Below are 137,477 nucleotides of genomic sequence, written 5' to 3' on the forward strand. Positions count from 1 at the left end.
CAAATTGGCTACACTCCTAGGGAGGCAATGCCTGTTGACAGTGGAAATGCTCCCAAGGACGGTTATGTTAGCATTGGTGCACCAAGCATATATCCAACACTAGTGAAGGATTCTGCAAGGTAATGGTTCACTTTAACCTGCTCTGAACTTTGCTCTCTGAATTTGAAGGCCTTTGTACTAACCATATATCTATCAACAGGAAAATATAATGGATTCATATCCATTATAAGGAGAGGTTACAGTCTCACCAGACACCCAGGATCAGTGCGGGCAGTGATCGATTGAATAGTATGCATTTAGTTTAACTTGCATTTAAGAGCAGTTGGAGGCCACGGAAGGAGAGTTGTATGGCATTGAAGCTCATCTGGAGGTTAGTTAACAGTGTCCAAGGAGGGGCCAGAAGTATACAGAATGGTGTCGTCTGTGTAGAGGTGGATCAGAGAATCACCAGCAGCAAGAGCAACATCATTGATGTATACAGAGAAAAGAGTCGGCCTGAGAATTGAACCCTGTTGGCACACCCATAGAAACTGTCAAAGGTCCGGACAACAGGCCCTCCGATTTGGCACACTGAACTCTATCAGAGAAGTAGTTGGTAAACCAGACGAGGCAATCATTTGAGAAACCAAGGCTGTCAAGTCTGCCAATAAGAATGTTGTGATAGAAAGCCTTGGCCAGGTCGATGAATACGGCTGCACAGTAATGTCTCTTATCGATGGCGGTTATGATGTCATTTAGAGCCTTCAGCGTGGCTGAGGTGCACCCATGACCAGCTCTGAAACCAGATTGCATAGCGGAGAAGGTATGGTGGGATTCGAAATGGTCAGTAATCTGTTTGTTAACTTGGCTTTCGAAGACCTTAGAAAGACAGGGTAGGATAGATATAGGTCTGTAGCAGTTTGGGTCTAGAGTGTCACCCCCTTTGAAGAGGGGGATGACCGCGGCAGCTTTCCAAACTTTGGGAATCTCAGACGATACGAAAGAGAGGTTGAACAGGCTAGTAATATGGGTTGCAACAATTTCGGCATACATTTTTAGAAAGAGGGGTCCAGATTGTCTAGCCCGGCTGGTCCAGATATTGCAGCTCTTTTAGAACATCAGCTATCTGGATTTGGGTAAAGGAGAAATGGTGGGGGCTTTGGCGGGGTGCTGTGGAGGATGCCGGGCAGTTGACCAGGGTAAGGGTAGCCATGTGGAAAGCATGGCCAGCCGTAGAGAAATGCTTTTTGAAATTCTCAATTATAGTGGATTTATCAGTGGTGACAGTGTTTCCTAGCCTCAGAGCAGTGGGCAGCTGGGAGGAGGTGCTCTTATTCTCCATGGACTTTACAGTGTCCCAGAACCTTTTTGAGTTAGTACTACAGGATGCAAATTTCTGTTTGAAAAGCTTGCCTTAGCTTTTCTAACTGCCTGTGTATATTTGTTCATAACTTCCCTGAAAAGTTACATATCACGAGGGCTATTCGATGCTAATGCAGAACGCCACAGGATTTTTTTTGTGCTGGTCAAGGGCAGACAGGTCTGGAGTGAACCAAGGACTATATCTATTCCTAGTTCTACATTTTTTAAGAGGGGCATGCTTATTTAAGATGGTGAGGAAGGCACTTTAAAGAATAGCTTGGCATCATCTACTGACGGGATGACGTTAATGTCATTCCAGGTTACCCCGGCCAGGTCGATTAGAAAGGCTTGCTCGCAGAAGTGTTTCAGGGAGCGTTTGACAGTGATGAGGGGTGGTCGTTCTGTCTGAGACCCATTACGGATGCAGGCAATGAGGCAGTGATCTTTGAGATCTTGATTGAAAACAGCAGAGGTGTATTTGGAGGGCGAGTTAGTTAGGATGACATCTATGAGGGTGCCCGTGTTTACTGATTTGGGGTTGTACCTGGTAGGTTCATTGATCATTTGTGTGAAATTGAGGTCAACAAGCTTAGATTGTAGGATGGCCGGGGTGTTAAACCTCTAGTGACTCCCCACCCCGCATGAGGGAGCGTAATCATCGACTGACACTAATTAGCACAACGCAAAGGACATAAATATTCCTAGAAAATATTCCTATTCATGAAAATCACAAGTGAAATATATTGAGACACAGCTTAGCCTTTTGTTAATCACCTGTCATCTCGGATTTTCAAAATATGCTTTACAGCCAAAGCTAGACAAGCATTTGTGTAAGTTTATCGATAGCCTAGCATAGCATTTTGTCCAGCTAGCAGCATGTAACTTGGTCACGGAAATCAGAAAAGCAATCAAATTAAATAGTTTACCTTTGATGAGCTTCGGATGTTTTCACTCACGAGACTCCCAGTTAGATAGCCAATGTTCCTTTTTTCCAAAAATATTATTTTTGTAGGCGAAATAGCTCTATTTGTTCTTCACGGTTGGCTGAGAAATCGCCGGAAATTGCAGTCACGAAAACGCCGAAAAATATAAAAAATTTGCTCCATAATATCGACAGAAACATGGCAAACATTGTTTATAATCAATCCTCAAGGTGTTTTTCAAATATCTATTCGATAATATATCCACCGGGACAATTCGTTTTTCAGTAGGACCGATTGGAATAATGGCTACCTCTGTATTTTACTTGAGAATCTCTCTGGGAGCATCAGGTGACCACTTGAGCAATGTAGCCGCTTACGTGTATTCTTCAACATAAATGCGTAAAACTACGTCACAATGCTGTAGACCCCTTGGGGAATACGGAGAAAAAGTAATCTGGTTGATAGCCCATTCACTGCTCAATAGGGACGCATTGGAACGCAGCGCTTTCAAAACACGAGGCACTTCCGGATTGGATTTTTCTCAGGCTTTCGCCTGCAACATCAGTTCTGTTATAGTCACAGACAATATTTTTAGAGTATTTTTTATATAATATAGTAGCACAAACTCTGAAGATAGATGTGGGGCAATCAATTCACATATGGTATCGAGTGCACAGCTGGGGGCAGAGGGAGGTCTATAGCAAGCGGTAGCAGTGAGAGACTTGTTTCTGTAAAGGTGCATTTTTAGAAGTAGAAGCTCAAATTGTTTGGGTACAGACTGAGATAGCCTGCAGAGTTCTGTATTACTATCTTTGCAGTAGATTGCAACACCGCCCCCTTTGGCAGTTCTATGCTGGCGGAAAACGTTATAGTTAGCGATGTAGATTTCAGGGTTTTTGGTGGTTTTCCTAAACCAAGATTCAGACACGGCTAAGACATCTGGGTTGGCAGAGTGTGCTAAAACAGTGAGTAAAACAAACTTAGGGAGTAGGCTTCTAATGTTAACATGCATGAAACCAAGGCTTTTACATTTACAGAAGTCAACAAATGAGAGCACCTGGGGGGTGGGAGTGGAGCTAGGCACTGCAGGACCTGGATTAACCTCCACATCACCAGAGGAACAGAGGGGATGTAGGATAAGGGTACGGCTAAAGGCTATACGAACTGGCCGTCTAGCACGTTCGGAACAGAGAGTAAAAGGAGCAGGTTTCTCGGCACGATAACATAGATTCAAGGCATAGTGTACAGACAAAGGTAAGGTAGGCGGTGAGTACATTGGAGGTAAACCTAGGCATTGAGTAATGATGAGAGAGATATAGTCTCTAGAGATGTTTAAACCAGGTGATCATCGCAGGTGGAACAACATGGTTGGTTCAGGCATGGTTGGTTAAGGCATATTTTTTTTATTTCACCTTTATTTAACCAGGTAGGCTAGTTGAGAACAAGTTCTCATTTGCAACTGCGACCTGGCCAAAATAAAGCATAGCAGTGTGAGCATACAACAAAGAGTTACACATGGAGTAAACAATTAACAAGTCAATAACACAGTAGAAAACAAAGGGGGGGTCTATATACAATGTGTGCAAAAGGCATGAGGAGGTAGGCAAATAATTACAATTTTGCAGATTAACACTGGAGTGATAAAAGATCAGGTGGTCATGTACAGGTAGAGATATTGGTGTGCAGAAGAGCAGAAAAGTAAATAAATAAAAACAGTATGGGGATGAGGTAGGTGAAAAGGGTGGGCTATTTACCAATAGACTATGTACAGCTGCAGCGATCGGTTAGCTGCTCAGATAGCTGATGTTTGAAGTTGGTGAGGGAGATGAAAGTCTCCAACTTCAGCGATTTTTGCAATTCGTTCCAGTCACAGGCAGCAGAGTACTGGAACGAAAGGCGGCCAAATGAGGTGTTGGCTTTAGGGATGATCAGTGAGATACACCTGCTGGAGCGCGTGCTACGGATGGGTGTTGCCATCGTGACCAGTGAGCTGAGATAAGGTGGAGCTTTACCTAGCATAGACTTGTAGATGACCTGGAGCCAGTGGGTCTGGCGACGAATATGTAGCGAGGGCCAGCCGACTAGAGCATACAAGTCGCAGTGGTGGGTGGTATAAGGTGCTTTAGTGACAAAACGGATGGCACTGTGATAGACTGCATCCAGTTTGCTGAGTAGAGTGTTGGAAGCCATTTTGTAGATGACATCGCCGAAGTCGAGGATCGGTAGGATAGTCAGTTTTACTAGGGTAAGCTTGGCGGCTTGAGTGAAGGAGGCTTTGTTGCGGAATAGAAAGCCGACTCTTGATTTGATTTTCGATTGGAGATGTTTGATATGAGTCTGGAAGGAGAGTTTGCAGTCTAGCCAGACACCTAGGTACTTATAGACGTCCACATATTCTAGGTCGGAACCATCCAGGGTGGTGATGCTAGTCGGGCATGCAGGTGCAGGCAGCGACCGGTTGAAAAGCATGCATTTGGTTTTACTAGCGTTTAAGAGCAGTTGGAGGCCACGGAAGGAGTGTTGTATGGCATTGAAGCTTGTTTGGAGGTTAGATAGCACAGTGTCCAAAGACGGGCCGAAAGTATATAGAATGGTGTCGTCTGCGTAGAGGTGGATCAGGGAATCGCCCGCAGCAAGAGCAACATCATTGATATACACAGAGAAAAGAGTCGGCCCGAGAATTGAACCCTGTGGCACCCCCATAGAGACTGCCAGAGGACCGGACAGCATGCCCTCCGATTTGACACACTGAACTCTGTCTGCAAAGTAATTGGTGAACCAGGCAAGGCAGTCATCCGAAAAACCGAGGCTACTGAGTCTGCCGATAAGAATATGGTGATTGACAGAGTCGAAAGCCTTGGCAAGGTCGATGAAGACGGCTGCACAGTACTGTCTTTTATCGATGGCGGTTATGATGTCGTTTAGTACCTTGAGTGTGGCTGAGGTGCACCCATGACCGGCTCGGAAACCAGATTGCACAGCGGAGAAGGTACGGTGGGATTCGAGATGGTCAGTGACCTGTTTGTTGACTTGGCTTTCGAAGACCTTAGATAGGCAGGGCAGGATGGATATAGGTCTGTAACAGTTTGGGTCCAGGGTGTCTCCCCCTTTGAAGAGGGGGATGACTGCGGCAGCTTTCCAATCCTTGGGGATCTCAGACGAGATGAAAGAGAGGTTGAACAGGCTGGTAATAGGGGTTGCGACAATGGTGGCAGATAGTTTCAGAAATAGAGGGTCCAGATTGTCAAGCCCAGCTGATTTGTACGGGTCCAGGTTTTGCAGCTCTTTCAGAACATCTGCTATCTGGATTTGGGTAAAGGAGAACCTGGAGAGGCTTGGGCGAGGAGCTGCGGGGGGGGGGGAGCTGTTGGCCGAGGTTGAAGTAGCCAGGCGGAAGGCATGGCCAGCCGTTGAGAAATGCTTATTGAAGTTTTCGATAATCATGGATTTATCAGTGGTGACCGTGTTACCTAGCCTCAGTGCAGTGGGCAGCTGGGAGGAGGTGCTCTTGTTCTCCATGGACTTCACAGTGTCCCAGAACTTTTTGGAGTTGGAGCTACAGGATGCAAACTTCTGCCTGAAGAAGCTGGCCTTAGCTTTCCTGACTGACTGCGTGTATTGGTTCCGGACTTCCCTGAACAGTTGCATATCACGGGGACTATTCGATGCTATTGCAGTCCGCCACAGGATGTTTTTGTGCTGGTCGAGGGCAGTCAGGTCTGGGGTGAACCAAGGGCTGTATCTGTTCTTAGTTCTGCATTTTTTGAACGGAGCATGCTTATCTAAAATGGTGAGGAAGTTACTTTTAAAGAATGACCAGGCATCCTCAACTGACGGGATGAGGTCAATGTCCTTCCAGGATACCCGGGCCAGGTCGATTAGAAAGGCCTGCTCACAGAAGTGTTTTAGGGAGCGTTTGACAGTGATGAGGGGTGGTCGTTTGACTGCGGCTCCGTAGCGGATACAGGCAATGAGGCAGTGATCGCTGAGATCCTGGTTGAAGACAGCGGAGGTGTATTTGGAGGGCCAGTTGGTCAGGATGACGTCTATGAGGGTGCCCTTGTTTACAGAGTTAGGGTTGTACCTGGTGGGTTCCTTGATGATTTGTGTGAGATTGAGGGCATCTAGCTTAGATTGTAGGACTGGCGGGGTGTTAAGCATATCCCAGTTTAGGTCACCTAACAGAACAAACTCTGAAGCTAGATGGGGGGCGATCAATTCACAAATGGTGTCCAGGGCACAGCTGGGAGCTGAGGGGGGTCGGTAGCAGGCGGCAACCGTGAGAGACTTATTTCTGGAGAGAGTAATTTTCAAAATTAGTAGTTCGAACTGTTTGGGTATGGACCTGGAAAGTATGACATTACTTTGCAGGCTATCTCTGCAGTAAACTGCAACTCCTCCCCCTTTGGCAGTTCTATCTTGACGGAAGATGTTATAGTTGGGTATGGAAATCTCTGAATTTTTGGTGGCCTTCCTGAGCCAGGATTCAGACACAGCAAGGACATCAGGGTTAGCAGAGTGTGCTAAAGCAGTGAGTAAGACAAACTTAGGGAGGAGGCTTCTGATGTTGACATGCATGAAACCAAGGCTTTTTCGATCACAGAAGTCAACAAATGAGGGTGCCTGGGGACATGCAGGGCCTGGGTTTACCTCCACATCACCCGCGGAACAGAGAAGGAGTAGTATGAGGGTGCGGCTAAAGGCTATCAAAACTGGTCGCCTAGAGCGTTGGGGACAGAGAATAAGAGGAGCAGGTTTCTGGGCATGGTAGAATATATTCAGGGCATAATGCGCAGACAGGGGTATGGTGGGGTGCGGGTACAGCGGAGGTAAGCCCAGGCACTGGGTGATGATGAGAGAGGTTGTATCTCTGGACATGCTGGTAGTAATGGGTGAGGTCACCGCATGTGTGGGAGGTGGGACAAAGGAGTTATCAGGGGTATGAAGAGTGGAACTAGGGGCTCCATTGTGAACTAAAAGAATGATAACTAACCTGAACAACAGTATACAAGGCATATTGACATTTGAGAGAGACATACAGCGAGGCATACAGTAATCACAGGTGTTGAATTGGGAAAGCTAGCTAAAACAGTAGGTGAGACAACAGCTAATCAGCTAGCACAACAACAGCAGGTAAAATGGCGTAGACTAGGCAACGGGGCCAACAGATAAAACAAACAAGCAGAATGGAGTACCGTGATTTATGGACAGTCCAGCGTGCATCAGCTATGTAGCCAAGAGATCAGTGTCCAGGGGGCAGCGGTGGATGGGGAAGGGAAGCTGGACTGGCGAGTGTTATCCAGGTTAAAAAAAACGAACAATGACTAAATAGCTTGTAGCTGGTTAGCTTCTGGAGGTTCTTGAGTGTGTTCTAAAAATAAATAAAAAATAATAGCGATTCCGTATCACATTGGGTGAGGCAGGTTTCCGGAAGGTATAAACAAATTAAAAGTCAAAAGAGATAGAAAGTAAATATGGGTCCGGTGAGCCTTTGGGATGCGGCGATTCAGGCGGTTAGCAGGCCTGTGCTAACAAGCTAACAGTTTGTAGGCCCGGGCTAGACAAGGTAGCAGTTAGCGGACCGGAGCTGGACAAGCTAGCAGTTAGCAGGCCGAATTAGCAAGCAGGGAGATAGCGAGGGCTAGAGAGTTAGCCTTTGGGGGACGTCGCGATGGGGTGAGTCTGTTTATTCCTCTTCATGCGGTGACATCGATAGACCGGTCGTGGGCCCGGGTATTGTAGCTCAGGAGTATGCTACGGTGGTAGCGCAGGCCGGGCTAGCTTCAAGCTAAGTGGGTGGAAACGCTAGCCAGGGGTAATCATCCGGGGTTGCGGTTTAGCTAGATAGCTAGTTGTGAAGATCCAGCGTATTTGGAAGCTTAGGTTTAGCAAAATGTTTTTAAAGGGATAGCTATGTAAAAAACGAAAAATATGTAAAAAACGAAAAATATGTAAAAAAACGAAAATTTAACAAAATATAAACAAAATATACAGGGACACGACACGACAGGACGACTTACTGCTACGCCATCTTGGACCAATGCTGCTAAGATATGAGCAGGGCTAGAGGCTCTACAGTGAAATAAGACTGTAATCACCAACCAGGACAGTAATGGACGAGGCATATTGATATTAGAGTGAGGCATGCGTAGCCAAGTGAACATATGGGTCCAGTGAGTGGTTGGGCTTGCTGGGGACACGGCGATTCAGACAGATTAGCAGGCCGATGCTAACAAGCTAACAGTTAGCAGGCCGGAGTCGGCAAGCTAGCTGTTAGTAGACCGGGGTAAGCTAGCAGTTAGCAGGCCGGGTTAGCCGGGGCTAGCAGTTAGCAGACCGGGTTAGCAAGCAAGCAGTTAGCAGGGGCTAACTCTTGCCTCTTCATGCTGTGACGTCGATAGACCAGTCGTGGACTTAGTAGGGTTCCAAGTAGCTCTAGGTAGCTAGCAGGCCTAGCTGGTTAGCATAATGGGCCTTCAGCGGGCGTCGCGCTTGAGGGACCTGTTGTAGTCCTCGGGCAGATTATGTCAGTATTCCAGTTGTAGGGGACCTACGGGGTTCCATGCTCCGTACCGGCTGTAGAAGGGGTCCGGATATTGTAGCTCAGGAGTATGCTTCGGTGGTAGCACAGTAGCCCTGGCCGGGCTAGCTTCAAGCTAATTGGTGCTTGCTCTGGGATGGAAACGCTAGCCAGGAGTAGTCAACCGGGATTGTGGTTAGCTAGTTGTGAAGATCCAGATGAAAATGTTCAGTTTACGGTAGGAATCCGGGGATAAAATAAGAGGTCCGTTATGCTCTGGTTAGAGTCACGTTGTTCGAACTGGCGAGAGCTTTCCGAGCTGAAGGTTAGCTGATGACCGCTGGCAATGGTTTGCTGACTGATAGCTGGTAGTTAGCTGGCTAGCTTCAGTTGAGGGATTCCAGATCCAAAGTAAATATAAATACTTTAGAAAAAAAAGCAGATCCACGCCACATTGGGTGAGGCGGGATGCAGGAGAGTATTTAGATGTTGAGGTTTAGCAAAATATTTTAAAAGATATGCAAAGAAAAATATGTAAAACGATATATACAAGGGACACGACAGGACAAAGACGTCTGACTGCTACGCCATGTTGGATTGAAGTCCAGAGATGAGTCCAGAGAGACAGAGGATGAGAACCAGAAAAACCACTATGATTCCTACAGCTGCAGTCAGAACTGAGGTATGTTTCCTTAAAAGATCAAATGGACGATGTTATATATTATATAATGTTATATAATAATATATATTATATAATGTTATATAATAACGACGTCTTATAATGTAAAAACGAACATAATTCAGAATATCAACACAATACATGTTACTACTTGGAGATCTTATACTACTTGTCAAGGGATCCAAGCCAACACATAATTATGAACCAAAGTGTAATCAGTCAAAACACAATGATTAAGATCAGCTTGAAACTTGTAGTTTTGTATAGAAGTATTGAAGATGTAACTTTACCTGCTACAATGATCATCAGAGCTGTAGAGTTCATAGATCCTCTTCCATTCTGGGCCTCACAGTAGTATTCTCCTCTGTTTTCAGAGATGATGTTAGTGATGCTGTAACTCTGTCCTGATGCTTATGCTGAGATTACATTTGTCTTTAACCAGCTGTATTTGTCCACAGGTGGGTTGGCATCACTGCATCCTCACTGCTGACCGGGTATAAGATCCGGCTGTTGGGCTTTTTCCACAACATTATTCACCAGCTTAAGAAGTTATACTTCAATGTCTCAGGTGGAGTTATTCACCAGCTATAGAGTGAGTTGTTGTTTATGTTTCTAAGACTACAGGGTGGGAGATACAACAATGGCCTTGAGAACAGCAGGAAGTGTGTTGGTGGTCTTTCTCTGGTCTGTAGCAGGTATGGTCTTTCTCTGGTCTGTAGCAGGTATGGTCTTTCTCTGGTCTGTAGCAGGTATGGTCTTTCTCTGGTCTGTAGCAGGTATGGTCTTTCTCTGGTCTGTAGCAGGTATGGTCTTTCTCTGGTCTGTAGCAGGTATGGTCTTTCTCTGGTCTGTAGCAGGTATGGTCTTTCTCTGGTCTGTAGCAGGTATGGTCTTTCTCTGGTCTGTAGCAGGTATGGTCTTTCTCTGGTCTGTAGCAGGTATGGTCTTTCTCTGGTCTGTAGCAGGTATGGTCTTTCTCTGGTCTGTAGCAGGTATGGTCTTTCTCTGGTCTGTAGCAGGTATGGTCTTTCTCTGGTCTGTAGCAGGTATGGTCTTTCTCTGGTCTGTAGCAGGTATGGTCTTTCTCTGGTCTGTAGCAGGTATGGTCTTTCTCTGGTCTGTAGCAGGTATGGTCTTTCTCTGGTCTGTAGCAGGTATGGTCTTTCTCTGGTCTGTAGCAGGTATGGTCTTTCTCTGGTCTGTAGCAGGTATGGTCTTTCTCTGGTCTGTAGCAGGTATGGTCTTTCTCTGGTCTGTAGCAGGTATGGTCTCATTCATATCTTTTCGTTGCTCTGTTTAACAATCTAAAAACATTTCTAAAAGTTTAAAAATCCTAATGTTATTCCGATGTGTTCTGTTAAGTGTCTCCTCTTCACTTTAAATAGTTATATTTCAAACCTCACTGAGGTTTCATTCACACTTCTGCACATCAGGAGCTGAATAAGAATGATGTCAACCACAAGCAAGTTGTTCCATTTCAATTCCACTCAATTCAGGAAGTAGATTGAAATTCTAATTCCAATTATCTTCAAACCTTTTCAATGAGTGAAAATGTAGAATTGGAATTTGGTTTACTTTCTGAATTGACTGGAATTGACATGGGATTGACCCCAATGGTAACAATTTATTTGACACAGTGTCATAGCACGCTATGACTTTGTCATGACCATGTCACAATATGTCATAACAGCTGACATAACTTATCATAACCTGTCATAATATGGTCATAACATTCTCATGACCTATGGTAATGAATTATTTACAGTCATGTTTCTTTTCATCATATTTTAAAACCTCTTAAGGATCTGCCCCTTTTCTTAAATTTTTGCCTAAAATGACATACCCAAATTTAACTGCCTGTAGCTCAGGTCCTGAAGCAAGGATATGCATATTCTTGGTACATTACCATTTGAAAGGAAACACTTTGATGTTTGTGGAAATATGAAAGCAATGTTGGAGAATATAACACATTTGATCTGGTAAAAGATAATACAAAGGAAAAATCAACCGTTCTTTTTAATTTTTTGGGACCTTCATCTTTGATATGCAAGAGAAAGGCCATAATGTATTATTCCAGCCCAGGTTAGATTTTTAGCCCCTCGATGGCAGCATTGTATGTGCAAAGTTTTAGAGTGATCCAATGAACCATTGCATTTCTGTTCAAATGTTGTATCAAGACTGTCCAAATGTGCCTAATTTGTTTATTAATAACATTCATGTTCAAAATGGTCCACTCTCCTCAAACAATAGCATGGTATTATTTCTCTGTAATAGCTACTGTAAATTGTACAGTGAAGTTAAATTAACAAGAATGTAAGCTTTCTGCCAATATCAGATATGTCTATGTCCTGGGAAATGTTCTTGTTATTTACAACCTCATCCTAATCGCATTAGCCTACGTTAGCTCAACTGTCCTGTTGCGTAACAATGACATTTTGGAACAGTGAGGGCATTCTGACATCACGTGCATAAAAAACTTATGCTGGGGCAACCGTTAGAGATATTGGAACTCATGTGAAAAGGTTAATGTCTTAATCCGCGCTGCCCTCAAACTAAGGCACGCTGCCTGCTTTTATGTATAGGCTGTTTCAACTTGTCAAATTCATATGATTTTCTAACAAGTTTTATTTTCTAACAACAGTTTGAGTTGGGGTCCTCATTATTTCACATAAAAGTAGGCCATTTCACTTTTGCTGACAATTCAGTTTTTGGGGAATTACTGAGCCTGACGAACTTTCCCAAGCACCTCCCAATTGTTTCCGCAGATCAAGTATGCAGACATTTGCGCATCTCCAGTCAGAACAGGACCTGCACAAACTTTTTCACAATTTCCAGCTGGTGCCCGCATCGCCTTCATTGTTGTTTTCATTACTACATGAGAATAACTTTGGACATTTTGGGGGGAAATGTCCCATTATAAAAGAGTAAAAGTATAATCCAGCCTATTTATCTTCAATATATTTAATTAACATTACAAGGAAAAAACATTGGGGGTTCTCTTCGGACCAGGTTCTGTTATGGTTCTCTACAGTCCAGGTTCTGTGTTGGTTGACTTCAGTCCAGGTTCTGTGGTGGTTCTCTTCAGTTCTGATAATCGGAGGGCTCAACATCTATCTGAGGGTCTGTGTCACTGTCCAGGTTCTGTGGTGGTTTGCTTCAGTTCTGATAATCGGAGGGCTCAGCATCTATCTGAGGGTCTGTGTCACTGTCCAGGTTCTGTGGTGGTTTGCTTCAGTTCTGATAATCGGAGGGCTCAGCATCTATCTGAGGGTCTGTGTCACAGGGGAGTCCCTTAATCTGAAAGAAGACACACTGAATGAACACTTTACACCGCACTTCATGAAGTGTTTATGGACACTTACACACACACACACACACACACACACACACACACACACACACACACACATACACATACACATACATACATACATACATACATACATACATACATACATACATACATACATACATACATACATACATACATACATACATACATACATACATACATACATACATACATACCTACTCCCAGGGTGTCACTCTGGTGATCTGGTCTTCTTCTTCATAGATGTGCACATGTCACTGTTAGGGTCAGGATGGACACTCTGTGGAGAGAACGAGAGAGTCAAAGAGAGAGTGTGAGAGGGAGGGAGGGAGGGAGGCAAAGAGAGAGCATGAGAGGGAGGGAGGGAGGGAAGGAGGGAGGGAGTAGAGAGAGAGAAATGCATGAGCACTTTGTGACACCACTCTCTCTTTCATTTTCTCTGAACAAATTCAAATACTGTATAAAACACAAACACATAATAAGAGACGTACTGCCAGAGTGTCGTAGTCAGGTGACATGGTCCTCATGTTCAGACCTGTGTACGTGTCACTGTTAGGGTCATGATGGACACTCTGGAGAGAGCGGGAAATAGAGAGAGGGAGAGAGAACATGGTAACAGTGAAAATAGTGTGAAAGAGACTGTTGTGATACAGTAAATTAATGTCACCAGGTGTGGAGGTGGAGGTTTACTGATATAATCACCTGTGTGTCTGCTGTGGCGTCACTTCCTCCTGTGGATCTCCTGTAAAGTGGAACATAGTGAGATAAAATCTCTACTGACCTCTACTGGAGGTTTATAAACATTTCATATTTATCCCTGGTATGAAAATCCTCACCTCTTCAGAGTGCAGTAGATGGTGAGGAGCAGAGCTCCAGCAGTCAGGACAGCCCCCACCCCCATTACAGGAACCCAGGGAAACACTGCTGCAGGATCATGGGTTTAGGTGTCAGTAGGTTAGAACATATATCTGTTTGTAGTTGTATTTATTATGGATCCTCATTAGCAAAATGTAGGCAGTAAAATTAAGGCAATTATTCCATTTTTAAAACATTACAATGCATTCACTACAGATTGCACAACACATGACTTATATGACCTTAGGCACCTACTCTAACACCACATATCTACAACACAAAATCCGTGTGTACATGTGTTTATAGTGCTTATCTGTTAAAACAGTCATATCACAGAGCACCAGAAATAGACAGAACATGACATACTTACACATGACATTAATATGGACAGGGATGGAAGTCTCTGTCCCTTTAATGTTGCTAGCTTCACAGTAGTATTCTCCTCTGTCCTCAGAGCTGATAGAAGTAATGCTGTAACTCTGTCCTGATGCTTTTGGTGAGGTTACGTTCTTCTTGTACCAGGTGTATTTGTCCACAGGTGGGTTGGCATCACTGCTGCAGGTCAGAGTCACTGAACTGCCCTCCACTATTTCACCAGAGGGACTAACTGACACTGAGGTGTTCCTTGGTCCATCTGATGTAAAAGACAGTGGATTTAGAAGGAGTACAAATTAGGTTAGTTGCAAATATTCTATTAACTTTCCACAAATGTACATTTCCACACAATGACTTTTAGATTCACCCTCTTATTGAAGATTCTCTATTCAAGTATCATGTGAAGCTAATATCTGTCACTACAATGTTAATATACCAAACTAAATATTTAAACCCCATCTACTCACATCTGACAGTGAGAGTCTCATCAGCAGAGGGGAGATCCTCATGTCCTTCTACAGAACAGGAGTATCTGCCTGTATCCTCACTGCTGACTGAGAAAAGGATATAGACAGGAGAGGAGGTGTTGCTGTTTGGTATAGACTGTCCATTCTTATACCAACTGTAGACTGGGATGGGGTCCAGTGTACATTTGGTTCTACATCTCAGTGTGACTCTCTCCCCCTCTGACACAGATATAGGATCCATCTCCAACACAACATCTAGAGTTAAAGGAACCACATCATTATTCTCCTCCTATATATGTCCTCTTATATGAAATACTAGATTTGTTTTTTTTCTGTCACATACCACCACAGTTTCTGTATGACTGCCCTTAATAAGTTCATTACAGTAATAGATGTGAGATGAGTGACATATTACCTGTGACAGTCAGGGAGACAGGTGAGCCAGCAAACGTATCTCCTGATGTTATCAATCTGAATCTGTACCCAGCAGAGTCTCTCAATCTCAGGTCTGTGATTCTCAGGGTACAGTCACTCTCCTTATCCCCAAGGTACTCTATATGACCCTCATACCCTGGCACTGAGCTCAGATCTTCAGGCTCCACACCAGACCATTTAGTAAACCAGAAAGCATGTTTGATCTCATGATAACTGGGATATGTGTAAGAGCAGGATATGTCCACTGTTGACCCCTTCAAGGTACAGATACTCTGATGGGTGTAAGTCACCCTCCAACACTTCTTACCTGAAATACAAGAAGGTAACAGAACACCTTTCATAAATCTTTAATTACAATGCTTACCAGTATACACTTATATTTTTAATAAAGTAGGAAAATAATAATTACTTCCTAACCGTTTCTAAAACCATAATTATATTCAGTAAAAGTAACGAGGAAGTGACCACCCCTTCAGGTTTGTAGTTTTTCAACATTTGTAGTTTTCATTTTATGAAAATTGAAAGGGTGTTCTATGTGCAAAAACATAGCGCAAAGGTCTTCAAAAAGTGAATTCTCCCAGTGACATGAATGCACCCCGACACGGATGGCTCCATGTGGAGGTAATTAGGGAAAGTGCCAACCAGCCGTGGAGGCAACATAAAAGGAGCAAATGTGGCACACCGCTGGAGAGACCCGGGAGAGACCGACACAGAGCCAAAGCTGAGAAGAAGGACTGAGCCAAATCTATGTGATTTTCTTTGTTATGTTTATTTTATAGCCTAGTAAAGTTGTGTCTGCTGACTAAAACCTCCCTGTGTTAATCTCTGCACGCTCAACCCAACACCCCACAGTATGTTATGTTTATTTTATAGCCTAGTAAAGTTGTGTCTGCTGACTAAAACCTCCCTGTGTTAATCTCTGCACGCTCAACCCAACACCCCACAGTTTACCACAATTTTAATAAATGACCACATTTTCATGAATTTGATTGTATATTCTTGAAGCCCATTCAACACAGCTTGGGAATAGATACGGAACTAAAGCAGAAGTGGATGTCACACTCAAAGCATATACAAATGTATGTATGTGATGTGTTGCATGTCCGTCTCGCTATTTAAGATATGCTGTATGATGCAAAAATGATTTCTGAATAGATACAATAAGGTCATCATCATCATTAACAACAACAACAGGTCTGTATTACTGTAAACACATATTTCTACATTGATTATTCTGAAGCTGTTTCATTCTCAGAACCCCAAATATGGGAGGATAAATGTTCAATCCTCTACGGACCACCAGGTTCAATGATAACTCCTATCCCCAAGCTGTGAGGCTAAACAATAAGTGACACACACACACACAATCTGTATTGAAGGCCCATAAGGCCCATGGAGTCTGTATCAAAGTCTAGAGAGCTGGTTGTTATGGATGTAGAAAGTTGAAACACACATCCTACACATATCAACCCTCCTCCCCATCAGTCCTGAAGGGCCCTCAGCTAAATCCACTGCGTGCAACACACACACTGTTTTATTTCTTAATTATTTGGACCAGGAGCCCTGAACCAAGATCAGCGCTCCTACTCTGAGACACTTTGTGAATACGGACCCTGATATAACAACCTGTTACGTCCGTTGTTAGAAGGAGACCAAGGTGCAGTGTACATTATACTTTAATATTAATTGACTCCAAAAAACAACAAAATATAAACGAACGTAAAGTTCTGCGGGGCTAACAGCAGCTGTGCAAAAAGAAGATACCACAACAGAAAGTGGGAAAAAGGGCTGCCTAAGTATGATTCCCAATCAGAGACAACGATAGACAGCTGCCTCTGATTAGGAACCATACTGGGCCAAAAACAAAGAAATAGACAACATAGAATGCCCACCGCAAATCACACCCTGACCTAACCAAATAGAGAAATAAAACATCTCTCTAAGGTCAGGGCGTGACACTGAGACAGTGTTTACTGCATAACTTCCGGTGTTTCAAACAAAGTCTCTTGACATAGATTGCAAGGTTAGCAATGGCCTGATGCACGGTTAACCAATGGTCTGATGTCCTTGTTCAACTTCAATGGCCATCAGGCAAAGCAAGGATTAGGAAACAACTGTGTACTCTGTCAACGGTACTGACAAACATGTCATTATTCTGTAGTATATTTTGTAGTAATAACTGGACGGTTTCAGCCCTGAAAGCTGATTGGCTAACAGCCATGGTATATTTAAGCAATATTGCATGAGAGCCCATGTGTTATGATGACATTTTTATCATGGCTGTGAGTGTCATAGCCTTAAAAGCAAAGTCCTCTGGGTTTTGTTGTACCATAACCACACAATACATGATTAATCTGTATCCAGGCATGCTGAGTTGCGTTGTGCATAAAAGCCTGTACTACACCCTCCACTTCTTAAGGACCGAACCCTTTTTTCCCATTTTCGCCTAAAATGACATACCCACATTTAACTGCCTGTAGCTCAGGACCTGAAGCAAGGATATGCATATTCTTGATACCATTTGAAAGGAAACAATTTGAAGTTTGTGGAAATGTGAAATGAATGTAGGAGAATATAACACATTAGATTTGGTAAAAGATAATACAGACAAATAAAAATCATTTTTTGGTATTTTCTTTGTACAATCATTATTGAAATGCAAGAGAAAAGCCATGATGTATTATTCCAGCCCAAGCGCAATTTAGACTTTGGCCACAAGATGGCCGCAGTGTATGTGCAAAGTAGACTGTAGACTGATCCAATGAACCATTGCACATCTGTTCAAGATGTTGTATCAAGACTGCCCAAATGTGCCTAATTGGTTTATTCATACATTTTCAAGTTCATAATTGTGCACTCTAGCCTTTAGCACAATGCAGATGTTGCCTGTAATCCATGGCTTCTGGTTGGGATATGTAGGTACGGTCACTGTGGGGACAACGTCGTCGATGCACTGATTGATGAAGACAATAACTGAGGTGGTTTACTCCTCAATGCCATTTGATGAACCCCGGAACATATTCCAGTCTGTGCTAGAAAAAAAGGTCCTGTAGCGTAGCATCCACGTCATCTGACCACTTCCGTATTGAGCGAGTCCTGGGTACTTCCTGCTTTATTTTTTTCTTGTCAGCAGGAATCAGGAAGATATAATTATGGTCAGATTTGCCAAATGGAGGGCGGGTGCTCTACTCTACTGTATTGTGGGATACTTGTATAAATAAATCTTTTTAAGATTTTCAAGTTAACAGATGATAAAGACAGACTAGGCTGTAATATTTAAAGCAACATTTTATTGCTTTAAAGTTTAAAACATTTTATTGTCTTAAACTTTGAGCTAATTCACAACAAAATGCATAATTTACACTGAATCACACTGTATTGGAAATAATCATAAAAAATGTCACCATAAAACAAGTGTGATTGTGATATTAATATTCATAAATGCCATGGCACAATAATGTCTGACAGCAATACAAAGTAAGTCAATTAACACATCAGGAGTAACTAGGTGCGAAAGCAAAACATATTAAAAGCTGTTTTCAATATTATACATATTTTACAATGGGGAAATGTCCCATTGTAAAAGAGTAGAAGTATAATCCATCCTATTTATCTTCAATATATATAATTAACGTTACAAGGAAAAAACATTAAACTTCAATGTTTGTGGAGAAGTTAAAGTTCATTGTCTGGAAATCCTAGGTCCAGGTTCGGCATAGATTATTTTAATGCAAGGTTCTGTGGTGGTTGTCTTCAATCCAGGTTCTGTGGTTGTTCTCTTCAGTCCAGGTTCTATGGTGGCTTAGTATCTATTTGAGGGGGATGTGTCACTGGGTGAGTCTCTCACCTTCTGAACAAAGACACACTGAAGGAGCACTTTATACACCACTTCATAAAATGTTTAGGAACAAACACACACACACACACACACACACACCTACTGCCCGGATGTCACTCTGGTGACCTGGTATTCTTCTTCAGAGATGTGCACATGTCACTGTTAGGGTCAGGATGGACACTCTGTAGAGTGAGAGAGGGAGGGTGTGAGGGAGGGTGTGAGGGAGGGAGGGAGGGAGGGAGGGAGGGAGGGAGGGAGGGAGGGGAAATGCATGAGCACTTTGAGACACCTCTATCATTTTCTCTAAACACAAACACATAATAAGAGACTTACTGCCAGAGTGTCGTAGTCAGTTGAACTGGTCCTCACGTTCAGACCTGTGTACGTGTCACTGTTAGGGTCATGGTGGACACTCTGGAGAGAGCGGGAAATGGAGAGAGAGAACATAGTAAAAGTGAAAATAGTGTGAAAGAGACTGTTGAGTTACAGTAGATTAATGTCACCAGGTGTGAAGGTGGAGGTGTAACTGATATAATCACCTGTGTGTCTGTTGTTGCATCATTTCCTCCTGTGGATCTCCTGTAAAGAGGAACAGAGTGAGTTATGCTCTTACTGACCTCTAGTGGAGGTTGATGTGTTACTAATGCAGTATCTCTCAATGAAAGACTCACCTCTTCATATAGCAGTAGATGGTGAGGAGCAGAGCTCCAGCAGTCAGGACAGCCCCCACCCCCATTACAGGAACCCAGGGAAACACTGCTGCAGGGACATGGGTTTAGGGGTCAAGAGGTTAGAACATATATCTGTTAAATCAGTCATCTCACAGAGCACCAGAAATAGACAAAACATGACATACTTACACATAACATTAATATGGACAGGGATGGAAGTCTCTGTCCCTTTAATGTTTCTAGCTTCACAGTAGTATTCTCCTCTGTCCTCAGAGCTGATGTTAGTGATGCTGTAACTCTGTCCTGATGCTTTTGGTGAGGCTACGTTCTTCTTGTACCAGGTGTATTTGTCCACAGGTGGGTTGGCATCACTGCTGCAGGTCAGAGTCACTGAACTGCCCTCCACTATTTCACCAGAGGGACTGACTGATACTGAGGTGTTCCTTGGACCATCTGGTGTAAAATACATTGGATATAGTGAAAGTACAAATTAGGTCAGTTAAATATTATATTAACTTTCCACAAATGTACAGTTGAAGTCGGAACTTTACATACACCTTAGCCAAATACATTTAAACTCAGTTTTCACAATTCCCTGTCGTAGGTCAGTTAGGATAACTACTATTTTAAGAATGTGAAATATCAGAATAATTGTAGAGAGAGTGATTTATTTCAGCTTGTATTTCTTTCATCACATTCCCAGTGAGTCAGAAGTTTACATCAATTAGTATTTGGTAGCATTGCTTTTATATTCTTTATCTTGGGTCAAACATTTCAGGGAGCCTTCCACTAGCTTCCCACAATAACTTGGATCAATTTTGGCCCATTCATAACGATGGTCATTATGGCCAAACAGTTTTATTTTTGTTTCATCATACCAGAGGACATTTCTCCAAAAAGTATGATCTTTGTCCCCATGTGCAGTTGCAAACCATAGTCTGGCTTTTTTTATGGCGGTTTAAGGAGCAGTGGCTTCTTCCTTATTGAGCGGCCTTTCAGGTTATGTCGATATAGGACTCGTTTTACTGTGGATATAGATACTTTTGTACCCGTTTCCTCCAGCATCTTCACATCACATTTGAACTTTGCTGTTGTTCTGGGATTGATTTGCACTTTTCACACCAAAGTACATTAATCTCTAGGAGACAGAACACATCTGCTTCCTGAGCCTTATGAAGGCTGCGTGGTTCCATGGTGTTTATACTTGAATACTATTGTTTGTACAGATGAACGTGGTACCTTCAGGTGTTTGGAAATTGCTCCCAAGGATTAACCAAACTTGTGGAGGTCTACAATCTTTATCTGAGGTCTTGGCTGATTTATTTTGATTTCCCCATGATGTCAAGCAAAGGGGCACTGAGTTTGAAGGTAGGCCTTGAAATACATCCACAGGTACACCTCCAATTGACTCAAATGATGTCAATTAGCCTATCGGAAGCTTATAAAGCCATGACATCTGAAATTGTGTAATTTTCCAAGCTGTTTAAAGGCACAGTCAAATTAGTGTATGTAATCTACCACACATCCGGTGGATAGAGAGCCAATTATTATGTTCAACATAGGAGGGCCAAGCACAGGAAGCAGCTCTTTCAGTAGTTTACTTGGAATAGGGTCCAGTATGCAGCTTGAAGGTTTAGAGGCCATGATTATTTTCATCATTGTGTCAAGAGAAATAGTACTAAAACACTTGAGCGTCTCTCTTGATCCTAGGTCCTGGCAGAGTTGTGCAGACTCAGGACAACTGAGCTTTGAAGGAATACGCAGATTTAAAGAGGAGTCCGTAATTTTCTTTCTAATAATCATGATCTTTTCCTCAAAGAAGTTCATGAATTTATCACTGCTAAAGTGAAAGCCATCCTCTCTTGGGGAATGCTGCTTTTTAGTTAGCTTTGCGACAGTATCAAAAAGGAATTTCGGATTGTTCTTATTTTCCTCAATTAAGTTAGAAAAATAGGATGATCGAGCAGCAGTAAGGGCTTTGTAAATTGAAATTTGCTATCGTAAATGTTAGCAACACCTCCGCCTTTGCGGGATGCACGGGGGATATGGTCACTAGTGTAGCCAGGAGGTGAGGCCTCATTTAACACAGTAAATTCATCAGGCTTAAGCCATGTTTCAGTCAGGCCAATCACATCAAGATTATGATCAGTGTTTAGTTCATTGACTAGAATTGCCTTTGAAGTAAGGGATCTAACATTAAGTAGCCCTATTTTGAGATGTGAGGTATCATGATCTCTTTCAATAATGACAGGAATGGAGGAGGTCTTTATCCTAGTGAGATTGCTAAGGCGAACAACACCATGTTTAGTTTTGCCCAACCTAGGTCGAGGCACAGACACGGTCTCAATGGTGATAGCTGAGCTGACTACACTGACTATGCTAGTGGCAGACTCCACTATGCTGGCAGGCTGGCTAACAGCCTGCTGCCTGGCCTGCACCCTATTTCATTGTGGAGCTAGAGGAGTTAGAGCCCTGTCTATGTTGGTAGATAAGATGAGAGCACCCCTCCAGCTAGGATGGAGTCCGTCACTCCTCAGCAGGTCAGGCTTGGTCCTGTTTGTGGGTGAGTCCCAGAAAGAGGGCCAATTATCTACAAATTGTATCTTTTGGGAGGGGCAGAGAAAAGTTTTCAACCAGCGATTGAGTTGTGAGACTCTGCTGTAGAGCTCATCACTCCCCCTAACTGGGAGGGGGCCAGAGACAATTACTCGATGCCGACACATCTTTCTAGCTGATTTACACACCAAAGCTATGTTGCACTTGGTGATCTCTGACTGTTTCATCCTAACACCACGTTGGTGCCGACGTGGATAACAATATCTCTATACTTTCTACACTCTCCAGTTTTAGCTTTAGCCAGCACCATCTTCAGATTAGCCTTAACGTCGGTAGCCCTGCCCCCTGGTAAACAGTGTATGATCGCTGGATGATTCGTTTTAAGTCTAATACTGCGGGTAATGGAGTCGCCAATGACTAGAGTTTTCAATTTGTCAGAGCTAATGGTGGGAAGCTTCGGAGTCTCAGACCCCGTAACGGGAGGAGTAGAGACATGAGAAGGCTTGGCCTCTGACTCCGACTTGCTGCTTAATGGGGAAAACCGGTTGAAAGTTTCTGTCGCTGAATGAGCGCCGGTTGAGCATTCCTACAACATTTCCTTCCAGAAACCGTGAGAAAGTTGTCTGGCTGCAAGGACTGTGTTCATCCTTTCCTACACTGAAATTACCCTTGCCTAACGATTGCGTCTGAAGCTGGGCTTGTAGCACAGCTATCCTCGCCGTAAGGCGATCGTTCTCCTGTATATTATGAATACAGCGACTGCAATTAGAAGGCATCATGTTAATGTTACTACTTAGCTTCGGCTGTTGGAGGTCCTGACGAACCATGTCCAGATAAAGCTTCCGGAGTGAAAAAGTTGAGGGAAAAAACAAAAATATAAACGGTAATTAAAAAGTAAAAAGCGTAAAGTTGTCAGGTAGCAAAATAGGTTGGCAACAAAACGCACAGCAACACATAAACAAGTCTGCAAGTTGTGACCTGAAATGACCTTTATGATCTTTCTTATCACTATTACTTTGGGGTTCTAATCCCCCTCTTTCAAAATCCCCAAGGTGAACAAATCTTTAACAATCGTGATCCTTCACTATATTTATCCCTAAACCTCCCACAAGAACTACTGTCTATAGCTATTCTCAATGACCTTACTGCCAATATGAAAGTTTTATACATAGCTAAATACATTGTTGGAGACAGTTTTCATGTCTTTCGTTATGCAAACATTTGTTTATTAGATTATATTTCTCATTAAGAATAATGTTGTTTTAATTATATATGGCTCACGCTTTGCTTTGGTCATGTGTTCTCTTATGGGTCAATGATTTTAATTACAATATAGAAATGATGTTCTAGGCTCAATTACTTAAAAGGGCATGTGGTCCCACCCCTCCCATGTGTTCCCAGGTGCATATTTGGGAGCCCATATTCATTCAGGATGTAAGGATGACTAGTTATGGCAAAAGTTAGGAAAACTTGGTTGCTGTAACAAAACAAAACAGCAACGTTTTATACTTTGACCACATCTTTTCACATACGTTTTATTTGGGTCTTTTTTAATTTACTACGTTGATTGGCTCCAGCCCTTGGAGGCTCGGTGCATTTACAAAGAAAAATAACACAATTCAACAATTGATGGATGGTGACAATAATAATGACATTGCCAGTTGTCATGTTAAGGTTTTCAATGTTCTATTGGGGGAGTTCATGGATTTGCATGTGGCTGTGCATTATATGGTGCCTGCATAGGAAAGAGGATCTGATCAAGCCTATTGGTATTCTTGATCAATTCTTGATCCAAAAAGACACACAACTGTTATGGGGTTAATTCCACATCTGCTTGCATTGTTTGGTAGTGTATTGTCATGGTATGAGACAACATAAATAATACAATTTCAGTAACGTAACAAATAAATGATATCCTAAATTGAGAGATGAATAAAGAATGTGTTATCACATTAACATCAAAAATCTTTCAGAATGTACCTGTCTTCAGTATAGAATGACATGTATACAGATTATATTACAACTCTTTGTGTTTTGTCTTAATGACTGTTCTTTAGTAAATAGGAAACTCAACAGTGTATTAGTCCGAGAAACATTAACTAGATAGTTGTTTTATGTTTGTGAAACCTTGAAATGAACACAATGAGAAGTGATTTTGTAACAACAGTTTTGAATGGGTAATTGTATCACATATATATCATTGTATGTTTTAATTAGCGCTCATATAAACTTTTTCATCACTGCCTTGTAAACCCATTCTTGTAAGTTGGAGCTACTGTACATGATTGTCTGGGGCTGCTGTACAGATTTGAGCACTTGCCAAGATGTTGACATTTCTGGGTATGTCTCACCTGTAACATAATAATAATAAATATTATGATGATAATAATAATATTGTTATATTATTTTTATAATAATACAAATCTGTCAATCAACCATATGTATTTCTTAAAAGCCCTTTTTTGCATCAGCAGTAGTCACAAAGCATTTTAGAGATAGCCAGTCTAAAAATCTAAGACCCGTCAATGCATATGTCAAAGCACAGTTTTACATGATAAAGTAAACCTTTTATAAACAATGGCAACACTGCCATGGAGATCTGAGCCTTGCTGTTGGAAAATGAAGTTAGTATCCGACTTTCGGTTGTCGCAGATGCACCTCTCCTGACTTTACTTCTTGACTTTGGTCTACAGTCAGTTGCTTTAGCCTTACCACTCAAACGAGCCCTACTGTATGTTTGCCTCTGAAAAATTAAAGACTCAGATCATCAAAAGCATAACATGAGTGTTTAATTGGTGTCTGTCTGAAATCAGAATTTGTCTAAGATGTTGCACTTTGTGCAAATGAAACTGTTATCCATCTAATGTTGCTATGCTGAATGAAACACACGGTTTTAAAGAAGGCATGTGTAAAATAATGGTGCCTAACTGCTCATTCTGCCTCTAATCTTCAAATGAACCAAGTGAATTTTGTACAAGCAATAATTTAAACCGATCAATGAAGTGCCAAGACAAAATGTGTTTCCTACTTTAGAGCAGGGGTGTCAAACTCATTCCATGGAGGGCCTAGTGTCTGTAGGTTTTTGTTTTTTCCTTTCATTTAAGACCAAGACAACTACTGTAGGTGAGGGGAGTAATTAGTGGACTTAATTCAGCCATCAAGTACAAGGAAGGAGTGAAAATCCGCAAACACTCGGCCCTCCGTGTAATGAGTTTGACGCGTGCTTTAGAGTAAGGGCTGTCAAACCTGTCAGGATCTCAATTAGAGAATCAACCAGACCTGAGTAAATTTCTGTATTCCAAATCAACCCCTAGCTCCTACACCTACCACTTAGTCATTTAGGGGCATTTGAAATGATCAGATAGGGTAATGCAATATGTTAATTGCTTCACCTTGTCTTCTGATAGGCTGGATGCAATTGTGGCCATATTGCTTATCCCAATTAAATCCTTGTGTTTAGATCAAGGTGTAGGATTTAGGGGTCAATTTGGAAATAGAAATTGAATGTAGTTCAGTGGCTGACAGCTGTCCTTAATTAGCCAACGTCATTAGAAGGGTCTGGAATTCCTTTAAAAGGAGCAACCAAACATCTGGCAAATATAGTAAAAGGGGTATTCTGGTAGGATGTATGCCTACCATTAGTTCTGAATACTGGTGAGGTTTTGAGGGCAAAATGGCTGTGATGATTGGAATCGCTTTCAGGTATGTTTTTAAGTATTGATTTAGTTTGTTTCCCTTGTCCTTCAGGTGTTACAGGTAGCTATGTTTATGACATACATTCTTTTTCCTTAAGAGTTTCTTGGCTTTGTTGCCTGCTAATTGGAGGGATAATGTCTTCTACATCAGAAGGTGAGTTCATTTCAAATAACAGCTACGCAGTTCCATAACCTTCAAATGCTGACATTTTACAGTTTATATTTTGTACCTAGGTGATTGGTCTCCTGCACTGGATTCTAATGCAGCATGGCTCTATGCAGGATCACTTCGGTCTCTAGGATATGGCAATTATAAGTCTCCAAAATCTCAAATGCAAGCGCAACAGAAACATCCGGCCGCCATCGGGTGGAAGGAACTGGCCCCCATGTCCCAGCAACCTCAGCAAGTGTGGAATCCAGTTCAAATGCCCCTGCATCAGAAGCAACCAGCCGCAGAAGCTCAGCCGCAGAGGCAACCGACAACTGTGCCCCAGCAAGTGTGGCATCAAGCTCACATGCTGACGCATAAGCAACCGACCGCCATGCCCCAGCAAGTGTGGCATCCAGTTCAAATGCCCGTGCAGCAGAAGCAACCGACCGCCGTGCCCCAGCAAGTGTGGCATCAAGCTCACATGCTGACGCATAAGCAACCGACCGCCATGCCCCAGCAAGTGTGGCATCAAGCTCAAATGACCCTGCAGCAGAAGCAACCGACTGCTGTGCCCCAGCAAGTGTGGTATCCTCCTCAAATGCCCCTGCAGCAGAAGCAACCGACAACTGTGCCCCAGCAAGTGTGGCATCAAGCTCACATGCTGACGCATAAGCAACCGACCGCCATGCCCCAGCAAGTGTGGCATCAAGCTCAAATGACCCTGCAGCAGAAGCAACCGACTGCTGTGCCCCAGCAAGTGTGGTATCCTCCTCAAATGCCCCTGCAGCAGAAGCAACCGACCGCCGTGCCCCAGCAAGTGTGGCATCCAGTTCAAATGCCCCTGCAGCAGAAGCAACCGACCGCCGTGCCCCAGCAAGTGTGGCATCCAGTTCAAATGCCCCTGCAGCAGAAGCAACCGACCGCCGTGCCCCAGCAAGTGTGGCTTCAAGCTCAAATGCCCCTGCAGCAGAAGCAACCGACCGCCGTGCCCCAGCAAGTGTGGCATCCAGCTCAAATGCTGCAAAAGCAACCGACCGCTGTGCCCCTGCAAGTGTGGTATCCTCCTCAAATGCCCCTGCAGCAGAAGCAACCGACCGCCGTGCCCCAGCAAGTGTGGCATCCAGTTCAAATGCCCCTGCAGCAGAAGCAACCGACCGCCGTGCCCCAGCAAGTGTGGCTTCAAGCTCAAATGCCCCTGCAGCAGAAGCAACCGACCGCCGTGCCCCAGCAAGTGTGGCATCCAGCTCAAACGCCCCAGAAGCAACCGACCGCCGTGCCCCAGCAAGTGTGGCATCCTTCTCAAATGCCCCTGCAACCGACCGCTGTGCCCCAGCAAGTGTGGCATCCAAATCAAATGCTGCAAAAGCAACCGACCGCTGTGCCCCAGCAAGTGTGGCATCCTGCTCTAATGCCCCTGCAGCAGAAGCAACCGACCGCCGTGACCCAGCAAGTGTGGCATCCTGCTCTAATGCCCCTGCAGCAGAAGCAACCGACCGCCGTGCCCCAGCAAGTGTGGCATCCTTCTCAAATGCCCCTGCAAACAACCGCTGTGCCCCAGCAAGTGTGGCATCCAAATCAAATGCTGCAAAAGCAACTGACCGCTGTGCCCCAGCAAGTGTGGCATCCTGCTCAAATGCCCCTGCAGCAGAAGCAACCGACTGCCATGCCTCAGAAAGTGTGGCATCCTGCTCAAATGCCCCTGCAGCAGAAGCAACCGACCGCCGTGCCCCAGCTGGGGTGGCATCCTGCTCAGTTTCCCCAGCAGAAGCAACTGGCCGCCATGCCTCTACTGCAGAAGGAACCAACCACCATAGCCCAGCAACCTCAGCAGGTGTGGCATCCAGTTCAAATGTCCAAGAATCGAACAGCCACTGAACCTCAGCAGCAGAAGCAACCATCCACCACGCCCCAGCAAGCTCGGCATCCAGCTCAATTTCCCCAGCAGAAGCAACTGGCCCCCATAGCCCAGCAACCGCAGCATGTATGGCATCCAGCTCAAATGTCCAAGAATCGAACAGCCACTGAACCTCAGCAGCAGAAGCAACCACCCACCATGTCCGAGCAATCGTGGCATCCAGCTCAAATGCCCCTGCAGCAGAAGCAACCGGCCACTGAACCTCAACAGAAGGAACAGACCGCCATGCCCCAGCAAATGTGGTATCGAGCTAAAATGCTCCAACAGGAGAATCATCTGGCCGCCATTCTCCAGCAGCCTCCGCTCGTGTGGCATCCATCTCAATTTCCCCAGCAGCAGAAGGAACTGGCAGTCGAGCAGCAGAAGGAACTGGCAGTCGAGCAGCAGAAGGAACTGGCAGTCGAGCAGCAGAAGGAACTGGCAGTCGAGCAGCAGAAGGAACTGGCAGTCGAGCAGCAGAAGGAACTTGTGGTCGAACCTCAGCAAGTGAGGTATCCAGCTCAAATGGCCCAGCAGCAGAAGCAACCGACCGCTGTGCCCCAGCAAGTGTGGCATCCAAATCAAATGCTGCAAAAGCAACCGACTGCCATGCCCCAGCAAGTGTGGAATCCATTTCACACACTGCAGAAGCAACCGACCGCCGTGCCCCAGCAAGTGTGGCATCCTGCTCAAATGCCCCTGCAGCAGAAGCAACCGACCGCCGTGCCCCAGCTGGGGTGGCATCCTGCTCAGTTTCCCCAGCAGAAGCAACTGGCCGCTATGCCTCTACTGCAGAAGGAACCAACCACCATAGCCCAGCAACCTCAGAAGGTGTGGCATCCAGCTCAAATGTCTAATAATCGAACAGCTACTGAACCTCAGCAGCAGAAGCAACCACCCACCACGTCCGAGCAAGTGTGGCATCCAGCTCAAATGCCCCTGCAGCAGAAGCAACCGGCCACTGAACCTCAACAGAAGGAACTGACCGCCATGCCCCAGCAAATGTGGTATCGAGCTAAAATGCTCCAACAGGAGAATCATCTGGCCGCCATTCTCCAGCAACCTCCGCTCGTGTGGCATCCATCTCAATTTCCCCAGCAGAAGGAACTGGCAGTCGAGCAGCAGAAGGAACTCGCCGTCGAGCAGCAGAAGGAACTCTCCGTCGAACCTCAGCAAGTGAGGTATCCAGCTCAATTGGCCCAGCAGCAACCCAACCCCATTCCTCAGCAATTTTGGCATGTAGCCCAAATTTCCCAGCAGCAACTGACCCCAAATTCCCAGCAGAAGCACTACGAAAGCACTGAAGATGGTGCCTCTGGTAGTTCTCAAGCCAGCATTGTTGAACAGTCGGGTGTCATCCCAATCTCTTCCTACAGTTCCAAATCGCACTACAAGAATGGCAGAACTGGAGTCTCCCAAATCGGCTACACTCCTAGAGAGGCCATGCCTGTTGACAGTGGAAATGCTCCCAAGGACGGTTATGTTAGCATTGGCGCACCAAGCATATATCCAACACTAGTGAAGGATTCTGCAAGGTAATGGTTCACTTTAACCTGCTCTGAACTTTGCTCTCTGAATTTGAAGGCCTTTGTACTAACCATATATCTATCAACAGGAAAATATAATGGATTCATCCTCTAGAAGCTCTAATGGTGAGTATTGTTTTTGACATTGGTTACTTAACATTCTGTGTTGCTGACATTGTTTGCATTTCTTTCTGCTTTTTAGACCAGGAAGTTGCTGGTGCTCTTGCTACTCTAGTGGGATGGAATCAATAAACAATTTTACTTAAAAAAATGCCTTGTCTCTTTGAAATGTTTCATGTCCATTGCTTGCAGTCCGTAGTAAAAATGACTACTGTTGAGTTAATTCTTTGGTTTTCTCATCTTTTACCTTTGCTACTGATTCAAAATAAAGCTTGGGTCTACATAAGAGCATTTGTGATGGGGTGAGTTGTCAGACATTCCTCATATATTCATACTTTAGATGTAGGCATGCATTGTATACAGTGAGACTGTCAGACAAATCCCTGATTAAGAGCTCTGGGGAAGTGTACTAAGAAATGTCTGAAGCATTGAAGGTCCCTAAGAACACAGTGGCTTCCATCGTTTATAAATGGAAGAGCTTTGGAACCACTAAGACTCTTCCTAGAGCTGGCCGCCGGGCCAAACTGAGCAATCGGGGGAGAAGGGCCTTGGTCAGGGAGGTGATCAAGTACCCGATTGTCACTGACAGAGCTCTAGAGTCCCATCTCTGCAGCGCTCCACCAATCAGGGCACCATTGAGTGGCCCAGCCATAGCCCGGGCCTAAACCCGATCAAACATCTCTGGAGAGACCTGAAAATAGCTGTCCAGCAAAGCTCCACATCCAACCTGACAGAGCTTGAGAGGATCTGCAGAGAGGCATGGTAGAAACTTTCAATTCTATATCATGCAAATGAAACCTAGAGTTCAGTTTATATAGCCATGGGGGAATGGAAACAGTTGTATGCATTTGGTTGTGAAGACCTTTACATGTAAAAAAATAAAAAGACAAAAGGAACACTAAAATAGCCAATGTATCGTGAAGTTGTATACATCACCCGAGGGGGGGGGTCAATTGTTCAAATGTTGCATATACATTTTTTAGTATCTAGATATTGTGTTAAATGTTAGAATGTCTAAACAACTATTGTATTAATGTTTTGTCAAATATATAGATGACAGTTTTACCTGCACCTGTATGCAGATGATACCGTTGTGTACTCAATTGCCCCGCCCTGCTGATCAGGCTCTATCTGATCTACATTAGGCTTTCATTATTTTGCGGAACACCTTTATTGACCTTAAATTATTATTTAATTCATGGAAAACTAAGTGTTTTCTAGAGTACACAAAATGATTCTAATGATTGAAGTGTACGTACCTGGTACGGTGTATCAGTATATATGTTAAGTTGTCTTTTTGAAAAACATATTGATGAATTAATTAAGATGCTGAAAATAAAAGGGGCTTCTATAGAAATAGGTCTGGCCTCTCGCTTAAAATAGTACAAACCAGATAATTCAAGCAATGTTCTTACTGATCCTAGACTATTGCAAAATCATCTATATGAATGCAGCTGCCACTTCATTAAAGCCTAGAGCACTTTGTTTTATTATGGGTTCAGGTTCAGTACACATCCCTGCATTCTCTATCATAAAGTAGGCTGACCCTCTTTCAGGTCACGTAGGTCAATTCGTTGCTCTCTTTGCCTTTATAAAGCTCTTTTACATACTGTAAACTCCCTCTGTAGCTAACATCTACAATAACCATTAGATGTACGAGTCAGGGTTATCATACACAGTCTCATGGATTGCTAACTCTGGAAATTCCTTTGGTCTGTACAGAGTTCAGTAAATCAGCTCTTTGCCCCTTGTGGAATAATCTCCAAGCTTCTCTAAACATGGATGTTTTGGTGTCTAGGTTAATTCAGACTGCTGAATGAGGCCTGTTACAACTTACTTACAAAACCTTTAAAGGTGTTTGTGAAACCATTCAGTCATGGATGTATGGAAACACATTTAATACTTTAATACGTGCTTCTACACCTGCATTGCTTGCTGTTTGGGGTTTTAGGCTGGGTTTCTGTATAGCACTTTGAGATATCAGCTGATGTACGAAGGGCTATATAAATACATTTGATTTGATTTGATTAATACATATTGCTTGTTACAGAAGACTACTGTTGTACATTGAATAGCCATTCATCACTGTTACACCTTCTTGATGTGATCGTTCTCTATGTCTGGACATGTTTATAATCCTCATAGTGTGAACAGGTGTTTCCAAGATTTTATTAATCAAATCAAATGTATTTATATAGCCCTTTGTACATCAGCTGATATCTCAAAGTGCTATACAGAAACCCAGCCTAAAACCCCAAACAGCAAGCAATGCAGGTGTAGAAGCACGGTGGCTAGGAAAAACTCCCTAGAAAGGCCAAAACCTAGGAAGAAACCTAGAGAGGAACCAGGCTATTTGGGGTGGCCAGTCCTCTTCTGGCTTCGCCGGGTGGAGATTTTAACAGAACATGCCCAAGATGTTCAAATGTTCATAAATGACCAGCATGGTCCAATAATAACAAGGCAGAACAGTTGAAACTGGAGCAGCACCACGGCCAGGTGGACTGGGGACAGCAAGGAGTCATCATGTCAGGTAGTCCTGAGGCATGGTCCTAGGGCTCAGGTCCTCCGAGAGAGAGAAAGAAAGAGAGAAAGAGAGAATTAGAGAGAGCACACTTAAATTCACACAGGACACCGAATAGGATAGGAGAAGTACTCCAGATATAACAAACTGACCCTAGCCCCCCGACACAAACTACTGCAGCATAAATACTGGAGGCTGAGACAGGAGGGGTCAGGAGACACTGTGGCCCCATCCGAGGACTCCCCCCGGACAGGGCCAAACAGGAAGGATATAACCCCACCCACTTTGCCAAAGCACAGCCCCCACACCACTAGAGGGATATCTTTAACCACCAACTTACCATCCTGAGACAAGGCTGAGTATAGCCCACAAAGATCTCTGCCACGGCACAACCCAAGGGGGGGGTGGGGGGCGCCAACCCAGACAGGATGATCACATCAGTGACTCAACCCACTCAGGTGACGCACCCCTCCCAGGGACCTGTATGAGAGAGCCCCAGTAAGCCAGTGACTCAGCCCCTGTAATAGGGTTAGAGGCAGAGAATTGCAGTGGAAAGAGGGGAACCGGCCAGGCAGAGACAGCAAGGGCGGTTCGTTGCTCCAGAGCCTTTCCGTTCACCTTCCCACTCCTGGGCCAGACTACATTCAATCATATGACCCACTGAAGAGATGAGTCTTCAGTAAAGACTTAAAGGTTGAGACCGAGTTTGGGTCTCTGACATGGGTAGGCAGACCGTTCCATAAAAATGGAGCTCTATAGGAGAAAGCCCTGCCTCCAGCTGTTTGCTTAGAAATTCTAGGGACAATTAGGAGGCCTGCGTCTTATGACCGTAGCGTACGTGTAGGTATGTACGGCAGGACCAAATCAGAGAGATAGGTAGGAGCAAGCCCATGTAATGCTTTGTAGGTTAGCAGTAAAACCTTGAAATCAGCCCTTGCTTTGACAGGAAGCCAGTGTAGGGAGGCTAGCACTGGAGTAATATGATCACATTTTTTGGTTCTAGTCAGGATTCTAGCAGCCGTATTTAGCACTAACTGAAGTTTATTTAATGCTTTATCTGGGTATCCGGGGAGTAGAGCATTGCAGTAGTCTAACCTAGAAGTGACAAAAGCATGGATGAATTTTTCTGCATCATTTTTGGACAGAAAGTTTCAGATTTTTGCAATGTTACGTAGATGGAAAAAAGCTGTCCTTGAAATGGTCTTGATATGTTCTTCAAAAGAGAGATCAGGGTCCAGAGTAACGCCGAGGTCCTTCACAGTTTTATTTGAGACGACTGTACAACCATTAAGATTAATTGTCAGATTCAACAGAAGATCTCTTTGTTTCTTGGGACCTAGAACAAGCATCTCTGTTTTGTCCGAGTTTAAAAGTAGAACGTTTGTAGCCATCCACTTCCTTATGTCTGAAACACATGCTTCTAGCGAGGGCAATTTTGGGGCTTCACCATGTTTCATTGAAATGTACAGCTGTGTGTCATCCGCATAGCAGTGAAAGTTAAATGACTTAAGGATAGGGGGCGGTATTTCCCCTTTGGATGAATTGCGTGCCCATAGTAAACTGCATAAAAATCTGTCCTAAATTGCTAATATATGTATATTATTATTATTATTGGATAGAAAACACTGAAGCTTCTAAAACCGTTTGAATTATGTCTGTGAGTATAACAGAACTCACAGGGCAGGCAATCTTCCAAACTAGTTTTGGAATCCTGAAAGTTGGGGCAACTTTGATGTCATCGCCCCCTCCCTTCCCAACCAGTTATGGATCTGGAAACACTTCCTATGTCTTCCACTAGATGTCCTCATTCAGTAGAGCATTTAATGGTGCATATGCTGTGAACTTTGACCCAATGGGGTGAAAAACTGTAGGTGTCGCAAGGATTTTCATGTGCGTGAAGGCACGCTTTGGACAGAGAGCTTCCTTTGTTCCAGTCAGCCCCAGATGAACTAGGATTGTCTGGTTGGAATGCCATTCGTTTTGTACGTTTATAACATCCTGAAGCTTGATTCTGCACTTAGTTTGACCAGTTTCGTCGACCTGTAATATGTAATTTGGAAGTTTTGATGCGCAATTATTCTGGACCAGAAGTCATTTTTTGGCCATTTGAGCTGAAAGTGGTAGCATATGCTACTACATGGACACTAGAATTGAACATTATGAAACAAAACGATGTATTGGGTAAGTATGACTCCTTCCACTACATTCTGATCGAAGACCATCAAAGGTAAGGGAATATTTATGTTGTAATTTTGTATTTCTGTTGACTCCAACATAGCGGAGAAATATTGTTACGTCTGAGCGCCGTCTCAGATTATTGCATAGTAAACTAATTCCGTAACGTAAAAAAAAAAATGTGACACAGCGGTTGCATTAAGAACAAGTGTATCTTTCTAACTATATGTAGAACATGTATCTTTAGTCAAAGTTTATGATGAGTATTTCTGTTATCTGGCGTTATCTGGTGTAGCTTTATATAATTTCTCCGGGCATTTTGGAGAATTTTCTGAACATGGCGTCAATGTAAACCGAGATTTATGGATATAAAATGCATATTATCGAACAAAACATAAATGTACTGTGTAACATGTCATTACTGTCATCTGATGAAGATTTTCAAAAGGTTAGTGAATGATTTTTCTTTTAATCCTGCTTTTGTCATTGTATCTTTTGTTGGACAAAATGGCTACGTTTTTTCTTTGTTTTGGTGGTGGTCTAACATATATATATGCTGTGTTTTCGCCGTAAAACATTTAAAAAATCTGTCACACTGGGTAGATGAACAAGGTGTTTATCTTTCATTTGAGGTATTGGACTTGTTCATGTGTGGGGGTTAAATATTTCTAAGAATATTTTTGCATTCCCTGCGCCACCGTTTGAGTTGAACGGGGGGGGGGGGTGTAGTTCCCGCTTGGGAACCATTAGGCACAACATTATGTTTTCGAATGACATCCCCAAGAGGTAAAATATATAGCGAAAACAATAGTGGTCCTAAAACGGAACCTTGAGGAACACCGAAATGTACAGTTGATTTGTCAGAGGACAAACCATTCACAGAGACAAACTGATATCTTTCCGACAGATAAGATCTAAACCAGGGCAGAACTTGTCCAATCTCTCCAAAAGAATGTGGTGACCGATGGTATCAAAAGCAGCACTGAGGTCTAGGAGCACGAGGACAGATGCAGAGCCTCGGTCTGATGTCATTAAAAGGTCATTTACCACCATCACAAGTGCAGTCTCAGTGCTATGATGGGGTCTAAAACCAGACTGAAGTATTTCGTATACATTGTTTGTCTTCAGGAAGGCAGTGAGTTGCGCAACAGCCTTTTCTAATATTTTTGAGAGGAATGGAAGATTCGATATAGGCCGATAGTTTTTTATATTTTCTGGGTCAAGGTTTGGCTTTTTCAAGAGAGGCTTTATTACTGCCACTTTTAGTGAGTTTGGTACACATCCGGTGGATAGAGAGCCATTTATTATGTTCAACATAGGAGGGCCAAGCACAGTGAAAGCCATCCTCTCTTGAGGAATGCTGCTTTTTAGTTAGCTTTGCGACAGTATCAAAAAGGAATTTCGGATTGTTCTTATTTTCCTCAATTAAGTTAGAAAAATAGGATGATCGAGCAGCAGTAAGGGCTCTTCGGTACTGTCTTTCCAAGCTAGTCGGAAGAGTTCCAGTTTGGTGTGGCGCCATTTCCGTTCCAATTTTCTGGAAGCTTGCTTCAGAGCTCGGGTATTTTCTGTGTACCAGGGAGCTAGTTTCTTATGAGAAATGTTTTTAGTTTTTAGGGGTGCAACTGCATCTAGGGTATTGCGCCAGGTTAAATTGAGTTCCTCAGTTAGACAGAGGGATTCTGGAAGGACATCAAGGAATCTTTGTGTTGTCTGTGAATTTATAGCACGACTTTGATGCTCCTTGGTTGGGGTCTGAGCAGATTATTTGTTGCAATTGCAAACGTAATAAAATGGTGGTCCGATAGTCCAGGATTATGAGGAAAAACATTAAGATCCACAACATTTATTCCATGGGACAAAACTAGGTCCAGAGTATGACTGTGACAGTGAGTGGGTCCAGAGACATGTTGGACAAAACCCACTGAGTCGATGATGGCTCCAAAAGCCTTTTCGAGTGGGTCTGTGGACTTTTCCATGTGAATATTAAAGTCACCAAAGATTAGAATATTATCTGCTATGACTACAAGGTCCGATAGGAATTCAGGGAACTCAATGAGAAACGCTATATATTGCCCAGGAGGCCTGTAAACAGTAGCTATAAAATGTGATTGAGTAGGCTGCATAGATTTCATGACTAGAAGCTCAAAAGACGAAAACGTCTTTTTTTTTTGTAAATTGAAATTTGCTATCGTAAATGTTAGCAACACCTCCGCCTTTGCGGGATGCACGGGGGATATGGTCACTAGTGTAGCCAGGAGGTGAGGCCTCATTTAACACAGTAAATTCATCAGGCTTAAGCCATGTTTCAGTCAGGCCAATCACATCAAGATTATGATCAGTGATTAGTTCATTGACTAGAATTGCCTTTGAAGTAAGGGATCTAACATTAAGTAGCCCTATTTTGAGATGTGAGGTATCATGATCTCTTTCAATAATGACAGGAATGGAGGAGGTCTTTATCCTAGTGAGATTGCTAAGGCGAACAACGCCATGTTTAGTTTTGCCCAACCTAGGTCGAGGCACAGACACGGTCTCAATGGTGATAGCTGAGCTGACTACACTGACTGTGCTAGTGGCAGACTCCACTATGCTGGCAGGCTGGCTAACAGACTGCTGCCTGGCCTGCACCCTATTTCATTGTGGAGCTAGAGGAGTTAGAGCCCTGTCTATGTTGGTAGATAAGATGAGAGTACCCCTCCAGCTAGGATGGAGTCCGTCACTCCTCAGCAGGTCAGGTTTGGTCCTGTTTGTGGGAGTCCCAGAAAGAGGGCCAATTATCTACAAATTCTATCTTTTGGGAGGGGCAGAGAAAAGTTTTCAACCAGCGATTGAGTTGTGAGACTCTGCTGTAGAGCTCATCACTCCCCCTAACTGGGAGGGTGCCAGAGACAATTACTTGATGCCGACACATCTTTCTAGCTGATTTACACACCGAAGCTATGTTGCGCTTGGTGATCTCTGACTGTTTCATCCTAACACCACGTTGGTGCCGACGTGGATAACACTATCTCTATACTTTCTACACTCTCCAGTTTTAGCTTAGCCAGCACCATCTTCAGATTAGCCTTAACGTCGGTAGCCCTGCCCCCTGGTAAACAGTGTATGATCGCTGGATGATTCGTTTTAAGTCTAATACTGCGGGTAATGGAGTCGCCAATGACTAGAGTTTTCAATTTGTCAAATCTAATGGTGGGAAGCTTCGGAGTCTCAGACCCCGTAACGGGAGGAGTAGAGACACGAGAAGGCTCGGCCTCTGACTCCGACTTGCTGCTTAATGGGGAAAACCGGTTGAAAGTTTCTGTCGGCTGAATGAGCGACACCGGTTGAGCATTCCTACAGCATTTCCTTCCAGAATCCGTGAGAAAGTTGTCCGGCTGCGAGGACTGTGTTCATCCTTTCCTACACTGAAATTACCCTTGCCTAACGATTGCATCTGAAGCTGGGCTTGTAGCACAGCTATCCTCGCCGTAAGGCGATCGTTCTCCTGTATATTATGAGTACAGTGACTGCAATTAGAAGGCATCATGTTAATGTTACTACTTAGCTTCGGCTGTTGGAGGTCCTGACGAACCATTGTTAGAGTTGCGTAAATTCGAATTTGGTATCAGGATAAATATAACAATGAGTCACCGATTTTATACTATGTATTTTTTGTTAGCTAAGTAATAAATGGCAAATGCAACTTTCGTATATACGGGCTCACTGTAATACCACGCAGGGCAGAACAGAGAACTGACAAGACGTATGTAAAACAGTATTCTTTATACTGTGATAGACAGTTCTAATGCCCCTGCAACAGAAGCAACCGACCACCGTGCCCCAGCAAGTGTGGCATCCAGCTCAAATGCCCCAGAAGCAACCGACTGCCATGCCCCAGCAAGTGTGGCATCCTTCTCAAATGCCCCTACAGCAGAAGCAACCGACCGCCGTGCCCCAGCAAGTGTGGCATCCAGCTCAAATGCCCCAGAAGCAACCGACTGCCATGCCCCAGCATGTGTGGAATCCATTTCACACACTGCAGAAGCAACCGACCGCCGTGCCCCAGCAAGTGTGGCATCTTTCTCAAATGCCCCTGCATCAGAAGCAACCTGCCCCTGAAGCTCAGTAGAAGGAACTGACCACCATGCCACAGCAATTTGGCATCCAGCTCAATTTCCCCAGCAGAAGCAACTGGCCCCCATAGCTCAGCAACCTCAGCAGGTGTGGCATCCAGCTCAAATGTCCAAGAATCGAACAGCCACTGAACCTCAGCAGCAGAAGCAACCACCCACCACGTCCGAGCAATCGTGGCATCCAGCTCAAATGCCCCTGCAGCAGAAGCAACCGGCCACTGAACATCAACAGAAGGAACTGACCGCCATGCCCCAGCAAATGTGGTATCGAGCTAAAATGCTCCATCAGGAGAATCATCTGGCCGCCATTCTCCAGCATCCTCCGCTCGTGTGGCATCCATCTCAATTTCCCCAGCAGCAGAAGGAACTGACAGTCGAGCAGCAGAAGGAACCGGCAGTCGAGCAGCAGAAGGAACCGGCAGTCGAGCAGCAGAAGGAACTGGCAGTCGAGCAGCAGAAGGAACTGGCAGTCGAGCAGCAGAAGGAACTGGCAGTCGAGCAGCAGAAGGAACTGGCAGTCGAGCAGCAGAAGGAACTGGCAGTCGAGCAGCAGAAGGAACTGGCAGTCGAGCAGCAGAAGGAACTGGCAGTTGAGCAGCAGAAGGAACTGGCAGTCGAGCAGCAGAAGGAACTGGCAGTCGAGCAGCAGAAGGAACTGGCAGTCGAGCAGCAGAAGGAACCGGCAGTCGAGCAGCAGAAGGAACCGGCAGTCGAGCAGCAGAAGGAACTGGTCGTCGAACCTCAGCAAGTGAGGTATCCAGCTCAAATGGCCCAGCAGCAACCCAACCCCATTCCTCAGCAATTTTGGCATGTAGCCCAAATTTCCCAGCAGCAACTGGCCCCAAATTCTCAGCAGAAGCACTACGAAAGCACTGAAGATGGTGCCTCAAGCCAGCATTGTTGAACAGTCGGGTGTCATCCCAATCTCTTCCTACAGTTCCAAATCGCACTACAAGAATGGCAGAACTGGAGTCTCCCAAATTGGCTACACTCCTAGGGAGGCAATGCCTGTTGACAGTGGAAATGCTCCCAAGGACGGTTATGTTAGCATTGGTGCACCAAGCATATATCCAACACTAGTGAAGGATTCTGCAAGGTAATGGTTCACTTTAACCTGCTCTGAACTTTGCTCTCTGAATTTGAAGGCCTTTGTACTAACCATATATCTATCAACAGGAAAATATAATGGATTCATATCCATTATAAGGAGAGGTTACAGTCTCACCAGACACCCAGGATCAGTGCGGGCAGTGATCGATTGAATAGTATGCATTTAGTTTAACTTGCATTTAAGAGCAGTTGGAGGCCACGGAAGGAGAGTTGTATGGCATTGAAGCTCATCTGGAGGTTAGTTAACAGTGTCCAAGGAGGGGCCAGAAGTATACAGAATGGTGTCGTCTGTGTAGAGGTGGATCAGAGAATCACCAGCAGCAAGAGCAACATCATTGATGTATACAGAGAAAAGAGTCGGCCTGAGAATTGAACCCTGTTGGCACACCCATAGAAACTGTCAAAGGTCCGGACAACAGGCCCTCCGATTTGGCACACTGAACTCTATCAGAGAAGTAGTTGGTAAACCAGACGAGGCAATCATTTGAGAAACCAAGGCTGTCAAGTCTGCCAATAAGAATGTTGTGATCGAAAGCCTTGGCCAGGTCGATGAATACGGCTGCACAGTAATGTCTCTTATCGATGGCGGTTATGATGTCATTTAGAGCCTTCAGCGTGGCTGAGGTGCACCCATGACCAGCTCTGAAACCAGATTGCATAGCGGAGAAGGTATGGTGGGATTCGAAATGGTCAGTAATCTGTTTGTTAACTTGGCTTTCGAAGACCTTAGAAAGACAGGGTAGGAAAGATATAGGTCTGTAGCAGTTTGGGTCTAGAGTGTCACCCCCTTTGAAGAGGGGGATGACCGCGGCAGCTTTCCAAACTTTGGGAATCTCAGACGATACGAAAGAGAGGTTGAACAGGCTAGTAATATGGGTTGCAACAATTTCGGCATACATTTTTAGAAAGAGGGGTCCAGATTGTCTAGCCGGCTGGTCCAGATATTGCAGCTCTTTTAGAACATCAGCTATCTGGATTTGGGTAAAGGAGAAATGGTGGGGGCTTTGGCGGGGTGCTGTGGAGGATGCCGGGCAGTTGACCAGGGTAAGGGTAGCCATGTGGAAAGCATGGCCAGCCGTAGAGAAATGCTTTTTGAAATTCTCAATTATAGTGGATTTATCAGTGGTGACAGTGTTTCCTAGCCTCAGAGCAGTGGGCAGCTGGGAGGAGGTGCTCTTATTCTCCATGGACTTTACAGTGTCCCAGAACCTTTTTGAGTTAGTACTACAGGATGCAAATTTCTGTTTGAAAAGCTTGCCTTAGCTTTTCTAACTGCCTGTGTATATTTGTTCATAACTTCCCTGAAAAGTTACATATCACGAGGGCTATTCGATGCTAATGCAGAACGCCACAGGATTTTTTTTGTGCTGGTCAAGGGCAGACAGGTCTGGAGTGAACCAAGGACTATATCTATTCCTAGTTCTACATTTTTTAAGAGGGGCATGCTTATTTAAGATGGTGAGGAAGGCACTTTAAAGAATAGCTTGGCATCATCTACTGACGGGATGACGTTAATGTCATTCCAGGTTACCCCGGCCAGGTCGATTAGAAAGGCTTGCTCGCAGAAGTGTTTCAGGGAGCGTTTGACAGTGATGAGGGGTGGTCGTTCTGTCTGAGACCCATTACGGATGCAGGCAATGAGGCAGTGATCTTTGAGATCTTGATTGAAAACAGCAGAGGTGTATTTGGAGGGCGAGTTAGTTAGGATGACATCTATGAGGGTGCCCGTGTTTACTGATTTGGGGTTGTACCTGGTAGGTTCATTGATCATTTGTGTGAAATTGAGGTCAACAAGCTTAGATTGTAGGATGGCCGGGGTGTTAAACCTCTAGTGACTCCCCACCCCGCATGAGGGAGCGTAATCATCGACTGACACTAATTAGCACAACGCAAAGGACATAAATATTCCTAGAAAATATTCCTATTCATGAAAATCACAAGTGAAATATATTGAGACACAGCTTAGCCTTTTGTTAATCACCTGTCATCTCGGATTTTCAAAATATGCTTTACAGCCAAAGCTAGACAAGCATTTGTGTAAGTTTATCGATAGCCTAGCATAGCATTTTGTCCAGCTAGCAGCATGTAACTTGGTCACGGAAATCAGAAAAGCAATCAAATTAAATAGTTTACCTTTGATGAGCTTCGGATGTTTTCACTCACGAGACTCCCAGTTAGATAGCCAATGTTCCTTTTTTCCAAAAATATTATTTTTGTAGGCGAAATAGCTCTATTTGTTCTTCACGGTTGGCTGAGAAATCGCCGGAAATTGCAGTCACGAAAACGCCGAAAAATATAAAAAATTTGCTCCATAATATCGACAGAAACATGGCAAACATTGTTTATAATCAATCCTCAAGGTGTTTTTCAAATATCTATTCGATAATATATCCACCGGGACCATTCGTTTTTCAGTAGGACCGATTGGAATAATGGCTACCTCTGTATTTTACTTGAGAATCTCTCTGGGAGCATCAGGTGACCACTTGAGCAATGTAGCCGCTTACGTGTATTCTTCAACATAAATGCGTAAAACTACGTCACAATGCTGTAGACCCCTTGGGGAATACGGAGAAAAAGTAATCTGGTTGATAGCCCATTCACTGCTCAATAGGGACGCATTGGAACGCAGCGCTTTCAAAACACGAGGCACTTCCGGATTGGATTTTTCTCAGGCTTTCGCCTGCAACATCAGTTCTGTTATAGTCACAGACAATATTTTTAGAGTATTTTTTATATAATATAGTAGCACAAACTCTGAAGATAGATGTGGGGCAATCAATTCACATATGGTATCGAGTGCACAGCTGGGGGCAGAGGGAGGTCTATAGCAAGCGGTAGCAGTGAGAGACTTGTTTCTGTAAAGGTGCATTTTTAGAAGTAGAAGCTCAAATTGTTTGGGTACAGACTGAGATAGTAATACAGAACTCTGCAGGCTATCTTTGCAGTAGATTGCAACACCGCCCCCTTTGGCAGTTCTATGCTGGCGGAAAACGTTATAGTTAGCGATGTAGATTTCAGGGTTTTTGGTGGTTTTCCTAAACCAAGATTCAGACACGGCTAAGACATCTGGGTTGGCAGAGTGTGCTAAAACAGTGAGTAAAACAAACTTAGGGAGTAGGCTTCTAATGTTAACATGCATGAAACCAAGGCTTTTACATTTACAGAAGTCAACAAATGAGAGCACCTGGGGGGTGGGAGTGGAGCTAGGCACTGCAGGACCTGGATTAACCTCCACATCACCAGAGGAACAGAGGGGATGTAGGATAAGGGTACGGCTAAAGGCTATACGAACTGGCCGTCTAGCACGTTCGGAACAGAGAGTAAAAGGAGCAGGTTTCTCGGCACGATAACATAGATTCAAGGCATAGTGTACAGACAAAGGTAAGGTAGGCGGTGAGTACATTGGAGGTAAACCTAGGCATTGAGTAATGATGAGAGAGATATAGTCTCTAGAGATGTTTAAACCAGGTGATCATCGCAGGTGGAACAACATGGTTGGTTCAGGCATGGTTGGTTAAGGCATATTGAGCAGGGCTAGAGGCTCTACAGGCTCTAGCCTTAAGGCTCTCTGCATATTGATATTAGAGTGAGGCATGCGTAGCCAAGTGAACATATGGGTCCAGTGAGTGGTTGGGCTTGCTGGGGACACGGCGATTCAGACAGATTAGCAGGCCGATGCTAACAAGCTAACAGTTAGCAGGCCGGAGTCGGCAAGCTAGCTGTTAGTAGACCGGGGTAAGCTAGCAGCTAGCAGGCCGGGTTAGCCGGGGCTAGCAGTTAGCAGACCGGGTTAGCAAGCAAGCAGTTAGCAGGGGCTAACTCTTGCCTCTTCATGCTGTGACGTCGATAGACCAGTCGTGGTTCCAAGTAGCTCTAGGTAGCTAGCAGGCCTAGCTGGTTAGCATAATGGGCCTTCAGCGGGTGTCGCGCTTGAGGGACCTGTTGTAGTCCTCGGGCAGATTATGTCAGTATTCCAGTTGTAGGGGACCTACGGGGTTCCATGCTCCGTACCGGCTGTAGAAGGGGTCCGGATATTGTAGCTCAGGAGTATGCTTCGGTGGTAGCACAGTAGCCCTGGCCGGGCTAGCTTCAAGCTAATTGGTGCTTGCTCTGGGATGGAAACGCTAGCCAGGAGTAGTCAACCGGGATTGTGGTTAGCTAGTTGTGAAGATCCAGATGAAAATGTTCAGTTTGCGGTAGGAATCCGGGGATAAAATAAGAGGTCCGTTATGCTCTGGTTAGAGTCACGTTGTTCGAACTGGCGAGAGCTTTCCGAGCTGAAGGTTAGCTGATGACCGCTGGCAATGGTTTGCTGACTGATAGCTGGTAGTTAGCTGGCTAGCTTCAGTTGAGGGATTCCAGATCCAAAGTAAATATAAATACTTTAGAAAAAAAAGCAGATCCACGCCACATTGGGTGAGGCGGGATGCAGGAGAGTATTTAGATGTTGAGGTTTAGCAAAATATTTTAAAAGATATGCAAAGAAAAATATGTAAAACGATATATACAAGGGACACGACAGGACAAAGACGTCTGACTGCTACGCCATGTTGGATTGAAGTCCAGAGATGAGTCCAGAGAGACAGAGGATGAGAACCAGAAAAACCACTATGATTCCTACAGCTGCAGTCAGAACTGAGGTATGTTTCCTTAAAAGATCAAATGGACGATGGCATGTCTTATAATGTAAAAACGAACATAATTCAGAATATCAACACAATACATGTTACTACTTGGAGATCTTATACTACTTGTCAAGGGATCCAAGCCAACACATAATTATGAACCAAAGTGTAATCAGTCAAAACACAATGATTAAGATCAGCTTGAAACTTGTAGTTTTGTATAGAAGTATTGAAGATGTAACTTTACCTGCTACAATGATCATCAGAGCTGAAGAGTTCATAGATCCTCTTCCATTCTGGGCCTCACAGTAGTATTCTCCTCTGTTTTCAGAGATGATGTTAGTGATGCTGTAACTCTGTCCTGATGCTTATGCTGAGATTACATTCGTCTTGTACCAGCTGTATTTGTCCACAGGTGGGTTGGCATCACTGCATCCTCACTGCTGACCGGGTATAAGATCCGGCTGTTGGGCTTTTTCCACAACATTATTCACCAGCTTAAGAAGTTATACTTCAATGTCTCAGGTGGAGTTATTCACCAGCTATAGAGTGAGTTGTTGTTTATGTTTCTAAGACTGCAGGGTGGGAGATACAACAATGGCCTTGAGAACAGCAGGAAGTGTGTTGGTGGTCTTTCTCTGGTCTGTAGCAGGTATGGTCTTTCTCTGGTCTGTAGCAGGTATGGTCTTTCTCTGGTCTGTAGCAGGTATGGTCTTTCTCTGGTCTGTAGCAGGTATGGTCTTTCTCTGGTCTGTAGCAGGTATGGTCTTTCTCTGGTCTGTAGCAGGTATGGTCTTTCTCTGGTCTGTAGCAGGTATGGTCTTTCTCTGGTCTGTAGCAGGTATGGTCTTTCTCTGGTCTGTAGCAGGTATGGTCTTTCTCTGGTCTGTAGCAGGTATGGTCTTTCTCTGGTCTGTAGCAGGTATGGTCTTTCTCTGGTCTGTAGCAGGTATGGTCTTTCTCTGGTCTGTAGCAGGTATGGTCTTTCTCTGGTCTGTAGCAGGTATGGTCTTTCTCTGGTCTGTAGCAGGTATGGTCTTTCTCTGGTCTGTAGCAGGTATGGTCTTTCTCTGGTCTGTAGCAGGTATGGTCTTTCTCTGGTCTGTAGCAGGTATGGTCTTTCTCTGGTCTGTAGCAGGTATGGTCTTTCTCTGGTCTGTAGCAGGTATGGTCTTTCTCTGGTCTGTAGCAGGTATGGTCTTTCTCTGGTCTGTAGCAGGTATGGTCTTTCTCTGGTCTGTAGCAGGTATGGTCTTTCTCTGGTCTGTAGCAGGTACGGTCTTTCTCTGGTCTGTAGCAGGTATGGTCTTTCTCTGGTCTGTAGCAGGTATGGTCTTTCTCTGGTCTGTAGCAGGTATGGTCTTTCTCTGGTCTGTAGCAGGTATGGTCTTTCTCTGGTCTGTAGCAGGTATGGTCTTTCTCTGGTCTGTAGCAGGTACGGTCTTTCTCTGGTCTGTAGCAGGTATGGTCTTTCTCTGGTCTGTAGCAGGTATGGTCTTTCTCTGGTCTGTAGCAGGTATGGTCTTTCTCTGGTCTGTAGCAGGTATGGTCTTTCTCTGGTCTGTAGCAGGTATGGTCTTTCTCTGGTCTGTAGCAGGTATGGTCTTTCTCTGGTCTGTAGCAGGTATGGTCTTTCTCTGGTCTGTAGCAGGTATGGTCTTTCTCTGGTCTGTAGCAGGTATGGTCTTTCTCTGGTCTGTAGCAGGTATGGTCTTTCTCTGGTCTGTAGCAGGTACGGTCTTTCTCTGGTCTGTAGCAGGTATGGTCTTTCTCTGGTCTGTAGCAGGTATGGTCTTTCTCTGGTCTGTAGCAGGTATGGTCTTTCTCTGGTCTGTAGCAGGTATGGTCTTTCTCTGGTCTGTAGCAGGTATGGTCTTTCTCTGGTCTGTAGCAGGTATGGTCTCATTCATATCTTTTCGTTGCTCTGTTTAACAATCTAAAAACATTTCTAAAAGTTTAAAAATCCTAATGTTATTCCGATGTGTTCTGTTAAGTGTCTCCTCTTCACTTTAAATAGTTATATTTCAAACCTCACTGAGGTTTCATTCACACTTCTGCACATCAGGAGCTGAATAAGAATGATGTCAACCACAAGCAAGTTGTTCCATTTCAATTCCACTCAATTCAGGAAGTAGATTGAAATTCTAATTCCAATTATCTTCAAACCTTTTCAATGAGTGAAAATGTAGAATTGGAATTTGGTTTACTTTCTGAATTGACATGGGATTGACCCCAATGGTAACAATTTATTTGACACAGTGTCATAGCACGCTATGACTTTGTCATGACCATGTCACAATATGTCATAACAGCTGACATAACTTATCATAACCTGTCATAATATGGTCATAACATTCTCATGACCTATCATCACCTGCTGTGACATATATTGTGTTATTTTATGGCTGATTATGACACCTACTTAAGAGTGTCAAAACCCACCTTTATTGAAATGTGTTTTTTCCCTGCCAAGAAGTTACATTTCGTTTGAAAGTTTGTAATGAATTATTTACAGTCATGTTTCTTTTCATCATATTTTAAAACCTCTTAAGGATCTGCCCCTTTTCTTCAATTTTTGCCTAAAATGACATACCCAAATCTAACTGCCTGTAGCTCAGGTCCTGAAGCAAGGATATGCATATTCTTGGTACATTACCATTTGAAAGGAAACACTTTGATGTTTGTGGAAATATGAAAGGAATGTTGGAGAATATAACACATTTGATCTGGTAAAAGATAATACAAAGGAAAAATCAACCGTTCTTTTTAATTTTTTGGGACCTTCATCTTTGATATGCAAGAGAAAGGCCATAATGTATTATTCCAGCCCAGGTTAGATTTTTAGCCCCTCGATGGCAGCAGTGTATGTGCAAAGTTTTAGAGTGATCCAATGAACCATTGCATTTCTGTTCAAATGTTGTATCAAGACTGTCCAAATGTGCCTAATTTGTTTATTAATAACATTCATGTTCAAAATGGTCCACTCTCCTCAAACAATAGCATGGTATTATTTCTCTGTAATAGCTACTGTAAATTGTACAGTGAAGTTAAATTAACAAGAATGTAAGCTTTCTGCCAATATCAGATATGTCTATGTCCTGGGAAATGTTCTTGTTATTTACAACCTCATGCTAATCGCATTAGCCTACGTTAGCTCAACTGTCCTGTTGCGTAACAATGACATTTTGGAACAGTGAGGGCATTCTGACATCACGTGCATAAAAAACTTATGCTGGGGCAACCGTTAGAGATATTGGAACTCATGTGAAAAGGTTAATGTCTTAATCCGCGCTGCCCTCAAACTAAGGCACGCTGCCTGCTTTTATGTATAGGCTGTTTCAACTTGTCAAATTCATATGATTTTCTAACAAGTTTTATTTTCTAACAACAGTTTGAGTTGGGGTCCTCATTATTTCACATAAAAGTAGGCCATTTCACTTTTGCTGACAATTCAGTTTTTGGGGAATTACTGAGCCTGACGAACTTTCCCAAGCACCTCCCAATTGTTTCCGCAGATCAAGTATGCAGACATTTGCGCATCTCCAGTCAGAACAGGACCTGCACAAACTTTTTCACAATTTCCAGCTGGTGCCCGCATCGCCTTCATTGTTGTTTTCATTACTACATGAGAATAACTTTGGACATTTTGGGGGGAAATGTCCCATTATAAAAGAGTAAAAGTATAATCCAGCCTATTTATCTTCAATATATTTAATTAACATTACAAGGAAAAAACATTGGGGGTTCTCTTCGGACCAGGTTCTGTTATGGTTCTCTACAGTCCAGGTTCTGTGTTGGTTGACTTCAGTCCAGGTTCTGTGGTGGTTCTCTTCAGTTCTGATAATCGGAGGGCTCAACATCTATCTGAGGGTCTGTGTCACTGTCCAGGTTCTGTGGTGGTTTGCTTCAGTTCTGATAATCGGAGGGCTCAGCATCTATCTGAGGGTCTGTGTCACTGTCCAGGTTCTGTGGTGGTTTGCTTCAGTTCTGATAATCGGAGGGCTCAGCATCTATCTGAGGGTCTGTGTCACAGAGGAGTCCCTTAATCTGAAAGAAGACACACTGAATGAACACTTTACACCGCACTTCATGAAGTGTTTATGGACACTTACACACACACACGCACACACACACACACACACACACACACACACACACACACACACACACACACACACACACACACACACACACACACACACACACACACTCCCAGGGTGTCACTCTGGTGATCTGGTCTTCTTCTTCATAGATGTGCACATGTCACTGTTAGGGTCAGGATGGACACTCTGTGGAGAGAACGAGAGAGTGAGAGAGAGTCAAAGAGAGAGTGTGAGAGGGAGGGAGGGAGGCAAAGAGAGAGCATGAGAGGGAGGGAGGGAAGGAGGGAAGGAGGGAAGGAGGGAAGGAGGGAGGGAGGGAGTAGAGAGAGAGAAATGCATGAGCACTTTGTGACACCACTCTCTCTTTCATTTTCTCTGAACAAATTCAAATACTGTATAAAACACAAACACATAATAAGAGACGTACTGCCAGAGTGTCGTAGTCAGGTGACATGGTCCTCATGTTCAGACCTGTGTACGTGTCACTGTTAGGGTCATGATGGACACTCTGGAGAGAGCGGGAAATAGAGAGAGGGAGAGAGAACATGGTAACAGTGAAAATAGTGTGAAAGAGACTGTTGTGATACAGTAAATTAATGTCACCAGGTGTGGAGGTGGAGGTTTACTGATATAATCACCTGTGTGTCTGCTGTGGCGTCACTTCCTCCTGTGGATCTCCTGTAAAGTGGAACATAGTGAGATAAAATCTCTACTGACCTCTACTGGAGGTTTATAAACATTTCATATTTATCCCTGGTATGAAAATCCTCACCTCTTCAGAGTGCAGTAGATGGTGAGGAGCAGAGCTCCAGCAGTCAGGACAGCCCCCACCCCCATTACAGGAACCCAGGGAAACACTGCTGCAGGATCATGGGTTTAGGTGTCAGTAGGTTAGAACATATATCTGTTTGTAGTTGTATTTATTATGGATCCTCATTAGCAAAATGTAGGCAGTAAAATTAAGGCAATTATTCCATTTTTAAAACATTACAATGCATTCACTACAGATTGCACAACACATGACTTATATGACCTTAGGCACCTACTCTAACACCACATATCTACAACACAAAATCCGTGTGTACATGTGTTTATAGTGCTTATCTGTTAAAACAGTCATATCACAGAGCACCAGAAATAGACAGAACATGACATACTTACACATGACATTAATATGGACAGGGATGGAAGTCTCTGTCCCTTTAATGTTGCTAGCTTCACAGTAGTATTCTCCTCTGTCCTCAGAGCTGATAGAAGTAATGCTGTAACTCTGTCCTGATGCTTTTGGTGAGGTTACGTTCTTCTTGTACCAGGTGTATTTGTCCACAGGTGGGTTGGCATCACTGCTGCAGGTCAGAGTCACTGAACTGCCCTCCACTATTTCACCAGAGGGACTAACTGACACTGAGGTGTTCCTTGGTCCATCTGATGTAAAAGACAGTGGATTTAGAAGGAGTACAAATTAGGTTAGTTGCAAATATTCTATTAACTTTCCACAAATGTACTTTTCCACACAATGACTTTTAGATTCACCCTCTTATTGAAGATTCTCTATTCAAGTATCATGTGAAGCTAATATCTGTCACTACAATGTTAATATACCAAACTAAATATTTAAACCCCATCTACTCACATCTGACAGTGAGAGTCTCTTCAGCAGAGGGGAGATCCTCATGTCCTTCTACAGAACAGGAGTATCTGCCTGTATCCTCACTGCTGACTGAGAAAAGGATATAGACAGGAGAGGAGGTGTTGCTGTTTGGTGTAGACTGTCCATTCTTATACCAACTGTAGACTGGGATGGGGTCCAGTGTACATTTGGTTCTACATCTCAGTGTGACATTCTCCCCCTCTGACACAGATGTAGGATCCATCTCCAACACAACATCTAGAGTAAAAGGAAACAAATCATTATTATCCTCCTATATATGTCCTCTTATATGAAATACTAGATTTGTTTTTTTTCTGTCACATACCACCACAGTTTCTGTATGACTGCCCTTAATAAGTTCATTACAGTAATAGATGTGAGATGAGTGACATATTACCTGTGACAGTCAGGGAGACAGGTGAGCCAGCAAACGTATCTCCTGATGTTATCAATCTGAATCTGTACCCAGCAGAGTCTCTCAATCTCAGGTCTGTGATTCTCAGGGTACAGTCACTCTCCTTATCCCCAAGGTACTCTATATGACCCTCATACCCTGGCACTGAGCTCAGATCTTCAGGCTCCACACCAGACCATTTAGTAAACCAGAAAGCATGTTTGATCTCATGATAACTGGGATATGTGTAAGAGCAGGATATGTCCACTGTTGACCCCTTCAAGGTACAGATACTCTGATGGGTGTAAGTCACCCTCCAACACTTCTTACCTGAAATACAAGAAGGTAACAGAACACCTTTCATAAATCTTTAATTACAATGCTTACCAGTATACACTTATATTTTTAATAAAGTAGGAAAATAATAATTACTTCCTAACCGTTTCTAAAACCATAATTATATTCAGTAAAAGTAACGAGGAAGTGACCACCCCTTCAGGTTTGTAGTTTTTCAACATTTGTAGTTTTCATTTTATGAAAATTGAAAGGGTGTTCTATGTGCAAAAACATAGCGCAAAGGTCTTCAAAAAGTGAATTCTCCCAGTGACATGAATGCACCCCGACACGGATGGCTCCATGTGGAGGTAATTAGGGAAAGTGCCAACCAGCCGTGGAGGCAACATAAAAGGAGCAAATGTGGCACACCGCTGGAGAGACCCGGGAGAGACCAACACAGAGCCAAAGCTGAGAAGAAGGACCGAGCCAAATCTATGTGATTTTCTTTGTTATGTTTATTTTATAGCCTAGTAAAGTTATGTTTGCTGACATAAATTCATGTCTCCAAGGTGGCATAGCAGTTCAGACGTCTTTTGTCCTCGTCTTGTCGTGTCCTGTATATATATATATTTACAACTTTTTCACATACATTTTATTTTTATTTTCCATCAACTCATCTTCAAAACACTCTCCTGCAACCCGCCTCACCAATGTATATTTATAAAAAAGTATTATTTACCTCAGATCTGTAATCCTCCAAGAAGCTAGCCAGAAACTCCAAGAAGCTAGCCTGAAACTAGCCAGAAGCTAATCCAGAAGCTAGTTCAGAAGCTAGTTAGCTCCTTTACTGGCAAATCGTTAATATTCAGCTAACCACGGTTTGTGGTCATCAGCTATCCTTTAGCTCGAAAATCTATCGCCAGTTCTGTACGGCGCAGCGCGGCTCGGAACGGAACATACCGGACCAATTTTTCTCTCCATGTCCCTGGACATTCATACCCGGATCTCACAGCTAGCTAGCTGCTATCCGTGTGACCATCGGAGCTAGCAAGCTCCGTCAATCACTCCTGAGTTCCATCAATCACACCTGGGCTGCAGTCACCTATCCGGACCCGTTTTACTGCCTTCGCGGAGCCCCACCGGGCCTTCACAACTGGACTGCCGACGTTATCTACCCGAAGGAGTTATTCGGCCGGCTCCTCCGTCGCGACGTTACCTGAACGCCCATCTGCGGCCTGCTAACCGTTAGCTGTCTTACCGGCTGCTATCTGAATAGACAATCGGACAATTTTTTTATTATTATTTTTTTTAAATTATTTTTTAAATTATTATTATTATATTTTCTTCTTGGGCCTCTATAACTATATCTATTGTTTTTATTTTTGTTGTTGTTGTGTGATTTGGATTAATCCCCTCTACCACACGGAACCCCACTAATCTACTGACGGAACGTAAGGGGTGGCTAACAGACCTCCATCCTATGCTAGCTTGCTACCGATGCCCTGGCTAGCTGTCTAAATCACCAACCAACCTCTCCACTCACCGGACCCTTTTGATCACTCGACTAAGCATGCCTATCCTTAATGTCAATATGTCTTGTCCATTTCTGTTCTGGTTAGTGTTTATTGGCTTATTTCACTGTAGAGCCTCTAGTCCTGCTCACTATACCTTATCCAACCTATTAGTTCCACCACCCACACATGCAATGACATCTCCTGGTTTCAACGATGTTTCTAGAGACAATATCTCTCTCTTCATCACTCAATACCTAGGTTTACCTCCACTGTATTCACATCCTGCCATACATTTGTCTGTACATTATACCTTGATGCTATTTTATCGCCCCCAGAAACCTCCTTTTACTCTATGTTCCAGACGTTCTAGACGACCAATTCTCATAGCTTTTAGCCGTACCCTTATTCTACTCCTCCTATGTTCCTCTGGCGATGTAGAGGTGAATCCAGGCCCTGCAGTGCCTAGCTCCACTCCTATTCCCCAGGCGCTCTCTTTTGACGACTTCTGTAACCGTAATAGCCTTGGTTTCATGCATGTTAACATTAGAAGCCTCCTCCCTAAGTTTGTTCTATTCACTGCTTTAGCACACTCTGCCAACCCGGATGTTCTAGCTGTGTCTGAATCCTGGCTTAGGAAGACCACCAAAAATTCTGAAGTTTTAATTCCAAACTACAACATTTTCAGACAAGATAGAACTGCCAAAGGGGGCGGTGTTGCAATCTACTGCAAAGATAGCCTGCAGAGTTCTGTCCTACTATCCAGGTCTGTACCCAAACAATTTGAACTTCTACTTTTAAAAATCCACCTCTCTAAAAACAAGTCTCTCACCGTTGCCGCCTGCTATAGACCACCCTCTGCCCCCAGCTGTGCTCTGGACACCATATGTGAACTGATTGCCCCCCATCTATCTTCAGAGTTCGTGCTGCTAGGCGACCTAAACTGGAACATGCTTAACACCCCAGCCATCCTACAATCTAAACTTGATGCCCTCAATCTCACACAAATAATCAATGAACCTACCAGGTACCTCCCCAAAACCTTAAACACGGGCACCCTCATAGATATCATCCTAACCAACTTCCCCTCTAAATACACCTCTGCTGTCTTCAACCAAGATCTCAGCGATCACTGCCTCATTGCCTGCATCCGTAATGGGTCAGCGGTCAAACGACCTCCACTCATCACTGTAAAACGCTCCCTGAAACACTTCTGCGAGCAGGCCTTTCTAATCGACCTGGCCGGGGTATCCTGGAAGGATATTGATCTCATCCCGTCAGTAGAGGATGCCTGGATATTTTTTAAAAATGCCTTCCTAACCATCTTAAATAAACATGCCCCATTCAAGAAATTTAGAACCAGGAACAGATATAGCCCTTGGTTCTCCCCAGACCTGACTGCCCTTAACCAACACAAAAACATCCTATGGCGTTCTGCATTAGCATCGAACAGCCCCCGTGATATGCAGCTGTTCAGGGAAGCTAGAAATCATTATACACAGGCAGTTAGAAAAGCCAAGGCTAGCTTTTTCAAGCAGAAATTTGCTTCCTGCAACACTAACTCAAAAAAGTTCTGGGACACTGTAAAGTCCATGGAGAATAAGAACACCTCCTCCCAGCTGCCCACTGCACTGAAGATAGGAAACACTGTCACCACTGATAAATCCACCATAATTGAGAATTTCAATAAGCATTTTTCTACGGCTGGCCATGCTTTCCACCTGGCTACTCCTACCCCGGACAACAGCACTGCACCCCCAACAGCAACTCGCCCAAGCCTTCCCCATTTCTCCTTCTCCCAAATCCATTCAGCTGATGTTCTGAAAGAGCTGCAAAATCTGGACCCCTACAAATCAGCCGGGCTAGACAATCTGGACCCTTTCTTTCTAAAATTATCTGCCGAAATTGTTGCCACCCCTATTACTAGCCTGTTCAACCTCTCTTTCGTGTCGTCTGAGATTCCCAAAGATTGGAAAGCAGCTGCGGTCATCCCCCTCTTCAAAGGGGGGGACACTCTTGACCCAAACTGCTACAGACCTATATCTATCCTACCGTGCCTTTCTAAGGTCTTCGAAAGCCAAGTCAACAAACAGATTACCGACCATTTCGAATCTCACCATACCTTCTCTGCTATGCAATCTGGTTTCAGAGCTGGTCATGGGTGCACCTCAGCCACGCTCAAGGTCCTAAACGATATCTTAACCGCCATCGATAAGAAACATTACTGTGCAGCCGTATTCATTGATCTGGCCAAGGCTTTCGACTCTGTCAATCACCATATCCTCATCGGCAGACTCGACAGCCTTGGTTTCTCAAATGATTGCCTCGCCTGGTTCACCAACTACTTCTCTGATAGAGTTCAGTGTGTCAAGTCGGAGGGTCTGCTGTCCGGACCTCTGGCAGTCTCTATGGGGGTGCCACAGGGTTCAATTCTTGGACCGACTCTCTTCTCTGTATACATCAATGAGGTCGCTCTTGCTGCTGGTGAGTCCCTGATCCACCTCTACGCAGACGACACCATTCTGTATACTTCCGGCCCTTCTTTGGACACTGTGTTAACAACCCTCCAGGCAAGCTTCAATGCCATACAACTCTCCTTCCGTGGCCTCCAATTGCTCTTAAATACAAGTAAAACTAAATGCATGCTCTTCAACCGATCGCTACCTGCACCTACCCGCCTGTCCAACATCACTACTCTGGACGGCTCTGACTTAGAATACGTGGACAACTACAAATACTTAGGTGTCTGGTTAGACTGTAAACTCTCCTTCCAGACCCATATCAAACATCTCCAATCCAAAGTTAAATCTAGAATTGGCTTCCTATTTCGCAACAAAGCATCCTTCACTCATGCTGCCAAACATACCCTTGTAAAACTGACCATCCTACCAATCCTCGACTTTGGCGATGTCATTTACAAAATAGCCTCCAATACCCTACTCAACAAATTGGATGCAGTCTATCACAGTGCAATCCGTTTTATCACCAAAGCCCCATATACTACCCACCATTGCGACCTGTACGCTCTCGTTGGCTGGCCCTCGCTTCATACTCGTCGCCAAACCCACTGGCTCCATGTCATCTACAAGACCCTGCTAGGTAAAGTCCCCCCTTATCTCAGCTCGCTGGTCACCATAGCATCTCCCACCTGTAGCACACGCTCCAGCAGGTATATCTCTCTAGTCACCCCCAAGACCAATTCTTTCTTTGGCCGCCTCTCCTTCCAGTTCTCTGCTGCCAATGACTGGAACGAACTACAAAAATCTCTGAAACTGGAAACACTTATCTCCCTCACTAGCTTTAAGCACCAACTGTCAGAGCAGCTCACAGATTACTGCACCTGTACATAGCCCACCTAAAATTTAGCCCAAACAACTACCTCTTTCCCAACTGTATTTAATTTTTATTTATTTATTTATTTTGCTCCTTTGCACCCCATTATTTTTTTATTTCTACTTTGCACATTCTTCCATTGCAAAACTACCATTCCAGTATTTTACTTGCTATATTGTATTTACTTTGCCATCATGGCCTTTTTTTGCCTTTACCTCCCTTCTCACCTCATTTGCTCACATTGTATATAGACTTGTTTATACTGCATTATTGACTGTATGTTTGTTTTTACTCCATGTGTAACTCTGTGTCGTTTTATCTGTCGAACTGCTTTGCTTTATCTTGGCCAGGTCGCAATTGTAAATGAGAACTTGTTCTCAACTTGCCTACCTGGTTAAATAAAGGTAAAATAAAAAAAAAATAAAAAATAAACCTCCCTGTGTTAATCTCTGCACGCTCAACCCAACACCCCACAGTATGTTATGTTTATTTTATGGCCTAGTAAAGTTGTGTCTGCTGACTAAAACCTCCCTGTGTTAATCTCTGCACGCTCAACCCAACACCCCACAGTTTACCACAATTTTAATAAATGACCACATTTTCATGAATTTGATTGTATATTCTTGAAGCCCATTCAACACAGCTTGGGAATAGATACGGAACTAAAGCAGAAGTGGATGTCACACTCAAAGCATATACAAATGTATGTATGTGATGTGTTGCCGTCTCGCTATTTAAGATATGCTGTATGATGCAAAAATGATTTCTGAATAGATACAATAAGGTCATCATCATCATTAACAACAACAGGTCTGTATTACTGTAAACACATATTTCTACATTGATTATTCTGAAGCTGTTTCATTCTCAGAACCCCAAATATGGGAGGATAAATTTTCAATCCTCTACGGACCACCAGGTTCAATGATAACTCCTATCCCCAAGCTGTGAGGCTAAACAGTAAGTGACACACACACACACAATCTGTATTGAAGGCCCATAAGGCCCATGGAGTCTGTATCAAAGTCTAGAGAGCTGGTTGTTATGGATGTAGAAAGTTGAAACACATATCAACCCTCCTCCCCATCAGTCCTGAAGGGCCCTCAGCTAAATCCACTGCGTGCAACACACACACTGTTTTATTTCTTAATTATTTGGACCAGGAGCCCTGAACCAAGATCAGCGCTCCTACTCTGAGACACTTTGTGAATACGGACCCTGATATAACAACCTGTTACGTCCGTTGTTAGAAGGAGACCAAGGTGCAGTGTACATTATACTTTAATATTAATTGACTCCAAAAAACAACAAAATATAAACGAACGTAAAGTTCTGCGGGGCTAACAGCAGCTGTGCAAAAAGAAGATACCACAACAGAAAGTGGGAAAAAGGGCTGCCTAAGTATGATTCCCAATCAGAGACAACGATAGACAGCTGCCTCTGATTAGGAACCATACTGGGCCAAAAACAAAGAAATAGACAACATAGAATGCCCACCGCAAATCACACCCTGACCTAACCAAATAGAGAAATAAAACATCTCTCTAAGGTCAGGGCGTGACACTGAGACAGTGTTTACTGCATAACTTCCGGTGTTTCAAACAAAGTCTCTTGACATAGATTGCAAGGTTAGCAATGGCCTGATGCACGGTTAACCAAAGGCCTGATGTCCTTGTTCAACTTCAATTGCCATCAGGCAAAGCAAGGATTAGGAAACAACTGTGTACTCTGTCAACGGTACTGACAAACATGTCATTATTCTGTAGTATATTTTGTAGTAATAACTGGAAGGTTTCAGCCCTGAAAGCTGATTGGCTAACAGCCATGGTATATTTAAGCAATATTGCATGAGAGCCCATGTGTTATGGTGACATTTTTATCATGGCTGTGAGTGTCATAGCCTTAAAAGCAAAGTCCTCTGGGTTTTGTTGTACCATAACCACACAATACATGATTAATCTGTATCCAGGCATGCTGAGTTGCGTTGTGCATAAAAGCCTGTACTACACCCTCCACTTCTTAAGGACTGAACCCTTTTTTCCCATTTTCGCCTAAAATGACATACCCACATTTAACTGCCTGTAGCTCAGGACCTGAAGCAAGGATATGCATATTCTTGATACCATTTGAAAGGAAACAATTTGAGGTTTGTGGAAATGTGAAATGAATGTAGGAGAATATAACACATTAGATTTGGTAAAAGATAATACAGACAAATAAAAATCATTTTTTGGTATTTTCTTTGTACAATCATTATTGAAATGCAAGAGAAAAGCCATGATGTATTATTCCAGCCCAAGCGCAATTTAGACTTTGGCCACAAGATGGCCGCAGTGTATGTGCAAAGTAGACTGTAGACTGATCCAATGAACCATTGCACATCTGTTCAAGATGTTGTATCAAGACTGCCCAAATGTGCCTAATTCGTTTATTCATACATTTTCAAGTTCATAATTGTGCACTCTAGCCTTTAGCACAATGCAGATGTTGCCTGTAATCCATGGCTTCTGGTTGGGATATGTAGGTACGGTCACTGTGGGGACAACGTCGTCGATGCACTGATTGATGAAGACAATAACTGAGGTGGTTTACTCCTCAATGCCATTTGATGAATCCCGGAACATATTCCAGTCTGTGCTAGAAAAAAAGGTCCTGTAGCGTAGCATCCACGTCATCTGACCACTTCCGTATTGAGCGAGTCCTGGGTACTTCCTGCTTTAGTTTTTTCTTGTCAGCAGGAATCAGGAGGATATAATTATGGTCAGATTTGCCAAATGGAGGGCGGGTGCTCTACTCTCCTGTATTGTGGGATACTTGTATAAATTCATCTTTTTAAGATTTTCAAGTTAACAGATGATAAAGACAGACTAGGCTGTAATATTTAAAGCAACATTTTATTGCTTTAAAGTTTAAAACATTTTATTGTCTTTAACTTTGAGCTAATTCACAACAAAATGCATAATTTACACTGAATCACACTGTATTGGAAATAATCATAAAAAATGTCACCATAAATCAAGTGTGATTGTGATATTAATATTCATAAATGCCATGGCACAATAATGTCTGACAGCAATACAAAGTAAGTCAATTAACACATGAGGAGCAACTAGGTGCGAAAGCAAAACATATTAAAAGCTGTTTTCAATATTATACATATTTTACAATGGGGAAATGTCCCATTGTAAAAGAGTAGAAGTATAATCCATCCTATTTATCTTCAATATATATAATTAACGTTACAAGGAAAAAACATTAAACTTAAATGTTTGTGGAGAAGTTAAAGTTCATTGTCTGGAAATCCTAGGTCCAGATTCGGCATAGATTATTTTAATGCAAGGTTCTGTGGTGGTTGTCTTCAATCCAGGTTCTGTGGTGGTTGTCTTCAATCCAGGTTCTGTGGTGGTTCTCTTCAGTCCAGGTTCTATGGTGGCTTAGTATCTATTTGAGGGGGATGTGTCACTGGGTGAGTCTCTCACCTTCTGAACAAAGACACACTGAAGGAGCACTTTATACACCACTTCATAAAATGTTTAGGAACAAACACACACACACACACCTACTGCCTGGATGTCACTCTGGTGACCTGGTATTCTTCTTCAGAGATGTGCACATGTCACTGTTAGGGTCAGGATGGACACTCTGTAGAGTGAGAGAGGGAGGGTGTGAGGGAGGGAGGGTGGGAGGGAGGGAGGGAGGGAGGGAGGGAGGGAGGGAGGGAGGGAGGGAGGGAGGGAGGGAGGGAGGGAGGGAGGGAGGGAGGGAGGGAGGGAGGGAGGGGAAATGCATGAGCACTTTGAGACACCTCTATCATTTTCTCTAAACACAAACACATAATAAGAGACTTACTGCCAGAGTGTCGTAGTCAGTTGAACTGGTCCTCACGTTCAGACCTGTGTACGTGTCACTGTTAGGGTCATGGTGGACACTCTGGAGAGAGCGGGAAATGGAGAGAGAGAACATAGTAAAAGTGAAAATAGTGTGAAAGAGACTGTTGTGATACAGTAGATTAATGTCACCAGGCGTGAAGGTGGAGGTGTAACTGATATAATCACCTGTGTGTCTGTTGTTGCATCATTTCCTCCTGTGGATCTCCTGTAAAGAGGAACAGAGTGAGTTATGCTCTTACTGACCTCTAGTGGAGGTTGATGTGTTACTAATGCAGTATCTCTCAATGAAAGACTCACCTCTTCATATAGCAGTAGATGGTGAGGAGCAGAGCTCCAGCAGTCAGGACAGCCCCCACCCCCATCACAGGAACCCAGGGAAACACTGCTGCAGGGACATGGGTTTAGGTGTCAAGAGGTTAGAACATATATCTGTTAAATCAGTCATCTCACAGAGCACCAGAAATAGACAAAACATGACATACTTACACATAACATTAATATGGACAGGGATGGAAGTCTCTGTCCCTTTAATGTTTCTAGCTTCACAGTAGTATTCTCCTCTGTCCTCAGAGCTGATGTTAGTGATGCTGTAACTCTGTCCTGATGCTTTTGGTGAGGCTACGTTCTTCTTGTACCAGGTGTATTTGTCCACAGGTGGGTTGGCATCACTGCTGCAGGTCAGAGTCACTGAACTGCCCTCCACTATTTCACCAGAGGGACTGACGGATACTGAGGTGTTCCTTGGTCCATCTGGTGTAAAATACATTGGATATAGTAAAAGTACAAATTAGGTCAGTTAAATATTATATTAACTTTCCACAAATGTACAGTTGAAGTCGGAACTTTACATACACCTTAGCCAACTACATTTAAACTCAGTTTTCACAATTCCTGACATTTAATCCTAGTAACAATTCCCTGTCGTAGGTCAGTTAGGATAACTACTATTTTAAGAATGTGAAATATCAGAATAATTGTAGAGAGAGTGATTTATTTCAGCTTTTATTTCTTTCATCACATTCCCAGTGAGTCAGAAGTTTACATCAATTAGTATTGAGCCTGTAGTCTGGCTTTTTTTTTATGGCGGTTTAAGGAGCAGTGGCTTCTTCCTTATTGAGTGGCCTTTCAGGTTATGTTGATATAGGACTCGTTTTACTGTGGATATAGATACTGTTGTACCCGTTTCCTCCAGCATCTTCACATCACATTTTAACTTTGCTGTTGTTCTGGGATTGATTTGCACTTTTCACACCAAAGTACGTTAATCTCTAGGAGACAGAACGCATCTGCTTCCTGAGCGGTATGAAGGCTGCGTGGTCCCATTGTGTTTATACTTGAATACTATTGTTTGTACAGATGAACGTGGTACCTTCAGGTGTTTGGAAATTGCTCCCAAGGATTAACCAAACTTGTGGAGGTCTACAATCTTTTTCTGAGGTCTTGGCTGATTTCTTTTGATTTTCCCATGATGTCAAGCAAAGAGGCACTGAGTTTGAAGGTAGGCCTTGAAATACATCCACAGGTATACCTCCAATTGACTCAAATGATGTTAATTAGCCTATCGGAAGCTTCTAAAGCCATGACATCTGAAATTGTGTAATTTTCCAAGCTGTTTAAAGACACAGTCAACTTAATGTATGTAATCTTTTGACCCACTGGAATTGTGATACAGTGAATTATAAGTGAAATAATCGGTCTATAAACAATTGTTTGAAAACGTACTTGTGTCATGCACAAAGTAGATGTCCTAATTGACTTGCCAAAACTATACAGTGCCTTGCAAATGTATTCACCCCCCTTGGCGTTTTCCTAATTTGTTGTATTACAACCTGTAATTTAAATAGTTTTTCGTCAAAAATAGTCAAAATTGGTGAAGTGAATTGAAAAAAATTACTTGTTTAAAAATATTTTAAAAAAATGCAAACGGAAAAGTGGTGCGTGCAAATGTATACACCACCTTTGCTATGAAGCCCCTAAATAATATCTGGTGCAACCAATTACCTTCAGAAGTCACATAATTAGTTAAATCTAAGTGTCAGATGATTTGTCACATGATCTCAGTATATATACACCTGCTCTGGAAGGCCCCAGAGTCTGCAACACCACTAAGCAAGGGGTACCACCAAGCAAGCGGCACTATGACGACCAAGGAGCTCTCCAAACAGGTCAGGGACAAAGTTGTGGAGAAGTACAGATCAGGGTTGGGTTGTAAAAAAAATCATAAACTTTGAACATCCCATGAAGCACCATTAAATCTATTATTAACAAATGGAAGGAACATGGCACCACAACAAACCTGCCAAGAGAGGGTTGCCCACCAAAACTCACAGACCAGGCAAGGAGGGCATTAATCAGTGAGGCAACAAAGAGACCAAAGATAACCTAGAAGGAGCTGCAAAGCTCCAAAGCGGTGATTGGAGTATCTGTCCATAGGACCACTTTAAGCTGTACACTCCACAGAACTGGGTTTTTGGGAAGAGTGGACTGAAAAAAGCCATTGCTTAAAGAAAAAAATAAGCAAACAAGTTTGGTGTTCACCAAAAGGCATTGTGTGAATAGTTATGCATGCTCAAGTTTTCAGTTTTTAAAAATTATTTCTTGTTTGTTTCACAATAAAAATATGTTGCATCTTCAAAGTGGTAGGCATGTTGTGTAAATCAAAATTTACAAACCCCCCCCAAAATATATTTTAATAGCCTCCCGGGTGGCGCAGTGGTTAAGGGCACTGTACTGCAGTGCCAGCTGTGCCACCAGAGACTCTGTGTTTGCGCCCAGGCTCTGTTGTAACCGGCCGCGACCGGGAGGTCCGTGGGGCGACGCACGGGTTAGGAGGGTTTGGCCGGTGTCTCATCACGCACCAGCGAATCCTGTGGCAGGCCGGGCGCAGTGCGCACTAACCAACGTTGCCAGGTGCATGGTGTTTCCTCTGACACATTGGTGCGGCTGGCTTCCGGGTTGGATGGCGCTGTGTTAAGAAGCAGTGCGGCTTGGTTGGGTTGTGTGTCGGAGGACGCATGACTTTCAACCTTTGTCTCTACCGAGCCCGTACGGGAGTTGTAGCGATGAGACAAGATAGTAGCTACTAAAAACAATTGGATACCACGAAATTGGGGAGAAAAAGGGGTAAAAAATAAATAAATATATGTATATATATTAATTCCAGGTTGTAAGGCAACAAAATAGGAAAAATGCCATTTTACAAGCCACTGTAGTTTGTTAAAACTTCATATGCCTGCCAAGAGAGTAGCTTGGATGAAAGGTGCCCAGAGTAAACGGCCTGCTCCTCAGTCTCAGTTGCTAATATATGCAAATTATTATCTGACGTTTCTAAAACTGTTTGAATGATGTCTGTGAGTATAACAGAACTCATATGGCAGGCAAAAACATGAGAAGAAATCCAAACAGGAAGTGAGAAATCTGAGGTTGGTATATTTTCAACCCATTCCCTAATGAAATCACATTGGGATATGAATGAAGATTCACTTCCTAGGGCTTCCACTAGATGTCAGCTGTCTATATAAACTTGAATGAGGCTTCTACTGTGTTGTGGGACTGAATAAGAGGGGAATGAGTCAGCTTTCTGGCAGAGAGCCATTTCCTGGTCACGCGCATAGCACATGATATCTTCCTGTGTTCCGTTCCTCCTCAAGACACAAAGGAATTCTCCGATTGGAACTTTATTGACGATTTATGATAAAAACATCATAATGATTGATTCTGTACTTAGTTTGAAATGTTTCTTCGACCTGTAATATAACTTTTAGAAGTTTTTGTCCGAAGAAATGGTGGACCAGCACCAGCGTTTGGATAAGTGTACCAAACGCGTGAACAAAAGAGGCTGATTGGACATAAATAACGGACATTATCGAACAAATCAAGCATTTATTGTGGACCTGGGATTCCTGGGAGTGCATTCTGATGAAGATCATCAAAGGTAAGGGAATATTTATCATGTGATTTCTGGTTTCTGTTGACTCCAAAATGGCGGCTAATTGCATTATATTTCTGAGCGCCGTCTCAGATTATTGCATGGTTTGCTTTTTCTGTTAGTTTTTTTAAAGATCTGACACAGCAGTTGCATTAAGAACAGGTATATCTATAATTCCATGTATATAACTTGTATTATCATCTACATTTATGTATTTCTGTTGAATCGATGTGGCTATGCAAAATCACTGGATGTTTTTGGAACTAGTGAACGTAACGTGCCAATGTAAACTTTTTTGGGGATATAAATATGAACTTTATCAAACAAAACATACATGTATTGTGTAACATGAAGTCCTATGAGTGTCATCTGATGAAGATCATCAAAGGTTAGTGATTAATTTTATCTCAATTTGTGCTTTTTGTGACTCCTCTCTTTGGCTGGAAAAATGGCTTGGTGGTGGCTTGGTGGTGTCTTGGTGGTGACCTAACATAATCGTTTGTGGTGCTTTCGCTGAAAAGCATATTTGAAATCGGACACTGGTGGGATTAACAACAAGATGACTGTTTAAAATGTTATTACATACATGTATGTTTGAGGAATTTTAATTATGAGATTTCTGTTGTTTTGAATTTGGCGCCCTGCACTTTCACTGGCTGTTGTCATATCATCCCGTTAACGGGATTGCAGCCCAAAGAGGTTTTAACAAGACATTTGTGGAGTGGTTGAAAAGCAAGTTTTAATGACTCCAACCTAAGTGTATGTAAACTTCCGACTTCAACTGTACTCCTCCACACAATGACTCTTAGATTCACCCTTTTATTGAGGTTGATCAATTCAAGTATCATGTGGAGCTAATGTCTGTCAATACAATGTTATAATACCAAACTAAAGGTTTAAACTTACATCTGACCGTGAGAGTCTCTTCACCAGAGGGGAGATCCTCATGGCCTTCTACAGCACAGGAGTATCTGCCTGTATCCTCACTGCTGACTGAGAATAGGCTATAGACAAGAGAGTAGGTGTTGCTGTTTGGTATAGGTTGTCCATTCTTATACCAAATAAATGCTGCGATTGGGTCCATCGTACATTTGGTTCTACATGTCAGTGTGACACTCTCACTCTCTGACACAGATGTAGGAACCATCTCCAACACAACATCTAGAGTAAAAATAAAACAATTAATATTGTCCTCCCATACAGTGCATTCGAAAGTATTCAGACCCCTTGACTTTTTCCACAATTTGTTATGTTACAGCCTTATTCTAAAATGCATTGAAATAATTGTTTCCCTCAATCTTCACACAATACCCCATAATGACAAAGCAAAAACAGGTTTTTAGATTGAATGATTGAATGAAATAAAAAAAATACCTTTATTTACATAAGTATTCAGACCCTTTGAAATGAGACTCGAAATTGAGCTGAGGTGCATCCTGTTTCCTTTGATCATCCTTGATATGTTTTTACAACTTGATTGTGGTACACCTGTGGTAAATTCAATTGACACGATTTGGAAAGGCACACACCTGTCTATATAAGGTCCCACAGATGACAGTGCATGTCAGAGCAAAAACCAAGACACGAGGTCGACGGAATTGCACGTCGAGCTCCGAGACAGGATTGTGTCGAGGCACAAATCTGGGGAAGGGTACCAAAACAATTCTGCAACATTGAAGGTCCCCAAGAACACAATGGCTGCCATCATTCTTAAATGGAAGAAGTTTGGATCCACCAAGACACTTCCTAGAGCTGGCCAAAGTGATCAATCGGGGGAGAAGGGCCTTGGTCAGGGAGGTGACCAAGAACCCGATGGTCACTCTGACAGAGCTCCAGAGTTCCTCTGTGGAGATGGGAGATCCTTCCAGAAGGACAACCATCTCTGCAGCACTCCACCAATAAGGCTTTTATGGTAGAGTGGCCAGACAGAAGCCACTCTTTAGTTAAAGGCACATGACAGCCCTCTTGGAGTTTGCCAAAAGGCACCTTCCAACAGGACAACAACTGTAAGCACACAGCCAAGACAACGCAGAAGTGGCTTCGGGACAAGTCTCTGAATGTCCTTGAGTGGCCCACCCAGAGCCTGGACTTGAACCCGATCGAACATCACTGGAGAGACCTGAAAATAGCTGTGCAGCAACTTTCCATATCCAACCTGACAGAGCTTGAGTGGATCTGCAGAGAAGAATAGGAGAAACTCCCCAAATGCAGGTGTGCTAAGCTTGTAGCGCCATACCCAGGAAGACTCAAGGCTGTAATTGCTGCCAAAGGTACTTTAACAAAGTACTGAGTAATGGTTATGAATACTTATGGAAATCTGATCTTTAATCCATTATAGAATAAGGCTGTAATGTAACAACATTTGGAAAAAGTCAAGGGGTCTGAACACTTTCCGCATTAACTGTGTATCATGTCCTCTTATGTGCAATACTAAATTAGGTACTTTTCTGTGACATACCACTACTGTGTCTGTATGACTGCCCTTAATAAGGTAATTATAGTAATAGCATCTTGTCAGGCTGTATCACTGCCTGGTACAGCAACTGCTCCGCCTGCAACTGCAGGGCTCTCCAGGGGGTGGTGCGGTCTGCCAAATGCATCACCGGGGGCACACTGCCTGCCCTCAAGGACAACAACAGCACCTGATGTCACAGGAAGGCCATAAGGATCTTCAACCACCCGAGCCACAGCCTGTTCACCCCGCTATCATCCAGAAGCTGAAGTCAGTACAGGTTGGTCAAAGCTAGGACCAAGAGACTGAAAAACTGCTTCTCTCTCAAGGCCATCAGACTGTTAAATAGCCATCACTTCACTTCACTTATTTATTGATCTTCTGATCTTGTTTGAAGATAATGTTCTATGCACTGATCTTTACAGAAAACCTACTGATCGTAAAAGTTTGTTCCCTTGAAAAACAGTTTGCTCTTCAGCCAATTCTGTTGAATCAAAAGAGTTTGTAAAAAAAAAGAAGATAGACAGAAATATGGCTGAAACGCAGAGAACATTCAAGGAGAGGGGGTACAAAAATGGTCCGATTAATACAGTCATTGAGAAAATTCAAAACATAACGAGACATGACCTTTTTCAAGGTGCACTGAACAAATTAAGGGAATCGTTCAAACATTGGCACATTCTAAGATCCAATGATAGTATCAGTAATGTGTTTTAGGACCTTCCCTTGGTCGTATTCTCACGGGGAAGAAACCTCAGAGATCAATTGGTAAACTCTGATTTACCACCCCAAGATATCCCTGCACCACGTCTATTTGATTCCGGCGCCGACAGAGATGGCCGCCTCGCTTCGCGTTCCTAGGAAACTATGCAGTTTTTAGTTTTTTTACGTGTTATTTCTTACATTAGTACCCCAGGTCATCTTAGGTTTCATTACATACAGTCGAGAAGAACTACTGAATATAAGATCAGCGTCAACTCACCATCAGTACGACCAAGAATATGTTTTTCGCGACGCGGATCCTGTGTTCTGCCTTACAAACAGTACAACGGAGCGGATCCTATGCAGCGACCCAAAAAAACGACTCCGAAAGAGAGGGAAACGAGGCGGTCTTCTGGTCAGACTCCGGAGACGGGCACACCGTGCACCACTCCCTAGCATTCTTCTTGCCAATGTCCAGTCTCTTGACAACAAGGTTGATGAAATCCGAGCAAGGGTAGCATTCCAGAGGGACATCAGAGACTGTAATGTTCTTTGCTTCACGGAAACGTGGCTCACCGGAGAGACGCTATCCGAAGTGGTGCAGCCAACGGGTTTCTCCACGCATCGCGCCGACAGAAACAAACATCTTTCTGGTAAGAAGAGGGGTGGGGGCGTATGCCTTATGGCCAACGTGACATGGTGTGATGAAAGAAACATACAGGAACTCAAATCCTTCTGTTCCCCTGATTTAGAATTCCTCACAATCAAATGTAGACCGCATTATCTGCCAAGAGAATTCTCTTCGATTATAATCACAGCCGTATATATCCCCCCCCAAGCAGACACATCGATGGCTCTGAACGAACTTTATTTAACTCTCTGCAAACTGGAAACAATTTATCCGGAGGCTGCATTCATTGTAGCTGGGGATTTTAACAAGGCTAATCTGAAAACAAGACTCCCTAAATTTTATCAGCATATCGATTGCACAACCAGGGGTGGAAAGACCTTGGATCATTGTTACTCTAACTTCCGCGACGCATATAAGGCCCTGCCCCGCCCCCCTTTCGGAAAAGCTGACCACGACTACATTTTGTTGATCCCTGCCTACAGACAGAAACTAAAACAAGAGGCTCCCACGCTGAGGTCTGTCCAACGCTGGTCCGACCAAGCTGACTCCACACTCCAAGACTGCTTCCATCACGTGGACTGGGAGATGTTTCGTATTGCGTCAGATAACAACATTGACGAATACGCTGATTCGGTGTGCGATTCGATGTCGTTCCCATAGCAACGATTAAAACATTCCCTAACCAGAAACCGTGGATTGATGGCAGCATTCGTGTGAAACTGAAAGCGCGAACCACTGCTTTTAATCAGGGCAAGGTGTCTGGTAACATGACCGAATACAAACAGTGCAGCTATTCCCTCCGCAAGGCTAAGCGCCAGTACAGAGACAAAGTAGAATCTCAATTCAACGGCTCAGACACAAGAGGCATGTGGCAGGGTCTACAGTCAATCACGGACTACAGGAAGAAATCCAGCCCAGTCACGGACCAGGATGTCTTGCTCCCAGGCAGACTAAATAACTTTTTTGCCCGCTTTGAGGACAATACTGTGCCACTGACACGGCCTGCAACGAAAACATGCGGTCTCTCCTTCACTGCAGCCGAGGTGAGTAAGACATTTAAACGTGTTAACCCTCGCAAGGCTGCAGGCCCAGACGGCATCCCCAGCCGCGCCCTCAGAGCATGCGCAGACCAGCTGGCCGGTGTGTTCACGGACATATTCAATCAATCCCTATACCAGTCTGCTGTTCCCACATGCTTCAAGAGGGCCACCATTGTTCCTGTTCCCAAGAAAGCTAAGGTAACTGAGCTAAACGACTACCGCCCCGTAGCACTCACATCCGTCATCATGAAGTGCTTTGAGAGACTAGTCAAGGACCATATCACCTCCACCCTACCTGACACCCTAGACCCACTCCAATTTGCTTACCGCCCAAATAGGTCCACAGACGATGCAATCTCAACCACACTGCACACTGCCCTAACCCATCTGGACAAGAGGAATACCTATGTGAGAATGCTGTTCATCGACTACAGCTCGGCATTCAACACCATAGTACCCTCCAAGCTCGTCATCAAGCTCGAGACCCTGGGTCTCGACCCCGCCCTGTGCAACTGGGTACTGGATTTCCTGACGGGCCGCCCCCAGGTGGTGAGGGTAGGCAACAACATCTCCACCCCTCTGATCCTCAACACTGGGGCCCCACAAGGGTGCGTTCTGAGCCCTCTCCTGTACTCCCTGTTTACCCACGACTGCGTGGCCACGCACGCCTCCAACTCAATCATCAAGTTTGCGGACGACACAACAGTGGTAGGCTTGATTACCAACAACGACGAGACGGCCTACAGGGAGGAGGTGAGGGCCCTCGGAGTGTGGTGTCAGGAAAATAACCTCACACTCAACGTCAACAAAACTAAGGAGATGATTGTGGACTTCAGGAAACAGCAGAGGGAACACCCCCCTATCCACATCGATGGAACAGTAGTGGAGAGGGTAGCAAGTTTTAAGTTCCTTGGCATACACATCACAGACAAACTGAATTGGTCCACTCACACAGACAGCATCGTGAAGAAGGCGCAGCAGCGCCTCTTCAACCTCAGGAGGCTGAAGAAATTCGGCTTGTCACCAAAAGCACTCACAAACTTCTACAGATGCACAATCGAGAGCATCCTGGCGGGGTGTATCACCGCCTGGTATGGCAACTGCACCGCCCTCAACCGTAAGGCTATCCAGAGGGTAGTGAGGTCTGCACAACGCATCACCGGGGGCAAACTACCTGCCCTCCAGGACACCTACACCACCCGATGCTACAGGAAGGCCATAAAGATCATCAAGGACATCAACCACCCGAGCCACTGCCTGTTCACCCCGCTGTCATCCAGAAGGCGAGGTCAGTACAGGTGCATCAAAGCTGGGACCGAGAGACTGAAAAACAGCTTCTATCTCAAGGCCATCAGACTGTTAAACAGCCACCACTAACATTGAGTGGCTGCTGCCAACACACTGTCAATGACACTGACTCAACTCCAGCCACTTTAATAATGGGAATTGATGGGAAATTATGTAAATACATCACTAGCCACTTTAAACAATGCTACCTTATATAATGTTACTTACCCTACATTATTCATCTCATATGCATATGTATATACTGTACTCTATATCATCGACTGCATCCTTATGTAATACATGTATCACTAGCCACTTTAACTATGCCACTTTGTTTACATACTCATCTCATATGTTATACTGTACTCGATATCATCTACTGTATCTTGCCTATGCTGCTTTGTACCATCACTCATTCATATATCCTTATGTACATATTCCTTATCCCCTTACACTGTGTATAAGACAGTAGTTTTTTTGGAATTGTTAGTTAGATTACTTGTTCATTATTACTGCATTGTCGGAACTAGAAGCACAAGCATTTCGCTACACTCGCATTAACATCTGCTAACCATGTGTATGTGACAAATAAAATTTGATTTGATTTGAATTTGATTTGATTTGCGCCCCTAATGGATGGAAACTACAAGTGTAATGGCTGTGCTCAATGCAATGGCACTTATAAATGTAGATCATTCAAACACCACCAAATATGGAAACAGATCCCAATCAAAGGTGTTATCACGTGCTCCACTAAGGCAGTTATTTATCTTATAACTTGTCCTTGTGGTAAAAATTATGTGAATAATAAGTATCGTAGCACCATTAGGTGCAAAAACGTGTCTCTGCGTTATATTGGCATCGAACATGTCACCCTCCCTAGGAGAGGGGGTGACCTCAACAATTTATTGTTAAAACGAGAGGCTTGCCTGGATCTTTAATTTAAAGACCCTTGCTCCCTTCGGTCTCAATGTGGACTTTGATCTGAAGCCATTCTTGTGATTATTGTGATTTTGCTATTGTAAATGTTTGTGGGTTTATGTGGCCAAATGGTATCTATGACTGGACGCTATCCATTTATGTTTTTTAGTATAGTAGGCCTAGCCTATAGAAAGCTGATGGGATCCTCCTCTTTTCAATAGAGGCCATCACTCAGTTTTCTCACGCAATTGTACAGCCTATAGAAATGTTGCACAACATGAGCTCATGTTTGGTTAGATTTTCGATCACATTTGCATTGATGTCAGAGTTATTAGAGGGACAAAATATTGCTGAGTACCAGGCAGTTAGAAAGGCTACTAACGATCATCAGAAGCATCTGAGCTTGGAGAAGGCTAATTATCGTGGCTAAACGGTCACGTGGAATTTGACAGGCCTCATGACTCATGACTGGCTGTGTGGTGGTAATATGGTCACCGTAACAGATGTGTGACAGATTACCTGTGACAGTCAGGGAGACAGGTGAGCCAGCAAACTTATCTCCAGATGTTATTAATCTGAATCTGTACCCAGCAGAGTCACTCAATCTCAGGTCTGTGATTCTCAGGGTACCCTCACTCTTCTTATCCCCAAGGTACTCTATATGACCCTCATATCCTGGGACTGAGCTCAGATCTTCAGGATCCATATCAGACTCCCATTTAGTAAACCAGAAAGTTGTTTTGATCTCATGATCAATGGGATATGTGTAAGAGCAGGATATGTCCACTGTTGACCCCTTCAAGGCACAGATACTCTGATGGGTGTAAGTCACAATCCAACAGTTCTGACCTGAAATACAAAAAGACAACAAAACACCTTACATAAATATGTCATTGCAATACCTACTAGTATACACGCATGTTGTTAATAAAGTATGAAAACAATTAGTAGTGAAAACCATAATGATATGCTGTGAAAGTAACCAGGAAGTGACTACTCTTTCAGCATTGTAGTTTTTAAACTTTCAAAATAAATAAAAATGAAAGGGTGTTCAATGTGTCAACATGTTGAGTAAAGGTCTTCATAAAGGGTGTTCAATGTGTCAACATGTTGAGTAAAGGTCTTCATAAAGGGTGTTCAATGTGTCAACATGTTGAGTAAAGGTCTTCATAAAGGGTGTTCAATGTGTCAACATGTTGAGTAAAGGTCTTCATAAAGGGTGTTCAATGTGTCAACATGTTGAGTAAAGGTCTTCATAAAGGGTGTTCAATGTGTCAACATGTTGAGTAAAGGTCTTCATAAAGGGTGTTCAATGTGTCAACATGTTGAGTAAAGGTCTTCATAAAGGGTGTTCAATGTGTCAACATGTTGAGTAAAGGTCTTCATAAAGGGTGTTCAATGTGTCAACATGTTGAGTAAAGGTCTTCATAAAGGGTGTTCAATGTGTCAACATGTTGAGTAAAGGTCTTCATAAAGGGTGTTCAATGTGTCAACATGTTGAGTAAAGGTCTTCATAAAGGGTGTTCAATGTGTCAACATGTTGAGTAAAGGTCTTCATAAAGGGTGTTCAATGTGTCAACATGTTGAGTAAAGGTCTTCATAAAGGGTGTTCAATGTGTCAACATGTTGAGTAAAGGTCTTCATAAAGGGTGTTCAATGTGTCAACATGTTGAGTAAAGGTCTTCATAAAGGGTGTTCAATGTGTCAACATGTTGAGTAAAGGTCTTCATAAAGGGTGTTCAATGTGTCAACATGTTGAGTAAAGGTCTTCATAAAGGGTGTTCAATGTGTCAACATGTTGAGTAAAGGTCTTCATAAAGGGTGTTCAATGTGTCAACATGTTGAGTAAAGGTCTTCATAAAGGGTGTTCAATGTGTCAACATGTTGAGTAAAGGTCTTCATAAAGGGTGTTCAATGTGTCAACATGTTGAGTAAAGGTCTTCATAAAGGGTGTTCAATGTGTCAACATGTTGAGTAAAGGTCTTCATAAAGGGTGTTCAATGTGTCAACATGTTGAGTAAAGGTCTTCATAAAGGGTGTTCAATGTGTCAACATGTTGAGTAAAGGTCTTCATAAAGGGTGTTCAATGTGTCAACATGTTGAGTAAAGGTCTTCATAAAGGGTGTTCAATGTGTCAACATGTTGAGTAAAGGTCTTCATAAAGGGTGTTCAATGTGTCAACATGTTGAGTAAAGGTCTTCATAAAGGGTGTTCAATGTGTCAACATGTTGAGTAAAGGTCTTCATAAAGGGTGTTCAATGTGTCAACATGTTGAGTAAAGGTCTTCATAAAGGGTGTTCAATGTGTCAACATGTTGAGTAAAGGTCTTCATAAAGGGTGTTCAATGTGTCAACATGTTGAGTAAAGGTCTTCATAAAGGGTGTTCAATGTGTCAACATGTTGAGTAAAGGTCTTCATAAAGGGTGTTCAATGTGTCAACATGTTGAGTAAAGGTCTTCATAAACGGTGTTCAATGTGTCAACATGTTGAGTAAAGGTCTTCATAAAGGGTGTTCAATGTGTCAACATGTTGAGTAAAGGTCTTCATAAAGGGTGTTCAATGTGTCAACATGTTGAGTAAAGGTCTTCATAAAGGGTGTTCAATGTGTCAACATGTTGAGTAAAGGTCTTCATAAAGGGTGTTCAATGTGTCAACATGTTGAGTAAAGGTCTTCATAAAGGGTGTTCAATGTGTCAACATGTTGAGTAAAGGTCTTCATAAAGGGTGTTCAATGTGTCAACATGTTGAGTAAAGGTCTTCATAAAGGGTGTTCAATGTGTCAACATGTTGAGTAAAGGTCTTCATAAAGGGTGTTCAATGTGTCAACATGTTGAGTAAAGGTCTTCATAAAGGGTGTTCAATGTGTCAACATGTTGAGTAAAGGTCTTCATAAAGGGTGTTCAATGTGTCAACATGTTGAGTAAAGGTCTTCATAAAGGGTGTTCAATGTGTCAACATGTTGAGTAAAGGTCTTCATAAAGGGTGTTCAATGTGTCAACATGTTGAGTAAAGGTCTTCATAAAGGGTGTTCAATGTGTCAACATGTTGAGTAAAGGTCTTCATAAAGGGTGTTCAATGTGTCAACATGTTGAGTAAAGGTCTTCATAAAGGGTGTTCAATGTGTCAACATGTTGAGTAAAGGTCTTCATAAAGGGTGTTCAATGTGTCAACATGTTGAGTAAAGGTCTTCATAAAGGGTGTTCAATGTGTCAACATGTTGAGTAAAGGTCTTCATAAAGGGTGTTCAATGTGTCAACATGTTGAGTAAAGGTCTTCATAAAAGGCATCTGGTAGAAGTAAATTCACCCACAAACATGAATATATCTTCTGAATTTGATATACAATCTTGAAGCCCTACGAAGATACGGAACTAAAGCAGAAGTGGACGGCACATTAACAGCAAATACAATTAGAATCATCTCACAACCGGAAACAACATTTTATTTGTATGAAAATGTATTTAAAAGTCCACACTCACAGACTGCAGGAGAGTGGAGATCCTCATGGCCTTTTATAGCACAGGAGTACCTGTCTGCATCACTAAAGGAGTCTGAGTACAGGCTGGAAGTGTCCTCCTTTACTTTGTGTCCGTTCTTGTACCAGATGTAGGTGGGGTTGTCAGTCAGAGTACAGGTGGTGCTACAGGTCAGTGTCTTATCCTGATGTCCACCAGTCACCTTCACCTGAAGACCTGGAGAAAAAACAATATCACTGTAAATCCCTTTATCACTGACTTATCACTCTAATACGAAGATGGAAGAAATCCTATGTTATACAGACATAAATACAAACCAAGACAATTATCCTGAACTAAATGGAATTCAACAGTTTAACTATATTGAATGTTACTGTACCTGTGACAGACAGAGTGACTCCAGGACTGCCCATATATTTCCCTCCTTCCTGATTTGTCATAAATCTGAACTTGTACTCAGCAGAGTCACTCTCTCCCAGGTCTGTTATTTTCAGGCTTTGACCATTCTTCTTGTCTCCATGATACTCCAGACGACCTGAATACTCTGGGTCCTGACCTAGACTGTCAGGTTCTACACCAGTCCCCAATTCAGTGAACCAGAAGGCTGTTGTGACTGTATGACCACTGGGATATGTGTAAGAGCAGGACAGCTCCACTGAAGACCCCTTCAAGACACAGATTCTATTCTTGGTGTAAGTCACATTCCAGCCATCCTGACCCAGCACCACTGAAAAAGTCATGCAACACAATTGTATCAAAATTAAGCCAAGGTCTGTTGGCACAGACTAAGGGACGGATCGAGAGACAACAGATCAAGGTGTGCTGTGCTACTATAGTTAGTGAGGCCTGGCCTACCGTAAAACTTCAATTAGTTTGGGCGTTTTATTTGATTACCGATAAATAACTGAACATAACAAATGCTTTATTACAGACAGGCTTCTACTTGAGCCAGGCATCTCTTTCCTGAATGTACACAGCTCTCGCTCATTTGCATAGTTAATAGTTTCATTCCAGCATTCACTTCCAGCATTTTAATAAATTTCTTAATTTCCTTCACTAACGTGTTAGGGACACATCACAATTTACTGGGGGGTCCAAAATAGGGGAGGGTTATCAAACTTGTTTAGTTGCTTTGGGGAGGGTTATCAAACTTTTTAGTTGCTTTGGGGAGGGTTGTCAAACTTGTTTAGTTGCTTTGGGGAGGGTTGTCAAACCTTTTTAGTTGCTTTGGGGAGGGTTGTCAAACCTTTTTAGTTGCTTTGGGGAAGGTTGTCAAACCTTTTTAGTTGCTTTGGGGAGGGTTGACAAACCTTTTAGTTGCTTTGGGGAGGGTGGTCAAACATTTTAGTTGCTTTGGGGAGGGTGGTCAAACCTTTTTAGTTGCTTTGGGGAGGGTTGTCAAACCTTTTTAGTTGCTTTGGGGAGGGTTGTCAAACCTTTTTAGTTGCTTTGGGGAGGGTTGACAAACCTTTTAGTTGCTTTGGGGAGGGTGGTCAAACATTTTAGTTGCTTTGGGGAGGGTGGTCAAACCTTTTTAGTTGCTTTGGGGAGGGTTGTCAAACCTTTTTAGTTGCTTTGGAGAGGGTGGTCAAACCTTTTTAGTTGCTTTGGGGAGGGTGGTCAAACCTTTTTAGTTGCTTTGGGGAGGGTTGTCAAACCTTTTTAGTTGCTTTGGGGAGGGTGGTCAAACCTTTTAGTTGCTTTGGGGAGGGTTGTCAAACCTTTTAGTTGCTTTGGGGAGGGTTGTCAAACCTTTTTAGTTGCTTTGGGGAGGGTTGTCAAACCTTTTTAGTTGCTTTGGGGAGGGTTGTGTGTTTTTTTTATTGGCCACAGGGGAGGGTAGTGTGTTGTATATCTGGATAAAATTAGTTATTTAGCAGGTTTACTTTATAATGTCTTCCATGCTAGCTAAATGTCCTCCTCATCTTGTATGCACCTCCCCTATATCAAGGTGTTTTGGTACTTCCATTGTGCACTATGCTTTTACACATGCATAGTCTACCTACCACAGGTCAGTATAGTCTACCTACCACAGGTCAGTATAGTCTACCTACCACAGGTCAGTAAAGTCTACCTACCACAGGTCAGTATAGTCTACCTACCACAGGTCAGTATAGTCTACCTACCACAGGTCAGTATAGTCTACCTACCACAGGTCAGTATTGTCTACCTACCACAGGTCAGTATAGTCTACCTACCACAGGTCAGTATAGTCTACCTACCACAGGTCAATATAGTCTACCTACCACAGGTCAATATAATCTACCTACCACAGGTCAGTATAGTCTACCTACCACAGGTCAGTATAGTCTACCTACCACAGGTCAGTATAGTCTACCTACCACAGGTCAGTATAGTCTACCTACCACAGGTCAGTATAGTCTACCTACCACAGGTCAGTATAGTCTACCTACCACAGGTCAGTATTGTCTACCTACCACAGGTCAGTATAGTCTACCTACCACAGGTCAATATAGTCTACCTACCACAGGTCAATATAATCTACCTACCACAGGTCAGTATAGTCTACCTACCACAGGTCAGTATAGTCTACCTACCACAGGTCAGTATAGTCTACCTACCACAGGTCAGTATTGTCTACCTACCACAGGTCAGTATAGTCTACCTACCACAGGTCAATATAGTCTACCTACCACAGGTCAATATAATCTACCTACCACAGGTCAGTATAGTCTACCTACCACAGGTCAGTATAGTCTACCAGTCTAACTGTCTATCCTGCCCTAAATCCACCATTCATAGTGACAATAGTGGTATATGGATTGTTTGTCCAGATCTGTAATAGGCTAATTAGCAAACATACCACACATAAAATCATTCAAAGCTGCACACATTTTCAATATGAATCCACAAGAAAACATATGAATAGCTGATAGGCAGCAGAGAGACCAGGTGCATCATTGCGCAAGAAAGAACATGAGATGCACAGTTTAAAAAGCCCCCCAATGATCTTGTTTAGGGACAATACAATGATCCTACCTAGACTAGACTACCAAACAACAATGCAATGAATAGTTGCAATATTGTTTTTAAGTGAGTACACATTTCTACTGTACTGTAGACTGTGTGAAAATGTCATTTTAATAACGGCGCAAAAGCCCTGTGATTTGAACGTTTCCTTCCATTTGGATCAGTTGTGGGTCATCGACAATTTCTAAGGTCTAGGAAGGCACAGTAGCAGGCCAGTCTGGCTGTGTGTTTCTGATACTGAGATCCGCTGTCTGTTTCAGCGGATCGGCGCAAAAACCCAGTTATTCAGGTAGGCTTAACAGGATCTGCCTCCTCTCCAATCCCGAGCCAGCTATTCCTCGCGTACATTAGACGTAAGGCTTCAATATAGCCTAAATAATCATTTAAATGTATTACCTTTTATATGTGGCATAAACACAACCAGCCACAATGTTGTCATCTGATTAGGCTACTTTAAAAGTCTCCTTTAGGCATGCGCACATTCGTCCAATATCTAATTCCAGGAACCTCAAAACGGCCTGACGTGAACAAGGTTCCCAACCAACTTTTTTTATGCGAATTAAAAGTACATGTTGGATAGAAAATGGTACAACATCATGGGAAAGCATTTATTAGGCTACAGATGAAATATATTATGATGAATTTCACAGGGTGGTGATGAACTTCACAGGGTGGTGATGAACTTCACAGGGTGGTGATGAACTTCACAGGGGGGGTGATGAACTTCACAGGGGGGGTGATGAACTTCACAGGGGGGGTGATGAACTTCACAGGGGGGTGATGAACTTCACAGGGGGGTGAAAGTGCACAGAGACAACTGATGGGAAAATGTGCATAAATTTTTATGCAGATTTTAAAATATTTGTTTCACCAGCAGCCCCAAACATCTAAAGAATAAGCGACAGACCAGCCAAAGGCTTGTAAGAATTGTACTTAAACTCCCCCTTCATACTCATCTGTAGGTCAAACATTTTTGTCTGCATTTCTGCAGTGTCTGTATCTATGTAATTGTATGGAAATACGTCCCAGACTGTATTGTGCAATACTGGTCAATTTTAAATAACTGTGTGTATATATATACACACACATGCATACACACACACACACACACAGTGGGGAGAACAAGTATTTGAAACACTGCCAATTTTTCAGGTTTTCCTACTTACAAAGCATAGAGGTCTGTAATTTTTATCATAGGTACACTTCAACAGTGAGACGGAATCTAAAACAAAAATCCATAAAATCCTATTGTATGATTCTTAAGTAATTAATTTGCATTTTATTGCATGACATAAGTATTTGATACATCAGAAAAGCAGAACTTAACATTTGGTACAGAAACCTTTGTTTGCAATTACAGAGATCATACGTTTCCTGTAGTTCTTGACCAGGTTTGCACATACTGCAGCAGGGATTTTGTTCCACTCCTCCATACAGACCTTCTCCAGATCCTTCAGGTTTCGGGGCTGTCGCTGGGCAATACGGACTTTCAGCTCCCTCCAAAGACTTTCTTTTGGGTTCAGGTCTGGAGACTGGCTAGGCCACTCCAGGACCTTGAGATGCTTCTTACGGAGCCACTCCTTAGATGCCCTGGCTGTGTGTTTCGGGTCGTTGTCATGCTGGAAGACCCAGCCACGACCCATCTTCAATGTTCCTACTGAGGGAAGGAGGTTGTTGGCCAAGATCTTGCGATACATGGCCCCATCCATCCTCTCCTCAATACGGTGCAGTCATCCTGTCCCCTTTGCAGAAAACCATCCCCAAAGAATGATGTTTCCACCTCTGTGCTTCACAGTTGGGATTGTTTTCTTGGGGTTGTACTCATCCTTCTTCTTCCTCCAAACACAGCGAGTGGAGTTCAGACCAAAAAGCTCTATTTTTGTCTCATCAGACTACATGACCTTCTCCCATTCCTCCTCTGGATCATCCAGATGGTCATTGGCAAACTTCAGATGGGCCTGGACATGCGCTGGCTTCAGCAGGGGGACCTTGCGTGTGCTGCATGATTTTAATCCATGACGGTATAGTGTGTTACTAATGGTTTTCTTTGAGACTGTGGTCCCAGCTCTCTTCAGGTCATTGACCAGGTCCTGCCATGTAGTTCTGGGCTGATCCCTCACCTTCCTCATGATCATTGATGCCCCACGAGGTGAGATCTTGCATGGCGCCCCAGACCGAGGGTGATTGACCGTCATCTTGAACTTCTTCCATTTTATAATTGTGCCAACAGTTGTTGCCTTCTCACCAAGCTGCTTGCCTATTGGCTAGTAGCACATCCCAGCCTTGTGCAGGTCTACAATTGTATCCCTGATGTCCTTACACAGCGCTCTGGTCTTGGCCACTGTGGAGAGGTTGGAGTCTGTTTGATTGAGTGTGTGGACAGGTGTCTTTTATACAGGTAACGAGTTCAAACAGGTGCAGTTAATACAGGTAATGAGTGGAGAACAGGAGGGCTTCTTAAAGAAAAACGAATATGTCTGTGAGAGCCGGAATTCTTACTGGTTGGTAGGTGATCAAATACTTATGTCATGCAATAAAATGCAAATTCATTACTTAAAAATCATACAATTAGATTCCGTCTCTCACAGTTGAAGTGTACCTATAATAAAAATTCCAGACCTCTACATGCTTTGTAAGTAGGAAAACTTGCAAAATCGGCAGTGTATCAAATACTTGTTCTCCCCACTGTATATATGTGTGTGTGTGTTTTATTACTGACAAATAAAATCAATCAGTTTAGTCTGTAAAGTGACCATTTGATGAAAGGAAAGAGACATCCTTACAAAACACCAAAAAGTTCAACAACATTCAGAGATTGCCACGCCTTCTTTACTGGGTAGGCCTACAAGATAAGGAGTGATGTGTTCTCTGTTTGCCAAGCCTTCTTTACTGGGTAGGCCTACAAGATAAGGAGTGATGTGTTCTCTGTTTGCCAAGCCTTCTTTACTGGGTAGGCCTACAAGATAAGGAGGGCTGTAATTTCCTGTTTCTCTAGATTGAGTTTTGATTGTGGTTTTAAAACGCAAACCATGATATTGAAGTGCTCAAAGTCATTATGCTTTTGTTTATTGGTTGTGTGGTGCATTGGCATAGAAACCTGTTGGTGGAAAATTTGTTGCATATATTATACTGTATAAATAAATATTGCATCGAAATGTTTAAAATCTGATTTCCCCCTAGCTGATCATTGTCTGCAGCCGGCTCTGATTGTAGTGTAAAGAAACAGGCAGGGAGAGTGATCTCGTCGGTGGTGATCGGCGAACCCTCAACCTTCTGGCCAGTGACTCGGCATGGCATTAACTGTGCCGCAAAAACATGCTGAAGTGGCAAAGTCAAATTTCACATTTATAAAGACACTGTAGCTATATAATTAAAATGAACATGTCACACCCTGATCTGGTTCACCTGTCCCTGTGATGGTCTCCACCCCTTCCAGGTGTCGCTTTTTTCCCCCAGTGTATTTATCCCTGTGTTTCCTGTCTCTCTGTGCCAGTGTATTTATCCCTGTGTTTCCTGTCTCTCTGTGCCAGTGTATTTATCCCTGTGTTTCCTGTCTCTCTGTGCCAGTGTATTTATCCCTGTGTTTCCTGTCTCTTGTGCAAGTGTATTTATCCCTGTGTTTCCTGTCTCTCTGTGCCAGTGTATTTATCCCTGTGTTTCCTGTCTCTCTGTGCCAGTGTATTTATCCCTGTGTTTCCTGTCTCTCTGTGCCAGGTCGTCTTGTATGTTTAAGTCAAGTCAACCAGAGGTTTTCACGTTCTCCTGCTTTTTTGCTATTATCCTTTTCTAGTTCTCCTGGTTTTGACCCTTGCCTGTTTCTGGACTATATACTTGCCTGCCTGACCTTTCTGCCTGCCTTGACCACGAGCCTGTCTGCCACTCTGTACCTCCTGGACTCCGATCTGGTTTTGACCTTTTGCCTGTCCACAACCATTGTCTTGCCTACCTCTTTTGGATGAATTAACATTGTAAGACTCCAACCATCTGCCTCCTGTGTCTGCATCTGGGTCTCGCCTTGTGTCCTGCTAGAACTGGGTGAGTTCAGACTAAATATAAAAGCACTTAAACTCTCTGAAAGCTTCACTTATACAAAAGTTTTACTTGACCCCAAAATGGTTCTCAAATGGATTACTAAGAAATGTTCAACCACTGTTTAAAAATGGCCTTTTTGTCTTTGTACAAATTACCAATTAATTAAAAATGAAACATTCAATGTATCTCTTTTTCAAAAAAAGCATTGCAGAACTGATTTCAATTTCATCCCCCAGAAAAGACAGAACAAATATTACATTATGGCTGACCTCAATGTGCTGGTTGATAAAATACCTGTATTTATGGAAAATATGTTGAGAGAATTTGGTTATGCAATTATTGTAAATTGGTATGGAAGAATGTATTTCATGGAGTTATCAGAATTGTATGGGAAGGTCTGCTCAGTCCAAGATTACAGCATTACACAAATGGAGTAGGCAGGTGGCAGCGGCGGGAGGTAGGGAACTGGTGTCTGCCCAATATAAAGGATCAAAACTGGAGGAGGTAGGGAACTGGTGTCTGCCCAATATAAAGGATCAAAACTGGAGGAGGTAGGGAACTGGTGTCTGCCCAATATAAAGGATCAAAACTGGAGGAGGTAGGGAACTGGTGTCTGCCCAATATAAAGGATCAAAACTGGAGGAGGTAGGGAACTGGTGTCTGCCCAATATAAAGGATCAAAACTGGAGGAGGTAGGGAACTGGTGTCTGCCCAATATAAAGGATCAAAACTGGAGGAGGTAGGGAACTGGTGTCTGCCCAGTATAAAGGATCAAAACTGGAGGAGGTAGGGAACTGGTGTCTGCCCAATATAAAGGATCAAAACTGGAGGAGGTAGGGAACTGGTGTCTGCCCAATATAAAGGATCAAAACTGGAGGAGGTAGGGAACTGGTGTCTGCCCAATATAAAGGATCAAAACTGGAAGAGGTAGGGAACTGGTGTCTGCCCAATATAAAGGATCAAAACTGGAGGAGGTAGGGAACTGGTGTCTGCCCAATATAAAGGATCAAAACTGCCGGAGGAACAAAAACAGCATAAATAGGAAAGTATACCAGTTTTGTTTGAGGACCAGGATGTTGACAGCTGTGCCATATAGATTGAAAAACAGCTGGGAAGAAATGTTTTGAATGTACCGATTCCATGGCACAGGGTGTATGAGTTGATATACAGTTGAAGTCGGAAGTTTACATACACTTAAGTTGGAGTCATTAACTTGTTTTTCAACCACTCCACAAATGTCTTGTTAACAAACTAGTTTTGGTAAAGCAAGTAGGACTTGTGCATGACAAGTAATTTTTCAAACAATTGTTTAGACATTATTTCACTATCACAATTCCAGCGGGTCAGAAGTTTATATAGACTAAATTGACTGTGCCTATAAACAGCTTGGAAAATTACAGAATGATGTCATGGCTTTAGAAGCTTCTGATAGGCTCATTTGCGTCAATTGGAGGTGTAGATGTATTTCAAGGCCTACCTTTCAAACTCAGTGCCTCTTTGCTCGACATCATGGGAAAATCAAAAGAAATCAGCCAAGACCTATATATTGCAGAAAATATTGCAGACCTCCACAAGTTTGGTTCATCCTTGGGAGCAATTTCCAAACGCCTGAAGGTACCACGGTCATCTGTACAAACAATAGTACGCAAGTATATACACCATGGGACCAAACAGCCTTCATACTGCTCTGGAAGGCGATGCGTTCTGTCTCCTAGTGATGAACGTTCTTTGGTGTGAAAAGTGCAAATCAATCCCAGAACAACAGCAAAGGACCCTGACTATGCTGGACGAAACAGGCACAAAGTAATCTATATCCACAGTAAAACGAGTCCTATATCGACATATCCTGAAAGGCTGCTCAGCAACGAAGAAGCCACTGCTCCAAAACAGCCATTAATAAAACACCAGACTATGGTTTACAACTGCACATGGGGACAAAGATTTTACTTTTAGGAGAAATGTCATCTGGTCTGATGAAACGAAAACAACTGTTTGGCCATACTGACCGTCGTTATGTTTGGAGGAAAAAGGGGAAGGCTTGCAAGCCGAAGAACACCATCCCAAGCATCATGTTGTGGGGGTGCTTTGCAGGGACTGATGCACTTCACAAAATATATGGCATCATGAGGAAAGGAAAATTATGTGCATATATTGAAGCAGCATCAAGACATCAGTCAGGAAGTTAAAGCTTGGTCGCAAATGGATTTTCCAAATGGACAATGACCCAAGCATACTTCCAAAGTTGTGGCAAAATGGCTTAAGCACAACCAAAGTCAAGGTATTGGAGTGGCCATCACAAAGCCCTGACCTCAATCCCATAGAAAATTTGTGGGCAGAACTGAAAAAGCGTGTGCGAGCAAGGAGGCCTACAAACCTGACTCAGTTACACCATCTCTGTCAGGAGGAATGTGCCAAAATTCAGCCAACTTATTGTGGGAAGCTTGTGTAAGGCTACCTGAAATGTTTGACCCAAGTTAAACAATTTAAAGGCAATGCAACCAAATACTAATTGAGTGTATGTCAAATTCTGACCCACTTGAAATGTGATGAAAGAAATAAAAGCTGAAATCATTCTATTATTCTGACATTTCACATTCTTAAAATAAAGTGGTAATCCTAACTGACCTACAACAGGGAATTTTTACCTGGATTAAATGTTAGGAATTGTGAGACTGAGTTTAAATGTATTTGGCGTATTTGTATGTAAACTTCTGACTAACTGTGCATTTTTAAAATGACTCAAGACTTCGTTTTTTATTTAACTAGGCAAGTCAGTTAAGAACAAATTCTTATTTTCAATGACGGCCAAGGAACGGTGGGTTAACTGCCTGTTCAGGGGCAGAACGACAGTTTTGTACCTTGTCAGCTCGGGGGTTTGAACTTGCAACCTTCCGGTTACTAGTCCAACGCTCTAACCACTAGTCTACCCTGCCACCCCTTGTTTTTCAGCTCACATTATTCTACAGAATTCTTGCCACCAACAATGTTGAATATTTGGGGCATTCAATTATCGTAGCTCTTCAGATTTAGTTGTGTGGATGCAAAAATCAATAGACCATTTGTTCTGGTATTGCCCTCAGGTAGCCTGTTGCTGGTCTCAGGAATGGACAAAAAAGCATAACATGAATCTAAAATTGACCCTACAAATAGCATTTTTGAGAGATCTGGAGAGACCTGGTCAGTCAATTACTAACATACTAATACTCTTACGAATCAACTCGCAATCGGTGGATTCTATTTGATTACATCTATTCAAATTGTATGTTAAACATCACAGCATAGTTGAAAGATACATGGTGTGTAGAAATCCAAAGATTGTGGCCAGCAGAGATGGGTGGGATGGGCTGAGGGAAACTGAGTTGGGATGTGGAGTGTCTGGGTGGGGGATAGAATGACGGTCAAAGACAAAAGTAGAAAATTCAGTCAAAATAAACCAAAATTTTTTGAATGACACTGAGGGGCAACGCTGTTACGTCCAATGCATGTTTTGAGTGAGGATGGTTGAGGGGCAGCTCTCTGGGAACTGTGGGGGGGGGGGGGGGGGATCTTTGTTGGCAGTTAGGAGCTTGGGCCGGTGGCCGAAAGGTGGTTCTGGGCCCCGATTTGACTTTGTCAAAGTGCCCTTGGGCGTGGCACTTGACCTTTGTTGCTCTGCATAGGCTTGTCTGCTAAATGACTGACTGTAAATGTTTTGTCCACTTTGTCGCCATAGTTGAGTTGAGTGAATGGAAATCACAGATACGCATCACTTATCACTTGAAAGATAACTATTTAAAGTGAAGTGGAGACTCCTAACAGAACACACCAGATTAACATTATGATTCATATCCTTTTAGAAATGTCTGTAGATTATTAAACAAAGCAACTAAAAGATAAGAATGAGACCATACCTGCTACAGACCAGAGAAAGACCACCAACACACTTCCTGCTGTTCTCAAGGCCATTGTTGCATCTCCCACCCTGCAGTCTTAGAAACAAACACTATAGCTGGTGAATAACTCCACCTGATACATTGAAGTATAAACTGTAAATGGGGTACAGGGCCTCATTACTGAAAATGAACCAGGCTCATATTGTGTTGTGTTGTATTGTGCTATATGGTTGTCTATGTGAATACTGTCTGTCTGTAAGTGTATTGCACTATGTATGTATGCAATGTGTTGCATGTCTGTCTATTTAATCTGACATAAAGTATGATACAAAATAAATTCGTAATGTATACAATAGTCGTCATCATTATCAACAATCACTTATTGAACATATTTGTAGAACTGCAAAAAACATATTTCTATATTGATCGTTCTGAAGCTGTTTTATTCTCAGAACCCCAAATATAGGAGGATAAATGTTCAATCCTCTACGGTCCGACAAGCTGTACAGCAGCATAAAGACTGACCACCAGGTTCAATGATAACTACTATCCTCAAGCTGTGAGGCTAAACAGCAAGTGACTCTCTCACACACACACACACAAATACAGAAACCATCTGTATTGAAGGCCCATAAGGCCCATGGAGTCTGTATAAAAGTCTAGAGAGCTGGTTGTTATGGATGTAGAAAGTTGAAACACACATCCTACACAGTATAGATGTCAACCCTCCTCCCCATCAGTCTGGTCCTGAAGGGCCCTCAGATAAACCCACTGTCATTCACACGCACACTGAGCAGAGATTCAAATGGTTGTTTGCATGTCTATTTTACCCTGGTTAATCATCTCATCACTATGTAGATCAACACTCCTACACTGAGACACTTTATGAATACTGACCCTGATGTAACAACCAAAACATAACAAGTAAAATGATACATTAGCCTCAATAATGACTTACAGCTACAAACTAATAACCAAAAACTAACAAAGTTATTGTCAAGAGTACTTAGAGTGAAGTGAAGGAGAGGTCTTGTACAGTGAGTCAACTGGTTGATACATATTTAAAGTGGTCGGGAACTGTCCTTTCCTCTTAAGGTCCTCTTTACGTCATTAATATACAAGAGGACCAGAACAGCACTCATCTCTCAGCATGTCCAGCCCACTCACCTCAGCCAATCATGGCTAGCGGGAAGGTTCTGTGGCTAAACCAACTAGGCTCCTTTTATTCGTATGTACAGTTGGCATACAAGTTTGTTATTAAGGCACATGAAAGTTCACATGTTCCAGAAGGCATTTCTGCCAAATAACGCATTTTGAATAAAAAACTTTACTTTCAAATCGCTCTCCTGTGAAGTAGTGACCCAGGTCTAGTTTCCTGAAACGAGTCACAGTCTAATGTAACATGTTGTTCATATACTATTATGTGAATATAAAGTGCTAATTAAGTACATACAGTATAATGTCCATATAAAGAACACTATGGTTCAGGCTGTAGAGGTCTACAGATGACAGGAAGGTGATGCTGGCAGTACATAGAAACAAGAAGTAGCCTACTGTAAGTGTGAATTCTGTGGTTGACACATTTTAAAAGTAGCCCAGTCAAGGCGTTAAGACATTAACATGCACAAATAACATGTCAGAAAATAGTTGCCTTTGAGAAGTGGGCCATACATTTTTAGAGGCAAAATGTTACTAAATCCCATCACTCCTCATCAGCTGCTACTGAAGGTTCCAGTGTTGTTGCAGGCGCCGTGCTCTACCAACTCAGTTACAGAGGACGATATTCTGCATTGTCTAATGTGTCTCATGTTAATACTACTCCTACACAACCCACCATCACTGTGTCTCATGTTAATACTACTCCTAAACACAACCCACATATACACAAAAACATGCACATGAATAAACTGAACTAAACTTAACACATCAACATAGTCCAGGGCCGGTATTCAGAAAGTGTATCAGAGTAGGAGTGCTGTTCTAGGATCAGTTTTGCCTTTTAGATCATAATTGTTTGGATGAGGTGAACCTGATCCTAGATCAGCACTCCTATTCTGATATACTTTATGAATACTGGCCCTGATGTAACAACCAAAACACAGCTCAAAACATCAAAAATTAAACGATACGGGAAGTCTTACCCTCAATATATGATATATTACAAGAAAAACATGAAACTATATTTCAAGATATTGTCAAGAGTACTTACAGAGTGAAGGGGAAGGTCTTGTACAGTTAGTCAACTTACTGTCGCTGCATGGAAACAAGAAGTAGTCAACTTACTATCGCTGCATGGAAACAAGAAGTGGTCTACTGCATCAGTAGAAGCAGGCGTAACCTAAGTGAGTTCTGTGGTTGATACATTTTAAAAGTAGCCTAGTCAGGGTGTGAACAGCATGTCACTAAAGCGATGTTACTGTTTCTAAATAGAAAATGGACAAAAGTCAGCATATTTGGATTTCTTTCTTTGAGTGGGCCTACATTTATTAAAAGACCCATCATTCCCATCACTCCTCATCAGCTGCATCAATGTGCAACTGAAAGTAGACTAAATAGTATGTTTGGCTCCAGTGGTCTAGACTAGATTGCCCCCTACTGGCATCTCAACATTACTACAGTCTTAATATGTCTACTAGTCTATGAAATCCCACACCTTAGTGAAACAGCAAGGACATTGTTAACATTGTGGGAGGCAACCTGTCTGCCTAGGGAGACTATGTCCCAATCATATCCTCATCCACTTGGTTCAATAACAAAATAACAAACTGGCAATAAGGGGCCTGAGAGTTCAAAGGGGGGCCTGAGAAAACAAATTGGCGACCTCCACAAGTCTGGTTCATCCTTGGGAGCAATTTGGCCATAATGACCATTGTTGTGTTTGGAGGAAAAAGGGGGAGGCTTGCAAGCTGAAGAACACCATTCAAACCGTGAAGCACAGGGGTGGCAGCATCATATTTTGGGGGTGATTTGCTGCAGGAGGGGCTAGTGCACTTCACAAAATAAATGGCATCACGAGGGAGGAAATGTGGATATATTGAAGCAACATCAAGACAGTCAAAGTTAAAGCTTGATCGCAAATGGGTCTTCCAAATGGACATTGACCCCAAGCATACTTCCAAAGCTGTGGCAAAATGGCTTATGGACAACCAAGTCAAGGTTTTGGAGTGGCCATCACAAAGCCCTGACCTCAATCCTATAGAAAATGTGTGGGCAGAACTGAAAAAGCGTGTGCAAGCAAGGAGGGCTACAAACCTGACTCAGTTACACCAACTCTGTCAGGAGGAATGTTATCGTGGGAAGCTTGAGGAAGGCTACCCAAAAGGTTTCACCCAAGTTAAACAATTTAAAGGCAATGCTACCAAATACTAATTGAGTGTATGTAAACTTCTGACCCACTGGGAATGTGATGAAATAAATCATTAAACTATTATTCTGACATTTCACATTCTTAAATCAATGTGGTGATCTTAACTGACCTACAACAGTGTATTTTTTTTACTGGGATTAAATGTCAGGAATTGTTAAACTGAGTTTAGATGTATTTGGCTAAGGTGTATGTAAACTTCCGACTTCAACTGTATATATGGACAACAGGCTACATTAGACCATGTGGACAACAGGCCTATGGTAACAGGCTACATTAGCCTATACATTCAACACAGAATCACAATGGTGATGATGGCACTGATCCCTCTACTCCTACCGGTACTGTACAACAGAGGAGGCTGGTGGGCAGATATATAGAAGGACGGGCTCATTGTAAAGGCTGGAATGGAATAAATGGAACGATATCCCATAATTCTATTCCAGCCATTACAATGAGCCTCTCCTCCTATGTCTCTGCCCACCATATTGTACAGAAGTCCCAACAGTGTAACAGAATATGATAGTGGCATATTGTACTACAACAGTGTGTTTGCTTAATTTGGGCTGCAATCCCGTTAACGGGATGATATGACAACAGCCAGTGAAAGTGCAGGGCGCGAAAATCAAAACATCAAATCTCATAATTAAAATTCCTCAAACATACATGTATCTTATACCGTTTTAAAGGTAATCTTGTTAATCCCACCACAGTGTCCGATTTCAAATGGTCTTTACGGCGAAAGCACCACAAACAATTATGTTAGGTCACCACCAAGCCACAGAAAAACACAGCCATTTTCCCAGCCAAAGAGAGGAGTCACAAAAAGCACAAATAGAGAAAATGAATCACTAACCTTTGATCTTCATCCGATGACACTCATAGGACTTCATGTTACACAATACATGTGTGTTTTGTTTGATAAAGTTCATATTTATATAAAAAAATCGGAGTTTACATTGGCGCAGTAAATTCACTAGTTCCAAAAACATCCAGTGATTTTGCAAAGCCACATCCATTCAACAGAAATACTCATCATAAATGTAGATGATAATACAAGTTATACACATGGAATAATAGATATACCTGTCCTTAATGCAACCGCTGGGTCAGATTTTTTTTTTAACTTTATGGAAAAAGCAAACCATGCAATAATCTGAGACGGCGCTCAGAACAATCAAGTCAAAATAGCCGCCATGTTGTGGTCAACATAAACCATAAATTACATGCTAAATATTCCCTTACCTTTGGTCTTCATCAGAATGCACTCCAGGAATCCCAGGTCCACAAGAAATGCTTGATTTGTTCGATAATGTCCGTTATTTATGTCCAATTAGCTACTTTTGTTAGCGCGTTTGGTATACATATCCAAACGCTCGCTCTGGTCAGCGTTATGTCGGACAAAAACTTCTAAAAGTTATATTACAGGTCGAAGAAACATTTCAAACTAAGTACAGAATCAATCATTAGGATGTTTTTATCATTAATCTTCAATAAAGTTCCAACCGGAGTATTCCTTTGTGTCTTGAGGAGTCATGGAACGCAGGTCGCTATCATGTGAAATGTGCTTGACCAGGAAATGGCTGACTGTCAGACACCTGATTCATTCTGCTGTCATTCAGTCCCACAACACAGATGCCTCATTCAAATTTCTATAGACGTTTGACATCTAGTGGAAGCCCTAGGAAGTGCAACTTCATTAATATCTCCAGGGGATTCCAATGGGAACTGTGAATACATACCAACCTCAGATTTCTCACTTCCGGTTTTGATTTCTCCTCAGGTTTTTGCCTGCCATATGAGATCTGTTATACTCAGACATCATTCAAAGTTTTAAACTTCAGAGTGTTTTCTATCCAATACTAATAATAATATGCATATATTAGCAACTGAGACTGAGGAGCAGGCCGTTTACTTTGGGCACCTTATTCATCCAAGCTACTCAATATTGCCCCCCATCCATAAGAAGTTAACTGTGACTTTGTCTAGTAAACAGTTTAGTTTTCCACTAGTTTATCTAATGTATTTTAAGTTTTTTATGTTGTTATTAACCCAACATTATTGAGGACATTATTATTAGGAAGGTGCAGTAATGTTGAGATACCAGTAGGTGGAGCTCTAGTCTAGAACACTGGAACATTCAGCATTAATTTGATACAGCTGATGAGGTGATGGTCATGGGTTTAAAATGGAATGGGTTCTACTTGAGTGACATCTTGGAAATTTGACCTGTATATACAGAACTCAGAAGGGCAAGGCAACACAAAAGAAATTGTAAACATTCTAAATAGTATAGAGGGCTTTCGGATGCCTCAGAAATCACCTAGCAACCGCATCAAGCCCCCTGTAGTCGACACATTGTTTAAATGGTTCTGTGTAGTCAAAATATCACGTTGAAAATGTGAAACATTTAGCTAATTTAAAACATGTAAAATGAAGGCAAGTAGATATGCAATCTGTTGCACAATTTCTATTGAAATACAGAAACATCCCTTTTTCTGAGATGCTGGTCTAGTCATCATCCATGTTAATGTCTTAACTGTCCTTTCCTTCCTCTTTAAATATGTGTCAACCACAGAATTCACACTAACTGCCAGTATGTTGACTCCCTGTACAATACCTCTCCCTTTCACTTCACTCTAAGTACTCTTAACAATATCTTGAAATATAGTTTCTGGTTTTGTTTCCAGTCAAGTCATATTATTGAGGGTAATGTATCATTTTAGTTCTTGTTATGAGCTGTGTTCTGGTTGTTACATCAGGGTCAGTATTCATAGTGTCTCAGTGTAGGAGTGTTGATCTACATAGTGATGATGATTCACCAGGGTAAAAAAGACATGCAAAGAAACATTGGAGCTCTGCAGTGTGTGTGTTCATGTGGGCCTAAGTGTGTGTCTGCGTGTGACACAGCTGATTTAGCTGAGGGCCCTTTAGGACCAGTCTGATATGGAGTAGGGTTGACATCTATACTGTGTAGGATGTGTTTTAACTTTGCTTCATCCTTAACAACCAGCTCTCTAGACTTTGATACAGACTCCATGGGCTTATTTGCCTTCCCTACACATGGTCTCTCCTACAGATGGTCTCCGTGTGTGGGCATTATCAGCCAGAAGTCCCCACAATAATAGTAAACGGACAAAAATGTTGTTAGTCCCCACAAGATCAAATGCAAGTTCTAGGGGGTAGCTAGTGTTAGTAGGTTTTGGGGTCAAGGTAAAGGAAAATAGGATTGTGAACAGGACTGAATTGTGTCCTCACAAGGTTTGTTGTACAAGACTGTGTGTGAGCCACTGCTGATTAGCCTCAGCTTGGTGATAGGTGCTGTCATTGAACCTGGTGGTCAGTCTTTAGGCTGCTGAACAGCTTGACGGACCGTAGAGGATTGAACATTTATCCTCCTATATTTGAGGTTCTGACAATAACAGTTTTAGAACAATTAATGTAGAAATGTGTGTTTACAGTGCAATACAGACAGTATTCACACAACCGTATACAGATGTAGGATCTTAATATTCCTGCAGCAACAGGAAAAGTGAATTATTATGTGGATTATAATTGTGGTGGTTGACAGTTTGTTAGGGAAAATCAAGTCTGACATTTTAAATTAAACGTTAGTGTCACGTTGTATAAATGACAGGAAACTGGCGCAGAAATACGTAATAGGTTTTAATAGTCCATCAAACAATACAACCTGCCATAAAGTCACGAAGCCCAAAACACAGGATTAAAACCAAACAAAACAGCCATGTTAAACCTCTAATAAATACACAGGACGAAACACGTAATTACACGGGACGAAACACGTAATAACACGTAGCACGAAAGCCAAAGCAACAAAGCACAGGTGCTCACAAGACCAACAGACATGGAAACAATACCTGACCAAGACAATGGTGAACAAAGGGCACATTTATACAATTGCTAATCAGGGGAAATGGGAACCAGGTGTGCGTAATTAGACAGCTCAGTGATGCCTAGAAAGCCAGTGACGTAGACTTCCAGAATTGGTGCACAGAATGAGCAGCAGTACTGGAGGGATCCCTGACAGTTAGAAGCCTTTATAAACCTTGAATACTCTACAAGTTTGCATTTGCAGGAAGAAGGAAAATTCTCTAAAACAAATGTGTGATCAAATTAAGATCCACGTCTGTAGCACAATACAACACAATATGAGCCTGGTTCATTTTCAGTAATGAGGCCCTGTACCCCATTTCCAGCTTATACTTCATTGTATCAGATGGAGTTATTCACCAGCTATAGAGTGAGTTGTTGTTTATGTTTCTTAGACTGCAGGGTGGGAGATGTAACAATGGCATTGAGAACAGCAGGAAGTGTGTTGGTGGTCTTTCTCTGGTCTGTAGCAGGTATGGTCTTTCTCTGGTCTGTAGCAGGTATGGTCTCATTCTTATCTTTTAGCAGCTCTGTTTAATAATCTACAAACACTTAATAAAAGGTTAAGAATCATAATGTTATTCTGGTGTGTTCTGTTAAGTATATCAACTTCACTTAAATAGTTTTCTGTGGTTTCCATTCACACTCAACTCAGCAACTAAAGCAACAAAGTGGAGACAAACCCTACTGTCAGTGTGAACCAATATACCTTGTCTTCATTCTGATACCATTGTGTTGTGTGACTTGTGTTTCAGTGGTACTGGGTCAGGATGGCTGGAGTGTGACATACACCACTCAGAGTATCTGTACCTTGAAGGGGTCATCAGTGGATCTGTTCTGTTCATAACAGATCAGACTGGAGGGAATTATGCTGGTGATCCTGGAGTTACTCTGTCTGTTACAGGTACAGTGATATTATATATGGTGTGGATCTGTTTAATCACTGTCTGTTACAGGTACAGTGATATTATATATGGTGTGGATCTGTTTAATTGGTTCTGTCTTGATTTGTATTGAAATAATATGAATGTGAAAGTATGCGTCTGAATTGATGATTTGAGAACGTCCACTCCTGCCTCATTTGAACTAGACAACAGGTCATTGAGGGCTTTAATGTTGTTATCTACTCCAGACCTGCAGGTGAAGGTGACCACTACATGGAGGTCAATGACACTGACCTGTAGCACCACCTGTACTCTGACTGGTAACCCCACCTACACCTGGTACAGGAACAGTAAGATTGTACAAGAGGACTCCTCCCCCTCATACACAGTCTACTTTAAAACTGAAGACAGCTTCTACTGTGCTGTAAAAGGCATCAATTCTCCTGCAGTGTGTGAGTGTGACTAAAACACTTTTTAAAGTCTTTCAAAATCATCCAATCATTGGTTAGTGTTGATATGCAGTGGAACAGATATGAAATCTATCTATTATTTCAATCTATGTCCAAGTTCCATGATTGTACTCATCTCACTACTGTAGTAACTACAAGTACTTCACAAACACTGTATTGTTACATTAATATCTAAGTTCCACATATTTATATTAATATTTCATTTATTTTAATCATAAATCCAAGTTCCATGATGCTCCTCATGTAAAGCTCTATGTATGAACAATGTGTTACATATTGTCCACCAGATGGCCCAAAGAACACCTCAGTGTCAGTCAGTCCCTCTGGTGAAATAGTGGAGGGCAGTTCAGTGACTCTGACCTGCAGCAGTGATGCCAACCCACCTGTGGACAAATACACCTGGTACAAGAAGAAAGTAACCTCAGCATAAGCATCAGGACAGAGTTACAGCATCACTAACATCATCTCTGAGGACAGAGGAGAATATTACTGTGAGGCTGAAAATAAATATGGACGTCTCAACTCTTCTTCTGTGTCTGTGGACGTTCAGTGTAAGTTCACCTAATCTTCATCTATTCATTGATAATCACACAGGTCAACAACAATAAATAATACTAAGCAATGTGAGACACTTATCCTACCGTATGACATAGAATTAAATAAATATTGTTCTTCCCTGGTTTCCCCTATATCTCCATCATGCATTTATAACATCATGATATGACAGCAGCGTTTCCCTGGTTTCCTCTGTCATATCTCCACCTTGCATTTATAACATCATGATATGACAGCAGTGTTTCCCTGGTTTCCTCTGTGTCATATCTCCACCTTGCATTTATTACCTCATGATATGACAGCAGTGTTTCCCTGGTTTCCTCTGTGTCATATCTCAGAGCTGCCCTGACTGTTGGAGCTCTTCTAGTCACCATCTACTGCTATATTAAGAGGTGAGACAGCCATTTACATGAACTCTATTAGTAACATATCAACTTCCACTAGATGTCAGTAAGACAGTAAGAGAGCAGAACTCACTCTGTCCCTCATTACAGGAGACACACAGGAGGAAGTGATGCCACATCAGACACACAGGTAAGTTATTTCAATACCAATACAGCAGACACAGACAGGAAGTGAATTGATTAATATATTTGTGTTTTATGCAGTATTGAGTATTTGTGTTTGAGTATTTGTGTTTCTGTATCTCTCCACATCCAGATCCTGGAAAAAAAAAAAGTCATTTTAATCCATAGAGACGTGAAGGAGAAGCACGTCGGATGTTGATCTCTTCTCGGCTGGGTCCTCATTTGGGACCAAAGTTCCTTGTTGTTAAGAGACTCTTTCTGCTCTTGCAGACGCTAACTACAGAGGCCAACAGTGACATGTACACAGCTCTGAACATGAAAACCAGGCCACCAGAGTATGACACCCTGGCAGTAAGTCTCTTATAATGCAGTTTTTGTGTCCATGTCCATATAAATGTTATAGGGACAAGTTCTCATTCAGTGTGTCTTCTTTCAGAATGTGAGGGGACTCCCCAGTGACACAGCCCCTCAAATAGATCCTTAGCTCTCCATTTATGAGAAATGAAGAGAACCACCACAGAACCTAGACTGAAGAGAAGCACCACAGAACCTGGACTGAAGAGAAGCACCACAGAACCTAGACTGAAGAGAACCACCACAGAACCTAGACTGAAGAGAACCACCACAGAACCTGGACTGAAGAGAACCATCACAGAACCTGGACTGAAGAGAACCACCACAGAACCTGGACTGAAGAGCAACAGCATCAAACCAAAGCTAGGCCTCACAATGTTATTCTCTTACTATCATTATGCTTTCTAATCCAGAAGGTTTGAGACAATGAGCTTTAACTTTTGAGTAAATGCTGGAATTTAGATTATTCTCCTAATGATAAATACAGTATGTGCACTATCGTTCAAAAGTTTGGGGTCACTTAAAATGTCCTTGCATTTTTTTTTGGCCATTAAAATATAATCAAATTGATCAGAAATGCAGTGTAGACATTGTTAATGTTTTAAATGACTATTGTAGCTGAAAATGGCAGATTTTTTGGTGGAATATCTACACAGGCGTACAGAGGCCCATTATCAGCAACTATCACTCCTGTGTTCCAATGGCACACTGTGTTAGCTAATCCAAGTTTATCATTTTAAAAGGCTAATTGATCATTTGAAAATCATAATGCAATTAAATTAGCACAGCTGAAAATGGTTGTGCTTGCTGATTTAAAGAGGCAATAAAACGGGCCTTCTTTAGATTAGTTGAGTATCTGGAGCATCAGCATTTGTGGGTTCGATTACAGGCTCAATGTTGCAATTTATCTATTTCCAGTTTTCAACTTATCTGTTTTCTATCTATTGATTGTATTGCTTATCTTTTTTATGGGATTTTGCCAATTCCAGATTTTTTATAACATATAAAGTTATGGCTTGTCTTAGTGACACAAAAATGAATTATATTGACAAGAGATTTTAAATATTTGTATCTCTGGAGTTGTTCCTGATATGTTAAAATATATTTTACTTTGTATTGCTGTCAGTCATTACTGGTCATTTTATATTTTATATTATGTAATACCATATTGTTCAGTGTCATGATATTCCTTGTTTTATTATCACATAATTAATAATGACATATTTTAGATACATTGAATACAGTATAAGCATTATGTTGTAAATAAGCTCAAATGTAAACAATAAAAAGACAAATAAATTGAATATTTTGTTAATTTACATTGAATCATAACTACATATCCATTCAGCTCGTTTCTTGTATTTCTCCCTGTTGGACACATGATGGTGCCATTGAACCACATAACCCTGAGTGGCTAGGTACACACACACACACACACGCACGCGAGACCTTGCCAGATTCTTTCCCGGTAGATTAGACATTGTATGGGTGTGTGCGTGTGGATGCTTGCGTCCGTATGTGTGTGGTATGGGTATGTTGTGTGCGAGAAAGATGTACATATAGGGAGGAACATAATACTGTAACACAAGAGAAAGATACACTTCGAGTGCATTTGCCATTCTGGTAAAATGCATTGTCTATTGTATAGGACAGGAGGCCAGAGTAAGGCCATGAGAGCATAGGACAGCTGGACATACCAAGGTCAGAGGGACACACAAAGGAGGGGGTCAGCCAAATGACCAACTGATGGACTATAGACATAGGCCATATATTTTTAGGACATGAAGATGCTGAAAGAATGTCAGAAGAGACACATAGTCTACGAGTCTACGAGTCCTAATAAGGACAGACATACCAAAGAACACACCAGGCTGAACGTAAGGGGGCCCATAGCATAAGATGGGCATGTATTATTTTTGTGACATGAAGAGGTCCTGTCACCATTATAACTTGACTGAAAGCAGATATGGGCGTTATCGAGCTGAACAAGCGGGATGCACAGATTGGCATATAATAATGGTGGCAGATGGACTGAGGGAAGTAACTTCATTTGCATGTGGGATGGACTCATATGTTGTATGTGTATAAATCAGAGCCAGTGCTCTGGACAAGTGTGTGTTCCACGGACCATCTAGGCTTCTGATATGTTTGTATTAAAAGCCTATATTGAATTCACAAGTTCTTGTAAGTGTTACATTTTGTTAAGAATCTCCACGACAGTTGCTCCCTAGACTATTGAAGGTGTACTCAAATTTAAGTGGTCCAATAGATGTCCTAGGTGGCAAAGATCTGGATGGACTACAGTTGAAGTCAGAAGTTTACATACAGCTTAACCAAATACATTTAAACTCAGTTTTTCACAATTCCTGACATTTAATCCTATAAAAAATTCCCTGTTTTAGGTCAGTTAGGATCAAATCAAATCAAATCAAATTTATTTATATAGCCCTTCGTACATCAGCTGATATCTCAAAGTGCTGTACAGAAACCCAGCCTAAAACCCCAAACAGCAAGCAATGCAGGTGGAGAAGCACAGTGGCTAGGAAAAACTCCCTAGAAAGGCCAATACCTAGGAAGAAACCTAGAGAGGAACCAGGCTATGTGGGGTGGCCAGTCCTCTTCTGGCTGTGCCGGGTGGAGATTATAACAGAACATGGTCAAGATGTTCAATGTTCATAAATGACCAGCATGGTCGAATAATAATAAGGCAGAACAGTTGAAACTAGAGCAGCAGCACAGTCAGGTGGAAGTTGAAACTGGAGCAGCAGCATGGCCAGGTAGACTGGGGACAGCAAGGAGTCATCATGTCAGGTAGTCCTGGGGCATGGTCCTAGGGCTCAGGTCAGTTGAAACTGGAACAGCAGCATGGCCAGGTGGACTGGGGACAGCAAGGAGTCATCATGTCAGGTAGTCCTGGGGCATGGTCCTAGGGCTCAGGTCCTCCGAGAGAGAGAAAGAAAGAGAGAAGGAGAGAATTAGAGAACGCACACTTAGATTCACACAGGACACCGAATAGGACAGGAGAAGTACTCCAGATATAACAAACTGACCCCAGCCCCCCGACACATAAACTACTGCAGCATAAATACTGGAGGCTGAGACAGGAGGGGTCAGGAGACACTGTGGCCCCATCCGAGGACACCCCCGGACAGGGCCAAACAGGAAGGATATAACCCCACCCACTTTGCCAAAGCACAGCCCCCACACCACTAGAGGGATATCTTCAACCACCAACTTACCATCCTGAGACAAGGCTGAGTATAGCCCACAAAGATCTCCGCCACGGCACAACCCAAGGGGGGGGGGGCGCCAACCCAGACAGGATGACCACAACAGTGAATCAACCCACTCAGGTGACGCACCCCCTCCAGGGACAGCATGAGAGAGCCCCAGCAAGCCAGTGACTCAGCCCCTGTAATAGGGTTAGAGGCAGAGAATCCCAGTGGAAAGAGGGGAACCGGCCAGGCAGAGACAGCAAGGGCGGTTCGTTGCTCCAGAGCCTTTCCGTTCACCTTCCCACTCCTGGGCCAGACTACACTCAATCATATGACCCACTGAAGAGATGAGTCTTCAGTAAAGACTTAAAGGTTGAGACCGAGTTTGCGTCTCTGACATGGGTAGGCAGACCGTTCCATAAAAATGGAGCTCTATAGGAGAAAGCCCTGCCTCCAGCTGTTTGCTTAGAAATTCTAGGGACAATTAGGAGGCCTGCGTCTTGTGACCGTAGCGTACGTATAGGTATGTACGGCAGGACCAAATCAGAGAGATAGGTAGGAGCAAGCCCATGTAATGCTTTGTAGGTTAGCAGTAAAACCTTGAAATCAGCCCTTGCTTTGACAGGAAGCCAGTGTAGAGAGGCTAGCACTGGAGTAATATGATCAAATTTTTTGGTTCTAGTCAGGATTCTAGCAGCCGTATTTAGCACTAACTGAAGTTTATTTAGTGCTTTATCCGGGTAGCCGGAAAATAGAGCATTGCAGTAGTCTAACCTAGAAGTGACAAAAGCATGGATTAATTTTTCTGCATCATTTTTGGACAGAAAGTTTCTGATTTTTGCAATGTTACGTAGATGGAAAAAAGCTGTCCTCGAAATGGTCTTGATATGTTCTTCAAAAGAGAGATCAGGGTCCAGAGTAACGCCGAGGTCCTTCACAGTTTTATTTGAGACGACTGTACAACCATTAAGATTAATTGTCAGATTCAACAGAAGATCTCTTTGTTTCTTGGGACCTAGAACAAGCATCTCTGTTTTGTCCGAGTTTAATAGTAGAAAGTTTGCAGCCATCCACTTCCTTATGTCTGAAAACACATGCTTCTAGCGAGGGCAATTTTGGGGCTTCACCATGTTTCATTGAAATGTACAGCTGTGTGTCATCCGCATAGCAGTGAAAGTTTACATTATGTTTTCGAATAACATCCCCAAGAGGTAAAATATATAGTGAAAACAATAGTGGTCCTAAAACGGAACCTTGAGGAACACCGAAATTTACAGTTGATTTGTCAGAGGACAAACCATTCACAGAGACAAACTGATATCTTTCCGACAGATAAGATCTAAACCAGGCCAGAACATGTCCGTGTAGACCAATTTGGGTTTCCAATCTCTCCAAAAGAATGTGGTGATCGATGGTATCAAAAGCAGCACTAAGGTCTAGGAGCACGAGGACAGATGCAGAGCCTCGGTCCGATGCCATTAAAATGTCATTTACCACCTTCACAAGTGCCGTCTCAGTGCTATGATGGGGTCTAAAACCAGACTGAAGCATTTCGTATACATTGTTTGTCTTCAGGAAGGCAGTGAGTTGCTGCGCAACAGCCTTCTCTAAAATTTTTGAGAGGAATGGAAGATTCGATATAGGCCGATAGTTTTTTATATTTTCTGGGTCAAGGTTTGGCTTTTTCAAGAGAGGCTTTATTACTGCCACTTTTAGTGAGTTTGGTACACATCCAGTGGATAGAGAGCCGTTTATTATGTTCAACATAGGAGGGCCAAGCACAGGAAGCAGCTCTTTCAGTAGTTTAGTTGGAATAGGGTCCAGTATGCAGCTTGAAGGTTTAGAGGCCATGATTATTTTCATCATTGTGTCAAGAGATATAGTACTAAAACACTTGAGCGTCTCTCTTGATCCTAGGTCCTGGCAGAGTTGTGCAGACTCAGGACAACTGAGGTTTGGAGGAATACGCAGGTTTAAAGAGGAGTCCGTAATTTGCTTTCTAATAATCATAATCTTTTCCTCAAAGAAGTTCATGAATTTATCACTGCTAAAGTGAAAGTCATCCTCTCTTGGGGAATGCTGCTTTTTAGTTAGCTTTGCGACAGTATTAAAAAGGAATTTCGGATTGTTCTTATTTTCCTCAATTAAGTTAGAAAAATAGGATGATCGAGCAGCAGTAAGGGCTCTACGGTACTGCACGGTACCGTCCTTCCAAGCTAGTCGGAAGACTTCCAGTTTGGTGTGGCGCCATTTCCGTTCCAATTTTCTGGAAGCTTGCTTCAGAGCTCGGGTATTTTCTGTGTACCAGGGAGCTAGTTTCTTATGAGACATTTTTTTTGTTTTTAGGGGTGCAACTGCATCTAGGGTATTGCGCAAGGTTAGATTGAGATCCTCAGTTAGGTGGTTAACTGATTTTTGTCCTCTGGCGTCCTTGGGTAGGCAGAGGGAGTCTGGAAGGGCATCAAGGAATCTTTGTGTTGTCTGTGAATTTATAGCACGACTTTTGATGTTCCTTGGTTGGGGTCTAAGCAGATTATTTGTTGCAATTGCAAACGTAATAAAATGGTGGTCCGATAGTCCAGGATTATGAGGAAAAACATTAAGATCCACCACATTTATTCCATGGGACAAAACTAGGTCCAGCGTATGACTGTGACAGTGAGTGGGTCCAGAGACATGTTGGACAAAACCCACTGAGTCGATGATGGCTCTGAAAGCCTTTTGGAGTGGGTCTGTGGACTTTTCCATGTGAATATTAAAGTCACCAAAGATTAGAATATTATCTGCTATGACTACAAGGTCCGATAGGAATTCAGGGAACTCAGTGAGAAACGCTGTATATGGCCCAGGAGGCCTGTAAACAGTAGCTATAAAAAGTGATTGAGTAGGCTGCATAGATTTCATGACTAGAAGCTCAAAAGACGAAAATGTCATTTTTTTTTGTGTAAATTGAAATTTGCTATCGTAAATGTTAGCAACACCTCCGCCTTTGCGGGATGCACGGGGGATATGGTCACTAGTGTAGCCAGGAGGTGAGGCCTCATTTAAAACAGTAAATTCATCAGGCTTAAGCCATGTTTCAGTCAGGCCAATCACATCAAGATTATGATCAGTGATTAGTTCATTGACTATAATTGCCTTTGAAGTAAGGGATCTAACATTAAGTAGCCCTATTTTGAGATGTGAGGTATCATGATCTCTTTCAGTAATGACAGGAATGGAGGTGGTCTTTATCCTAGTGAGATTGCTAAGGCGAACACCGCCATGTTTAGTTTTGCCCAACCTAGGTCGAGGCACAGACACGGTCTCAATGGTGATAGCTGAGCTGACTACACTGACTGTGCTAATGGCAGACTCCACTATGCTGGCAGGCTGGCTAACAGCCTGCTGCCTGGCCTGCACCCTATTTCATTGTGGAGCTAGAGGAGTTAGAGCCCTGTCTATGTTGGTAGATAAGATGAGAGCACCCCTCCAGCTAGGATGGAGTCCGTCACTCCTCAGCAGGTCAGGCTTGGTCCTGTTTGTGAGTGAGTCCCAGAAAGAGGGCCAATTATCTACAAATTCTAACTTTTGGGAGGGGCAGAAAACAGTTTTCAACCAGCGATTGAGTTGTGAGACTCTGCTGTAGAGCTCATCACTCCCCCTAACTGGGAGGGGGCCAGAGACAATTACTCGATGCCGACACATCTTTCTAGCTGATATGCACGCAGAAGCTATGTTGCGCTTAGTGATTTCTGACTGTTTCATCCTAACATCGTTGGTGCCGACGTGGATAACAATATCTCTATACTCTCTACACTCGCCAGTTTTAGCTTTAGCCAGCACCATCTTCAGATTAGCCTTAACGTCGGTAGCCGGGTAAACAGTGTATGATCGCTGGATGATTCGCTTTAAGTCTAATACTGCGGGTAATGGAGTCGCCAATGACTAGAGTTTTCAATTTGTCAGAGCTAATGGTGGGAAGCTTCGGCGTCTCAGACCCCGTAACGGGAGGAGTAGAGACCAGAGAAGAATCGGCCTCTGACTCCGACCCGCTGCTTAATGGGGAAAACCGGTTGAAAGTTTCTGTCGGCTGAATGAGCGACACCGGTTGAGCGTTCCTACAGCATTTCCTTCCAGAAACCGTGAGAAAGTTGTCCGGCTGCGGGGACTGTGCCAGGGGATTTACACTACTATCTGTACTTACTGGTGCCACAGACGCTATTTCATCCTTTCCTACACTGAAATTACCCTTGCCTAACGATTGCGTCTGAAGCTGGGCTTGCAGCACAGCTATCCTCGCCGTAAGCCGAGTACAGCGGCTGCAATTAGAAGTCATCATGTTAATGTTACTACTTAGCTTCGGCTGTTGGAGGTCCTGACGAATCGTGTCCAGATAAAGCGTCCGGAGTGAAAAAGTTGAGGAAAAAATAAATAAATATATGAACGGTAATTAAAAAGTGAAAACCGTAAAGTTGTCAGGTAGCAAAACAGGTTAGCAACAAAACGCACAGCAACTCGAAAACAAGCCTGCAAGTTGTGACCGGAAATGACGATACGGTGATCACTCACCAGCTCTCCTATCAAGGTCACCACTTTATTTGAAGAATGTGAAATGTCAGAATAATAGTAGAGAGAATGATTTATTTCATCACATCCCCAGTAGGTCAGAAGTTTAGAAAGGTAGTATTTGGTAGCATTGCCTTTAAATTGTTTAACTTGGGTCAAACGTTTCGGGTAGCCTTCCACAAGCTTCCCACAGTAAGTTGGGTGAATTTTGTCCCATTTCTCCTGACAGAGCTGGTGTAACTGAGTCAGGTTTGTAGGCCTCCTTGCTTGTACATGCTTTTTCAGTTCTGCCCACACATTTTCTATAGGATTGAGGTCAGGGCTTTGTGATGGACACTCCAATAGCTTGACGTTGTTGTCCTTAAGCCATTTTGTCACAACTTTGGAAGTATACTTGGCGTCATTTTTCATTTGGAAGACCCATTTGATACCAAGCTTTAACTTTCTGACTAACGTCTTGAGATGTTGCTTCAATATATCCACATCATTTTCCTGCCTCATGATGCCATATATTTTGTGAAGTGCACCAGTCCCTCCTGCAGCAAAGCACCCCCACAACATGATGCTGCCACCCTAGTGCTTCACGGTTGGGATGGTGTTCTTCAGCTTGCAAGCCTCCCCCTTTTCCCCCAAACATAATGATGGTCATTATGGCCAAACAGTTGTTTTTGTTTCATTAGACCAGAGGACATTTCTCCAAAAAGTACGATCTTTGTCCCCATGTGCAGTTGCAAACCGTTGTCTGGCTTTTTTAATGGCGGTTTTGGAGCAGTGGCTTCTTCTTTGCTGAGCGGCCTTTCAGGTTATTTCGATATAGGACTCGTTTTACTGTGGATATAGATACTTTTGTACCTGTTTCCTCCAGCATCTTCACAAGGTCCTTTGCTGTTGTTCTGGGATTGATTTTCACATTTCGCACTTTAGTACGTTCATCTCTAGGAGAAAGAACGCGCCTCCTTCCTGAGCGGTATGGCGGCTGTTTACACTTGCGTACTATTGTTTGTACAGATGAACGTGGTACCTTCAGGCGTGGTACCTTCAGGAAATAGCTCCCAAGAATGAACCAGACTTGTGGAGGTCGACAATTTGTTGTAGGCTGGCTGATTTTCTTGGCTGATTTCTTTTGATTTTCCCATGATTTCATGCAAAAAGAGGCACTGAGTTTGAAGGTAGGCCTTGAAATACATCCACAGGTACACCTCTAATTGACTCAAATCATGTCAATTAGACTATCAGAAGCTTCTAAAGCCATGACATCATTTTCTGGAATTTTCCAAGCTGTTTAAAGGCACAGTGAACTTAGTGTATGTAAACTTCTGACCCACTGGAATTGTGATAGTTATTTATAAGTGAAATAATCTGTCTGTAAACAATTGTTGGAAAAGTTACTTGTGTCATGCACAAAGTATGTCCTAACCAACTTGCGAAAACTACAGTTTGTTAAAAAGAAATTTGTGGAGTGGTTGAAAAACAAGTTTTTATGACTCCAACTTAAGTGTATGTAAACTTCCGACTTCAACTGTACCTATGTGAGAGTGGATTCTCAGCCCTCACTAGCATGAAAACTGAATAAAGGCACAGACTGTGTGTGGAAAATGATTTAAGACTGAGACTCTCCAATACAACCCAACGTTGCAGAGTTATGTGCATCCTTTCAAGCACACCCATCTCATTAACCTGTGGTGAGTTACTCACAATGAACAAATAAGGTTTTACATGTAAGATGGCAAAATAATGAGCAAAATGATTCACTAATATTATAGTATTTTTTGTGCCCTGGTCCTATAAGAGCTCTTTGTCACTTCCCACGAGCCGGGTTGTGACAAACTCACACTCATTCTTATGTTTAATAAATGTATCGTATAGTGTGTGTGCGGCAGGCTTACAATGATGGCAAAAAAAACTATATTTGAGAGTGCTAGACGGGGTACACAACTGGAGGTTGAATGTTTGAAGGGGTACAGGACTATAAAAAGTTTGGGAACCACTGATCTGAACCAACAACACTTACTGGCAGTGCAGAGAAACAAGAAGTATCCTCCTGTAAGTGTGAATTCTAAACAGGGAGATAAGACATTAACATGCATAAACAGCATCTCAGAAGAGGGTTGCATTTCTTAATTTGAGGAGTGGGCCATACATTTTTTAAAGAGGAGAAATGTGACCCATTCCCATCACTCCTCATCAGCTGCATCAGTGTTACTGAATGTTCCAGTGTTCTAGACTAGAGCGCTCCCTACTGGCATCTCAACATTAGTGCAGCCTCCAGTCCTCATATGATGTCCTCATTCATTTGGGCAGTAATAGAAATACAAAACATTGCTCTACCAGCGGAGCTACAGGGAACCATATTCTGTATAGTCGAATGTGTTTATACAGATTCCTGATACCCCAACGTCACTGTGTCTCATGTTAATACTACTCCTACACACAACCCACCATCACTGTCTCATGTTAATACTACTCCTAAACACAACCCACCATCACTGTGTCTCATGTTAATACTACTCCTAAACACAACCCACCATCACTGTCTCATGTTAATACTACTCCTAAACACAACCCACCATCACTGTCTCATGTTAATACTACTCCTAAACACAACCCACCATCACTGTGTCTCATGTTAATACTACTCCTACACACAACCCACCATCACTGTCTCATGTTAATACTACTCCTACACACAACCCACCATCACTGTGTCTCATGTTAACACTACTCCTAAACACAACCCACCATCACTGTGTCTCATGTTAATACTACTCCTAAACACAACCCACCATCACTGTGTCTCATGTTAATACTACTCCTAAACACAACCCACCATCACTGTGTCTCATGTTAATACTACTCCTAAACACAACCCACCATCACTGTGTCTCATGTTAATACTACTCCTAAACACAACCCACCATCAGTCTCATGTTAATACTACTCCTAAACACAACCCACCATCACTGTGTCTCATGTTAATACTACTCCTAAACACAACCCACCATCACTGTGTCTCATGTTAATACTACTCCTAAACACAACCCACCATCACTGTGTCTCATGTTAATACTACTCCTAAACACAACCCACCATCACTGTGTCTCATGTTAATACTACTCCTAAACCTCTTATGAAGCATCAACTCAATCAATCTTACTCTTACTTTAGGCCATTTTCAAAATGTCTCCACAACAATCTGTTACTCTCAGAGGTCTTAAAACAGCAAGCACAAGTACTATATATGAAACCAGATGTACAATGTACATCCCATCTTTTGCAGCATGCAGTATTTGTAATATTTATTTTATACTATATTTTTTACTAATATTTATCAAGGGTGCCAATAATTATGGCCGTGACTGCATATCTCACAATCAGATTCATATACACAAACACACCACACACACACAGTTATACTTGACCATGTAATACATTGACGTGAACATTATCCATCAGCAGAAATGCATTTTGGTATTACTGGCATACTGTACTCTACTGATCATGTTTTAAACACGCAATTGAAAATTCTGAACTTAACTAAACACATGTCCAATTATATCTATTGTGTTATTGACTGTACGCTTGTTTACTCCATGTGTAACTCTGTGTTGTTGTTTGTGTCGCACTGCTTTGCTTTATCTTGACCAGGTTGCAGTTGTAAATGAGAACTTGTTCTCAACTGGCCGACCTGGTTAAATAAAGGTCAATAAAATAATACAAATGAAATCATCAATAAAACAATACATCATATAATACATTATTACATCATTAATCTAATCTTTCACATTTGCAATATAGAATCCACAATACCACAATACCATAACATTACTTGCTTGTGTGTGTTTGTGTGTGTGTGTGTCACATTAACAGCAAACACAATACCTGTGATCTTATCGTAAACACATTGGAAGGAGTCCCATGAAATTACATAGTAGACTTTGTTATAGGGATGTCCTAAAATGTACACCGTAGTGAAGATAATTTCATGTCTATTGAAGAGGATCAGTGACATCATGTCAGAATTGGAAAGCATTCTCATTTGCATAATGCTGATTTATGTTTATGTTACATCATGTACTCTCAAATCAACAAACTATTTTTTCTTATGTCCTGTGTGCTACCAAGGGGTACAGGAACAGTGAATTCTATACAACTAAAGGCATGTGTCTAAGTCAGCTTACAGCTACAGTCTGTGATGGGTAATTAAATGAATGATGTATGGCCATTAATTTTTGAAGAATCTAACTTAAATGCTTAGAAGCTTATTTCAACGGTACAACCCCATCAGAACCCTTTAAAACAGGGTTAAAACAATCATTTCCATCTCATGGATAGAATTCCAGAGTGGTTACATTTCTCCAGACAGAATTCTCAGCTCTTTACCAAAACAGATGGCGAAGTGACCGTGTTTTTTATAATCCCAGAATGTAGTTTTAGATGATATAATACATTTTGTTAATAATGTCATTTTTGTGTAGTTGTGCTTTTGCTTGTAATGCAAACGAAAGTGAAACCATTGGATGGAGACCCATAGTCGACTTTTGTCATAAGGAGTCGGGATGTCCTAAAATGTACACCGTACGGAAAGATAATTTCACAGGTGTATAGAAGAGGACCAGTGACATCATGCTAGAACTGAAATGCTTGCTCATTTGCATGATATTAATTATATATGTTCTATCATCATAATACTCTCATGTCAACAAACTGATATTTCTTCTTTGTTCAACTTATTTTAAAGTAAACCCTATAGGCATTACCTCTGTCATTGTTTAACTTTGTTAAAATATCAGTGACTTATAGGAGGCCACATTCACTGTTTGACAAAATGGAAGAGCGTGAGAACCAATGGAGGGTGAAAGCATTTATTAACATTTTCTCATGGATAAATAAACACTGGCCACTCATCACATTTGACAAAAAGTAAGAAACACATTTAGATAAGTGATTAGAAAAGCGTTATAGTATCATGCTTGACAGTCTCAATATCAACGCCAAGTTAATGTCATACATCGAATCAGATAAGAGTGCAGCTGTATAGTCTTGTGCAGATTTGTTTTGCTAAAGTTTAGTCTAAAGACACAACTAGAAATTGGCCCTAAACAATCACTTAGGAAACACATTTCAATTCAGGAAGTAAACTGAAATCTCATCTTTTCTCAATGCTTTTCAATGAGGAACAATTGGAATTGGAATTTTCCTAAATTGCAATGGAATTGACCGCAACCCTGAGTGCAACTTTTCAAAATGTCCATTGTTCCACCATATTATGAGTTCAAGGAAATGCACTTTGACCTGAAGGAGGTTGCTGAGGTGAGAACGGGTCATAATAATGTCTGGAACGAGGCAAATAGAATGGAAACCATGTGTTTGATGTATTTTATACCATTCCACTTATTCTGCTCCGGCAATTACCACGAGCCCATCCTCCCCAATGAAGGTGCCACCATCCCCCTGTGCTTCAGCTATTGATGGAGGGAGATCTCAGGGAACAATGAGTTGTCACTAGGGGTTCAACCGTTTTGCTTATTGATGACATCATTGTCTACTCTTCCAATAAACAGCAGCATATGAATGCACTTGATGATGTCTGTGAGTTCAGTGTTCCAGTATTGACTGTTGTAATGGCAGAAAACATTCACCGGGTGGCAGCACTGGGGCAGCTGAATTTCACAGCAGCATACTGGACATCCTCATCCTGAATCTGGGACTGAGGCAGCTGGACGGTGGAGTATAGAGGCACTTCCTGGTTTTTGGAGCCAGAGAAGTGGACGCTGGCATAGTGAACATAATCCTGGTTGTCTGTGGACTCTGTCTGTGCTGCAGTAGAGGTCATGGCCATGCTTGAGATGTTGTCATACACTGGACTAGAGTCTCCCTGATGGAGAAAGAGAGGACAGACAACATAAGGAGTAGAGGTGCTCCACAAAGCAAAACACATTAATCACAGTCACCTTCTGTTTCCAACAGACTCACCTGTACATTCTCTGATGTGTCTCTTGTGTCAGAGGTGGATTTGGAGGCCTTCTTCCTGTTTTACACATTAATGAATGAATCAATCAATGTTACTAAAGCTAAATAATAAAACTGAAACATGCGTTTTCACTTCACTCACCTGAACCACATGAAGCCAGAGAGACAGAGGATGAGAACCAGAACAACCACTATGATTCCTACAGCTGCAGTCACAAAGGAGGTGGGTTTCCCTATGATACAATATAGATGATTTGAGTACATGTAATGATATAATGAACTACAAATGAACTATAATACAGGACAGTAATGCAATACTTGTTAAGGGATCTTATAACCCAGTGTAAACTAATGTGTAATTAGTCAAAGTATAATGACTAAGATTAGATTGAAACATGTAGTTCTGTATTGAAGTATTGAAGATGTAACTTTACCTGCTACAATGATCATCAGAGCTGTAGAGTTCATAGATCCTCTTCCATTCTGGGCCTCACAGTAATATTCTCCTCTGTCCTCAGAGCTGATGTTAGTGATGCTGTAACTCTGTCCTGATGCTTTTGGTGAGGTTACGTTCTTCTTGTACCAGGTGTATTTGTCCACAGGTGGGTTGGCATCACTGCTGCAGGTCAGAGTCACTGAACTGCCCTCCACTATTTCACCAGAGGGACTGACTGACACTGAGGTGTTCTTTGGGCCGTCTGGTGGACAATATGTAACACATTGTTCATACATAGAGCTTTACATGAGGAGCATCATGGAACTTGGACTTATGATTAAAATAAATGAAATATTAATATAAATATGTGTAACTTAGACAATAATGTAACAATACAGTGTTTGTGAAGTACTAGTTACTACAGTAGTGAGATGAGTACAATCATGGAACTTGGACAAAGATTGAAATAATGGATATAATAGATGAGAGAAGATGTTACTAAAAGAATACAAGTGGAGATGGATCACACATCCTCACATGTGACAGTGAGAGTCTCTTCATCAGAGGGGAGATCCTCATGTCCTTCTACAGCACAGGAGTATCTGCCTGTATCCTCACTGCTGACTGGGTTTAGGAACAGACTGGTAGATTGGTTGGTTACATGTCCATTCTTGTACCAAACGTAGGTGGGGTTGTTACCCAGAGTACAGGTGGTGCTACAGGTCAGTGTCACCTTCTGTCCCTCTGTCACAGTGGCAGGAGTCACCTTCACCTGCAGACCTAAATGAAAGAGGATTAATTAAAACACTGAGTACATCATTAAGTAATCGTTTGCAGTATTGATAGGATGTGACCTGCAGTGGTACCTGTGACAGTCAGAGTTGTTCCAGGGAAGGTGGGCTCCCAGGTTGTCTGATCTGTTCTGAATCTAATCTTATACTCAGCTGAGTCTTCCTCTCTCAGGTCTGTGATTCTTAGGGTGGAGTCACTCTGCATATTTCCAAGGTACTCCACACGACCTCCATACCCCGGGCTCAGGATTTGAGGCGCCTCATTAAGTTTTCCTTTTGTATACCAGATTGTTTCAGAGACTGTATGACCACTGGGATAAGTATAAGAGCAGGATATGTCCACTGATGACCCATTCAAGGTACAGATCCTCTGTTGGGTGTAAGTCACGTGGAAATAACTGTGACCCTCAACAGCTGAAACACAAGTACATTTTTCAAATGGTGTCAGTATTTAGAACTGTAAAATCAATCACCATTAATCTAAATGGAATAGTAGCTCTACCTCATGTCTGTTTCACTAAACATCAACCACCATTAATCTATATGGAATAGTAGATCTATCTCATGTCTGTTTCACTAAACATCAACCACCATTAATCTCAATGGAATAGTAGCTCTACCTCATGTCTGTTTCACTAAACATCAACCACCATTAATCTCAATGGAATAGTAGCTCTACCTCATGTCTGTTTCACTAAACATCAACCACCATTAATCTATATGGAATAGTAGATCTATCTCATGTCTGTTTCACTAAACATCAACCACCATTAATCTATATGGAATAGTAGATCTACCTCATGTCTGTTTCACTAAACATCAACCACCATTAATCTATATGGAATAGTAGCTCTACCTCATGTCTGTTTCACTAAACATCAACCACCATTAATCTATATGGAATAGTAGATCTACCTCATGTCTGTTTCACTAAACATCAACCACCATTAATCTATATGGAATAGTAGATCTACCTCATGTCTGTTTCACTAAACATCAACCACCATTAATCTAAATGGAATAGTAGCTCTACCTCATGTCTGTTTCACTAAACATCAACCACCATTAATCTCAATGGAATAGTAGCTCTACCTCATGTCTGTTTCACTAAACATCAACCACCATTAATCTATATGGAATAGTAGCTCTACCTCATGTCTGTTTCACTAAACATCAACCACCATTAATCTATATGGAATAGTAGCTCTACCTCATGTCTGTTTCACTAAACATCAACCACCATTAATCTATATGGAATAGTAGCTCTATCTCATGTCTGTTTCACTAAACATCAACCACCATTAATCTATATGGAATAGTAGCTCTACCTCATGTCTGTTTCACTAACCATCAACCACCATTAATCTATATGGAATAGTAGATCTACCTCATGTCTGTTTCACTAAACATCAACCACCATTAATCTAAATGGAATAGTAGATCTACCTCATGTCTGTTTCACTAAACATCAACCACCATTAATCTCAATGGAATAGTAGCTCTACCTCATGTCTGTTTCACTAAACATCAACCACCATTAATCTATATGGAATAGTAGCTCTACCTCATGTCTGTTTCACTAACCATCAACCACCATTAATCTATATGGAATAGTAGCTCTATCTCATGTCTGTTTCACTAAACATCAACCACCATTAATCTAAATGGAATAGTACCTCTACCTCATGTCTGTTTCACTAAACATCAACCACCATTAATCTATATGGAATAGTAGCTCTACCTCATGTCTGTTTCACTAAACATCAACCACCATTAATCTATATGGAATAGTAGCTCTACCTCATGTCTGTTTCACTAAACATCAACCACCATTAATCTATATGGAATAGTAGCTCTACCTCATGTCTGTTTCACTAAACATCAACCACCATTAATCTATATGGAATAGTAGATCTATCTCATGTCTGTTTCACTAAACATCAACACTGACCAATGATGTATTGGATGATTTTGACAGACTTTAAAAAGTGTATTAGTCACACTCACACACTGCAGGAGAATTGATGTCTTTTACAGCACAGTAGAAGCTGTCTTCAGTTTTTAAGTACAATGAGTATGAGGGGGAGGGGTCCTTTTGTGCAATCTTACTGTTCCTGTACCAGATGTAGGTGGGGTTACCAGTCAGAGTACAGGTGGTGCTACAGGTCAGTGTCGTTGACCACCATGTAGTGGTCACCTTCACCTGCAGGTCTGGAGTAGATAACAACATTAAAACCATCAATGACCTGTTGTCTAGTTCAAATGAGGCAGGAGTGGACGTTCTCAAATCATCAATTCAGACATTCCTATTATACCAACATTCATATTAATTATATTATTTCTGTACAAATCAAGACAATTTTTCCAGAACCACTTAAACAGATCAACACTATATATAATATCACTGTACCTGTAACAGACAGAGTGACTCCAGGATAGCCAGAATATTTCCCTCCAGTCTGATCTGTTATAAATCTGAATTTGTACTCAGCAAAGTCACTTTCTCTCAGGTCTGTGATTCTCAGGGTGTGTCCATTCGTCTTATCACTATGGTACGTCACACGACCTTGGTAGACTGGGTCATCTTTCAGATTTACATAATTCTCCACATCATACATTTTGGTGAACCAGAAGGTTGTTTTGACTTTATGCCAACTGGGATATCTGATAGAGCAGGACATCTCCACTGTTGACCCCTTCAAGGTACAGATACTCTTCTTGGTGTATGTAACACTCCAGCCAATCTGCCCCAGTGCCACTGAAACACAGTTAGACATCACAAGGACGTTACATTAAGTTCAATGTCTTTTGACTCACACTAACACTTTGTTCCATAGTTGCTGAGTTGAGACATAGATACTCTTTGGTTGAGTGTGAATGAAAACCACAGATAAGATTCACTCAGTGAGGTGAGAAAGACAACTGTTTAAAGGGAAGGGGAGACGCCAAATGTGTCGTCAGTAGAATATAAAAATGGTTATGCTTTTAGAAATATCTGTAGTTTGATAAACAGGGCAAATAAAAGATATGAATGAGACCGTACCTGCTACAGACCAGAGAAAGACCATCAACACACTTCCTACTGTTCTCAAGGCCATTGTTGCAACTCCCACCCTGCAGTCTTAGAAACATAAACAACAACTCACTCTATAGCTGGTGAATAACTCCACCTGATACATTGAAGTATAAACTGTAAATGGGGTCCAGGGCCTCATTACTGAAAATGAACCAGGCTCATATTGTGTTGTGTTGTATTGTGCTATATGGTTGTCTATGTGAATAATGTCTGTCTGTAAGTCTATTGCACTGTGTGTGTACTGTGTGTGACGTGTTGCATGTCTGTCTGCATCTGTCTATTTAAGATGACATGATGTATGATGCAAAAATAATTTCCTAATGGATACAATAAAGTCATCATCATCATTATGAACAACAACATCAATAGCGTATTGAACAGATCTGTATTACTGTAAACACATATTTCTGAATGTTCTGAAGCCGTTTTATTCTCAGAACCCCAAATACAGGAGGATAAATATTCAATCCTCTACGGTCCGTCAAGCTGTACAGCAGCCTAAAGACTGACCACCAGGTTCAATTACAGCTCCTATCCCCAAGCTGAGAGTCTAAACAGAAGACACACACAATGTTACAATGTTTGTTTGCTTGTCTTTTTTACCCTGGTTAATCATCTCATCTCTATGTAGATCAACACTCCTACACTGAGACACTTTATGAATACTGGCCCTGATGTAACAACCAAAACACAGCTCATAACATAACAACAAGTAAAATGATACATTACCCTCAGGTATATGACTTATTACTAAAAACAAATAACCCAAAACTATTTTCCCAGATATTGTCAAGAGTACTTACAGACTGAAGGGGAGAGGAGAGGTCTTGTACAGTGAGTCAACTTACTGGTAGTGTGTGGGAACTGTTACTAAGTGTCAGTTCTGTGGTTGATACATATTTAAAGTAGCTGAGACACAACTGTCCTTTCCTTCCTCTTTAAGACATTAACATGCATGACGACCAGACCAGCACATCAGAAAAGGGAAGTTACTGTATTAAAATGGGTCCTACATTTCTATAATGGACAAAATGCCCCCCATTTCCGCTTTTATTTAAATACAGAACCATGTTAACAATATGTTGACTATTCTATATGGAATGTTTATAATATATTAGAATGTGTTGCCTTGTCCCTCTGAGTTCTACATGGAACAGGTCAAAGTTCCATTTACATTTGGTCAGTTCCATGATGTCCTTCTATTCTACTAACCCAACCCATTCTACTAACCCATTTAATGTACACATTTAATGTACACTCAGCTGCATCAAAGACCCTGCCCTGACCCCCTTTAGTGTCTACAACATGGTTGTTGTAGAGGCGTTGGCCTGGGCAACAACCCCCTCAAGATTCTAATGATGACATCATCTCATCATCTAACATCAATAACCAACATGTTTCACAGCTCAGGCCGAGGGGGCGGAGGAAGGAAATCAGAGGACCACTCCTCTTCACTTTGATTGACACTTACTCCTACTGTGTGTCCAGTGTGCTGTCTGTGCTGTGTGTCAGAGGACTACAAAAGCGGTGACACCCTCCCAACAGCCCCATTCTCGCCAAGTTTCCTGTTCCCTTTTCAGGTAGCTACACGGTCCCTCCTCCTCTTCCTCAATCTTCATATTCATTATTCTGTTATTCCTTCTCTTCTTCCTTACTCTGTCATATCCGGACGGTACGTGGTGTTCAGGCTTGTAAGGGTTGTCAGGGTTTCCTGTCTCTCCCTCTCTGGTCAGGCTTGTGTTTGAAGAAACACTCGTCACCAGTGATGGGAGACATCCTCCTGGTCCTGGGAGAGAGAGAGACAAACAGTATGAAAACACAAACACCTGCACCTGAGCTCCTGCTTCCTCCTTCCATCACTTTGTACATTTCAAAAGTTAATATGAGTTGATTGGTAACACTTTAGAATAACTCATAATGATGTTTTGAATGACAGGTGGATGTCTTTACCCTGCTGAGGAGGTGTTGAGGCCTATAGGGTTGGTCCTCTGAGGAGAGGGAGATGTTCTCTGCATCCAGCGGTCTGGGTACCTGATCACCAGCCTGGTGCTCTCCAGCTCCACCCCCTGGACCGGAGGACAAACCGCAGGCACAGTCCAAATACATGCAATAGGACCAATAGCATAGTCCCAAAAGTACAATGGAACGAATAACAAATCTTGTTTTTCCTTTGCTGCCAGAAAGGAGTTGAATCGTTGTACTGTTTTCAGTAGTTCTCGTTGTTATTTTTGTTATTGCCGTGTTAATTTAATAAATATGGACATATAGCACGCTGCACCTTGGTCCTCCTCTTCTTCCACCACCAACGGCCGTTACAGAATCACCCACCACCAAAGGACCAAGCAGCGTGGTAACGGGCTGCAGCAGCAGCGATCTCCAGACTCCTGGACATCGGAGGAGATCTTGGATGGCAAGGGACCCTGGGGACAGCCGGGAGAATATCGCCGCCCCAAGGCAGAGCTGGAGGCAGCGAAAGCCGAGAGGCGGTGGTATGAGAAGGCAGCAGCACAGTCCGGTGCGGGCTATTCCACCTCGCCGCACTGGCCTGGCTACGGGGAGCATTCAGCCAGGTAGGGTTGGGCAGGCTCGCCTCCACGCACCAGCCCTCCGGTGGCAGCCCCCCGCACCAGGCTGTCTCTCCGTCTCCTCCCTACAGGTGCTCCCGAGCCTGTCCAGAGCTGCCAGAATCTTCCTCCTGTCCTGAGCTGCCAGAGTCTCCCGTCAGTTACACACAGGTGCAGGTGCTTGTGTTTTCATACTGTTTGTCTCTCTCTCCCCCAGGACCAGGAGGATGGCTCCCATCAATGGTGACGAGTGTTTCTTCTGGAGGACCACCGGCTGTTTCTACGGTGACAGGTGTCGCTTCAAACACAAGCCTGACCAGAGAGGAAGAGACAGGAAACCCTGACAAGCCTGAACACCACGTACCGTCCGGATATGACAGAGTAAGGAAGAAGAGAAGGAATGACAGAATAATGAATATGAAGATTGAGGAAGGGGAGGAGGGACCGTGTAGCTACCTGAAAAGGGAACAGGATACTTGGCTAGAATGGGGCTGTTGGGAGGGTGTCACCGCTTTTGTAGTCCTCTGACACACAGCACAGACAGAACACTGGACACACAGTAGGAGTAAGTGTCAATCAAAGTGAAGAGGAGTGCTCCTCTGATTTCCTTCCCCCGCCCCCTCAGGCCTGAGCTGTGAAACATGTTTGGTTATTGATGTTAGATGATGGAGATGATGTCATCATTAGAATCTTGAGGGGGTTGTTGCCCAGGCCAACGCCTCTACAACAACCATGTTGTAGACACTAAAGGGGGTCAGTGCAGGGTCTTTGATGCAGCTGATGAGGAGTGTACATTAAATGGGTTAGTAGAATAGAATGAATAGAAATGACATCATGGACCTGACCAAATGGAACTTTGACCTGTTCCATGTAGAACTCAGAGGGACAAGGCAACACATCCTAATATATTATAAACATTCCATATAGAATAGTCAACATATTGTTAACATGGTTCTGTATTTATATAAAAGTGGAAATGGGGGACATTTTGTCCATTATAGAAATGTAGGACCCATTTTAATACAGTAACTTCCCTTTTCTGATGTGCTGGTCTGGTCCTCATGCATGTTTATGTCTTAAAGAGGAAGGAGAGGACAGTTCTGTATCAGCTACTTTAAATACGTATCAACCACAGAACTCACACTTACTAGCAGTTCCCACTCACTACCAGTAGGTTGACTCACTGTACAAGACTCTCCCCTTCACTTCACTCTGTAAGTACTCTTGACATAAAAATAGTTTTTAGTTATTTGTTTTTAGTAATAAGTCATAAAATTGAGGGTAATGTATCATTTTACTTGTTGTTATGTTTTGAGCTGTGTTCTGGTTGTTACATCAGGGCCAGTATTCATAAAGTGTCTCAGTGTAGGAGTGTTGATCTACATAGAGATGAGATGATTAACCAGGGTAAAAAAGACATGCAGACAAACATTGTAATACTGCAGTGTGTGTGTGTGTGTGTGTGTGTGTGTGTGTGTGTGTGTGTGTGTGTGTGTGTGTGTGACTTCTGTTTAGCCTCACAGCTTGAGGATAGGAGCTGTCATTGAACCTGGTGGTCAGTCTTTAGGCTGCTGTACAGCTTGATGGACTGTAGAGGATTGAACATTTATCCTCCTATATTTGGGGTTCTGAGAATAAAACAGCTTCAGAACAATCAATATAGAAATATGTGTTTACAGTAATACAGACCTGTTGAATACGCTGTTGGTGTTGTTTATAATGATGGTGATGATAATGATGACTTTATTGTATCCATTAGATAAATAGTTTATGCATCATACATCATGTCATCTTAAATAGACAGACATGCAACACGTCACACACTTTACATACATAGTGATATAGACTTACAGACAGACAGTATTCACATAGACAACCATATAGCACAATACAACACAACACAATATGAGCCTGGTTCATTTTCAGTAATGAGGCCCTGTACCCCATTTACAGTTTATACTTCAATGTATCAGGTGGAGTTATTCACCAGCTATAGAGTGAGTTGTTGTATATATTTCTAAGACTGCAGGGTGGGAGATGCAACAATGGGCTTGAGAACAGCAGGAAGTGTGTTGGTGGTCTTTCTCTGGTCTGTGACAGGTATGGTCTCATTCTTATCTTTAAGTTGCTCTGTTTATCAGTCTACAGATAGTTCTAAAAGCATAACCATTTTTATGTTCTACTGTCGACACATTTGGCGTCTCCACTTCCCTTTAAACAGTTGTCTTTCACACCTCACTGAGTGAAGCTTATCTGTGGTTTCCATTCACACTCAACCAAAGAGTATCTATGTCTCAACTCAGCAACTATGGAACAAAGTGTTAGTGTGAGTCAAAAGACCTTGAACTTAATGTAACGTCCTTGTGATGTCTAACTGTGTTTCAGTGGTACTGAGTCAGAAAGGCTGGAGTGTTACATACACCACTCAGAGTATCTGTACCTTGAAGGGGTCAACAGTGGAGATGTCCTGCTCTTACACATATCCCAGTGGTACAGTCACAACAACCTTCTGGTTCACCAAAAAGTATGCTGTGGAGAATTATGTAAATCTGAGAAATGACTCAAACTACAAAGGTCGTGTGACGTACCGTAGTGATAAGATGAATGGACACAACCTGACAATCACAGACCTGAGAGAGAGTGACTCAGCTATGTACAAATTCAGATTCATAACAGATCAGACTGGAGGGAAATATACTGGTGATCCTGGAGTCACTCTGTCTGTTACAGGTACAGTGATATTATATATAGTATTGATCTGTTTAATCACTCTGTCTGTTGCAGGTACAGTGATATTATATATAGTGTTGATCTGTTTAAGTGGTTCTGGAAAAATTGTCTAAATTTGTACAGAAATAATATAATTAATATGAATGTTGGTATAATAGGAATGTCTGAATTGATGATTTGAGAACGTCCACTCCTGCCTCATTTGAACTAGACAACAGGTCATTGAGGGTTTTAATGTTGTTATCTACTCCAGACCTGCAGGTGAAGGTGACCACTACATGGTGGTCAACGACACTGACCTGTAGCACCACCTGTACTCTGACTGGTAACCCCACCTACACCTGGTACAGGAACAGTAAGATTGTACAAGATGACTCCTCCCCCTCATACACAGTCTACTTTAAAACTGAAGACAGCTTCTACTGTGCTGTAAAAGGCATCAATTCTAATGCAGTGTGTGAGTGTGACTAATACACTTTTAAAGTCTGTCAAAATCCTCCAATACACCATTGGTCAGTGTTGATGTTTAGTGAAACAGACATGAGGTAGAGCTACTATTCCATTGAGATTAATGGTGGTTGATGTTTAGTGAAACAGACATGAGGTAGAGCTACTATTCCATATAGATTAATGGTGGTTGATGTTTAGTGAAACAGACATGAGGTAGAGCTACTATTCCATTTAGATTAATGGTGGTTGATTCTACAGTTCTAAATACTGACACCATTTGAAAAATGTACTTGTGTTTCAGCTGTTGAGGGTCACAGTTATTTCCACGTGACTTACACCCATCAGAGGATCTGTACCTTGAAGAGGTCATCAGTGGACATATCCTGCTCTTATACTTATCCCAGTGGTCATACAGTCTCTGAAACAATCTGGTATACAAAAGGAAAACTTAATGAGGTGCCTCAAATCCTGAGCCTGGGGTATGGGGGTCGTGTGGAGTACCTTGGAAATATGCAGAGTGACTCCATCCTGAGAATCACAGACCTGAGAGAGGAGGACTCAGCTGAGTATAAGTTTAGATTCACAACCTGGGAGCCCACCTTCCCTGGAACAACTCTGACTGTCACAGATAACACTGCAGGTCACATCCTATCAATACTGCAAACGATTACTTAATGATGTACTCAGTGTTTTAATCCTCTTTCATTTAGGTCTGCAGGTGAAGGTGACTCCTGCCACTGTGACAGAGGGACAGAAGGTGACACTGACCTGTAGCACCACCTGTACTCTGGGTGACAACCCCACCTATGTTTGGTACAAGAATGGACATATAACCAACCAATCTACCAGTCTATTCCTAAACCCAGTCAGCAGTGAGGATGCAGGCAGATACTCCTGTTCTGTAGAAGGACATGAGGATCTCCCCTCTGCTGAAGAGACTCTCACTGTCACATGTGAGTATGTGTGATCCATCTCCAGTTGTATTCTTTTAGAAACATCTTCTCTCATCTATTATATCCATTATTTAAATCTTTGTCCAAGTTCCATGATTGTACTCATCTCATTACTGTAGTAACTACAAGTACTTCACAAACACTGTATTGTTACATTATTGTCTAAGTTATACATATTTATATTAATACTTCATTTATTTTAATCATAAATCCAAGTTCCACGATGCTCCTCATGTAAAGCTCTATGTATGAACAGTGTGTTACATATTATCCACCAGATGGCCCAAAGAACACCTCAGTGTCAGTCAGTCCCTCTGGTGGAATAGTGGAGGGCAGTTCAGTGACTCTGACCTGCAGCAGTGATGCCAACCCACCTGTGGACAAATACACCTGGTACAAGAAGAACGTAACCTCACCAAAAGCATCAGGACAGAGTTACAGCATCACTAACATCATCTCTGAGGACAGAGGAGAATATTACTGTGAGGCCCAGAATGGAAGAGGATCTATGAACTCTACAGCTCAGATGATCATTGTAGCAGGTAAAGTTACAACTTCAATACTTCAATACAAAACTACATGGTTCATTCTAATGTTAATACTTTTAATATGGCTTTTTATAATTAAACATTGAGTGTACAAAACATTAAGAACACCTGTTCTTTCCATGACATGGACAGACTGATCAGGTGAATCCTGGTGAAGCTTTGATCCCCCTTTGATGTCACTTGTTAGGAAGGTGTTCCTAATGTTTGGTATAGTGGCCTTTGTTAGTGTATATTCATTGTCAGTTCATAGGAACACCATTACAGTCCTGTATTACCATGTACTCATGTCATCCATATTTTATTATAGGGAAACAAACATCAGTTATGACTGCAGCTGTAGGAATCATAGTTGTTGTTCTGGTTCCCATCCTCTGTCTCTCTGGCTTCATGTGGTTCAGGTGACAGAACTCATTTATTCATGTGCAAAACTGTATTAGTAACATATAAACTTCCACTAGTGGTCACTAGAGAGCAGAATTCACTCTGTCCCACTTTACAGGAGATCCACAGCAGAAAGTGATGCCACAACAGGGATAGAGGTGACTATATCAGTTAAACCTCCACACCTGGTGACATGAATTTACTATGTCATGACAGTCTCTCTCATACTATTTTCACTGTTACCATGACAACTCTCTCTCTCTCTTTCTCTCTGCACAGAGTGTCCATCCTGATCCTAACAGTGACATGTACACAACACTGAACATGAAGACCAGGTCACCAGAGTATGACACCCTGGCAGTAAGTGTGTTTAATGTGTGTGTGTGTCCATAAAAATGTTACGGAGTGGTGTGTAATGTGCTCATTCAGTGTCTTATTTCAGAATGTGAGGGACTCCCCCACTGTCACAATCCCTCAGATAGATGCTGATGCCTCCGATTATGAGAACTGAAGAGAACCACCACAGAATCTGGACTAAAGAGAACCACCACAGAACCTGGACTGAAGAGAACCACCACAGAACCTGGACTGAAGAGAACCACAACAGAACCTGGACTGAAGAGAACCACCACAGAACCTGGACTGAAGAGAACCACCGTAGAAACTGGACTGAAGAGAACCACCACAGAACCTGGACTGAAGAGCAACAGCATGAAACCAAAGCTAGGCCTCACAATGCTATTCTCTTACTATCATTATGCTTTCTTATCTATTAGGTTTTCCAGACAATGACCTTTAACTTTTGAGTGAATGCTGTAATTTAGATTGTTATCCTAATGATAAATTCAGTATGTATATAGATGATAAATGGGATAGATTATGCTTCTGCTATTTTTCTATAAGATTTTGCCATTTCCAGATTTGATTACATTTCATGTAGAAATATGTTGAACTATTCATTAGCTCTGCTCCTTCAGGTGTTTAGTAAGCACACCATATGCTAGGTAATGCTAGTATCAACATGCCATCCAACACAGCTGAAACTATAGTAAGACCACCACATGCTAGATAATGTTACTATCAACATCCCATCCAACACAGCTGAAATTATAGCTAGCCTTGATTAGTAATCACAGCGTCAGCTTCCCCACTAAGGTCCAATGTGATAACTTGAAGTCAGGTTTAAGAAGTAGTATGACATTTTAAATGATGCCGTACATCTATGAATATATGCTTAATGATAAAAAGACCCAGTAATGTCGACTGCTGAACAGCGCATATAGCGGCCAACAGCATTTGGGCCAGCATGCTGGTGGTAGATTTGACCCACTCTCAGTAAAACTACTGTAGCAGAGTGAGTCTCATCAGGGTATAAGATGCCTGCATACTCACTATGTACAAGCATACATGATAACATGCGTAAATGTATTACTAGCAGAAGATTAATAAGAATGAACAACAGTAGCTAATACATGACTAGATTGAAGTGATTGCTACAGTAGCATATAATGTAAAGATGGACCGACAGGGAGGACTAACTATGTAAAGAAGGACCGACAGGGAGGACTAACTATGTAAAGAAGGACCGACAGGGTGGACTAACTATGTAAAGCTGGACCGACAGGGAGGACTAACTATGTAAAGCTGGACCGACAGGGAGGACTACCTATGTAAAGATGGACCGACAGGGAGGACTACCTATGTAAAGATGGACCGACAGGGAGGACTACCTATGTAAAGATGGACCGACAGGGAGGACTAACTATGTAAAGATGGACCGACAGGGAGGACTAACTATGTAAAGATGGACCGACAGGGAGGACTAACTATGTAAAGATGGACCGACAGGGAGGACTAACTATGTAAAATACAGAACAGGATTAGAACATGGCTAATACATCAGAGCCTCAACCTACTGTTGTATATAAGGATGAAGTAAATATTAGAGTGACACAAATTATACCATAAAATGGAAACTATAATAATGTGACTCATGCAACAGTATCAAATTGTATTTGTCACATGTGTGGAATACAACAGGTGTAGATCTTACAGGGAAATGCTTACTTACAAGCCCCTTAACCAACTATGCTTTCAGAAGTTACGAAAAAATAAGTGTTAAGTAAAAAAGTAGTAACAAAAGTAACAAATAATTAAACAGCAGCAGTAAAATAACATTATAGAGGTTTTATAAAGGGAAAGGGGGAGACCTAGTCAGTTGTACAACTGAAGGCATTCAACTGAAATGTGTCTTCTGCATTTAACCCAACCCCTCTACAGGGAGTATCGTACAGAGTCAATTTGGGGGGCACCGGGTAGTTGAGGTAATATGTACATGTAGGTAGGGTTAAAGTGACTATGCACAGATAAACAGAGTGTTGCAGCAGCGTCTTGGTCGCCCTTTGATTAGCTGTTCAGGAGTCTTGGCTTGGGGGTAGAAGCTGTTCAGAAGCCTTTTGGACCTAGACTTGTCGGTCCGGTACCTCTTGCCGTGTGGTAGCAAAGAGAACAGCCTATGACTGGGGTGGCTGGAGTCTTTCAATTTTTATGGCCTTCCTCTGACACTGTCAGGTTAGAGGTCCTGGATGTCAGGAAGCTTGGCCTCAGTGATGTGCTGGGCCATACGGGCCTTTTGGTCGGAGGATGAGCAGTTGCCATAACAGTCGGTGATGCAACCAGTCAGTCAGTATGCACGAATGCAGCCTTTCTTAAAGTTGGGTCACGGACCTGTTAAAGGAAACAAATCATTAATATCCTCCTAAATACACAATATATTCAAAAGTATGTGGACACCCTTTCAAATGAGTGGATCCAGCTATTACAGCCGCACCCGTTTCTGGCAGGTGTATAAAATCGAGCACACAGCCATACAATCCTCATAGACAAACATTGGCAGTAGAATGTCCTTTCTGAAGAGCTCAGTGACTTTCAACGTGTCACCGTCATAGGATGCCACCTTTCCAAGAAGTCAGTTCGTCGAATTTCTGCCCTGCTTGAGCAGCCCCGTTCAACTGTAAGTGCTGTTATTGTGAAGTGGAAACATCTAGGAGCAACAGCGGCTCGGCCGCAAATTGGTAGGCCATACAAGTCAAGCTCACAGAACAGGACCGCCGAGTGCTGAAGCGCTTAGCACTTTAAAATCGTCTGTTCTGGGGTGCAACACTCACTATCAAGCTCCAAACTGCCTTTAGAAGTAACTTCAACACAATAACTGTTCGTCGGGAGCTTCATGAAATGGGTTCCCATGGCCGAGCAGCCGTACACAAACCTAAGATCACCATGAGCTATGCCAAGCGGCGACACAAGATGGCGCCGACAGAGATGGTCACCTCGCTTCAGGTCCTTAGAAAACGATGCAGTTCTTTGTTTTTTTTATGTATAATTTCTTACATTGTTAGCCCAGAAAATTTGAGTTATTAGATACAGCCGGGAAGAATTATTGGATATAAAAGCGACGTCAACCACCCAACATTTCGACCAGGAATATGTCTTTCCCAAAGCGGATCCCTTGTTCGGAACTCCACCCTGACATCAGATCTTATCCCAGAGGCCGACACAAAACAACGTGGTCGCCGCAGGAGAGGCAGATGGAGCGGCCTACTGGTCAGATGCAGAAGGCGAGCACACCATCCACCACTTCCGAGCATATTACTCGCCAATGTCCAATCTCTAGACAACAAGGTGGACGAAATTTGGGCACGAGTTGCCTTCCAGAGAGATATCAGAGATTGTATCATTCTCTGTTTAACGGAAACATGGCTCACTATGGATACGTTGTCAGAGTCGGAACAGCAACCCGGTTTCTTCATGCATCACGCCGACAGAAATAAACATATCTCTGGTAAGAAGAAGGGAGGGGGTGTAGGCCTTATGATTAAATACTTGTGGTGTAATCATAACATGCAGGAACTCAAGTCCTTCTGTTCACCTGACCTAGAATTCCTTACAATCAAATTCCGACAGCATCATCTTCCAAGAGAATCATCTTAGATTATAGTCACAGCCGTGTATATCCTCCCCAAGCAGATACCTCGTTGGCCCTGAAAGAACTTCAAACTTGAAATCATACATCCCAAGGCTGCATTTATTGTAGCTGGGGATTTTAACAAAGCCAACCTGTTAACAAGCCTTCCTAAATTGTACCAGCATATCGACTGCGTGACTCGAGCTGGTAGTATTCTGGATCACTGCTACTCTAACTTCTGTGATGCATACAAAACCCTCCCCCGCCCTGCCTTCGGCAAATCTGATCATGACTCTATTTTGTTGCTCCAGGCCTATAGACAGAAACTAAAACCGGAAACTCCCATACTCCGGTCTATTCAACGCTGGTCTGACCAATTGAATTCCACCCTTCAAGATTGCTTCGATCACGTGGACTGGGATATGTTCCGGATAGTATCAGACAATAACATTGATGTATACGCTGACTTGGTGAGCGAGTTTATTAGCAAGTGCATCAGAGATGTTGTACCCACTGTGACTATTAAAACGTTTCCTAACCAGAAACCGTGGATTGATGGCAGAATTGAACACTGAAAGTGCGAACCACCGCTTTTAACCATGGCAAGGCGACTGGAAACATGACCGAATACAAACAGTGCAGCTATTCCCTCCGCAAGGCAATCAAACCGTCGGTATAGAGACAAAGTAGAGTCGCAATTCAACGGCTCAAACACGAGACGTATGTGGCAGGGTCTACAGTCAATCACGGATTACAAAAAGAAAACCAGCCCCGTCGTAGACACCAATGTCTTACTCCCAGACAAATTAAACAACTTCTTTGCTCGCTTTGAGGACAATACAGTGCCACTGACATGGCCTGCTACCATAGACTGTGGGCTCTCCTTCTCCGTGGCTGATGTGATTAAAGCATTTAAACGGGTTAACCCTCGCAAGGCTGCCGGCCCAGATGGCATCCCTGGCCGTGTCCTCAGAGCATGCGCAGACCAGCTGGCTGGTGTGTTTACGGACATATTCAATCAATCCCTATCCGAGTCTGCTCTCCCCACATGCTTCAAGAGGGCCACCATTATTCCTGTTCCCAAAAAAGCTAAGGTAACTGAAATAAATGACTATCGCCCCGTTGCACTCACTTCTGTCATCATGAAGTGTTTTGAGAGACTAGTCAAGTCTCATATCACCTGACTTGGTGATAGACCTAGACCCACTCCAATTTGCTTACCACCCCAATAGGTCCACTGATGATGCAATCGCCAACACACTGCACACTGCCCTATCCCATTTGGACAAGAAGAATACCTACGTAAGAACGGAAACATGACTACACTTCATTGACTACAGCTCAGTGCCCTCCAAACTCGTCGTTAAGACCCTGGGTCCCGTATGCAACTGGGTCCTGGACTTTCTGACGGGCTGCCCCCAGGGGGGAGCCCTCGTTAACACACAAGCAGGAAAAACATGTGGAAATGCTTGAACCAATTTCTCATCTGTAGTTCTGATTTCTGGGTTGTCTACTACCTCTAACACAGGAGTGACATTACCACCAGCAATATCATTCCCACAGACAGGATGCAGTTTCTCAAATGCTGAATCAATAACTCGATCCAATGGACGAGCCAAAGACTTGACTAAACCCAAACTTTTCATTTTTGGGGACGGTGACTGGGACTGTTGCGGTTTATTTTTCTAAACTGGGCAGTCCGCAATCACGTGACCCTTTTGGTGACGGTAAAAACATTCACGGGTTTCATGAAAAGGCTTAGGGTTGTTAGAGGAAAAGCGACCTGAACGAGGAACTGATGACGTAATCGTCCGGCCTTCAAAACGTGGTGCACCAAAGACAGTCTTGTGTGTCAAAGCGTACTCATCTGCCAACACTGCTGCTTGGGACAATGTCGCCACCTTCTGTTCATTTAAATGAACTACAATTCTATCTGGGAGGTTCCTTTTAAAGTCCTCCAACAGCATCAACTCCTGAATATCAGCAAAGGTGTTAGCTTTGCTGGCTGAACACCAGCGACTAAACAGAGACTCTTTGTCCCTAGCATAGTCAACAAATGTACGGTGAGACGTTTTTTTGTGGTTCCTGAAGCGCTGCCTATAAGCTTCAGGCACCAAATCATAAGCCCGCAACACGGTAGTTTTAACTGTATTGTAGTGGAAACTGTCTTCCAGGGAGAGAGCAGCTACTACTTCCTGGGCTTTCCCAGACAATTGTAACAAGAGCGGACAAACCTCGAGTGGCCAATGCAGCGCAGCAGCCACACGCTCAAACGCAGAGAAATAAGAATCAACTTCCGACTCTCGGAATGGAGGGACTAAAGCTATGTTTTTACTAACATCGAAGTGGGTTTGATGATGAGCAGCTTGTGGAGTCGCACTGGAGGCAGCGTCTAGCTCCAGTTGTCGGATCCTCACCTCCTTGTCAGCTTCTATTTTCCTAATTTCAAGTTTAAAATTCATCTGTCTCTCTTTATCTTTTTGCTCCATTTCTAACCGAGCCAGTCTCACCTTCAGCCTAGCAGTCCCATCTGAACGACCCGAAGCAGAAGATAAAGGATCGAATTGGGGCAATGTAAAGGGGGTACGAGGAACCCCTTCCTGCACCCTGTCCTCCGACTTGGCATCAGAGGGTCTACCCGGCTTTCTATTCCGCAACAAAGCCTCCTTCACTCAAGCCGCCAAGCTTACCCTAGTAAAACTGACTATCCTACCGATCCTCGACTTCGGCGATGTCATCTACAAAATGGCTTCCAACACTCTACTCAGCAAACTGGATGCAGTCTATCACAGTGCCATCCGTTTTGTCACTAAAGCACCTTATACTACCCACCACTGCGACTTGTATGCTCTAGTCGGCTGGCCCTCGCTACATATTCGTCGCCAGACCCACTGGCTCCAGGTCATCTACAAGTCTATGCTAGGTAAAGCTCCGCCTTATCTCAGCTCACTGGTCACGATGGCAACACCCATCCGTAGCACGCGCTCCAGCAGGTGTATCTCACTGATCATCCCTAAAGCCAACACCTCATTTGGCCGCCTTTCGTTCCAGTACTCTGCTGCCTGTGACTGGAACGAATTGCAAAAATCGCTGAAGTTGGAGACTTTTATCTCCCTCACCAACTTCAAACATCAGCTATCTGAGCAGCTAACCGATCGCTGCAGCTGTACATAGTCTATTGGTAAATAGCCCACCCTTTTCACCTACCTCATCCCCGTACTGTTTCTATTTATTTACTTTTCTGCTCTTCTGCACACCAATATCTCTACCTGTACATGACCATCTGATCTTTTATCACTCCAGTGTTAATCTGCAAAATTGTAATTATTTGCCTACCTCCTCATGCCTTTTGCACACATTGTATATAGACCCCCCCTTCGTTTTCTACTGTGTTATTGACTTGTTAATTGTTTACTCCATGTGTAACTCTTTGTTGTATGCTCACACTGCTATGCTTTATCTTGGCCAGGTCGCAGTTGCAAATGAGAACTTGTTCTCAACTAGCCTACCTGGTTAAATAAAGGTGTTCTCAACTAGCCTACCTGGTTAAATAAAGGTGTTCTCAACTAGCCTACCTGGTTAAATAAAGGTGTTCTCAACTAGCCTACCTGGTTAAATAAAGGTGTTCTCAACTAGCCTACCTGGTTAAATAAAGGTGTTCTCAACTAGCCTACCTGGTTAAATAAAGGTGTTCTCAACTAGCCTACCTGGTTAAATAAAGGTGTTCTCAACTAGCCTACCTGGTTAAATAAAGGTGTTCTCAACTAGCCTACCTGGTTAAATAAAGGTGTTCTCAACTAGCCTACCTGGTTAAATAAAGGTGTTCTCAACTAGCCTACCTGGTTAAATAAAGGTGTTCTCAACTAGCCTACCTGGTTAAATAAAGGTGAAATAAATAAAATAAAAAAAATAAAAATACCCGTCTCCTCTCCTTGCAATGAGAGAATCCGTTCTCTCACTAAACCCTCCCTGACTAGCACCAAAAGCTCAGCCTTTAGGGCTTTCTCAGGGACAACAAATCAATAATGGTCAGCTATAGCTATAAGGTCTACTTTACGAAACCTACCCAAACAATCAATAGAGGGCGCTTCAAAAAACTTGGAGATCGCTGATGCAGCCATCTTATACAATGCAGTCTACTGAACACACTAACTAAACAAGTCATCCAAACTCACAACCTACCATCACACCTCAATCTCTAACCACAGAGAGCTCAGAGCAGCAGGGTCCGGTGGGTTTCATGGAAAGATCCCGGATGAGCCCCCATTATGTTACACACGCCTCTATGAAGAGGGAACGCAACACCCTGCTACAACTAAACTCTCCGTGAAGCGAAAAAGGTATGGACTGTAGGTGCGAGTAAGGATGACAACATGCAGAATGTGGTACCGTTTACAAGGACTTTATTCCTTTACACGGTAATATGGGGAAAAGGGGCTGGACGGAACCAAAGCAAAGAAAGTAAATCTCAAAGCCCCCCCCCCCCCTCTCCTATCTTACCTGCCTACCCACTAACCTAATTTAGCACCACCTGGTGCCCTAACCAAAATACAGGGGCTGGTCCGCCCAGGTCTTACCTAGTGTGCCTAGACAGTGAATATACTACGGGTATATGTATGCCCGCGGGCCTCTTGCCTAAGCACTCCCAAGGTGCCTTCCAATTCTCCCCTGGGAACAAATGAAACAGAATATTAAACAATTTCACAAACAAACTAAGAAACAAAGGACATCAAATAAGCTCTATCTGAGCAACAAACTCACAAAACATACCAACTCTCAGCAATGAACTCCCAGCAGAATCAACCTCTAGCAAAATCTCTCAGCAATCCCTACCTCCAAATCTCTAGCAAACCTCTCTAGCAAAATCTCTGCAATGACCTCCCAGAAAATCTCTCCCTCCTGAACAGAACACTGGCTTTTATTTAGCTTCTGAAGGAATGGGTAATTGGAGACAGCGGTGTCTTGACGAGGGGGCGGGGTCAGCTCTCCAATTAGCCCTGGAGTCGACCAATCAGCTGCTTGAGGGATTTCAGGAAGCCATTTCCTGAAATAAACACATGCAAATACACAAACTACAACACATAATCTGGGGAACGTAACAAGCGTATGTAAACTTCCGACTTCAACTCTATGTCCTCTGATGTGAAATACAATATTGTTATTTTTCTGTTACATACCACTACTAAGACTGTATTACTGCCCTTAATAAGGTAATTAAAGTTATCTACAGTTGAAGTTGGAAGTTTACATACACTTAGGTTGGAGTCATAATTAAAACTCGTTTTCAACCACTCCACAAATTTCTTGTTAACAAACTATAGTTTTGGCAAGTCGGTTAGGACATCTACTTTGTGCATGACACAAGTGGGTTAGGACATCTACTTTGTGCATGACACAAGTGGGTTAGGACATCTACTTTGTGCATGACACAAGTGGGTTAGGACATCTACTTTGTGCATGACACAAGTGGGTTAGGACATCTACTTTGTGCATGACACAAGTGGGTTAGGACATCTACTTTGTGCATGACACAAGTCATTTTTCCAATAATTGTGTGAGAGGCAGATTATTTAACTTATAATTCACTGAATCACAATTCCAGTGGGTCAGAAGTTTACATACACTAAGTTGACTGTGCCTTTAAACAACTTGGAAATTCCAGAAAATGATGTAATGGCTTTAGAAGCTTCTGATAGGATAATTAACATCATTTGAGTCAATTGGAGGTGTACATGTGGAAGTATTTCAAGGCCTACCTTCAAACTTGGTGCCTCTTTGGTTGACATCTTGGGAAAATCTAAAGAAATCAGCCAAGACCTCAGAAGAAAATTGTAGACCTCCACAAGTCTGGTTCATCATTGGGAGCAATTTCCAAACGCCTGAAGGTACCACATTCATCTGTACAAACAATAGTACGCACGTATATACACCATGGGACCATACAGCCTTCATACTGCTCTGGAAGGCATGAACGTTCTTTGGTGTGAAAAGTGCAAATCAATCCCAGAACAACAGCAAAGGATTGTACTTTTAGGAGAAATGTCGTCTGGTCTGATGAAACGAAAACAACTGTTTGGCCATACTGACCGTCGTTATGTTTGGAGGAAAAAGGGGAAGACTTGCAAGCCGAAGAACACCATCCCAAGCATGGGGGTGGCAGCATCATGTTGTGGGGGTGCTTTGCAGGGACTGGTGCACTTCACAAAATATATGGCATCATGAGGAAAGGAAAATTATGTGGATATATTGAAGCAACATCAAGACATCAGTCAGGAAGTTAAAGCTTGGTCGCAAATGGATTTTCCAAATGGACAATGACCCAAGCATACTTCCAAAGTTGTGGCAAAATGGCTTAAGCACAACAAAGTCAAGGTATTGGAGTGGCCATCACAAAGCCCTGACCTCAATCCCATAGAAAATTTGTGGGCAGAACTGAAAAAGCGTGTGCGAGCAAGGAGGCCTACAAACCTGACTCAGTTACACCAGCTCTGTCAGAAGGAATGTGCCAAAATTCAGCCAACTTATTGTGGGAAGCTTGTGTAAGGCTACCCGAAATGTTTGACCCAAGTTAAACAATTTAAAGGCAATGCAACCAAATACTAATTGAGTGTATGTCAAATTCTGACCCACTTGGAATGTGATGAAAGAAATAAAAGCTGAAATCATTCTATTATTCTGACATTTCACATTCTTAAAATAAAGTGGTAATCCTAACTGACCTACAACAGGGAATTTTTACCTGGATTAAATGTTAGGAATTGTGAGACTGAGTTTAAATGTATTTGGCTAAGGCGTATGTAAACTTCTGACTAACTGTGCATTTTTAAAACGACTCAGGACTTCTTTTTTTATATAAGTAGGCAAGTCAGTTAAGAACAAATTCTTATTTTCAATGACGGCCAAGGAACGGTGGGTTAACTGCCTGTTCAGGGGCAGAATGACAGTTTTGTACCTTGTCAGCTCGGGGGTTTGAACTTGCAACCTTCCGGTTACTAGTCCAACGCTCTAACCACTAGGCTACCCTGCCACCCCTTGTTTTTCAGCTCACATTATTCTACCAAATTCTTGCCACCAACAATGTTGAATATTTGGGGCATTCAATTATCGTAGCTCTTCAGATTTAGTTGTGTGGATGCAAAAATCAATAGACCATTTGTTCTGGTATTGCCCTCAGGTAGCCTGTTGCTGGTCTCAGGAATGTACAAAAAAGCATAACATGAATCTAAAATTGACCCTACAAATAGCATTTTTGAGAGATCTGGAGAGACCTGGTCAGTCAATTACTAACATACTAATACTCTTACGAATCAACTCGCAATCGGTGGATTCTATTTGATTACATCTATTCAAATTGTATGTTAAACATCACAGCATAGTTGAAAGATACATGGTGTGTAGAAATCCAAAGATTGTGGCCAGCAGAGATGGGTGGGATGGGCTGAGGGAAACTGAGTTGGGATGTGGAGTGTCTGGGTGGGGGATAGAATGACGGTCAAAGACAAAAGTAGAAATTCAGTCAAAATAAACAAAACATTTTTGAATGACACTGAGGGGCAACGCTGTTACGTCCAATGCATGTTTTGAGTGAGGATGGTTGAGGGGCAGCTCTCTGGGAACTGTGGGGGGGGGGGAATCTTTGTTGGCAGTTAGGAGCTTGGGCCGGTGGCCGAAAGGTCGTTGGTTCTGGGCCCCGATTTGACTTTGTCAAAGTGCCCTTGGGCGTGGCGCTTGACCTTTGTTGCTCTGCATAGGCTTGTCTGCTAAATGACTGACTGTAAATGTTTTGTCCACTTTGTCGCCATAGTTGAGTTGAGTGAATGGAAATCACAGATACGCATCACTTATCACTTGAAAGATAACTATTTAAAGTGAAGTGGAGACTCCTAACAGAACACACCAGATTAACATTATGATTCATATCCTTTTAGAAATGTCTGTAGATTATTAAACAAAGCAACTAAAAGATAAGAATGAGACCATACCTGCTACAGACCAGAGAAAGACCACCAACACACTTCCTGCTGTTCTCAAGGCCATTGTTGCATCTCCCACCCTGCAGTCTTAGAAACAAACACTATAGCTGGTGAATAACTCCACCTGAGACATTGAAGTATAAACTGTAAATTGGGTACAGGGCCTCATTACTGAAAATGAACCAGGCTCATTTTGTGTTGTATTGTGCTATATGGTTGTCTATGTGAATACTGTCTGTCTGTAAGTGTATTGCACTATGTATGTATGCAATGTGTTGCATGTCTGTCTATTTAATCTGACATAAAGTATGATACAAAATAAATTCGTAATGTATACAATAGTCGTCATCATTATCAACAATCAATTATTGAACATTTGTAGAACTGCAAAAAACATATTTCTATATTGATTGTTCTGAAGCTGTTTTATTCTCAGAACCCCAAATATAGGAGGATAAATGTTCAATCCTCTACGGTCCATCAAGCTGTACAGCAGCCTAAAGACTGACCACCAGGTTCAATGATAACTCCTATCCTCAAGCTGTGAGGCTAACAGCAAGTGACTCTCTCTCACACACACACACACACACACACACACAAATACAGAAACCATCTGTATTGAAGGCCCATAAGGCCCATGGAGTCTGTATAAAAGTCTAGAGAGCTGGTTGTTATGGATGTAGAAAGTTGAAACACACATCCTACACAGTAAAGATGTCAACCCTCCTCCCCATCAGTCTGGTCCTGAAGGGCCCTCAGATAAACCCACTGTCATTCACACGCACACTGAGCAGAGATTCAAATGGTTGTTGCATTTCTATTTTACCCTGGTTAATCATCTCACCACTATGTAGATCAACACTCCTACACTGAGGCACTTTATGAATACTGACCCTGATGTAACAACCAAAACATAAGTAAAATGATACATTAGCCTCAATAATGACTTACAGCTACAAACTATTAACCAAAAACTAACAAAGTTATTGTCAAGAGTACTTAGAGTGAAGTGAAGGAGTGTCACGCCCTGGTCCTAGTATTTTGTGTTTTTTCTTCATGTATTGGGTCAGGCCAGGGGTGTGGCATGGAGTTTTTGTATTGTGGTGTGTTTTGTCTTGGGGTTTTGGTGTGGAGATATTTGGGATTGTAGCTAGTGGGGTTTTCTAGCAAAGTCTATGGCTGTCTGGAGTGATTCTCAGTCAGAGGCAGGTGCTTATCGTTGTCTCTGATTGGGAACCATATTTAGGCAGCCATATTCTTTGAGTTTGTCGTGGGTGATTGTCCTTAGTGTCTTACTTGTACTCTCTGTTAGTTTGTACTAGATAGGCTGTTTTCGGTTTTCATTACGTTTGTTATTAAGGCACATGAAAGTTCACATGTTTCTAGAAGGCATTTCTGCCAAAAACGCATTTTGAATAAAAAACTTTACTTTCAAATGGCTCTCCTGTGAAGTAGTGACCCAGGTCTAGTTTCCTGAAACGAGTCACAGTCTAATGTAGCATGTTGTTCATATACTATTATGTGAATATAAAGTGCTAATTAAGTACATACAGTATAATGTCCATATAAAGAACACTATGGTTCAGGCTGTAGAGGTCTACAGATGACAGGAAGGTGATGCTGGCAGTACATAGAAACAAGAAGTAGCCTACTGTAAGTGTGAATTCTGTGGTTGACACATTTTAAAAGTAGCCCAGTCAAGGCGTTAAGACATTAACATGCACAAACAACATGTCAGAAAATAGTTGCCTTTGAGAAGTGGGCCATACATTTTTAGAGGCAAAATGTTACTAAATCCCATCACTCCTCATTAGCTGCTACTGAAGGTTCCAGTGTTGTTGCAGGCGCCGTGCTCTACCAACTCAGTTACAGAGGACCATACTCTGCATAGTCTAATGTTTCACAATGTGTCTCATGTTAATACTACTCCTAAACACAAACCCACAAATACACACAAAAACATGCACATGAATAAACTGAAACTAAACTTAACACATCAACATAGTCCAGGGCGGTATTCAGAAGTGTATCAGAGTAGGAGTGCTGTTCTAGGATCAGTTTTGCCTTTTAGATCATAATTGTTTGGATGAGGTGAACCTGATCCTAGATCAGCACTCCTATTCTGATACATCAGGGCCAGTATTCATAAAGTGTAACAACCAAAACACAGCTCAAAACATCACAAATTAAACGATACGGGAAGTCTTACCCTCAATATATGATATATTACAAGAAAAACATGACAAACTATATTTCAAATATTGTCAAGAGTACTTAGAGTGAAGGGGAGAGGTCTTGTACAGTTAGTCAACTTACTGTCGCTGTGTGGAAACAAGTAGTCTACTGTAAGTATTAGTAGAAGCAGGCGTAACCTAAGTGTGAGTTCTGTGGTTGATACATTTTAAAATTAGACTAGTTAGGTTAACATGTGTGAACAGCATGTCACTAAAGCGATGTTACTGTTTCTAAATAGAAAATGGACAAAAGTCAATTTGCATTTCTTTCTTGAGAAGTGGATCTACATTTATTAAAAGACCCATCATTCCCATCACTCCTCATCAGCTGCATCAATGTGCAACTGAAAGTAGACTGTAGTATGTTTGGCTCCAGTGGTCTAGAGCGCTCCCTACTGGCATCTCAACATTACTGCAGACTACAGTCTCCATGCCTCTACTCGTCTAGGAAATTCCAGACCTAGTGAAACAGCAAGGACATTGTTAACATTGTGGGAGGCAACCTGTCAGCCCTAGGGTGACTAATATGTCCCAATCATATCCTCATTCACTTGGTTCAATAACAAAATGGCAATAAGGTGCCTGAGAGTTCCCCATTCTCCACCCTTTCCCAAGTGTGCAAGGGCACACTTCCATCATGGAATTGGTGTGAACATTGACTGGCTTGAGTTTCCATCTTTGTTAGCTAAATCCATGCGAAAAAAGAATGCAAGTGCACGCTTCAGGAAGGGTGGAGAATTGGGATGCTGTCAGACAGGGCTGTGGCCAGGGGGCAGAGAATAAGAGATGAAGCTGAAATCTTTGCCAAGGAACAAGGAACTGGATGAGGGATTCACATGTTCCAATAAGTATTTAATCAATGCTGTTTTTTCCTTGATTGGTCCTGAATTCAAATTAATTCAAACAATCCAATCAGAGAGCGAAATAATACAAATCTATGCTGCTCAGCCCGCCTATTTTTTTATATTGGGACAATTTGAGAAGAGTGAGCGGAGTCAGAGGATGCTGAGTAACGTGACCCACCTATCGAACTCCAGGGGGCTGAGTTCTCCCTGCTGCTGAGGGATGCTCCAAGACCCCCAAGGAGGCTGAGGGGGGAGCAGAAGGTGCTTCTTCCACTCCTTCAACTTCCTCAAACACAAAGGAGAGAGGTCAGCAACCAGAGGTGTATTCACACACAATCAAACCTCTTCTCAAGCAACTGACACTTTCCACCTCAAAGTATCAGATACCATCCTGCCCTTTTCAATTATTTTTAAACAAACTTCACCCCACAAAATCTAACACTGGCTAAAAAAATTAAATAAAAATAGCATCGAATTCCACAGTTGATATCACTGGCACACCATACCTATGACCAATGATACACATATTGAACTGTTTGTCTGCCTGCTTGCCAGTCTGGGATTTTTGTGTCAAATTGTGTGTGGATTGTATGTGTGTGCCTTTCAGGGGTGAATGGAAAAGGGTATCATGTTCCTATTATTTTCTACACTGTGTATATTATTATATCACTTAGTTCAAATATATGGGTCTATATAGAGCGTTTTGTCAAACTTGTTGTGTTCCGGTCTTCTTGGTTTGTTGTGTGTCAGGTTCTTCTGGTTCTGGGTTTGTTGACTGTGCTTTTGAAACAGGGGGTTCAACCACGGGCCTGGAGAAAGAAACATCCATTAAACTGAATGAGAGTCCCAAATGGCACCCTACTCCCTTATAGTGGACTACTTCAGACCAGTAGTGAACTAAATAGAGAATAGGGTGCCATTTGGAATGCAGACAGAACAGTTCCTTAAAAACAACATCACTTCTTCATTATAGGCATGTCATAGTAATTGATCTTGAGATGTCCATTGTACAGTTTCTAGTCTCAAGAAATGCCATTTGGCCTGAAGAATACTCCTGTAACTTTAGACATTAAAACTGCAACTTTCCAAATGTCCACTGTTACACCATAGTATGAATTCAATGAAATGTAATTTGACTTGAATAATGCTCCTTCAAACCCTTCAGATAGAGAAGAGGGAATCATCCTCCTCATCCCTCAGTAGCAGGGAGAATTCAGCCCCCGGGAGGTCGATAAGGTAGTTCACGTTACTTTTGCATATTGATGACATCAACCTCTACTCCTCCAATAAGCAGCAACATATGAATGACCTTGATGTTGTCTGTGTGTGTTTCACAATGTTCTAGCGTTGACTGTTATAATGGCAGAATATGCTCACCGGTGGCAGCACTGGGGTGGCTGAATATCACAGCAGCGTACTGGACATCCACATCCAAATGCCTCAACCCCAGGAACAGGACGATGAAGTTCAGAGGCACTTCCTGGTTTTTGGAGTGATAGAATTTAACGCTGGCGTAGTCTCCCTGATGGAGAGAGAGAACAGACAACATAAATAGAACTGGGGACAGACAGCATGAAGAGTGGATGTTTCCCACAAAGCAATAAAAATCTTACATCTGTTTGAACAGACTCACCTGTCCGTTGTTGTAACGGCTGTCGTGGGAAGAAGGTGAGGACCAATGCATAGCGTGGTACATGTTCATTTTATTTAATGAAAACTGAACACTGAATAACAAAACAACAACCGAAACAGTTCTGTCTAGTGCAGCCACACAAAAGACAGAAAACAACCACCCACAAAACACAATAGAAAACAGGCTACCTAAATATGGTTCTCAATCAGGGACAACGATTGACAGCTGCCTCTGATTGAGAACCATGCCAGGCCAAACACAGAAATAGAGCAATCATAGAAAAACTAACATAGACAACACCCACCCACTCATGCCCTGACTATATACTAAAACAAAAGACAAAACAAATGAACTAAGGTCAGAACGTGACAGTTTTCTACTGTGTCTCTTATGTCAGAGATGGATTTGGAGAACTTCTAACTATTTTGTAAACAAATGAATTAATATACGAATAAATCATTGTTAATACAGTGGAATAATTTTTGAAAGATGCTTTTTCACTTCACAACATAACCACATGAAGCCAGAGAGACAGAATATGTGAACCAGAACAACCACTGTGACTCCAACAGCTGATAACTAATGTTTGTGTCACGCCCTGATCTGTTTCACCTGTTCTTGTGATTGTCTCCACCCCCTCTAGGTCGCTTATTCTCCCCAGTGTATTGATCCCTGTGTTTCTTGTCTCTCTGTGCCAGTTTGTCTT

The 137,477-nt window shown here is 42.6% G+C and overlaps 4 protein-coding genes and 2 long non-coding RNA genes across 12 annotated transcripts; 2 read left to right on the forward strand and 4 right to left on the reverse strand.

Annotated features, from left to right (window-relative positions):
• Positions 1–12,313: 12,313 nt before the first annotated feature.
• On the reverse strand, positions 12,314–15,229 carry LOC116361880 (B-cell receptor CD22-like). The gene is made up of 8 exons (XM_031816195.1): positions 14,907–15,229; positions 14,492–14,746; positions 14,020–14,283; positions 13,631–13,718; positions 13,497–13,536; positions 13,286–13,366; positions 12,996–13,074; positions 12,314–12,760 (listed from the first exon to the last, which is right to left on the reverse strand). The coding sequence occupies exons 2-7, from the start codon at positions 14,730–14,732 to the stop codon at positions 13,006–13,008; spliced, it is 783 nt and encodes a 260-aa protein (XP_031672055.1). The 5' UTR covers positions 14,733–14,746; positions 14,907–15,229; the 3' UTR covers positions 12,314–12,760; positions 12,996–13,005.
• Positions 15,230–25,559: 10,330 nt separating this feature from the next.
• On the forward strand, positions 25,560–29,521 carry LOC116361878 (chromatin modification-related protein eaf-1-like). Of its 3 annotated transcripts, XM_031816193.1 has the most exons (6): positions 25,560–25,693; positions 25,785–25,840; positions 25,921–27,173; positions 27,513–29,266; positions 29,347–29,383; positions 29,460–29,521. In XM_031816193.1, the coding sequence occupies exons 1-5, from the start codon at positions 25,665–25,667 to the stop codon at positions 29,354–29,356; spliced, it is 3,102 nt and encodes a 1,033-aa protein (XP_031672053.1). In that variant the 5' UTR covers positions 25,560–25,664; the 3' UTR covers positions 29,357–29,383; positions 29,460–29,521. The 3 variants fall into 3 exon arrangements, with proteins under 3 accessions (XP_031672053.1, XP_031672051.1, XP_031672052.1); XM_031816191.1 differs by having other exon boundaries at positions 25,903–29,266; XM_031816192.1 differs by having other exon boundaries at positions 25,921–29,266.
• Positions 29,522–47,086: 17,565 nt separating this feature from the next.
• On the reverse strand, positions 47,087–86,725 carry LOC109888113 (B-cell receptor CD22-like). 4 transcript variants are annotated; one of them, XM_031816189.1, is made up of 12 exons: positions 86,625–86,725; positions 84,434–84,511; positions 73,900–74,247; positions 73,524–73,736; positions 70,565–70,894; positions 63,919–64,173; positions 59,571–59,834; positions 59,382–59,469; positions 59,250–59,289; positions 59,044–59,124; positions 58,758–58,836; positions 58,139–58,635 (listed from the first exon to the last, which is right to left on the reverse strand). In XM_031816189.1, exons 2-11 carry the CDS (start codon positions 84,486–84,488, stop codon positions 58,768–58,770), a joined length of 1,743 nt encoding a protein of 580 aa, XP_031672049.1. In that variant the 5' UTR covers positions 84,489–84,511; positions 86,625–86,725; the 3' UTR covers positions 58,139–58,635; positions 58,758–58,767. The 4 variants fall into 4 exon arrangements, with proteins under 4 accessions (XP_031672050.1, XP_031672049.1, XP_031672047.1 ...); XM_031816187.1 differs by having other exon boundaries at positions 58,754–58,836; XM_031816188.1 differs by having other exon boundaries at positions 58,754–58,836; positions 84,434–84,525; positions 86,625–86,713.
• A 3,663-nt stretch (positions 86,726–90,388) lies between these two features.
• Positions 90,389–95,779, forward strand: LOC116361877 (uncharacterized). Of its 2 annotated transcripts, XR_004207671.1 has the most exons (9): positions 90,389–90,488; positions 92,066–92,143; positions 92,426–92,574; positions 92,803–93,006; positions 93,312–93,575; positions 93,918–93,971; positions 94,074–94,113; positions 94,240–94,457; positions 94,543–95,779. It is a non-coding gene; the product is annotated as an uncharacterized LOC116361877 (long non-coding RNA). The 2 variants fall into 2 exon arrangements; XR_004207670.1 differs by having other exon boundaries at positions 93,312–93,971; positions 94,543–94,709.
• An 11,290-nt stretch (positions 95,780–107,069) lies between these two features.
• Positions 107,070–113,398, reverse strand: LOC116361875 (sialoadhesin-like). The gene is made up of 10 exons (XM_031816186.1): positions 113,300–113,398; positions 112,464–112,541; positions 111,831–112,178; positions 111,428–111,631; positions 109,496–109,834; positions 109,167–109,409; positions 108,628–108,891; positions 108,336–108,426; positions 108,197–108,251; positions 107,070–108,098 (listed from the first exon to the last, which is right to left on the reverse strand). The coding sequence occupies exons 2-10, from the start codon at positions 112,516–112,518 to the stop codon at positions 107,859–107,861; spliced, it is 1,839 nt and encodes a 612-aa protein (XP_031672046.1). The 5' UTR covers positions 112,519–112,541; positions 113,300–113,398; the 3' UTR covers positions 107,070–107,858.
• A 17,949-nt stretch (positions 113,399–131,347) lies between these two features.
• Positions 131,348–132,560, reverse strand: LOC116361881 (uncharacterized). Its single transcript, XR_004207672.1, has 2 exons — positions 132,069–132,560; positions 131,348–131,555 (listed from the first exon to the last, which is right to left on the reverse strand). It is a non-coding gene; the product is annotated as an uncharacterized LOC116361881 (long non-coding RNA).
• Positions 132,561–137,477: the final 4,917 nt, after the last annotated feature.

This window comes from Oncorhynchus kisutch, unplaced genomic scaffold (assembly GCF_002021735.2).
Source record: "Oncorhynchus kisutch isolate 150728-3 unplaced genomic scaffold, Okis_V2 scaffold759, whole genome shotgun sequence".
Classification (NCBI taxonomy): domain Eukaryota; kingdom Metazoa; phylum Chordata; class Actinopteri; order Salmoniformes; family Salmonidae; genus Oncorhynchus; species Oncorhynchus kisutch.

Bases quoted from the DNA above. Each gene is read 5' to 3' on its own strand.
- LOC116361878 (XM_031816191.1), top strand. From the start codon at position 25,665: ATGGCTGTGATGATTGGAATCGCTTTCAG. The intron at 25,694-25,784 runs GTATGTTTTTAA...TTTTTCCTTAAG, and splicing joins ATGATTGGAATCGCTTTCAG to AGTTTCTTGGCTTTGTTGCC. The intron at 25,841-25,902 runs GTGAGTTCATTT...GACATTTTACAG, and splicing joins AATGTCTTCTACATCAGAAG to TTTATATTTTGTACCTAGGT.
- LOC109888113 (XM_031816190.1), bottom strand. From the start codon at position 84,488: ATGGCCTTGAGAACAGCAGGAAGTGTGTTGGTGGTCTTTCTCTGGTCT. The intron at 74,248-84,433 runs GTATGGTCTCAT...TGACTTTTTCAG, and splicing joins CTTTCTCTGGTCTGTAGCAG to TGGTGCTGGGTCAGGATGGC. The intron at 73,737-73,899 runs GTACAGTAACAT...TTTTTTCTCCAG, and splicing joins AGTCACTCTGTCTGTCACAG to GTCTTCAGGTGAAGGTGACT.
- LOC116361880 (XM_031816195.1), bottom strand. From the start codon at position 14,732: ATGGATCCTATATCTGTGTCAGAGGGGGAGAGAGTCACACTGAGATGT. The intron at 14,284-14,491 runs GTGAGTAGATGG...CTTTTACATCAG, and splicing joins TGAGACTCTCACTGTCAGAT to ATGGACCAAGGAACACCTCA. The intron at 13,367-13,496 runs GTGATTATATCA...CGCTCTCTCCAG, and splicing joins ACGCCACAGCAGACACACAG to AGTGTCCATCATGACCCTAA.
- LOC116361875 (XM_031816186.1), bottom strand. From the start codon at position 112,518: ATGGCCTTGAGAACAGTAGGAAGTGTGTTGATGGTCTTTCTCTGGTCT. The intron at 108,427-108,627 runs GTAAAGTTACAT...ATTGTATCATAG, and splicing joins TCTGATGATCATTGTAGCAG to GGAAACCCACCTCCTTTGTG. The intron at 108,252-108,335 runs GTGAGTGAAGTG...TGTGTAAAACAG, and splicing joins TCTGGCTTCATGTGGTTCAG to GAAGAAGGCCTCCAAATCCA.